Raw genomic sequence first — 144,179 nt, 5'->3', positions numbered from 1 at the left:
AGAGAGTACAAAAAAGTTTTTTGGTAAGTTTTAAAACAAAATATTTTGTAGAAAAAAAAATGGTGCAACTTTTAATGTCGACATTATAACCCCCCAATATAACGCTTATTTTTCGAGATACTGACCATGGGTGGTGTATGGCTAATTTTGGTCTTAGATTATGTTTTTGACCGTGATGAAAACGAAAATGAAATTTATTTTAAATCTTAGGTGGGGTAATATTGTCAAAATTGCAATTGTAATCTAAAAATAAAAAAATCACTTTTTTTGCGTTTAGCTCGCTACAACTCTGGTCCGTTTTAATATTTTTTTCTAAAGGTTGTACACTATATATCGCTTACTTTTCTGAAGACAATGGTTTCTGCTTTGAGCTTTTAGTCTTATTCTAGTAAAAGTTATAAATCTTTTAAAGTACAAGGTGCAGATTCGTGAATTGCAAAGTTTAATCGTAAAATTTGACTGACACAATTTCAAATATAGATTTTAAATCAAATTCAAAAATAAAACATGAGTACAAAGAAGTTTTCTGGAAAGTTTTGGATTAAAATGTTTTATAGAAAAAAAAATGGTGCAACGTTTAACATCTACGTTATAAATCCCCAAAATAACGTCAATTTTTCGAGATACTGATCATTGGTGGTGAATGGCTAATTTTGGTCTTACTTTATGCTTTTGATGGTGCTGAAAACGAAAATCAAGTTTATTTTGAATTTTAGGTGGCAGAAAATTGTCAAAATCGCAATTTTGCCCTAAAAATAAAAAAGTAAACCACGTTTTTCTTAAAATTAAAAGTTGCACCATATTTTTTCTATAACACATCTAGACCTAAAACTCCCCATAAAACTTCTTTGAACTCTATGGTTTAACATAAACGTAATCAAATAGATAAATTTTAAATTTTGTCACTTAATTTTTGCGATTTAACTCTGCAAATCACGAATCTGCACCTTTTATTTTTAAAAATTCATCACTTTTATAAAGAAAATATTGAAAGGCTACCTACAGTTACTTTCATAGTCTTCACAAAGGTGAGAAATATATTATGGTGTAAAATTTTTAGAAAGAAATATTAAAATTGAACAGAATTGTAGCGAGTTAAACGTAGAAATTTGTGACTTCACTTTTTTTTTTCATTTTTAGGTTAAAATTGCGATTTTGACAATGTTCTCTTACATAACATTCAAAATAAACCTCTTTTTCATTGTCAGCACCATCGAAAACATAAAATAAGACCAAAATTAGACATTCACCTCCACTGGCCAGTATCTCGAAAAATAAGCGTTATTTTGGGGATGTATAACGTCTATATTAAAAGTTGCGCCATTTTTTTTGTATTAAACATTTGTAACTAAAACTTTCCAGGAAACTTCTTTGTACTCTATGTTTTAACATAAATGTGATTAATAAGATAAATTTTAAATTTTGCCTCTTAACTTTTGCGATTAAACTTTGCAATTCACGAATCTGCAACTTGTACTTTAAAAAATTCATAACTTTTACTAGAATAAGACTAAAATCTTAAAGCAGATACCGTTGTCTTCAGAAAAGTGAGCAACATAGTGTACAAACCTTAGACAAAAATATTAAAATCGACCAGAGTTGTAGCGAGTTAAACGCAAAAAAGCGTGATTTCACTTTTTTTTATTTTTATGGTAAAATTGCGATTTTGACAATATCCCCCACATAAAAGTTAAAATAAATTTCATTTTCGTTTTCAGCACCGTCAAAAAGATAATCTAAGACCAAAATTAGCCATTCACCACCCATGGTCAGTATCTCGAAAAATAACGGTTATATTGGGGATTTCTAATGTCGATAATAAAAGTTGCACTATTTTTTTTTCTATAAAACATTTTGATCTAAAATTTTCCAGAAAACTTCTTTGTACTCTCTATTTTAACATAAACGTGATTAAAAGGCTAAATTTTAAATTTCGTCACTCAACTTTTGCGATTAAACTTTACAATGCACAAATCCCCACCTTTTCCTTTGAAAAATTCATAACCTTTATCAAAATAAGAAATAAAGCTTAAAACAGGTACCATTGTCTTCAGAAATGTTAGAGCTATATACTGTAAAAATTTCAGAAAAAAATGTTAAAATGGAACAGAGTTGTCGCGAGGTAAACGCAAAAAACATGATTTTATTTTTATTTATTTTTAGGGTAAATTGCGATTTTGGCAATGTTCCCCCACATGAAATACAAAATAAATCTCATTTTCGCTTTCAGCACCGCCAAAAACATACAGTATGTCTAAAATTGGCCATTCACCTCCCCGTGGTCAGTACCTGGTCATTTTAGGGGTATCTCCCGCTCGCCTATAATAGTTCAAAGACCTGAACTTTACCAAATAGTAATAAAAACATGTTAGGATGTTTCGAAAGAAAAGTACTAAGGTGATTCTATGGAGCATTGAATGACACTATGTAACTTCGAACTTCATAGAATATACCAGAAACTACATAGACAGATATCGGAAAATACAAGCAATATACGATATTGGGCGATATGGGCTGCGGCCCCTCGTTTTAACGAAAGCATGAATGATAAACGTCTGAAAGTATGAATAAGGCGAATGTAGTAACTTTTAGGTGGAGCAAAAGTTATGCTCCTTGCTGAGAGAACTAGAACTAACGGACATCCCTGAGTGGATGTGGGTGTTTTTTTTTGTGACGAAAATTATGAGAGAGCATGCTCGGCCATGATCTAAGCCGTGTCGGAGGAACCCAACATACGGAACAGGAGGATAAGTTTGGTCTCTTTTGTCGGATTTTTCGGCTATGTTTTGAAAATTTTAATATCAGCCTAAAAAAAAGAAAAAAAAAGAGATATCATAAAATGCAAGCCAGCCTAAAAAAATATGAAAAATAGATATCGTAAAATACATCAAGATAGGACGTCTCAGGAAGATAGGGCCTGTAATGTGGATGAATTAAACCGACCCAGCTGGAAAAAGGCTCCTAGATAGACCCATTGGTCAGAGAAGAAAAAGAAGATCCAAAACAATTCCTGAGAAATATGGGAGTACGTGCTTGGTGGAGGAAGGCGATGGATGGGAACGACTAGAGGGGAATTGTTGTGGAGGATAGGTCCCACACAGAGTTGTAAAGCCAGAATTCGTGTGTGTATATGTGTGAGTGTACCATGTTCAATCAACAAATCTACAGTTTATTACATACTTAATTTCAGCCCATATTACATAGTTAATTTTTCCATTATTGATATGAAGAAGCTGGCCACCAATAGAAGCGATTGGAAAAAATGGATAAAAGGCGGAACCCGACATCCGACGCCCTGAAGGGCACTATGGATTATGAGAAAGAAGAAGAAGAAGAATTTCAGCCCCTCCCTTACCTTCTGTTGATACTCTGGGTATGTATAAAATGAAAATTGAAACTTAACAGTGATCCAATCTAGGCAATGAAAACAAGAGAGAAGACTGAAAGGACTACGGGTCTGAACATTAAGTGAAAAGTTGCGAAAGGCGTGTATATGTATCTGGTGGTTTAAGCAAGAAGGATGTGATTCGAAACACCTCTGGTTGAGATATAAAGACATACAGAGTTACGTAGCTATTGGGATCCGATTAAAATTGTTGATTTTGTTTTGCATCGGATGGGAAAAGTCACAGAAGTCGTCAGAATAGTTAAATATCGAAAACTTGAATATTTTGACCATGTTATGCGACACCCAGAGAGATATAATATACCTACTCCATTTAATAATACAAGGCAGGGTAGACGGAAGAAGCGGGCTAGGTCGACGAAGAACGTCATGGCTTAAAAACCTGAGAGAATGGTTAACAGATCCTCTGCATCCCTTTTCCAAGCTGCTGTCAACAAAATTACTATAGCCAATTTAATAGCCAACGTTCGATATCGAGCACAGTATATGAAGAAGATACTTCCCTACCAAAGGTCACTGTGGGCCTTATTGTCGTTTTATTATATCCTTAGTTTTATTTTTCTCGATACATATTTGTATTTCATCAGTGTTCCTAGGCTTCTCATCTTTTTTTTTATGAATTTTTAGGTGGAGGAAAGTTATCCTCCTTGTTGAGAGACCTTGCTGAAAAGTTGCGAAAAGCGTGTAACTATATGTAATGCTTTAAGCAAGAAAGATGTGACTTCGAAACACCTCTGGTTGAGTTATAAAGACATAAAGAGTTAAGTAGGTACCTATGGAATCCGATTAAAATTTTTGATTATTTTCTGCAATAACTCTTAATAAAAGATAAAAGTAGGAAGAGAAGATAGCATTTCATCTTAATTAACCATTGTACTGAATATGTTTCTCTTCATCCAGAATGATTAAATACACAAGGACGTCAATTGATATATATTGTCGCCAAATGGACTGCATTTATTGTATTTTTTACTTAATAGTAACGTATAAAAATAAAAATCAATAAACGACTCTGCTTTTATTATTCTATTGAGGTTATTACATATTTATATATAACGAATCTAACGCAAATATTGTCCTATTTATTAATTATTTCAATTAAGATGGAATCACAGCCGAGGTACTTTGATATCGCTATGATATAGATTAAATTAGATCATCATCATCAATATAGAGTCGTTTCACTTTTTAGATGACTTCCAATTGAATTATGGTGACAAAAAACTTGGTGACAAAGTACATAGTTTAGCTAATTTATAGTAGATGGAAAGAATACTTTCGCTAATAGTACAAAAATCTTAACGATTACGATAATATAATATATAACGACTTTAAATCAGGCCAACGATAAAGTGTGGAAGTATCCGAAAAAGATATTAATATACTACCCCCTCTTATGGACCAAGAGCTAGCAACGTCGGAAAAAAAGTATTTTAAGACAACTGATTCTTTAATATATTATTCCCTATGCTTCCTCGAACACCGTACCGGCCATCTGGCTACTGATACAGGTTGCATTACTGCGCAGCACACTTGTACAGGTAAATATACCGAATTTAAAATTTAAGACGAAAAATTTTTTTGTAGTTACTTTTTAAACATTATTAGAAATATGAACTATAATTGCCAGACATTTCTGTGGGTTAGAAAGTAATGACAAAAAAATGTTTCGTCCTAAAATAATTAATTAATTAATTAATTAAATTCAATATACAGGGTGATTGATGAGTGTGATGAAGCTCAGTAGATCCGCTATATAAATAGATAGCAATAAAAGTTAATAACAAAAATTGTAGCCAACTTTCAACTTTACATTACGAAATTAGTTAGAATGTTACAGGGTGTTCGATAACATAGTGGCAGACCAAACTTATGTTTTTTTTAAATGGAACACCCTATATTTTATTTTATATTAAAAATTCTCTTAACTTCCATATCACAAAAATATAAAGGTTTGTCATGTTATATAGGGCTTTTACAAAGTTATAACCAATTTTTTATGAAAATCGTAACAAGTTCAGCTCCCTGTATAAATAAAAATAAGCAAAACAGCAATGGTTTATTGGTGCTATATTTTTTTGTTGATTGTGAAATTTTTTAAGAATTGTTGATATTTCTAATTTTCCTTATATCAAATACAGGGTGAGTCAAAAGGCAAGTACGTTCTTTTCTCAGAAATTTTAAATGGAACACCCTGTATTTTATATCACCGTAGAAAAGTATTATTACTGTACTTTAATTTTTGTATAATATTCCCTATGCCTAAATTTGTTAGTTTTCGAGATATTTTCATTTTTCAGAGCAAGTTATTAATTAAGGTGTTCTATTGAAAATTACTGAGGAAATAATGTAATTGCGTTTTGACTCATCCTGTATTCGATATAAAGAAAATTAGCAATATCAACCATTTTTATAATTTTTGACAATCAACAAAAAATATGGTACCAATAAACCATTGCTGTTGTGCTTATTTTTATTTATACAGGGAGCTGAACTTATTACAGTTTTCGTAGAACATTGTATAACTTTGTAAATACCCTGTATAACATAACAAACCTTTATATTTTTGTGATGGGGAAGTTAAGAACATTTCGAATATAAAATAAAATATGAGGTGTTCAATTAAAAAAACAAAAGTTTGGTCTGCCACTATGTTATCGAACACCCTGTAACACTATAACTAATCTTGTAATGTGAAGCTCAAAGTTAGCTACAATTTTTGTTATTAACATTTATTGCTATTTATTACGATAGCGGATCAACTAAGCTTTATCACACTAATCAATCACCCTGATTTTGTATTTGTCTGCACAGGTGTGCTGCGCAGTAATGAACGCAACCTGTATCAGCAGCGAGATGGCCGGTACGGTGTTCGAGGAAGCATAGGGAACAATATATGAAAGAAACAGCTGTCTTAAAATACTTTCTCGAAAACGTTGCTAGCTCTTAGACCATTACGAAATAAAAGACAGGCAAATACATTTACGGTTTTAGAAAAGGAAGATCCATGATAGATGCCATCCATCCGCTAAAACAAGTGATAGAGAAAACATACGAGTAACACATATACTTTCGAGTATCACATATTACGACGGAGAAATACATATACTTTCCTAGACTTCAAACAGACGTTGGACAAAGTAAACAGAAGAAAAATGATCCAAGAATTTTCACTGCGATCTTTTCAGATCTATTGTGCTCCTCTCCTCTAACAATAGTTTACATATTCTCCATCCTGATTCTATTAAAAGGTCTAATAACTTCGAGACTGAATCTTCCATGTAGCTCTTTGGCAGTGGCTTTTCTTCACCTAATGCTAAGAGCCTCACATTTGTCTGGCTATCACACTAACATAAAATATGCTCTGCTGTTTCTTGTTACAAGTGACAGCATTGCCTAGTCACTGCCTAGAACTTTAACTGACTAGTCAGCAGTTCCGGATTAACCATTAGGCAAAGTAGGCAGTTGCCTAGGGGCCTCGGCCCCTAAGAGGGCCTCGCAGGGCTCAAAACGAAAAAATAATAAATATAATTAAATAAAAACTATCTTCTTCTTCTTCAAGTGCCATCTCCGCGACGGAGGTCGGTAATCATCATAGCTATTTGGACTTTGGAGACTGCTGCTCTGAAAAAATCATTTGATGTACATCCATACCACTCTCTCCAGGTTGGGCAGCCACGATATTCTGCGTCTCCCTATGCTTCTTTTTCCTCGAATCTTTCCCTGCATAATGAGTTAGAGCAAGTTGTATCTCTCTCCACGTGTAATATGTCCGAGAAATTCCAAATAAAAACTATAAATGATATTGTGTTGAAAAATTCAAATATCGCGCAATACCATAAAAGTGATGGTGGACGTATAAAACTACATTAGGTACAATGCATACTTTGTAAATCGCTAATTTTAAATAGCTAATGAATGACCTTTGGTAGAAGGAATAGTACTACAGATGGAAATAAGAAAAAAAGATTCGAGAGTGGAGCAGAAAAACACAAGAAAAGGCAGAGAAAAACGAAAAGATCCTTAAGCAAGTTCTAAAACAGAAGCAAAACTTATTTAAACTCAGTTTTACAGGGAAATCCATAGCTAGTGAAGCTGCAACCAATGAAAGTGTATGTGATGAAATATAAATAACTGAGTGAAATATAGCTTCCGTAACTGAAGAAGATGAAAAAACATGTAACGACAGTTCAATTCCAGTTCAAGAAGTTAAAGAACCAGAAACCGAAACTGAGTTAGAAATTGAAGTGGGTCCTAATTCGGAAAATGACATAGGATTACGGAACACAATAACTGAAGAAGTAAGGAAATTTTGGATTGGAAAAGGTCTTAAGAATGTAAAAACCTTGATGGAAGTGTTTCAGCATCAAAAAGAAATTTTGAAGGCATTACAAGCTTTTTACACAATCTCAAAACTTCATTTCTATGATGCTAATTCGTCATTTTTCGATTTTTTTCAGTTTTAAATTGTTTATAACTCGGAAACGATTAACTTTAGAGGAAAATTATAAAAAACCTTTTTTGTTCACAATGATCCAAGGAACCTAAAATAATCTCTACCCGGGCCGGAAAAATTGATTTTTATAAATTGTTTAAATTTTTTAAATAAATGTAGCAATAACTCCGAAAAGATTTCCATAAAAACGGAAAATTTGACAACAATGTAATTACCACTGTAATATCGGCGGTATTAAAAGACCTTCACCCACCAAAATCCATAAAAATCGTTCTAGCGGTTTCCGAGAATTACCGTATTGCCAGACTTTTTCGCAACCCTTTATGGAGCGACGATATTACAAGCAAAACTAAACACCAAACACCAAATTTTTAAGAAAATAATGGAAAGCTGCTCACTGTAAGGCTCAGAGACATGGGTGACAAATATAATAATGGAAATAGAATAAATTCAATAGAATTGATGTTTTGGAGAAGTAGCTGCAGATTAACACCAATGGACAAAGTGAAAAATGAACGCTTTAGGGAACTAATGGATGCGAAGGAAACACTAAATGACGAAATAAAAAAAAAAAACAAAAATTACTCTGGTATGAACACATGCGAAGAATGGTCGAGACCAGAATATCGCTGAAAACTTGGAAATGGATACCAAATACATAGAAGGAGGAAGTGGAAGAGAGTATGTCCTAAATTACTGTGGAACGGACAGATAAAAACATCAATGGCAAATGAGATCTCACTGAAGATATGGTTGTGGTAAACGGCAAACAGAATATGCTTTGTAAAGCCATGGAGTATAAAAGTATAAAAAATACCTATAGCCCAGTAAATGAACGGGAAATTCGGCGATACCGTATAATTTTCAGGGGCAACTCCGAATTGCATGAAAATTTGGATTTAGGTTCTACTTACCCTCCACTTCAAAGTTGAAATTGTGCCGTTAGTTGCTTTTACTTGGGGGGTAACAGTCACCCCTTCTCAGTGGTGAAAAAACGTACGTCCAAGATAAGACCGGAAATGGATAAATTGACTAATTTTAAGCAACTTTTGTTCTATAGAGTTTTTTACGTAAGTCAATACTTTTTGAGTTATTTGCCATTGAAAATGTTGATTTTTCGACAAAAAACTACGTTTTCAGACGGTTTTTCGCAAATAACTCAAAAAGTAAATATTCTATCGAAAAAAATATCCTTGTCAAAAGTGTAGCTTATAAAAAACCCAAAAAATGGTGTATCAGTAAAGTATATCAATCAAATAAAAACAAAGTTGTAGCTCATGAAAAATACGTTCTTATTCGTCTAATTCCAAATCGAATATTTCAAGGTGCAATCACCGAAACATTAAGCACTTTTCGGGAAAAACCCATTTAAACTTTTTTAAAGTGTTTATAAAAAGCTTTGTTTTAATTATTAACAAAACTTTTAGCATTAAAAATAAGCGAATTACGCTCAAAATAAAGTTGGCCCTCTTTTATTTTGTAAAAAATCATGAAAATCTCGCCGTGTTTAGCTCCCCAAATGAAATTAATCGCTACCGCTTTACAAACAATTTACTTACCTATCTATTTTTTATATGATCTGTCATTCTCACCGGTTTAAAGTGTTTATTTTTGAAAGGGTTATAATTGAGAAACTTGAATGGGTCACTAATCACGAGTGTATGCAAATTTTGAACAACCATATCTTAACCAATTTTTGTCTTACGCAGAAACAAAATGAAACTAGCATATTTATAATAGCAAAACCTACATCTTTTCAAGATTTTTCTAATCACTAATACTTTTTAAGTTATTTTGAAAACATGAAATTTTTCAGAAATTTTTAGAAATTTTTTTGCTATAAAACCAAATGTTTTCAAAAATAAGCACTTCAAACCAATCAAATTTACAGATCATATAAACAATACACATACTGTTAAAATAGATGGTAAAGCCAAACGATTAATTTCATTTAGGGTGCTAAATAGAGAGAGGTTTTCACGATTTTTTTAACAAAAAAAGGGGCCAACTTTTTTTCAGTGTACCTCGTTTATTTTTGATGCTATAAACTTTTGTAAAAAACAAATAAAAAGCTTTTTTTTTTGGATACTTTAAAAATGTTAATAAGGTTTTCCCGAAAAATGCTTCTTTCCTCGGTGATTTCGCGTTGAATTATTCGATTTGGAATTAGACGAATAAGAACGTATTTTTCATGAGCTACAACTTTGCTTCTACTCAATCTATAGACTTTACTGGTACACCATTTTTTTCGTTTTTTTATAGGCTACACTTTTGCTAAAAATATTTTTTTCGATAAAATATTTACTTTTTGAGTTATTTGGGAAAAACCGTCTGAAGACGTAGTATTTTTTGTCGAAAAATCAACATTTTAAATCGCGAATAACTCGAAAAGTGCTGTCTTACGTAAAAAACTTTATAGAACAAAAGGTGCTTAAAATAAGTCAATTTATCCATTTCCGGCCTTATTTTAAACACACGTTTCTCACCCCCCGAGAAGGGGTAAATGTCACCCCCCTAGTAAAAGCAACCAACGGCACAAATTCAACTTTGAAGTGGAGGGTAAGTAGAACCTAAATCCAAATTTTCATGCAATTCGGAGTTGCCCCTGGAAATTACACTCAAAAACGGTCATTTATTGGGCTACTATACGCCAGTCAATGGGAGCAAGAATAGGATATTACCTCCGAATTCTATCCTACTGCATGGATTTTAATGAAATTTTGGGCCTAGCCTCTACTTATCTCCTCTAATTCAAAGTCTACCCTATGTCGATGTGTGCTTTTATGTTGGGGGTGGTTCCCACCACTTCTTAGGGGTGGAAAATGTTGTGGTTAAAATAACCACTGAATTCGCTAGAAAACCTAATTCTAAGCAAAAACTGTTCTATAATTTTTTTTTTAAAACTCAATATTTTTGAGTTATTCGTGGTTGAAAATTGGCCATTTTCATTGAAACTTAACACCTTTTCAACGGTTTTTTGCAAATACCTTAAAAACTATGCATCTAACTAAAAAATTATATTCAACATTTTTGTAAGTTATAAAAAACAAAGAGACACTTGCCTCCATAACTCTTCTAGTTATAATACAAAAAGAGATATGGTAGAGATATGCTATTCTCAAATTGGTGTATTCAACTTAAAATAACAGAGAAACGGTCGATTTTAGGTGTATAATGCTACCAATACCTTTTGTAGTGCTTGAAAAGACCTTTAAAATGAGCTATTATATTAAAGGTCCATTACATTAAAACTAAGCGAGATATGCTGCAAACAAAATTGATAACTAATATGTTTTAAGAAAAAATGAGAAGTAAACTTGACCCCCATCCACCAAAATGTAAATGCATCGTTTTCCTTCTACAATACCTTTTACTATAGTATTATTTCTATGTTCAGAATGTTGGACGGGTTTAAAATGAATGGTTTTTGAAAAAAAAGATCAAATTATAGAGAGCATTTTTAAATGTTCTTAAAAATCTTCCTTTTTCTCCATGTAACTTGAAAATGATAAGAGATACAGTAATGAAAAATAAAAAGGAAATTTTTATCTGAAAAAACCCTACATATTTGTGCGGTATTTTTTTTTCGTATCTCTTATCATTTTCGAGTTACATGGAGAAAAAAGAAGGTTTTTAAGAAAATTTACAAATGCGCTCTATAATTTGATCTTATTCTTTTCAAAAACTATTCATTTTAAACCAGTCCAACTTTTTGAACATATAAAGAACACTATAATAAAAAGTATTGTAGAAGGAAAACGATGTATTTAAATTCTGATGGATGAGGGGTTAAATATACTTCTCATTTCTTTTTAAAATACATTATTAATCAACTTTTTTGCAGAATATCTCGCTTAGTTTGAATGTAATCGACATTTAGTGTTGCTCATTTTAAAGGTCTTTTCAAGCACTATAAAAGTTGTAAGTATCATTATACACCTAAAATCGACCGTTTTTCTGTTATTTTAAGTTGAATACACCGATTTGAGCATGCAGCAAAAAAATAAACTCTTCTTACCTACCACATCCCTCTTTCTGTTTAAACTAGAAGATTTATAAATGAACGAGTCCCTTTGTTTTTTTATAACCTACAGAAATATTTTTTATAGTTTTTTGTTAGATGCATAGTTTTTAAGTTATTCACAAATATCCGTCCGAAAAGGTGTCATTTTTCAATGAAAATGACCAATTTTCGACCACGAATAACTCAAAAAGTATTGAGTTTTCAAAAAATAATTATAGAACAGTTTTTGCTTAAAATTAGGTTCTCGAGCCTCTTCTCTGGCTATTTTAACCAAAACATTTTTCACTCCCAAGAAGGGGTGGGAACCACCCCCCAAGATAAAAGCGCACATCGGCATAGACTTTGTAGACTTTGTTTCATGAGCTATTCCCTACTTACTGTGAAAATATCAAGTAAATCGATGTAGTAGGATGGAATTCGGAGCTAAATACCTTCATTGACTGCCCGTGTAGGAAGCAAAGGTTGAACCTTGCAAAATGGACACAAGTCCGGTTTTATTTTTTTTCTGGTATATCAAGGGGTGCTTATTATAAGACTAACTTTTTCTGAAAAAATTTCGCCCCGGAACCTCCCTTTTCACCCCTTTAAAGGGGGTAATTTGTGGTTTTTGCGGAACGTAGCCCTTCCTGTAACTTTTACAAAAAATTTCTTTTATAGAAATATGAAGAGGACTATATTTTCTACGATTTATTTCCGACACCATCTCTCTATCATCCACCGTTTAGCGGGGGTGGCGCCCTAAAGTTGACAAGTTTTTAAAAAAGATGTTTTAAAAAAAATATGTTTTTCCCTAACTGTAACGGAAATTAAGAAGAAATCCTGCGGCAATTATTCACAAATAATTAACTGATTTTTTGGTATAGGTTTCACTTAAGGGTAATTGCCCTTTTTTTAATTACAGGGTGTTACATTTTAAAAAACCTCTTTTTATACCATCTGAACCGTTTATGCTAGAGTAAAAAGACTTTTAGCGATTACCCATGTACTGGTGCTATTTACAAATTTGTATAATGCACCCCCATTTTTCCCCGGAACCACCCCAAAAAAGAAGAATTAATAAATAAATTGATTTTCTTGGAATCCTTCACACACAATGCCCTTTATTAATATGCTTCATATATCATTTTGTGCACGTTATTATTACCCATGCATGGACACCAAAAGCAATTTCCTAGTGCAACCTTTGTAGCAAAAAAAAAAATGGGGGGTTAAAAATTTTTTTTTGTTTTTTGCTTTTTGATCCATATGGGCATATGCTTCATCAATAGTGCTTTTCAAAAATATATATGGTTATTGCAACATCTCTGCGAAAACCACCCCTATCCTTGAAAATATACTGCAGAAACTACCCCTATCCCTTGGCGAGCATGTTTTTACGATTTTCTCATTACCTATGTATTCTTTTTAAGCAAAACTTATACAAGGTTAAAGACCACTATTTACTCTAAAAATTATGTCCTATTCATTTTTTTTGTATAAGCAACCGTTATGGCACAGTGGCGCCGTAAACCTCATATATGCTTTGACGGGCTCCAGTTTTTGTTTTTTTTTCGTCATCTGTTCGTTTTATTGATAAAGTGCTTATGCAAAATAAAACAACACACTGTAACCTACAAATTATGACTTATGCACATTTTACATTCTTTGCTCCCCAAAGCCACAGTGGTGGCCCAAAATAAATTTTTGCATATTTTCGCCACCTACATGCATTTTATTGCATTAATGCTACCTTAACAGCACAATATTTACCCTTAGGTGGTCGCTACGCAGTGGCGGATCCAGGGAGGGGTGATGGTGGTGATCACCTCCCCCCCCCCTTTCAAACCAAGTGATATTATATTCAAAGATTATAAAAATATTCATTTATTTTTATAGAGATTTAACCAATTGGCACTCCCCTCTTAACGATTCTGGATCCGCCACTGTCGCTAAAGCATAAAAAGTCATTCTTATAAAAATAATATTAATATAATATAAGTATTTCTATAAAAATAAATGAATATTTTTATAATCTTCAAATATAATATCACTTGGTTTGAGAGGGGTGGGGGTGATCGCCCCCATCACCCCTCCCTGGATCCGCCACTGCTTAGCGACCACTTAGGGGTGAATATTGTGCTATTAAGTTAGCATTAACGCAATAAAATGTGTGTAGGTGGCAAAATATGAAAAAATTTATTTTGGGCAACCACTGTAGCTTTGGGGAGCAAAGAATGTAAAATGTGCATAGGTCATGATTTGTAGGTTACACTGTGTTGTTTTATTTTACATAAGTACTTTATCAATAAAACAAACAGATGACGAAAAAATAAACAAAAACTGGAGCCCGTTAAAGCATATATGAGGTTTACGGCGCCACTGTGCCGTAACGGTTGCTTAAACGAAAAAAATGAATAGGACCTAATTTTTAGAGTAAATAGTGGTCTTTAACCTTGTGTAAGTTTTGTTTAAAAAAAATGAATAGGTAATGAGAAAATCGTAAAAACATGCTGGATAAGGTATAGGGGTAGTTTCTGCAGTATATTTTCAAGGATAGGGGTGGTTTGCGCAGGGATGTTGCAATAACCATATATATTTTTGAAAAGCACTATTGATGAAGCATATGCCCATATGGATCAAAAAGCAAAAAACAAAAAAAAAATTTCAACCCCCCCATTTTATTTATTGTTTTTGGCTACAGGGGTTGTACTAGGAAATCGCTTTTAGTGTCCATGCATGGGTAATAATAACTTGCACAAAATGATATATGAAGCATATTAATGAAGGACATTGTGTGTGAAGGATTCCAAGAAAATCACTTTATTTATTAATTCTTCTTTTTTTTTGGGTGGTTCCGGGGAAAAAATGGGGGTGCATTATACAAATTTGTAAATAACACCAGTACATGGGTAATCGCTGAAAGTCTTTTTACTCTAGCATAAACGGTACAGATGGTATAAAAAGGGGTTTTTTTAAAATGTAACACCCTGTACTTAAAAAAAGGGCAATTACCCTAAAGTGAAACCTATACCAAAAAATCAATCATCTATTTGTGAATAATTTCCGCAGTATTTCTTTTTAATTTCCGTTACAGTTAGGGAAAAATATATTTTTTTTAAAAACATATTTTTTAAAAACTTGTCAATTTTGGGGCGCCACCCTTGCTAAACGGTGAATGATAGAGAGATGCTGTCGGAAATAAATCGTAGAAAATATAGTCCTCTTCATATTTCTATAAAAGAAATTTTTTGTAAAAGGTACAGGAAGGGCTACGTTCTGCAAAAACCATAAATTACCCCCTTTAAAGGGGTGAAAAGGGGGGTTCCGGGGCGAAATTTTTTCAGAAAAAGTTAGTCTTATAATAAGCACCCCTTGATATGCCAGAAAAAAAATAAAACCGGACTTGTGTCCATTTTGCAAGGTTCAACCTCTGTTTCCTACACTATACTAGTAAGTACCTAAATTCTGTATAAAACTATGACAAGAAGGTATCGATGTTTATGATTTTTTTTGCTTTGATCAGTCGGGTATATACCCGACTGATTATTGTTGCAAATCTTGTTGCAAATATTACAACATAGTGGAGTCACTGAAGGTGGATATGAGCTATTACCTCCGATTTCGTTGAACCTCCATCGATTTGCATGAAAATTGGCGAATGGTTAGAGGATATCTCAAGGAACAAAGGTGACATGGTGCCAATTTGCGCTTTTACCCTGGGGGTGGATGCCACCCCTTCTCGGGGGTGAAAATTATTTTATTAAAAATAACCCCATAATTCGATAGAGGGACTAACTCTAAGCAAAATTTGTTATATAAAGTTATTGAAATTAATCATAACTTTTTGAGTTATTAAAGATTAGAGATTTTAATTTTTCCTGAGAAAAATGCACGTTTTTAACCGATTTTTTATAAATAATTCAAAACCTGTAAGTTTTTACAAAAAAGTTATTATTACCAAAATTGAAGATAATAAAAAACGAAATCAATTTCTTACTATAAAAACCGTTTAGTGTTAACTAAAAGTGAGTTATAGGTAATTGAATGTACATTTCTTTCGGTGACTACCCAAATCTAAGTATTAAAGCTTAAATAACGTGAAAATTATGCATTTTATAACACAAACTTATTAAACATTTGTCAAAGGATTTAAAAATATCTATCAGATGAGCCCACGAACAAGTTGATAGCATTAAAATTTATGCCCCAAAAATTTTTCAAAATTTATCTTTTAAAAATTTTTCCAAAAAATGTTATTGTTTTTTTTAATAACTCCGTTAATTTTGAGACATAAGATTCACCTAAAAACCATTTGAAAGCTGAAACTAAGGGCTTTTAAACCACGTTAAATTTAATTTTCTAAACCCCTTACTTTTTTAAAAATAAAAGGTTAAATTGCCCGGTTACATGGTTCTCGCAGGCAAAATTTAAGCTTAAAACGTTTCTATCTCGGTTATTTTGTACCCTACAGAAATAGTAAGACAGATAAAATATTTGGTACAGAAAAAACTAAAATTTAATTATTTATCGTTTTTTTCGTATATTGAGTATTTTTGGAGTTATTATTAAATGAAAATGAAAATTACGATAATCTGAAAAATTCTGATTTTTTTAAATTACATCTTTTTTTTCAAAAATATGCATTCTAAACCGGTCAAAATTGTCAAAATCCTTACTTATGCTATTATAAAGAAAGTCTTGTAAGGATTTCTATAAATTTTAATTTTTGTGGAAATGACGATGTTTTATTTTTAACTTTTTCCAAAAAAAAAAATCCAAAGGGTTCTCTTATTTTCATCATAACTTGCTTAATATTGATGCTATTAACATCTTATGGAGCTCATTTGATAGGTATTCCAAAGTACTTTGACAAGTGTTTAGTAGGAATAGTTTATAAAATGCATCGTTTTCCCGTTATTTAAGGTTGAATACTTAGATTTGCGTACTCGTCGAAAAAAATATACCTTCAATTGCCCATAACTTACTTTGAATTAACATTAGTGTACTTCTTTAAATGAGAAGTGTATTCAACTTTTTATTATCTTTAATTTTGGTGATAATATCTTTTTTGTAAAAGCTTATAGTTTTTGAGTTACACGTGAAAAACAGCTTTAAAACATTTACGAAAAAATAAAATCTTTGATCTTTAATAACTCAAAAAGTATTGATTTATATTAATAACTTTATATAACAAATTTTACCTAGAATTTGCCCCTTTATCGATTTATGGTATTATTTTTAATGAAATAATTTTCACCCACGAGAAGGAGTGGCATCCACCCCCAGGGTAAAAGCGCAAGTTGGCATCATGTCACCTTTGTTCCTTGAGGTATCCTCTAACTACTCACCAATTTTCACAAAATTCGATAAAGGTTCAACGAAATCGAAGGTGAATACCTTCATTGACTCCACTAACAAGACAGTTGCAATATTTGTCATAAAAACTGTGCCAATTTGTCATGCATTCCCAACTCGAGTATAGATATCTATTTTTGACCGCAAACTTATTATCTAGATATGATCTGCATCTTTTATTGTATTTAACGATTTCTGCATTGTTAACATGTTCGGTAATGTGCGAAATTGTTCTAATTAAGGTCAGGTTTTAAACACAACATTATTGTGATTTATGTGTTGTTCCAGAAATATGTTCTGTAGCTATTTTTAACCGATAATGTGATTATTTGATGTTATAAGATCTACAAATAAGGATTTATTTTTGTATCCGTGAGTCAATGAAATATGAAATAAATTATTCATCAGGGACATAGAAATGAATACAACAAAATTTCAAGTCGGGTTTAATCCGGAAATAGTCAGTCGATAAGTATATAGTGAGCACGTAAAGGTTGGAATAAATTCATTTTCTCGAGAATGGACGATTTTGGAAAAAAATCCCAAAACAGGTCAATTTTTAATTTAAATTAAGACTTATTGGCATATATATCATACTAGTGACGTCAACCATCTGGGCGTGATGACGTCATCGATGATTTTTTTTAAATTAAAATAGGGGTCGTGTGATAGCTCATATGAAAGGTAATTCAATTCTCTATCCAGTAATATGAACATTTACATAATTATTTATACAGGGTGCCCAAAAAAAATTTTTTGGATTAAATTTATTGACAAAAAGAAGAATGTGTGTAATTTATTTAATTCAAAATACATTTTACTGCTATCAGAAAACAGGAAAAAAATGTTTATTTGGCAAATAAATATTATTTTTTGCTTAAATTCAATATTAAAGCCGCCACCCACCAGCCTCGTGACAGTTTGAACATTTAATTTAAGCGAAAAGCAATGATTATTTTTCAAATAAACATTTTTTCAGTTTTCTGAGAGCAGTAAAATGTATTTTGAATTAAATAAATTACATACATTCTTCTTTTCATGTCAATTAATTTAATCAAAAAAATTTTTTTTGGACACCCTGTATAAATAATTATGTTAATGTTTATATTAGATGAATATAAACTTGATTGAATGAATAGAGAATTGAATTGCTTTTCAAATAAGCTATCACACGACCCCTATTGTCATTTAAAAAAATCATCGATGACGTCATTACGCCCAGATGGGTGACGTCACTAGTATGATATATATGCCAAAAAGTCCTAATTTAAAAATAAAAATTGACCCGTTTTGGGATTTTTTTCCAAAACCATCCATTCTCGAGGAAATGAATTTATTCCAACCTTTACGTGCTCACTGTATAAAAAGTTAAATATACAATTTTTTATTTATATACAAGAACTTATTTTGGAATTTAGACACAATTATATACAAAAAAAATGTTTTTAATAATATTATACATTAAATAAAATTGTATAAACGATTATAAAAAAAGTATTAATTTAAATCTAATATATAGACAACCAATCTAACTTGATTTTACACTTATGATAATAATAATAATTGTGATTTCAATCACTAAAATTTTGCTGTTATGTTCTCCGTTTCTCCGCTCGTTTTTATACCGGAAAAGCGATAGATAGAAGCATTTCTGCATTTCCACTGGATAAATAGAGTGAAATAGACCAAGAGCTTACAGCTAGATCTTAGACCTAATGGACGTAATACAGAATAATCCGTGGAAACAGACAGCGGTTCGGATGGTATACCAATGTATTTTATTAAAAACTGTTTATTCACTCTTGCAAAACCTATTCAGTTATTATTCAATATGACATTAACTTCTTCTACATTTCCTGATTTTTGAAAAGTGAGTTTTTTAAAGCCCATTTTTAAATCTGGTAAAAATAATAATGTTGAAAATTACAGGGCGGTTTGTTCGCAGTCTGAAATACCGAAGTTGCTTGATTTTTTTGCTAACCAGATGTTAATCTACGACTGTAAAAATTTAATTGTCGGTCAACAACATGGTTTCTGCCAGAAAAAAAATCTACTTGTACAAATCTCATTTTGTATTCATACTTCATTGTTGATTCTTTGGAATCGGGTAACCAAGTTGACTCCATATATGCTGATTTTGCCAAAGAATTTGACAGGGTGAATCATGAAATATTAATTGCTAAACTTCGTGGATATGGAATTGGAGATGATTTATTGGGTTGGATCAGGAGTTATTTAACAGATCGTTCACAAATAGTGAAATATGGTGATTTTGTTTCTGAAGCCATTAGTGTTACCTCGGGTGTTCCTCAAGGTTCTCACTTAGGCCCACTTCTATTTAATCTTTTTGTGGATGATATATCATCAGTAATTAATAATAGTGAATTTCTGCTGTTTGCTGATGACATAAATATCTTTAAAGCAATTAAAAATACCTCTGATATGGATGCTCTCCAGTCTGACTTAAATAATTTATCTCGTTGGTGTGACATCAATGCCTTGTATTTAAATCTTAAAAAGTGCTACAAAATTACGTTTTCTAGAAATACTAAACATCAGTTTGATAGAACATACATACTTAAGGGCGTATCAGTTACGGAAGTTAATCAAATTAGAGACCTCGGAATTACATTTGATCAGACACTAATGTTTGATAGGCATATTAATGATATTACGTCGCGGGCTTACAGGATGCTCGGCTTTGTTCAGAGGAACTCCCAGGAATTTTCAGTACCTATTTACTTTCAAAATTTTGTATTGTTCTCTAGTTCGGTCCATTTTGGAATATTGTAATATTATTTGGTATCCTTATTATAATACGTATGTACATTGATCAGTTAGAACGAGTTCAGAATAAATTCCTAAGAATTTGTAGGTACTATAAAATGGGTTTCAATAGAACTAACTGTGATTATAACTATATTCTTTGTCAACTTAATATGAAAACTTTGGAAAATAGAGAATCTGCGTGTGAATTGCGTTTTTTTGCATAAAATTCTTAATGGTTTTGTTGATTGTCCGTAACAGCTAGAATTAATTATTTTTAATGTAAATTCTAGAAGAACACGTTCTTCTGACCTATTTAGACTAAAGTTTCATCACACTAATTATGGTAAAAATGAGACAATCACAAGGATGCTGAAAACTGCCAATCATTTGCAAGATAGTGTTGAATTTTTTAATCCATCTGTGTCCGCATTCAATAATTCTTTGAAGAAATTGAGACAATAATGTTATTAATACCTACTTTTAAAATATGTAATATATGACTACAGTTTATATGTTAATTATAAGTATATATTGTAATTTTTTGTAAGGAAAAAGGGTTCGTCCCGTTAAATAAATAAATAAAATAAATAAATAAAAAAAGTATTAATTTAAATCTAATATATAGACAACCAATCTAACTTGATTTTACACTTGTGATAATAATATTAATTGTGATTTCAATCACTAAAATTTTGCTGTTATGTTCTCCGCTTCTCCGCTCGTTTTTATACCGGAAAAGCGATAGGTAGAAGCATTTCTGCATTTCCACTGGATAAGCAGAGTAAAATAGACCAAGAGCTTACAGCTAGATCTTAGACCTAATGGACGTTCGAAGACAGTACAAATCCAGAATCATGAAAAACAGAATATAATATGCCTGATAAAGACAAGGATAAGTAAGTAAGTAAGCAGTGCAGATCACAAAAATGAAAACTCTCCACCTCTAATGCTATCATCCGTAAAAATACAAACGGTAGGTAAAGATTGCAGTGAATACAGAACAATATCATTAATAACTCACATTCTCAAATTATTTTTTGAAAATAATACATGGTCGTATAAATAAAAAACTGGAAGAAGGAATATATTATAGTCAGTTTGGGTTCAGAAACGGATTAGGAATCAAAGATGCGTTATTTGCTTTTAATGTGTTAGCTCAAAGATGCATGGATATGAATGTGGATGTACATGTTTCTTACGTTGATTTTGAGAAAGCATTTGACAAAATGAAACATGAAAAATTTGTCCAAATTTTAAAGATAAATTTGCCAAGGATATTTGCCAATGGACAGGAATCCACAGCTATGAAATGGTTCGCAATGCTGCTAAAAACAATAATTTAATCCTGACTATCTAACATCTCACCAGACGATAGACAATACGGTAGACGCCTACGCAGAAATGCACGCTACCTTAAGAAGAAGAAAATAATAAATAAAGGTACGATTTAGGCCTATAGGTACAGTGGAATAAGGGTTAATTAAAAAGTTGGAAAGCATTTAGGTATAAATATGTACTTACTGCAGTAAAGCATAAATATGACTAAATTAATAAAGTTGTGTATTTTGAAAATCACAGAGCCTATGTATCTTGAAGGAGAGTTTATCTTAGATACGGATGCAAGTAATGTGGAAATTGGAGGAGTGCTATTTCAGATTCAAGGAGGACAGGAACGAGTCCTTGGATATTTTAATAAAGTGCTTTCAAAACCTGAGCGAAATTATTGCGTCACGAGAACAGAAGTTCTGGCAGTAGTGAAATAACTAGAACAATTATTATATCAATATCTTTATCGAAGGAAGTTTCTAACCTGAACCGACCATGCCGCCCTTAAGTGGTTAATGTAGTTTATGAATCCAGAGGGTCAAATAGCCAGATAGATTGAACAACTCCAAGAATACGATTTCAGGATTGAGCAGGTTCGTGTGGCCGGAGTTAGCCACAGGAACACTGATTATCTTTCTAGAAGGCCGTGACCAGCAGAGTGTTCCCACTGAAACAGTGAAACAACATATAATCAAAAGAAGCAGCGGTGCTAAGAGCAACGGTGGTCAATGACGAGTGGACACCTACTAAGATCAAGAAAGAACGAGAAAAAGATCCAGTTTTACAGAAAATTCGAAAATGCAAAGAAGAAAATCGTCGACCATCTTGGCAAGATATATATCAAGCCTATGCTCAGTAGTTAAGACGTATTGGGTCCAGTGGGACTTCTTTATCATGGAAGATAGCTTGGCTATTGCTTAAACGAGTACTGGAAAATGATGATGGTTCAGCAAAGAAACACAGTTGGTGATTCCAAAGTACAAAATAGCCGAAGTACTTCGTCAATTATACGACAGTCCATCAGGAGGACATTTTGGTGTAAAGAAAACCCTTCAGAAAATTGGGGAACGATTTTATTGGATGAGTAGTCACACGATGTAAAGGACTGATGTAAGAAATGTACTGTGCAATGTCTGTGCTACGAGTAACGGACCTTACCGGAAAAGAATTGCTCCTATGAGACAGTACAACGTTGGAAGTCCGTTTGAAAGAATAGCTTTTGATATAGCCGGGCCATTTCCAGAAAGTGAAAGTGGATGCAAGTACCTGTTAGTTAACAAAGAATAAATAAAGATACAATTTAGGAATATAGGAATATAGGAATGAGGAATCATTCAAATTTAGAAACGTATTTAGCTATAAATATGTACTTACTGCAGTAAAGCACAAATATGACTAAATTAATAAATGTTATGTATTTTGATTGCCCCTTGTACTGTCCGCCATAATTATTAGATTTACCATATTGCGAAGATGCCGACCCAAAAATCACGGAGCATATGTATCCTCAATTTAAAAATAAGCGGTACTCCAATTCTAATCGCATATTGAATATTTATGGTAAATAGCTCTATTAATTTCTGCATTGGTCACATTTCCAGGACTGAACTCGAAAATTTAACTGCATTCTAAAAAAAATAAAAAAATATGAAAAAAATATTTTTAAGAAACGCTTTTCTTCAGTTACGAGTGACTAAAATTAAACATATTATAAAAAAATTAACTAAAAAGTAAAAAATAAAAAAAAATTGAAAAAATCTAACACATTCGTCAAAGAAAAGCGTGGCGCGTCTTCATCGAATAAACGGTTTTCGCACCACGCTTTTCTTTAACGAATGTGTTAGATTTTCATTTTTTTAAATTTTTTGCTTTATAGTTGATTTTGTTATAATATGTTTAATTTTAGTCACTCGTAACTAAAGAAAAGCGTTTCTTAAAAATATTTTTTTCATATTTTTTTATTTTTTACTTTTTAGTCTTACACTTTTCAAACATTAAAATATATCGTCATGTTTATTAAAATATGTATAAAACATATAATGTGCAAACATGAAAAGTAGTCGGAATCGGCAAAAAATTTGAAACTTTATTGTTTATTTATGAGGCCTAACGTAAACAATTAACGTAAAAAAGTGAAATTATGTATAGTTCATATAATTAGCTACAATCTGTAAAAGTTTCAAGTTTCTTCATTGTAAAAACAAGAGAATTTAAGCATTTTCCGTTAAAATCGTTTTTTATTTAAACAATTAATAAACAAAAATTTTTTTAAAGATAAAAAAGGGGTTCAAGGCAGGTTTTGTTTATATTCGATTCAGAGTTGGACCACCATCTCCATATAGTAACTATTTCAGCATCCTTATGCATCATCAGTGAAGATTATGCAGTCACAACTCTGAAGGGAATACAAACATTCTGCCTCTTTTAAAGCAAACCATCGCGATGCGATGAACCCGCCTTTTGAGACGCAAAACAGCGACATCTCTCGTATTACGAGGAAAACGAAAAGCCCTAGATACAAAGTTTACTACTTTTTAAACAATTAGAATAATTTGAAATAAAAATATAATAAACAATATTTTAAATCCAAGACTTTTCGTTAATAAACTGCTTTCTGGCTGCATCCCATATCTCCGGATTTTACAATATATAATCACATAGAGACGACGAAATAGGAGAAAGCAAATAGAGGACACTTAGGCCACGCATTTACCTTCTCTTCGTCTAGGAAAAGGACCGAAAGACAGTTTCTAAATACTCACAAATTGAGTAAAAATGAAAAAGATAAAAAAGGGTTCAAGGCAGGTTTTGTTTATATTCGATTCAGAGTTAGACCACCATCTCCATATAGTAACTATTTCAGCATCCTTATGCATCATCTCTATGTGATTATATATTGTAAAATCCGGAGATATGGGATGCAGCCAGAAAGCAGTTTATTAACGAAAAGTCTTGGATTTAAAATATTGTTTATTATATTTTTATTTCAATTATTCTAATTGTTTAAAAAGTAGTAAACTTTGTATCTAGGGCTTTTCGTTTTCCTCGTAATACGAGAGATGTCGCTGTTTTGCGTCTCAAAAGGCGGGTTCATCGCATCGCGATGGTTTGCTTTAAAAGAGGCAGAATGTTTGTATTCCCTTCAGAGTTGTGACTGCATAATCTTCACTGATGATGCATAAGGATGCTGAAATAGTTACTATATGGAGATGGTGGTCCAACTCCATGGGCGCCCATACCCATGGGCAGGGGGGGGCCGTGGCCCCCCCCTAGCTTTTCAGGTGCTGTATACTATATATGGTTATCCAAAGCATAAAAAATATAATGAGCAACATCTTCACGTCTGGCCCCCCCCTGAAAATTTTTATATGGGCGCCCGTGTCCAACTCTGAATCGAATATAAACAAAACCTGCCTTGAACCCTTTTTTATCTTTTTCATTTTTACTCAATTTGTGAGTACAGTCAAACCCGCTTATTGGAATAGCCTTTGTTCCAAGCAAAAGTATTCCTATAACCGGGATATTCTAATAACCGATCATTGGTTGCTACTATAAATATTTCGGGACCTCCAATTTCTATTCCTTTAACCGGGATATTCCTTTAAGAGGTATTCTAATAAGCGGGTTCGACTGTATTTAGAAACTGTCTTTCGGTCCTTTTCCTAGACGAAGAGAAGGTAAATGCGTGGCCTAAGTGTCCTCTATTTGCTTTCTCCTATTTCGTCGTCTCTATGTGATTATATATTGTAAAATCCGGAGATATGGGATGCAGCCAGAAAGCAGTTTATTAACGAAAAGTCTTGGATTTAAAATATTGTTTATTATATTTTTATTTCAATTATTCTAATTGTTTAAAAAGTAGTAAACTTTGTATCTAGGGCTTTTCGTTTTCCTCGTAATACGAGAGATGTCGCTGTTTTGCGTCTCAAAAGGCGGGTTCATCGCATCGCGATGGTTTGCTTTAAAAGAGGCAGAATGTTTGTATTCCCTTCAGAGTTGTGACTGCATAATCTTCACTGATGATGCATAAGGATGCTGAAATAGTTACTATATGGAGATGGTGGTCCAACTCTGAATCGAATATAAACAAAACCTGCCTTGAACCCTTTTTTATCTTTTTCATTTTTACTCAATTTGTGAGTATTTAGAAACTGTCTTTCGGTCCTTTTCCTAGACGAAGAGAAGGTAAATGCGTGGCCTAAGTGTCCTCTATTTGCTTTCTCCTATTTCGTCGTCTCTATGTGATTATATATTGTAAAATCCGGAGATATGGGATGCAGCCAGAAAGCAGTTTATTAACGAAAAGTCTTGGATTTAAAATATTGTTTATTATATTTTTATTTCAATTATTCTAATTGTTTAAAAAGTAGTAAACTTTGTATCTAGGGCTTTTCGTTTTCCTCGTAATAAAAATTTTTTTATTGACTATTCGTGTATTGTTCCCGCGAATGCATATGTCTGCAAATTTTTAGTCATTTGCATTGAAGAAAAGACAGTCAACTACTATGTTAATTTTCTATACAATCTACATTATACTCGGTACATCCATAAAAACTTAATTCCAATACTTTCGAAGTACTAAGATATTTTATTTTTTGCATGAAAACGGCGCGTCACATGAAAAAAAGGGAAGATAGATTTTTTGTCACGAATGCAACGAAGAATTCAAAAATGATTGTTAATTTGAAATATGTCAGTGGCGTACTATCTTTTTTTCTTTAAAAAGTTCAGACCATTACCCGTATGCCCGCCAATGATGAATATAAAATTCTTAATTGTATGTCAAAAAATGCACAATAACTACCTCTTAAAACCTGCCAAATTTTATTAGAATGTTGCTAGTAGTTTCGGCAAAATCGTAAAAAATTTGTATAATTTTGTTTTCTTCAACGCCCTGTATCTTGAAAATGGATGGCATTACAAAAAATTTTTATTAAGCAAACCCCAATTGTTTTTCAGTTTTTTTATCTATCCTAATGACGGTGTTAAACACCATGTATAAAATTGTATCAAAAAGCGAAAAAAAAAACAAAAAAATTTGGTTTTTGTGCTACATTATGCAAAAAATAAACGTTATAATTTTTTTTTTCTACGGCCGTGCTAAAAGAGCCACATTCACGCACGCATTTCGTTTCCGAAAGTTGCACTTTCCCGCACGGCGTGCGTGAAAGTGTAAAATGAAATTTATTTTAAATTTTAGATGGGGGAATATTGTCAAAATCGCAATTTTACCATAAAAATAAAAAAAAAAGTGAAATCACGTTTCTTTGCGTTTAACTCGCTACAACTCTGGTCCATTTTAATATATTTTTCTAAGGTTTGTACACTATAGGTTACTCACTTTTTTGAAGGCAACGGTATCTGTTTTAAGATTTTAGTATTATTCTAGTAAAAGTTATCAATTTTTTAAAGTAGAAGTTGCAGATTCATGAATTGCACAGTTTAATCGCAAAAGTTGAATGGCAAAATTTAAAATGTATCTTCTTAATCACATTTATGTTAAAACATAGAGTACAAAGAAGTTTTCTGGAAAGTTTTAGTTACAAATGTTTAATAGAAAAATAATGGCGCAACTTTTAATATAGACGTTATACATCCCCAAAATAACGCTTATTTTTCGAGATACTGACCATGGGCGGTGAATGGCTAATTTTGGTCTTATTTTATGTTTTCGATGGTGCTGACAATGAAAAAGAGGTTTATTTTGAATTTTATGTCAGGGAACATTGTCAAAATCGCAATTTTAACCTAAAAATGAAAAAAAAAGTGAAGTCACGAATTTTTACGTTTAACTCGCTACAACTCTGTTCCATTTTAATATTTTTTTCTAAAATTTCTATAGCATATATTTCTCACCTTTGTGAAGACTATGAAAGCAACTGCAGTCTTTCAGTCTTTTCTTCATAAAAGTTATGAATTTAAAAAAATCAAAGGTGCAGATTCGTGAATTGCAAAGTTAAATCGCAAAAATTAAGTGACAAAATTTAAAATTTATTTACATATTTGATTACGTTTATCTTAAACCATACAGTTGAAAGAAGTTTTATGGAGAGTTTTAGGTCTAGATGTGTCATAGAAAAATATGGTTCAACTTTTAATTTTAAGAAAAACGTGGTTTAATTTTTTTTTTATTTTTAGGGCAAAATTGCGATTTTGACAATGTTCTCCCACCTAAAATTCCAAATAAACTTGATTTTCGTTTTCAGCACCATCAAAAATATAAAGTAAGACCAAAATTAGCCATTCACCACCAATGATCAGTATCTCGAAAAATTGACGTTATTTTGGGGATTTATAACGTAGATGTTAAAAGTTGCAGCATTTGTTTTCTATAAAACATTTTGATCCAAAACTTTCCAGAAAACTTCTTCGTACTAATGTTTTATTTTTGAATATAATTTAAAACTATATTTCAAATTTTGTCAGTCAAGTTTTGCGATTAAACTTTGCAATTCACGAATCTGCACCTTGTACTTTAAAAGATTTATAACTTTTACTAGAATAAGACTAAAAGCTTAAAGCAGAAACCATTGTCTTCAAAAAAGTGAGCGATATATAGTGTATATACTTTGGAAAAAAATATTAAAATGGAACAGAGTTGTAGCGAGCTAAACGCAAAAAACGTGATTTCATTTTTTTTTATTTTTAGGGTACAATTGCAATTTTGACAATATTCTCCCACTTAAAATTTAAAATAAATTTCTTTTTCATTTTCATCATGGTCAATTCACCACCCATGCTCAGTAACTCGAAAAATAAGCGTTATATTGGGGATTTCTAATGTCGAAATTAAAAGTTGCACTATTTTTTTTTTCTATAAAACATTTTGATCTAAAACTTACCAGAAAACTTCTCACACACTCTGTTTTAACATAAACGTGATTAAGAAGCTAAATTTCAAACTTCGTCACACAACTTTTGCGATTAAACTTTGCAATGCACAAATCCGCACCTTTTCCTTTGAAAAATTCATAACTTTTATCAGGATAAGAATAAAAGCTTAAAACAGATACTGTTGTCTTCAGAAGTGTTAGAGCTATATACTGTAAAAATTACAGAAAAAAATATTAAAATAGAACAGAGTTGTACCTAGCGAGATAAACGCAAAAAAACTTGATTTTATTTTTTTTATTTTTGGGGTAAAATTGCAATTTTGACAATGTTCCCCCACATGAAATTCAAAATAAACCTCATTTTCGTTTTCAGCACAATCAAAAACATACAGTATGACTAAAATTGGCCATTCACCTCTCCGTGGTCAGCATCTCGAGAAATAAGCGTTTTTTTGGAGTACTCCGCTCGTCTATAGTATTTCACTCTTTCTAATGATTTGGTTGACGTATTGTTGACCTCTGTAGATTTATGTATTATTATGGTTCCGAGGTAACCTAGTTATAGTGTTTCACTCTTTCTAGGGATTTGGTTGACGTAGAGTTGACCTCTGTAGTCTCTGTATTTACATTACTATTATTATTATTACCTATCCGACTTCATCTGTTACTTACAAATCATAGATTATTTTATACTATTATTTATTTTGCTCAACAGGCCATGTAGGCCCTGGGCGTGAAAAATACAATTACATTTTTTTTCTATACATATCTACAATATACAATATTAATTTGTCTATTTCAAAAAATACATCATATAAATATATACATATATATATATATATATATATATATATATATATATATATATATATATATATATATATATATATCTCATTTTACAATTCATGGCACATTCTTCTGTTACAATTTCTCTTGCGCTCTTCTTACCACTCCTCTCCATTCTCTTCTGTCTAATACCTTGTTTCTCCAGTTATCTATTTTTAATTCTCGTAAATCTGCTTGGACGCTGTCAAACCATCTTTTACGGAGTCTTGCTTTCCTTTTTTTCCCTACTGGTTTCCTGTTCAATATCATCCTGGTCATTCTATGGTTTTCCAATCTTTGCACATGTCCCAGCCATCTTATTCTATGTGCCTTTATTATTGCGGTGATTTTTGGTTCCGTATACAGCTCTTCCAACTCTATATTTGTCCTTCTTCTCCATCCCATTTGTGTATTTATGCCGCCGTAAATTGATCGGAGAATTTTCCTCTCCCATCTTTCTAATCTTTCTTCATCTGCCTTTCTTAAAACCCATAATTCAGCTCCATATACAACCGTAGCTCTAATCACTGTCTTGTAAATTCTTTCTTTTGTTTTTCTTGAAACAAACTTCGACTTCATTAAGGATCTCAGCATTCCGTATTTCTGGTTGCCTTTTGTAATTCTGGATTCTATTTCTTTATCTTCATGTCCATTTTCCTTTACTTTCACACCAAGGTAAGTAAACTCTTCCACTCTGTCAAAACTGTATATGTAATCTTTCCCCCCTTGTATTTTTATAAACTCTTCATTGTCTTGCTGTGTATCACCCATTATCATGTATTTAGTTTTCTTTTCATTTATCTTTAGACCAAACCTATTTGCTTCTTTTTCTATCTTTTTCACAATTCTTTTCAATTCTTTCTTTGATTTTGCTAATATTGTTAGATCATCCGCAAAAGCAGTACATATTTTATACTACTTATTTAAAATATCATCTAAAGATACCTATATCAATTTTCTTGAGTCCATCCCTGCATATATTTGGGACAAATCCATTATTATTACAAAAATAAGTGAGAGTGGGAGCCATCCATACGCATTTTAATTAATTAACACTATATGCGTTAATGTCTTACACTATTCCTTCTCCCTCCAATTATTCCTATTTTAAATAGATAAATAGATCTGCAGAACTGAACAAGTCCACAGTGCAGTCCCTGGCAACGGGGCACACGAATCTAAGGGCTCTAGTGCCCTCCAGTGCTTATAAGATTTGTTTTAGTGTTTCTACAGTGCAATTTGGATTTTTTTCATGTGAGTTTTGATTTTGTGATTTAACGCGTTTAAAAATAGTGATAGCGAGCTGTTCTGTTGATCATTTGGTCCAAAAATGGTTTTACAAAATAAAAAAAACTTTTCCGTCTATTTTTTGTCCCTTTCATTACAGTTCTCCAATATTTTATCTTAACATTTTGTTTCAACCGTCTTCTATTTTTTCTCTCTCAGCGACTCATCCATTGCATCTTTATTATCTTTCTTATTTTTTTTTGTTTTAGTTAAAATATTCAAATCTCTTAATTAACCGTTCTTGAAAATATTGCTCTTTAAAATGAGATTTTTTAAATTAAAAAATATTTATAAACAAAAAAGTGATTGCAAATTAAACCCGAAAGTAAGCATATTTTTTCAATTGTTTTTAATTATTAAGGGGGTAGGCGCAAAATTTCGGCTCAAATACATTTCAAAATGCATTTATTTTTTTTCGAATCCTTAGAAAACTAATAAGTGTTTTTGAAAAATTGAAACGGAGAATGAAAGATTACCTTATTACCGAGGGTAGAAAGTCCCTGAAAACTGTTATAATGTTTATTTTAATAAGATACAGAGGTAAAAAAAGAAAAAAAATATTATGATTTTTAATTTTAAATATATCATTCAAAAAAAAACTGTTTGTTTATTTTAAGGGACTTTCGGCCCTTGGTAATAATATTTCATTCTGGGATTAAATTTTTCAAAAATATTTAAGTACATATTAGTTTTCTCAGGATTCTAAAAAAAATGAATGCATTTAAAAAGCACTGGAACCGAAATTTCGCACTTACGCCCTTAAAAGCATATCGAAAATTTCCATGGCCACCTATTTATTTATAACAATTTTTAAATAAATTCCTTTTTCCCTTCAAAATTATTCTTTCTGATAATTTGGGTTATCCTAAGACGAAATTTATTCTTGTATTTTTTGACTAAAATTCTTTTAATCGATAAATTATAATGTCAATAAGCTATGTTTAAAGTTTAAAAGTTTATCAAAAATTTTCCGTGGCAACCTATTAATTTATAACAATTTATAAACAAATTATAAAAAACTACTTTTTTTCCTTCGAATTTTCTTTTTTTTTGTAAAATCAAAATAAATAACCATTTTCATCTTATTGTAATACGAAGCCAAGGCCGTCTAATATTTCAATTCGTTTAGAGAGCGCAACAAGCACGCTTTTAAAAGCCACGGAGCAAGGAGCAGTGGCGCACCCAGAATTTTCCTTTAGGGGGGGGTTGGCTTGGACACCGAGATTAGTTTGTATTGTTTGTGAAAGAGAAGTAACATTTCCCTACTGTTCTTATATTTTCTTTATATGCCCTGGGAGGGGTTTTAACCCCCAAACCCACCTGGGTACGCCACTGCACGAAGATGTAACCAGAAAATTATACCAATAAAGTTTTTGATTTAATAGATATATGCCAGGAACCGAAGCTTTTCACCTCGCAATTTTTACAGAATGGATCGATTTGCTTGAAAATCTGAAAATAAGTAGTAGATAGTCCAAGGATCAAAATCTATATGATTCCGAAATGTGCTTTTACCATGGGGGTGGTTGTCACCACATCTCGGGGGTGGAAATTTTTTAATATATTTTGACAGCAAAAGTTGCCACCACATCTCGGGGGTGGAAATTTTTTATTATATTTTGACAGCAAAAGTTGATACAAGCATTCATTGTAAGCAAAAAATTTTCTATGCATTTTTTTGATAAAATGAATAGTTTTCGATTTATTCGCTATCGAAAGTGTTAGTTTTGTATAAAAAAAAATCAATGTTTTTCTATATACACATTTACGATTCACTCAATTTTTGCCGTAGAAAAATTTTTTTCAAACCAAGTTCTTGGGAATTAAATAACCTACAATTTTGTATTAAAACATTTTTTCGTATCTCTGATGCTAATCTTTCTATTCAGAAGAAAATGGTATTTTTAATCAAACTACAAAAATTCGTTATTCGCTTTTAACTCCAGTTTTTTAAAACTAATCATTCTAAGGCAGTCAAACTTCTACAATCTGTTAATAATACATAAATAAATAAGAATAAATAAGGCCAATGACTAAAAACAATCCTAACTTACATTATTATGCTTCCAATTGGATTTCTCCTTTTTTCTTTTCAAAAAATTATATTGATTTTTTAACCGTAACTTTTTTATTTTGTACAATAGGAAGTTCGGTAAAAAATTATTTTATAGGTTTTTATAAGATCTATTAGCCTATTAATATTAAATCTTTTTAAAATCCTCAGTCGCAAAAAGAGGTGACTTTGAAAGGGTTGTTAAGGTGGTTTTTGCATGTTATCACAAGTTTTAATTGTCAATAGTTCACTCAATTTTTGCCGTAGAAAAAAATTTTTGCAAACCAGTTTCTTGGGAATTAAATAAATTACAAGTTCATGTTTAAAAATTTTTTCGTATCTCTGATGCTAATCTTGCTATTCTGAAGAAAACGCCATTTTTTTGCAAACAACAAAAATTCGTTATTCGCTTTTAACTCAATTTTTTTTAAACTAATCATTCTAAGCCGGTCAAACTTCTAAAACCTATTAATAATACATAAATAAAAAAGACCAAATAAGGTTAATGACTAATTTTAATTATGGTGATGATTAGGGGGTTGCTTGCGATCACTTTTTCGCTGAAAAAATAGGGACTGATATTCTTTTCATTATAAGTCTTTTAATTTTTGAGCTAGAGTCTTTGTTTTTATTTCTGGAGATCAGGGCCCCCGTAACCGGGCGAGCAACGCGTGCGGCGCACGCAGGCGTAACCCTAAAGGGGCGCCAAACCGAAGGTTTGGTAAATAAGAAATATTTATTTTAAATGAGATAATCATTTTTTATATACAATTTTAATTATTTCATGAACAGCTAGAGAAATCTCAAAAATCAAAAAATATTGTGTTATTACTGAAAAAATAATTATTCTCGTCCTGAAATGTTGAACTTACTCCGTCAAAAATATATTACATTTTGTTGGTCCTTCCTAATTTTTTTCTTTGAAGTAGATTGAATTATGTTTGGCATACCATCCAATCGATATTATGTTGTAAACTAAAGCGACACTCAAAATATTCAAATAAACATCAAATCACACTCCTTGACGAGTATAAACATAAAAGAACAAAACATAAAACGCAACTAAGCAGTTTTACTCCAACAAAAACACAACTTTGTGGATCAAGCAGTTTTACTCGTATAAAGTGAATCTTTTTTTTGAAAAATGGCTTTGGCAGAGCCAATTAGCCAGACTTGTTTGTGATTGATAAAGTGAATCTTTTACTCGAATTTATGATAATTACCCTTAAGTAAACAAATATATACAAATATATAGAAACATAGTTTTTAATGATGAACAACTGTTCATAATAACTTTTCAATATTGTGAAAACTAAACGTACTTTGCTTTTGACCGAAATTCATATTTTTTGACATACCTCGTATAAGATTTATAAAATTTGATATTTGATGGTTGCAATCTGAGTTTTAGACAATGCAGAACTTTTTATGAAGAATAACTTTTTTTCGTAAAATTAATAATAAAACAGTTTTCCATATGGTTCCTAGTTATGTAGACACCTTGAATAGAATTTGTTTGAAAACTTTGAAATGACAAAATATTGTTGTTTATTTACTTCAATGTATATTTTTAATCTAATATGCAGGGTGCTTCATTAATGTTGCAAAAAATTTAAGGGGAAAGGCGCAAAATGTCGCCTGTCAAAATTTTCAATATGTTTTAAATGTATTCATTTTTTTCGAATCCTGAAAACTAATAAGTATATTTAAAAAATTTAAACGCAGAATTCAAGATAACGTTATTGCCGAGGGCCAACAGTCCCTTAACTAAATACAAAGTTTCTTTGGAATTAAATATTTGCAATTATTAAAAATCACACTAAATTTTCTCTTTTATTTTCACCCCTGTAACTTATTAAAATAAACATTATAGAAGTTTTCAAGGACTTTTGGCCTCAGTAATAATGTATGTATAGGTCTGGATCCCGCGTATGAAAAAAAAGTTGATTAATAGCAAGCTGAAAATTTGTTAATAGCTTAAGGGTGTATAGTCGGATAAACTTTGATTTATGGGAACACTGGAACAGGGACAGTTTTAATTGTGGAACAGGTTAAAAATTTGGAACGGTCACACCACGAAAACGGCACATTTATTTTGTCCGACAGAACAGACTTAAACTCTCCGGACAGAGATTAAACTCGCATGCAAAAATGAGACTGCTATTTATCACCTGTCATAATTCCTGTCATTTGACATATTCTACATGTTCCACTCATTAAAACGCCCATTTGGTGATAAATAGCAGTCTGATTTTTGCATGAGAGTTTAATCTCTGTTCGAAGAGTTTGAGTCTGTTCTGTCGGACAAAATACATGTGCCGTTTTCGTGGTCTGACCGTTCCAAATTTTTAACCTGTTCCACAATTAAAACTTCCCCTGTTCCAGTGTTCCCATATATCAAAGTTTGTCCGACTAGACACCCTTAAGCTATTAACAAATTTTCAGCTTGCTATTAATCAACTTTTTTTTCATACGCGGGATCCAGACCTAGTAGTCTTTCATTCTGGGTTTAAATTTTTCAAACATATTTATTAATTTTATAAAGGGTGAGTGGGGAGGAACGCACCAAACTTTAATACTGTATAATATGCGTAAAAATAATCAAAAATAACTCATATGTTGTTATTCGATTTTTATTTGTTTCCGAGATACGGGAAAAATTAATTAAATATTAAAATTTTCTTACAAACTGACGATTTATTTATTGCTCTAAAATCGGTTGAGCTGTACAAATGAAATTTGGCGGGTTTTAAGACATAGTTATTGCGCATGTTTTTGACATACAATTAAGAATTTTATATTCACCATTGGCGAGCGTATGGGTAATAGTCTGAAATTTTTTAAAGATAAAAATGGTACGCCACTGAAATATTTTAAATTTCAAATCTTTCTTGAATTCCTCGTTCAATATGTGACAAAAAATCTATCTTCCCCTTTTTTCATGCGACGCTTCGTTTTCATGCAAAAAATAAAACATCTTAACGCTTACAAAGTTTTCGACGATATGTAGCAGATATTATCTACATGAATGTGTAGAAACTTATTTCGAATACTTTGTAAGCGTTAAGATATTGTATTTTTTGCATGAAAACGAAGCGTCGTATAAACAAACATGAAAATAGATTGTTTGTCAGAAATTGAACAGGGAATTCAAAAATAATTTTTAATTTGAAATATCTCAGTAGCGTACTATTTTTTTGACTGATGCAAAAAATTTTTAGACTATTACCCGTACGCGCACCAATGGTGAATATAAAAGTCTTAATTGTGTGTCAAAACATGTGCACCAACTATGTCTCAAAACCCACCAAATTTCATTTGCACACCTCAACCGGTTTTAGAGCAATAAATAAATCGTCAGTTTGTAAGAAAAATTTTAACACCCCGTATCTCGGAAACAAATGAAAATCGAATAACAACATATTATTGATTATTTTTACGCATATTCTTAAAATTTGGTGCGTTCCTCCCCACTCACACTGTATAGTAGATTTAAAGGGCGCTAAAATATGTCCCGCACGCGGGCATTAATCAGCCTTGCGGGGGCCCTGCTGGAGATATATATTTTTAAGTACTTTAAATTAGTTTAAATAAGTTGTGTTTGAAAAATGCATAGTTTTCCCGTCATTTGACTTTGAAACTACAATATTTAGCATTTGACGAAGAAGAGCCAACATATAATAAACTATAGCTCGATTAGTATTTGTTGGCCATAAAGAAAATAAAAAAAACACAGTTTTGTTTATTTTTTCAAAAGGTACATTTTTGTTAAGTAAAGTTGTTTTGATAAAGCGAAAACTTTTGGAGTTATTGGCAGAAATCTTATTAAAAACACTGATTTTTCGATATAAGACTAACACTTTCGATAGCGAATAAATCGAAAACTATCAATTTTATCAAAAAAATGTATAGAACATTTTTTGCTTAAAATGAACGTTCTTACCAGCTTTTGCGATTAAAATATAATAAAAAATTTCCACCCCGAGATGGGGTGGCAACAACCCCCATGGTAAAAGCGCCTTTTGGCATGATATAGATTTTGATCCTTGGACTATCCCTATCCACTACTTATTCTGAAATTTTCAAGCAAATCGTTTTATTCTGTAAAAATTGCGAGGTTTTGTCCTATTTTAAATTTCATTACTTAGACTAGTATGCGCGCCTACTTGTTCGATTTTAAACGAGAAATGCATTGAAAACATCATTTAAGCACTATGTGTTTATAGCTTTGTTTAACAATAAAAAAATTAATTTTTAGCAGTGAAAATAATCAAAACCGATAGAATTTGACTTGAAGTTTCAAATGCGGTAAGCAGAATTGCTATTTTATTTTTTAATCAAAAGTTATTCGGGTTCAAAAATTGCAGTTTTTACTTACCCAAAAACTCTTAAAACCTTAAAACTCTTACCCAAAAAATTCGTGTTCTACGGCTCAAAATACATATAAAAAACTTGGGTAAGTCCATCTGAATTAAGGAGGCCGTTGTACCCCTCCTGGCGACAGGACTACATGGGATTGCTTGAGCCACCATTGGAATGTCATCGTGCGTTCTAGCGATCGCACGTTCAAATTCTTAGTGTGTGAAAGGAGCGTAACGCTTGCGATCTTTCCAGTCATCTGCTTGTAGATCCCCATCTATCATTGCACCATTTACTTCTTGTCTCTACGATCTTCTTGGCCTTCCCGTTTTCCTGCGGTTAGTGGGGGTCCGCTGTAACATTCTCTTTGGCCATGTTTGATCATTCATATTTTCAACATGGCCATACCATTTCAGCCTTTTGCATTCTATAATTTCCATGATGTCAATGTCTATGCCTATACTTTTATTTTTGATGCGTCTTTTTTATTTATTACCCAAAGCTCTGACCCATATTTTTTTATTTTAATTTAGTTTATATCTAAAATGTATTAATAATTAGAATAAAGTTTCATTTTATTACCTCAACTTTTTTTAATATCTATTAGACCAGGAAGGATATGTTTTTAGGTGGATGTCAGAGGTGGCATTCGGATTTTTGCGGATAAAGTTAGGTGATAACTTCGTTAATAATAATTGACTTATGCTTCTTCTCAAATATGCCCGGAACATTAATAAACAAAATAAAATATTTAAAAATTTCAAAAAATTTCGTTTTTTTCTACTTTCTTTGCTTATAACTTTAAAACGATTCATTTTGGAACAAAATTGTATAGGAATAAAACAAAGATAATTAAATTTTCTATCAGCTATGATTAGTTAAAAATGTCTTAATTTATCACCCTTGCTGCAAAATAGCAATAAATATAAGATAAGGGGGCAAAACAAGCCTGTCCTTATTCAATATTTTTCCATCACTTAGGTTACACTTGGAACCTTCCTAATTCGCTTAGAAAATTTTTGTAATGTGCTAAAACCGTCAACCAAATTTCATTAAAATTGACTTACTAGATTTTGAATAATAACATTGCAATCTAAACTTTTTTTTTAAAAATTAAAATTTTTTAAAATCTTTCACAACAAAAACTAGAACATACAGAGATTTGTCAATTTTTTACATATAAAGAAGCACTCCACCTATCTAATGCACTTTACAGAATTGAAATTGAATTATTTAAGCAGCCTCAGCAATGTTTTAAAGTAATAAACAATTTTTTGGCTTATAAACAAACTAGTGCTGTGGCCAGGAGGGGGTGCAACGGGCTCCTTTATTTAGATGGACTTACCCAAGTTTTTTTATGTATTTTGACCCGTAGAACACTGATTTTTTGGGTAACAGTTGATCCGGATGTCGATAAGATTGTTATAAACAAAGAACTTGAGGAATTACATAACATCGAATCGATTTTTCGCAAAATAAAACATTTTTTTGTATTCCTTTGGTAATTCTAAGCAAAAAATGTTCTTACAAGTTTTTTCGTAGGATGCATAGTTTTCGAGATAAACGCGATGGAACTTTAAAAAAATCGAAAAATTGCAATTTTTGAACGCGAATAACTTTTAATTAAAAAATAAAATAGCAATTCTGCTGACAGCATTTGAAAGTTTAAGTCAAATTATACCGGTTTTAATTATTTGCATTGCTAAAAATTAATTTTTTTATTATTAAACAAAGCTATTTGTTTATAAGCCAAAAAATTGTTTATAATTTTAAAACATTGCTGAGGCCCCTTAAATAATCCGATTTTAATTCTGTAAAGTGAATTAGATATGTAGAGCACCTCTTTATATGTAAAAAAAATTAGCCAACTTCTAAATGGTCTACTTTTTGTTCAGAAAGATTTTAAAAAAATTGAACTTTTTAAAAACATTTAGATTGCAAATTTATTATGCAAAATCTATTAGGTCGATTTTAATGAAATTTGTTAGACCATTTAAGTAAGTTATAAGAATTTTCTAAGCGAATTACTAAGCTTTTAAGTGCCACCAAAGTGGTTAAGAAACATTGAATAACAACAGGCGTATTTTGCCCCCTTATTTTGTATTTGTTGCTATATTGCAGAAAAGGTAATACCTTAAGACATTTTGGACCAGTCGTATATCATACAAAATTCAATTATCTTTATTTTATTTTTGTACGACTTTATTCCAATACTAATCGTTTTAAAGTTATAAGCAAAGAAAGCAGAAAAAAATCGATGTTTTTCGAAATTTTTATATATTTTAATTTTTTTATTAATGTTTCGGGCATATTTGAGAAGGAGCATAAGTCAATTATTATTACTGAAGGTGTCACCTAACTTTATCTGCAAAAATCCGAATGCCACCTCTCACATCCAAAAATAGACGTTTTTTACAGATTAGTCCTCTGGTCTATATATATTTTCAAGTATTTGTTTAAACAAAAAACTGTCCCATCTTGGGTGACTCTCCCCTACCCAAAAACCCCTCTAAATAAATCTTGAGCCTAGGTGCAATGCAGCCTTGGCGAAGTCCTTTGGTCACTTTGGTTACTTTATCTTTATTTGTCACTTTTGTCCAATCTTTATTGAACTCGATATTATATCATCGACGTCGTACAACTCCCTCATAGAACGCTCATAGCATTAATTTAAATCGATGAAATTTTCTTGTCTTCTAACACCTGCCACAGCTCGGCCAATGGGACAATACCATACGCCTTTTGCTTAAATTTTTAAATAAATTCATTTAGAAGCGTTATGTCGTTGAAATAAAAATGTATACCAATGTACAATGTATACAAATGTATTCAGTTGCAACGCGAAGGCAAAACTGTCTTAATTTTCACTTAGAACAGAGAGCGCAAACCAGCACTTTAAATCGACGATTTTCGACTCTATTTGGAGTCATCATCAGAGAGGCGTAGGTTTGCTGCTCTCTGCCTCAAGTGACGAAACCGAGAGCTTATCCCCGCATTGCAACTGACGTTTATGGAGTAGGTGTCTAACGACATCTGGTAACTGAAAGTCAAAGTCTTAAAGTTTTCAACCTAATCGAAATATTAAAAATATTGAAAAATATTAAAATTATTCCTAAAAGATATTTAATTGAAAACTTATTGGACCATTTTCTTGGTAACACCTCCATGGCTTCTAAAAATTGCAAGCCAGATGGATGCTGAAGCGAAGAAGACAAGAGGGAATTCGAAAACTTACAATTCACGACCCTCTGTTCAGATGGAAAACAGCTGTTTACCAGCTGAACAGACGGGGTCGTGAATTGTAAGTTTTTGAATTCCCTCTTGTCTTCTTCGCTTCAGCATCCATCTGGCTTGCAATTTTTAGAAGCCATGGAGGTGTTACCAGGAAAATGGTCAAATAAGTTTTGAATTAAATATCTTTTAGGAATATTTTTAATATTTTTTAATATATTTAATATTTCTATAAGGTTGAAAACTTTAAAACTTTGACTTTATGTCGTTGTTTAGTTTCTTTTATTTTTGTTCAAAATATACTACTATTGGCTATATTACTTCTTGTATATAAATAAAGCATAAAACTCATCAACTTAACTGCTACCCATTACATTACCATTCTTATTAACATGACGAATTGATTGCAATTTAACAGATTGCTTTTATCTTAAATTGGTTTGTTATCACACATTAATAATCAGATTACACAATATATAAATTGATGACCTAGTGTTAATCGTTAGTAGTAAGATGGTTGTGATTTCATCAATGGGCCATTTAAAACGCGGTCATAGTGACCTATATAAATAGCGAATTCATATAAAACAATTAAATCGCGCTTCTATTATTAGCAAACTGTGAAGAATGATTCCATAATAATTAATGAAGAGAAACATTTCAGATAAACAGTCGAAAACAAAGCAATTAAATGTTATATATCGCAAATATCTGGCACACAAAAAATACTACCCATAGAGCTGATGAAATATGGCCCCGAAAAACTATATCAGCTCTTGGCTTACACCTTTAATTTATTCTTCAGAGATGAAGAGCTACCCCCAGAATGGAAAACTGGATATATCACTATATCAGCAATCTATACCACAATAAAGGCGATAAAAAGAATTGTAAGAATTCACTTTTACTTAATTTTTAGAATGTACGGGAAGATAATTAAAAGCCGAAATGAAAATTGTTGGAATACGCTGAAGATCTCTCGTTCTCCAATGGCGCTACAGCCTAAATCGAGCCTTATCCTCCTCCAAATTATGCCTCCAACCTTGCTGGTCATGTCAAAAGATAAATAGATCGATTAGTTAGTATCTTCTCCTTAAGGCGCTATCTCCTTTCGAAGGTTGGCGATCATCATAATTATTTCAACTATGTTCACTGCTGCAGTGTTCACAGGCAGGAGAAGTAAAGGACGTCCAAGGAAACGATGGAATGACAACTTAGGGGCAGAATTAAAGGCACCGTTGAAGAAAAACAGGCAGTACTGCCTATATAAAAGAAGAAGAAGAAGAAGAAGGTATTCTATTTGAAATAAGAAAGTTCATTCGATTTCCAGAATATCAGAAGATCTGACAACAATGTAATTATCACTAGAATATCGGCCGTGTTAGAGAACCCCTACCCACCAAAATTTATAAAAATCGTGCAAGCCGTTTCCGAGATAATTGAGCGTTTCCATACATAAAACTCACTCTGTATAAATAATCATAAACATGTCGATATTCATTTTAGTACCGTTTATTTTGTCGGATACTGTATAAGCAAAAAGTCTATCGCTTGCGTTTACTTATTTATTTAGGTACCTATTTATACTTATACCATTCTTATACTGTCTTCTACACATTTCTACTTATACTTTTATTTTCAGAATGAAGCTCAATCTATATCTTTGGGCTGTACTATTAGCCCTTACTCTTGTAAGTACCAAAATCGAAGCTGGAACAAGAAGAAAACATTCATCTAAATCTAAAACAAAGGCTCAATCCGATGATCCGAATAGCATACAACCAGAAGAGGTTCAAAATCAAGATCCTAGTGAATTTGAAGAGTATGGCAAATTAGATGACTATGAGGATTATTACGATGAAAATGAAACTAGAAGGCGTAAGTATCACAGTTGGTTGGTTTTTTTTTATTTGTATTCATTCATTAAGCATTACAATCCCTAGGGATTATAGCTAATGCCATGGCGTTTAAAATCCTATTCTTGGATGAGGTGGATTACTCCTCTGTCATTTATAGCTCGCTGTGTGTCTTTGCTGTCCTCGAGACTCTTTTCCATTTCTTCCGGTCTTTGCACTGAACTTTCCAGTCTTTCACATTCATTACTCTTATGTCTTTTTCTACATCATCAAGCCATTTTCTTCTGGGTCTTCCTCTACACCCAGTGGCGTAACAAACTCCGTCGGGGCCCCCCTGCAAAATTAAAAAAGGGGCCCCTTTTAAAAATTACCCAATGCGACATGTGTAACAAATACCTATATGTGTTACAGCCCAGTAAACCAACGTAAAATATGGCGATACCGTGTAATTTTCAGTGTCACCACCGAAGTGGTCAACTCAAGACTTTTCGAGTTCTTTATGAGTAAAAATGTTCATTGTTCAACAAAAAAAAAACACGTTTTTAGTCGCAAATAATTCAAAGAGTAAGTATTCGATCGAAAAAAAATATTGTTAGCAAACATGTATCTAGCTTATAAAAAAAGTGAAACAAAAATGAAGTCTATCGACTCAGTAAAAGAAAACTTGTAGCTCATGAAAAGTTTTTCTTATTCGTCAAATTCCAAATCGAATATTTCAACGTAAAATAACCAAAAAATGAAATACTGCTCGGGGAAACTCATTAGAACTTTTTAAAGTGTTTAAAAGAAGCTTTATTTTTTTACAAAAGTTTCTAGCATCAAAACTAAGCCAGTTACGCTCAAAATACAGTTAATCCCATTTTTTGGTAAAAAATTGTGAAAATCTCCCCCTATTTAGCACCCCAAATGAAACTAATCATTATCACCTTACAAATTACCTAATTTTTTTATACGACCTGTAAGTTTCACCGGTTCAAAGTGCTTATTTTTAAAAGGGTTCTAGTTTAAGGGCTTGAACGAGTCACTAATCACGAGTATATGCAAATTTTAAACAGCCATGTCTTAACCAATTTTTGTCTTACAGAAAAGCAAAATAAAGCCAAAATATTTATAAAAGCAAGACCTATCTACATTTCTTTACTCTCTGAGATTTTTTGTATCACTAATATTTTTTAAGTTATTTTGAAAAAAAGGCATTTTTCCAAAATAAAAAACCTTTTAAATTTTTTCAAAAATAAGAACTTCGAACCGGTCAAACTTACAGTCATATAAACAATAAATATTTAAAGTAAATGGTAAAGCGAAAGTTTTAGTTTTTCCCGAAAATTGCTTCATTTTTTGGTTATTTCAGGTTGAAATATTCGATTTGGAATTGGACAAATAGGAATAATTTTTCATGAGCTTCAACTGTGCTTTTATTGTGTCAAGAGACTTCATGAATAAGTACACCATTTTCTGAATGCATTCAGATTCAATTTGCTACAAATATGTTTTCGATATCTAATATTTAATTCGATAAATACTTATTTTTGAGTTATTTGCAAAAAACCCGTCTGAAAACGTTGTTTTTTTTTTAATAAACATTTTCACTCGCAAATGACTTGAAAAGTATTAGCATAGATAAAGAAACTCTATAGAAGAACAAAAGTTGCTTATAATTAGTCAATTTATACATTTCCGAACTTATTTTAAACGTATGTTTTTCACCCCAAAGAACCCCCGAAGTAAAAGCAAAAAACGGCATAAATCCAACTTTGAAGTGGAGTGTAACTAGAACCTAAATCCAAATTGTCAGTAGTAATTGCACAAGAGCTCTGAAATTATTGAATTTTTCCCGAGTGACACTTTGACAGTTTTAATTATAGAAATGTATTTTAAAATTGACAGAAATTATGTCAAAGTGTCACGAGAGCAAAAATTCTATATTAATTTCAGAGGTCGAGTGCAATTTGTTGCGATTATTTCATGAATAAAACTGTTCAAAACCAAAATTTTATTGTAATTTATTTATGTAAGTACCATTAAACACACAGTTTTTATAAATATTTGACGATTGAAAGTCATCACTTTTATAATTTTTAAAACATTAATTGTCATTAATGTCACTGAATGTATTTTTTCGTAGCAACGAAGGGCATCTGACGTAATATACTTAAGGACGGGAGATTATCAAAAATTATCGATTTAATTCAGATTTCTGTAGCTTTCTATTGGTCAGAATCTCCTATGAATGAAATAATCAAGCAAATACGTCCGTCGTGACGCTGATAATCTCACTCCAAAACTGTCATTTACTGAGCTATTGGTGTATACATGCATTGTTTATGACGACTTACATTTTTCATCTTTATTGGTATAGAATAAAATAGAACAAACATTACTAAATGATTACATTAGTATTATTCTATGAGATGAACAACTTTCTTCGTGCACTATCTACTATCAGCGAATATATCTACAATTTTATTAATTCAATACAGCACTGCTTAAAAAACGTATGTATGCAAATAATATAAAAAACACATATTTACATATATTAGACAACAAGATGGGGCCCTTGGCATATTGGGGCTTCATGCTGCGGGGGCCTCTGTTACGCCTCTGGATAATTGTATCGAATTACTAAACGTGGGTAAAGATTAAAGAGAAAATCCATTTCGGCAAATTGCAATTCTCAAATCTTTCAATAGTCACGTACAAAGCATTATAGTTTATTGTCGTTACCGTAAAATTTCGGTAGGCCGGAAGGAATTAAGTTTCTAGATATTATGAGATGATTCACTTGGCAAATACGTCTATTTAGAAATTTACGTTTTTAATTTTAAACACACAACGTAAAATAATATAACAATAACAGATTTTTACATAATATCAGATGACAAGATGGTGCCCCATCCCGCAAGCTTCACGCTGCGGGGGTCTCTGTTATGGCCCAGTCTACACTTGGGCCATAGTGGTGTCCAGTTAGTTATCCTTCTCAACATACCTGATTGTGGGCGTCTCTGTATATGTCCTATCCATTCTAAGCGAAGCGATTTTATGTATCTGACTATATTTTCTCTCTTTAATTCTTCTTCAATTTTGGCATTTGTTTTCATTCGTATTTCTCCCTTTCTTGTTTCATTGTGGCCCAGTATTGTTCTCATTATTTTTCTTTCAAATTTCAGAAGGGTATTTTCCTCTTTCTTGTTAATTGTTGTTGTTTCTATTCTATATGTAACAACAGGTCTTATTAAGGTCTTATATCGGTTCATTTTGGTTCTCTTACTTAGGGGTCTTGCTTCTCAGCAGATTTCTATTCATTCCATAGGTTTTTTGCCTTTCAGAATTCTTTCCTCTGTTCTCTCTTTCCCGGTTTTCCCTATTGTTACTCCTACGCTAAAGGTGGATAAGGTTATTAGATATTTCTGAGTTGTTATGTCGTCCTTCCCTATCGTCATGTATTTTGTTTTGTGCTGGTTTATCTGTAGCTCTATCCTATTCGCTTCCTTATCTAATTTTTCAACTGCTTTTTTAAGTGTCATCTTCGTCTTCGCTATGATGACTAGATCATCTGCATATGCTACTAGTTGAAGTTGATCTGTAATAATGTTTTTGTTTGCAAAGTTTGTCCTCATTATTACTTCCAACATCAGGTTAAATAGTATCGGTGAGATAGAGTCACCTTGTTTCACGCCTTGTTTACATTAATTTCGTTAGAAGTTGTTCCGTTGAAACTGATCTTTGCTGTGGTGTTCTTTAGGCTCACTGTTTATTTGTTTATTTTGTATATGCAAGGCTAAACTAATTCACCAAAAGACATTTTTATTCATTTCAATTGAAATCATTGATTTTATAGACTGTGATGCCATTGTTACTCCGCCATTGCATTCCATTTCTTTATCCTCTTATTCGATTCATCATCATCAATCAGCCGATTTGTTCATTATTGAACATAGGTCTCCTCTATACAGTATCATCATCACGTAGCGCTACAACCCTGGGTGGGTCCTGGCTGACTGTACAACTTTCTTCCAATTTGTTCGGTCTTCCATCAACCTAGGGTCAAATGGAATGTTCATTTTTCGGAGATCTGCTTAGATGTTATCTCTCCATCGCATTCTGGGACGTCCGAGAGGTCTTTTGCCTGTAGGAATCTCCTCCCATACCAGTCTTACAAGTCTCTCGTTATGAAGTCCAGGGCCGCCGCTACCATGTGTGCGAAGTGTGCATTGCACACGGGCGGCCGATTATGGGGGCGGCCAAAAGCAGGCCACTGATGATAATACTTTTTTTAAAACGAAAATAAATTCAAAAAATTAAATAGTAATGATTCAGATATTTCTATAAACTCTAATATTCCAAACAATCTAAACAAAAATGCCAGAAAATGTTTTTTAATATATGAACAGCCCTTTTGCAGCTGTAGTCATAAAGTTGTTCCGGGAATCAGGGGTAAAAGTGGAGCCGGAACGCCGTTCCAGTACTGCTTTTTTGGTTCCTCAAACCCCGTGGAAAACTGACCACTGTTGTACTGACAAGTAATATCACAAAGTCATATCGTTCCGGTACCTACAGCTTAATTTGCGACTACACCCCTGCCGGGAATACTTTTTAATTCAAAGTGGCTGGCGGCTTTCGGACGTTGATATTTTTATCTACGTGGTTCATATGCGATTTTTTCAAATTCTGAACATTTATGATTTATTAAGAGAGTACGATACGACAATAGGATACTTTCCGAGAATTTAGATAATTGCTTGTTAAGTAAGTGGTTGCTCTCATTGAGTAATAAAAAAATATTTTTTATTACTCAATGGTTTAAAAAAATCTTTTTTATTACTCGATGGTTGCTCTGTTATAATATTGTTCCTTTATGCTTATGTATGGTTATAGATGGGTTATAGTTCAGTCTAAGTTGAGAAGTTGATGATTTTAGACACGCTTTTGATAAACAATTTGGTTTGTAATATACATACCTATAGTAGTGTGCCCGTTTCTTTTGCACACTACTATATTTCAAATAGGCCTGGATCCCGCGTACGAAAAAAAGTTGATTAATAGCAAGCTGAAAATTTGCTAATAACTTAACGGTGTCTAGTCGGGCAAACTTTGATGTACGGGAACACTGGAACAGCGGAAGTTTTAATTGTGAAACAGTTTAAAAATTTGGAATGTCAAATTACGAAAACGTCCCATGTATTTTGTCGGACAGAACATCCAATTGATTTGTTACCATTTCATTAAACTCTCATGCAAAAATCAGACTGCTATTACTAGCCAACATGATTCCTGTCATTTGACATGTTCTTCGTGTTCCACTAATTAAAATGCCCAGTTGGTGATAAACATCAGTCTGATTTTTGCATGAGAGTTTAATGAAATGGTAAAAAATCAATTGGAAGTTATATCAGATTGGAATGTTTTCGTAGTCTGACGTTCCAAGCTATTAATCAACTTTTTTTTGGTACCCGGGATCCAGGTCTAAAAGTAAGGTCGAGATCAGAGCAATTATTATTCATATACGCGTTACGGTCTCCTGCACATTTCTTTAAATACTAGTAAAATACCTATGTTGAAACGTCGAAAGTGTTGGAAAGGGGGCGGCAAATATTAAGTTGCACACACACACAGGCGGCCAACACTTTAGCGGCGTCCCTGATGAAGTCTGTGCACGTGGCCTGCTCATCTTAGTCGCTGTGATTTAGTTTCTTTGACAATATCGGTGTCATCGTAGAGTGCTTTTAATTCGAAGTTGGTTCTGATCCTATACTGGTTTGTGTTAATGTCGTGGTGAGGTCCGAAAATTTTTCTAAGTATTTTTCGTTCAAAACGTCTGAGCTTTTCTTCGTTTGATTTGGTCATGGTCCATGTTTTGCAACCATATGTTAGTACAGGTCTGACGATGGATTTATAGATTTTGATCTTGGAATTTCTTGCAAGATTTTTTGATTTTATAAGCTTATCCACTGAGAATAGACAGCGATTTGCTGATTGGATTCTGTCTTTTATTTCTTCAGTAACATCGTTGTCAGCTGTGATTACGGCCCCCAGATACTTAAAACGTTGTACTCTTTCGAAATTATTGAAGGTGTTGACCGTCACATTTTGTCCTATCCTGTCTCAGCCCTACTTCGCTGGTTGCTCCTTCCACCTTGTTGAAAATGGCTTTTGTGGATAGGATGGAGTATCCAACGAGATCAATATCATCTGCGTATGCTAGTAATAACTTGGGACCTTGAACCGATAGCAGTTCTGTTTTTATTTCGTCCGGCCTCATGGCTTTCTCTAATACAAGGTTAAAAAGTAGTGGTGATAACGCATCACCCTGTTTGAGTCCACTGTTGATTTCGAAGCTATCAGAGAGTTTATTATTTACACGTACTTTTGATATTCCACCCTCCATACAGACTTTAGTCATCCGAATGAGTTTCTTTGGTATTGAGAACTCCGCCATGGCATTCCATACTTGGCTTCTTTCTACGCTGTCATATGCCTGTCGAAAGTCTATGAAGAGATTGTGTATGGGTTTGTTATACTCTCATCCCTTTTCTAGAAGCTGTCTCAGCGTGAATAGTTGATCTATTGTGGATCTGTTTGCCCTAAAACCGGCTTGATATTCTCCTAGGACATTTTCAGCATAAGGGGTTAGTCTACTAAGAATGATGTTTGCGAGGATTTTATATGCCGTGTTTAAGAGTGAAATTCTTCTGTAATTTGCGCATTTTGATTTGTTCCCTTTTTTGTGGATGGGCACTATGATGTATTCCTTTCATCTTGCTGGTATCCTTTCTTCTAACCATATCTGTGTTATTAATTGGTGGATTTGGCGATGTAGTTTCTCCACCATATTTCAGAAATTCTGCTGGTATCTCGTCCGTACCCGGCTCTTTGTGATTTTTCAGCTTATTTAAGGCGTTTCGGGTTTCTTCAAGAGAGGGATTTTCGACGGGCATGTCTGCTGTTATATAGATCTCTTCTATACAGTATGGTGCAAATGAAAGGAATAAATTCGTTATTTCGTAAACCGGCGACTTTACGGAAAAATCCCGAAACAGGTCGATTTTTATTTTTAACTTATGATATTTCGGCATATATATCACACGAGTGACGTCAGACGTCATCCATCTGGGCGTGATGACGTAATCAATATTTTTTAAATGAGAGTAGGGGTCGTGTGCTAGCTCATTTGAAAGGTTATTCAATTCTCTAGTCAGTAATATGAACATTAACATCATTATTGATACGGGGTGTCCAAAGACAATTTTTTAAATTAAATTAATTGACAGAAACAGAAGAATGTATGTAATTTTTTTTATTTCAAAATACATTTACCTACTACTGTTAGAAAACAGGAAAAAAATGTTTATTTGAAAAATAAAGATTGCTTTTCGCTTAAATTAAATGTTCAAACCTCCAAAAAGCAGGTGACTAGCGGGAGCTGGATTGAACATTGAATTTAAGCGAAAGTCAATGTTTATTCTTTAAATAAACATTTTTTTTCTGTTTTATGATAAGGGTAAAAAGTATTTTGAATTAAATAAATTACATACATTCTTGTTTTTTTATCAATTATTTTAATTTAAAAAATTGTTTTTAGACACCCTGTATAAATAATTATGTTAGTGTTTACATTACTGAATAGAGAATCGAATAGCCTTTCAAATGAGCTGGCACACGACCCCTATTCTCGTTTAAAAAAATCATCGGTTACGTCATCACGCCCAGATAGATGACGTCACTTGTGTGATATATATGCTAAACTATCAAAATTTAAAAATAAAAATCGACCTGTTTTTCCTTAATATCGCCGGTTTACGAAATATCGAATTTATTCCTTTCATTTGCACCATACTGTATATTTCTACGCCTCATTGAATTGGTCGCAATTCTTCTGAGGTCATTGGTCCATAGTTTTGTGGGTCTTCCTGATTTCGCTTGTCTACACGTGGTCTCCACTCAAGCATTTTGTCCACCTGTTCTTCATTCTTACAACATGCCCAAATCCATGTTTGCCTTGTTATACGTTCTTTAATGTTTTCCACTTCGGTTCGTCTATAAACTTCCCCGTTTCTTGATCTATTTTTCAAGCTTATTCCAAGCATTGATATCTCCGATTTACGTTGTGTCCTCAACTTTAAGGGAGTTAAGGTTTCTGCTCCGTCTATGAGGACTGGTTTAGAACACATTAGAAGAAAGCTTTCGATTTTAAAAGGATTGAGACATTTGTTTTAAAGATGTTTCTCATTTTCCGCATGCAGCTCAAACTAAACTTACTCTTCTGAGTAGCTCATTGCTCATAATATATCTGGTTGTCTCTAATTAATCTTATTTCATGACCCAAATATCTTTTCACAGAATCTCTAAAATTTCTGTAACCTTATACCACACCAGTGAATATATTTTTTGGCTTTATCGTCTGCATCATTAATTTGATATCTAAAATTATTAATATCACATTTTTAGCCGCTGCTGCATCAGTTTCGTATCCCTCTACACCAGCTCCTATCACAACTCCACAACCAGAAAACGAACGTCCTCGCAATCGTCACCCCGAAAGAACAACGGAAATTTTTGTTCAGCCCGAGAATGAACGACCGACGCAAAGACCTACAGGAAGCGTCAATGTTCATGTTATTCCGCCCACAGAGAGAACATACACGTGCACACAAGACAACAGAGAATATCAAGATAAAGAAAAATGGAAAGTAGGAGAATGTACAGAATGTGCATGTGTTAGAGGCAGAACAGAGTGTACCACTGATGAGGCATGTTTGCAAACACTGAACTCTCCTCAATCAGGTAATGCTTTTGATGGAATATTCCATGAATATATTAACAAGACGTTATTTCAGGACCTCAAGGAGAACATGGTGAAACTGGTGAACCCGGAAGGCCAGGAGATCCAGGTATGCCAGGCAATCCAGGTACTCCCGGTATTCCAGGTGCACCCGGACCGCCTGGACCTCTACCAGATTTAAGTGCCTTCTACCAACAATTATCACAATCTCAAGGTGGTGACAAAGGACCTAACTATCCTGAACCGTTTCAATATCTGCAAGCGCAAGTTGGACCTGTCGGATCTAGAGGACCACCAGGTAAAAACACCCATGAAAACTCAAATTGCCTACTAAATTATTTAATATATCTAAAGGTCCACCAGGCCCAGTAGGACCACAAGGTTTCCAAGGTCTTCGGGGAGAAATAGGCGAACCAGGACCAGCCGGACCACCAGGTCCTGCTGGACCCAGAGGACTTACGGGCTCACCCGGCAAAGATGTAAGTACTCGTAAAAATTTTGTTTGTTTTAGATAAGTTAGTTTCGTTTATAGGGAGAACGAGGAGATGATGGTGAAGCTGGAGCAGCGGGAGCAACAGGTCCACCTGGTTCACGAGGTATTCCGGGTATGCCCGGATTGCCCGGGGTAAAAGGGCATAGAGGATTTCCTGGTCTAGACGGTTCTAAAGGTGATCAAGGTTCTACTGGTGAAAAAGGATCACAGGGAGTGTCAGGACCAATGGGACAGACTGGATCTCAAGGACCAGCTGGCCCAAGAGGAGAAAGAGGACGCGAAGGTCCTCCGGGCCCTCCTGGAATAAGAGGGATTGATGGAATTGCTGGACCACCGGGAATGCCAGTAAGTACATTTGTGTATCAAGTAATTATAAAACATCTCAGTATTTCCTAGTAGATGTAGATTATTTAAATACGAATAATAATTACAATAATTTTTAAAAAATAATAACTTTAAAATATGAAATACGTTAGTTACATATTTCTTTTTTAGGGTTCTATTGGTAAACCTGGAGCACCAGGATTTCCAGGAAATCCAGGTGCAAAAGGAGATCAAGGAGCATCAGGTCCAAAAGGTAGTCAAGGATACCAAGGAAGTAGAGGTAAAATTTTGTTATTAAAAAATTTTCTATTTATATTCTATTACCATTATTAATCATACATAAAACCTTTATAAAACATTAAATTTTTAGGCGAATCAGGAAGACCGGGTTCACCGGGAGAATCTGGTCCTCCCGGTCCCGCTGGAAAAGATGGATTACATGGAGAAAAAGGTAACACAGGAGCTCCAGGTATAGTAGGACCACCTGGATTTCCCGGAGCCAGAGGACCTCCAGGACTAGCAGGAAGTTCTGGTCAACCAGGAGCTAAAGGGGCTGATGTAATAAAACTTATTTTTTCGTGATTAATTTATTCTAAAATGTTAAATTTATAGGGTTTGCCCGGGGAAAGAGGATATAGAGGAGAACCCGGTATAAAAGGGGAAATAGGTTCTGCAGGACCTAGGGGATTACCCGGTGTATCTGGCCCAGAGGGAAAGCGTGGAAAAAGAGGCATGAGAGGATCTCCAGGACCTCAAGGACTTACTGGAGAACGTGGTATTGCTGGAGTAAGAGGTCTTCCCGGCCCTGACGGAGCACCGGGGCCTAAAGGTAATACACCGAAAATTCGCTATTAATTTATTAGTTTTACTAAATTTGTCTGTATAGGTCAAGCTGGTGCAAGGGGTGGAACTGGTCCGGCAGGGCCAAAAGGACCCGAAGGAGAAGCTGGTAGGCAGGGTTCTCCAGGTTTACAAGGAATAAGAGGTGTGCCTGGAAGAACTGGCGCACCTGGAAAACCAGGTCCATCAGGGGAAAGAGGCATACCTGGACAGGATGGAAAGCCAGGAGAAGCTGGGCCTCAAGGAATTCAAGGTCTGCCTGGTCCTTTAGGTATGCCTGGTGAAAGAGGACTGACTGTAAGTTATTAAAACGAAGTGTCATTAACAATCTTATATTGTATTATTTGATTGATAGGGTGAACCAGGAAAGGATGGAGAAGCCGGCCCACTCGGACCAGCAGGTCCCAGAGGTGATGCAGGTAAAGATGGAAATCCAGGGCCACAAGGTCTTCCGGGTCCTCCAGGTGTAGACGGCGAAAGAGGAGCTCCTGGTGTTGATGGAGCAAGAGGTTTTCAAGTACGTATTAATAAATACAATATAGTAAGAATTTAAATTTTGTTTGCGTAACTTGCGTAAAGTACAAGAGTACTTATGTATGTATATATTATGTTTAGGGTCTTCCTGGAGCTGTTGGTAATCCAGGTTCACCCGGTAAGGATGGGGAACAAGGAGTGCAAGGCCCCATTGGTGTTTCCGGACCACAAGGACAAAGAGGGGAACGAGGTTTCCCAGGAGAAAGAGGACTTCCTGGTATATCAGGTCTACCCGGATCTAAGGGTGCTACTGGGGCTCAAGGAGCTGATGGACCACTAGTAAGTTTTTATAAGAATACAACATTCTAAGACGAGATAAATGTACATATTTTGAAGGGCCCAGATGGACCACCTGGACCAAAAGGACACCCTGGTTTACCAGGCGCAATAGGATTACCGGGATTAAGAGGAGCACCGGGTTCACAAGGAGAAAAAGGAGAACATGGATCTGTAGGACCTATTGGGCCTGATGGAGCACCAGGAAGACAAGGTGAACGTGGACCCATGGGTCCACTAGGTCCTCCCGGTTCCCCTGGAGAACCTGCTGCACCAGGTGAACCTGGACCACAAGGAATATCTGGTTAGTAAATACATAAAATACTATAAAAGATAATATGTCTAATAAACATATCAATGATTGAGAAAGAAACTTCATTTTACAAAAACATTTTATTTAATATTCGCTTTTACTCAACAATGGATCTTTTTCATTACTTTATCCACCTTATCAATTTTTAAACGATACCTAATTTGTGTGTTTTCAATTTTATAATATAAAAAAATCCGTTTAGTCTAATTCAGAAATAAGTAGCCCCCAAGCTACTAGATGTACAAGATTTTTATAGATGGTTGATTCTTTTAATACATCCGTGTTAAGATACATACGTTCCGTATTTAATACATCCATTTCAAATTAAATATTATGTATGAAACAGGTGAACCAGGGGCACCCGGGGCATCTGGAGAAAGGGGACCATCAGGACCCCAAGGAGTTCAAGGATTTCCTGGACCACCAGGACTGATAGGATTACCTGGAATTAAAGGAGAACGAGGATTTAACGGCATGAAAGGGGCTCAAGGTAATTCTGGATTACCAGGCAAACCTGGAGAGCCCGGTCCTCAAGGTCCAATTGGATTAACAGGAGCCAAAGGGGCTCGAGGGGAAGCTGGACAAAGAGGAGATGCTGGTATCATGGGAGCTCCTGGTAGACCAGGAGAACAAGGACCAGCAGTAAGTATTGGTGTGAAAATCACATTAGGCTTTTAAATTTTATTTAAATAAAATATACTGCTTATTTATTATTTTTTATACAGGGTGTCCCGGAAAATAGTGCGTTCCTTTAAGGTATGGAGAGAATACACAATTTGGAACAAAAAAGTCCTATACCATTTTTTTCTAAAGTTAGCCGTTTCCAAAAAAAAGTTAACATTGTTTTCCATATACCTGTATTTTAATGTTTGGAAATTTTAATAAACTGGCAACATCGTACGCACTACGGAATAATAACATAATAAGAACTCGTTTGTGATTGTGATTCAACAGTATTTCAAATAATCCAACCTAATAGTAGGTAATACTTATGTATTTACTATTAATTTGTTTACTAAAATTATTTTCTTTTGAAATGTATTGAAATACCTATTGCATAATTTTAAACGAATTACACGTCTTTTAACATAAAAACACATCTTTTAACTGAACTAGTATTATGTATTTAGTAAGGTTTAAATGGGTTGAATGCTGAGTATTGCTGAGGGCTTTAACTGAATTACATAGTTTTAATAGTTTACAGTGGAACGTAAATACACCAGATAATGTCTCAGTAATTTGTTTACTTGTGAACTGAAATAACTAAGTTGTACTTACTTGAAAATAATTATTATACCGAATAGATGTTTCAAGTAACCTTTCACAAACACCATTCATAGGTAATAACATAATAGGTAATACACTCACTATTCGAAAACATTTTCGGCATTGACACTAAACAGGATTCTTTAAAACTATCTGTTTACTATCTATCTTCTATCTCTATTTATTTACATGGGACTGTCTATGCTTAAATTTGCGTACCGCACATAGTTGTCAGATTTAAAATTGCCTACCAAAATACATTTTAATTTTTTGGTCAAACGGTTGCATTTAGAAAAAAATGTTATAAGAGTTTTTTTTTTCTACATGGTGCCTTCTACCTATACCTTTAAGGAACGCACTATTTTCCGGGACACCCTGTATTAATGATTTGTATTAATATTTAGGGACTTCCTGGAAACGCTGGACCATCAGGACCTCAAGGAATACCTGGTATAAAAGGAGCAACTGGTGATATTGGACGCTCTGGTTTACCTGGTCCGCAAGGTCTGCCAGGTGCTCAAGGACCAGAAGGAGGAAGAGGTGAAAGGGGAAATGAAGGAGCTCCAGGACCTGTTGGACCGATTGGTCCACAAGGACCATCTGGAGAAAGAGGTATTCCCGGTTTCCCTGGGCCACCAGGACCCATAGGAAGCCAAGGAACTAGAGGATCACCAGGAGAGGTAGGACCTGCAGGAAAACCAGGAAATGAGGGTCCACCTGGCCCACAGGGTATGCCCGGACCTCTTGGACCACCAGGATCAAGTGGAGATCAAGGACCAGAAGGACCCTCCGGTAAACCAGGTTTACCAGGAATATCAGGAAGGCCAGGTGATAAAGGGCCTCAGGGATTACCTGGCCCACCAGGCAACGTAGGAACTCCAGGATTACCAGTAAGTAATTGAAAGGGAAAGCTATAATCTCAATGTAAGTTAATAAACAATATTTTAGGGTCCTCAAGGTCCTGCAGGACAAGCAGGTTTAGCAGGTGAAAGGGGACCCCGAGGTGAACAGGGACCAGCTGGACAAGATGGTGCTCCAGGAGAAAGAGGAAAACAGGGCGCACCTGGTCAACAAGGATCAAAAGGTGATCGCGGAGAAATGGGTTTAATAGGCCCCAAAGGTCATGCTGGCCTAATGGGTCTGCAAGGATTACCTGGAGCACAAGTAATACGCGTGGAGAGTTTAGGTGACGCAATTATTTATTTGAAATATTTTTAGGGTGCACCCGGTGAACGAGGACTTCCCGGAGAAAGGGGTCTACCAGGTAAGGATGGAGAGAGTGGATCTAGAGGTCCACCAGGCAGGGAAGGTAGTTCTGGACCACAAGGTCCAATGGGTTCCCCAGGTTCAAGAGGTGAAAGTGGAAAGGATGGAAGACCTGGACCCCCTGGAGCACCAGGTAAGAAAGAAGAAAATTAGTTTAAACAAACATTATAAATCCTAATTCTTTACTTCAGGACCCGCTGGACCCCCAGGTCCTCCAGGCGAAGGAATGGGTTACGACGCTGCAAGCTTAGCTGCTTTGTTGGCTCAAGGTCAAAATAACCAAAAAGGACCTGATTCGATGAATGATCAACCTCCTAGAATATTTGGCAAAGAGCTGACTGCAGAAGAAACTCGCGAACTCATCGACAAAGCTTACGAACAACTTAAATCGTCTTTTGAAAAATTAAGAAAGCCCAATGGACAGAAAAACTCACCAGGAAAAACCTGTCGAGATATCAAAGCTGCGTATCCAGACTCTCAAAATGGTATGCTAATTCAATAAATTTAAGTAATTAAGTAGGATTAAGCATATTACTTTGATTTTTTTTATGGATCCGACTATTTTAATAATCGAACGTCCTTTTTTATTTTAGGACAATACTGGGTTGATCCCAATGAAGGGGACATAAAAGATTCTATTCTAGTATACTGTAACATGGAACAAAGGGCAACCTGTATACTGCCTTCTCCAGTTAGAACACCAGAAGTAAACTATAAGGGCAGAGAACCAGAAATTTGGCTTGGAGATGTAAATCACGGAATGAAGGTATATTTTATTATTCCATTTTCCCATAATTTTTCAAGTCTTCAAAAACTCTAAAATACATCACGCAGGTCTGTGTACTATTAAGGTACGTACCCATACATGGGTGCTCCGTGCTCGGTGTAACTGCGCAAATGGATACGGCATGCGCTCCCCTACATATAAACCGCAAATCGGTTGAATCGAAGAGGGTGAGCGCCGAGTAGCGAGAACCAACGTATCCACTATGCGGAGCTGCTACACCAAACACGGACCACTCACGTATGGATACGTACCTTTACATTTTCTTCCGCTTTCATATAGAATAGGTAAAATAATTTGTTCATTGATATATGCTTTCCATGACCATCAAAAAAGCCGATTCGAAGCGTGTAATGGCATTCAAAATGTGGGTCTACCGTAGAAAGTTGCGCGTACCTTGGACCGCACATCGCACAAATAATTCAATAGTAGAACTTAACATAAAAACTGGACTTACCACAACTATCAACCAATATATACTGATATATTTTGGACATATAACTAGAAGAAGAAAAGGCATAGAACGAATGATGATAGTTGAAGGAAACCAGAGGAAGATCTTCAGCACCATGGTCGGACCAAATAAAGGATGACTGGTTACCTATTCTCCGAAGCAAAACAGCACGCACAGGAGAGAGATAATTGGAGAGAAATAGTCAAACAAATTACGTGACGCCACTACATCCTTACGAAGGAGAAGAGAAAGAGGAGGAGATATAATTTCCAAATTACCCATTTGCTATCAACAAAAGGAAGAAAACAGATTTAAACTAATATGTATTATTTCATTCTTTCAGATAACCTACAAAGCAGACAGTACTCAAATAGCCTTTTTGCATTTGCTGTCTTCTAAAGCCAGTCAAAACCTCACATACCATTGCAAGAAATCAGCAGCATATTTTGATGCTACCAGACATACTTTCCGACGAGGAATCAAACTGCTCACCTGGAATGATATCGAAGTTACTCCAAAGGGAAAACTAAAGTATGAAGTACTCAGTGACGAATGCAGGGTAAGTTATTATGATTACTATATAAGTATTTTTATTGACAACCAATTCTATTTTCTAATTACTATGGTCATCATTTTTTTCGGCTTTTACGAGAAGGGTAGTCAAAATGTTCGAAACTTGCTTCCGTTTCGTTCTAGAAGGTGAGCAGAACGGTCTTCCACCAAGAATCCGCCTCAATTATGCAGGATTCCTCCAGCGTAGCCACCATGATACTCGAGACCGCACGCAGTGGTTGTTCGAACACCATCGCCGTCAATGCCAGAGACCTACCTGCTAAACCCCCTCAACCATGAATTACCTTTCGGACCGCTCTGATTGGGGCATAATGTCAACAAGGCATTCACTCGATCTCTCGTTTACACACAATTCTCACGCATTCTCTCCCTTTCTCGCTGCGACTGCTTAATCCTTCTCTCCCTCTCTTCCTTCCTGTTCAGTCTCGCCACTTCTCTACCTTATCTTCATGCTTGCTCTTGGGCACCCTGCCTCCCTTCTGCCTATCTTTCTGTTACTTTCTCACCAGCGTTTTCTTCACATATTTCTGAACTGCTCTCCGATGTGACAACCTAAGACTCTCCTAAAACAACAACATAAGCATCTCCTTCATCAGTTCTGTGGCTGATTACACCCTATCCAGAGCTCTCTCTCTCTCTCTCTTTCTCAAGGCTGCTGCTCTCGGCTATCTCATTCCAATAGAGTGTGTGAGACAGTACCTGATATTTCACTGTATAAGCATTTCTTACTTTCTGCATTACCTATGTAAAGGTATATCCTGAAACAACTATTTCCTGTGAGAATCTGCGTCAGGAATTAATCCAAACGCCGATGCCGTCAATCCATCCATCTTCTCAGATTAAGAATCAGCGCCTTCGTCCACTGCGCTACCTTCTTCATCTCGCCTCATTCTTCTTGCCACATCACAATGGACCTCTCCCTTTCTTTTTTTAAACATTCCACAATTTTCATCCCCTATAGATATTCCGAGGCTAACTTCATCAAATAACTCAAATGCCTTGTCTCTTGTAAAGCCTTCATTAGCATGTGTTGAAAGCATTCTTTCTCACCCACTTTTGGTTAACCCTCACCCAACTCGCGCAATTTCCGGAAAACTTTTATCACTGCATCTACCGCGCTTCTGTTCTTTCTGTACTGCCTGGGTGACGGCTCGCCTGACTCTTCAATGACTATGTCAAGCTTGTCGATGCTCTTAGACGCCCTACGTATCGCCAGGTCGATACTTCCCTTCCTTCTTTGAGAATAGCAGGACTTTCGAGACCTTCCAATTTGGCGGAAATCGCAGTGCATTCCCGTGTTCCAAGAACCACGTCGCTTCCAAACTATTGATGCGTTTCACCGCTTCTGATGGTATCCCATCGAATCCCGGAGCATTTCGTGCCCTAAGACGCTCAATGCTTCATTGAGTTCGTCTATGGTAAAAGATAGATCTAATTCAGCTTTGTCGTCCCACTGCACTCCATGCCAGTGGCTGGGTGGGAAGAGCTCTCGTGTAATTTTAAACTTCTTGTCCAGTGGCATCTCATACGAAAGGTACATCTTGAACTATGTACTTAGTTAATTGCGATTCTGTACCCCTGACCCCATACACATCCTCGTTCAACTTGTCACACAGTTCTCTCCAGTGCCTCTTCTTCCCGGCTCGGATCTTTCTATTCAGTTCCTTCTTTCACGAATTGTATACCATATCTAGTCTGCTAGCTTCGATTACTTCACCTCGTCCTCTTGCTTTTGTAGCCAGTCTTCTGACGACAATGCATTTCTCCATCTTATTAGCGATCTCTTAGCATCATTAATAAGACATTTTTCTTTTTTCATCTATTGCGATCTCTTAGCCTAACCAATAAGTCATTTTTCCTCTTTCATCTACACTGTTCATGCAGTTCCTCATAGTTTCTCTTATCATTAATTCGAGTCCCTTTATCGATAGCGGTTATCTTCTTCTTTCTATCATCCATCTAGAGTACTCATCAAACGCTAGACTATCTCTGTTCTATCTCTACCTCTACCTATGCTACCTGTTTGGATCGCTGATGACTCTATGTTGGTAATCCCTATTCCGACCATCGAAAAGTCAATGTAACGGTGTTCTGTAGCTGTATCATCCGGCAGTATGACCCAGTCTCTAATTTTTAGCACTGCATCCTGTGTGGAGCAGGTGACACTGCGCGAATTTCCCCTCAAGAATCATTATTTAAGACAACTAGGTCCAGAGTTCCTATCCATCCCACTAGCATTTGTCCAAAAGCGTTATTTATTGCATGGAGAACCCTAGTCCACCGTTTTGGCATTGAAGTCCCCCAGCATTATATACTTACTCACTTCTCAATAATCTTACCTCATGGCTAATGAAACCTAAGTGTCGTTTTGTACCCAGAGGTGTAGCGTTCTGAATAAGTTACTGATGATGATGAATCTAGTCATCCAAATTCGGTCAATTTTTGGTTTTATTTTTTCATGTTCTTGAAAGTTAAACTATGATTTCTTCTTCTTGGTGTGCCTATTCGTGACGAATGTTAGCGATCATCATGGCAATATTTATCTTATCCACAGCAGCGCGAAAAAGCTGCACAGAAGTTATGTTGAACCAGGTTCTGACTTTCTTTAATCAGGATGTTTTTTTTCTTCCTGAATCTCGCTTTTCCAAATATTTTTCCTTGCAAGATTGCTTGAAGGAGGGTATATCTGGATTAATTTCACATAGTGTGTCTAAGCTTTCTAACTTTCGAGATTTGATGGTGGTCAGTACCTCTCGGTTCTTCTTCATTCTTCTGAGGAGCCGGTCCCGCTCATGGGCGCCCATACCCATGGGCAGGGGAGGGGCATGACCCCCTAGCTTTTCGGGTGCTTTAAACTCTATCTGTATATGGTTATCCAAAGTATACAAAATGTAATGTGCAACATCTTCACGTTTGCCCCCCCCCTAAAAATTTTTATATGGGCGCCCGTGGTCCCGGTCAATACACGGGATTTTAAGTATTCTATGATAGACTACATAAATATAGCTATGAAACCCAAGATCCTTTTTATGTGAGGCTTTGCCAGTTGGTGTTGGTGATGGATTTACATTTTCATTCGTCATATCTTCCTCCATAGTTTTCTATTGATCACGTAGATTTATAATTGTTTTATTTTTTAGTACCGCCGAAACACATGGGAACAATCGGTTATAACATACTCAACTGAAAAGCCTCAAAGACTACCCATCGTCGATATAGCCATTCGTGATGTTGGAGAACAAGACCAATTTTTCTGGGTAGAAATTGGAGAAGTTTGTTTCTCATAAAATTCAACTCAAATTTAGCAAATATAGCAGACTAAGTAGACCAGAAATCAGAATATCAAAAGAAAATCCTTATAATTTTTGTCTATAATTGGGTTTTGTGGATGCTTTTAAGGTATTTTTAATGTAAATTTAGTACAAAATTAAAATAAGTGTTTATTCTGATATCTGTTCTATCATTTTCACTTGCAAAATTGTACTTAATTTTGTAAGTACTTACAACCAAAGGATGTTACTGCCATTTATGTGTTCTAATTATGTAATAATTTTAGTGTCTAAAATAAAATCTTAAGGAATATGTCATATTTTTTATATTACGTTTAGGTGAAAGGTGCTGTAATTGAGACAATGATATACTTAGTATTAAGGGTACATATTAGTTTTGTATAAAATTTAAAATATAATATAAAAATTATGAAAATGTTTTAGTTTTTCTTTTGGTAATTAATCGCCAGAAAATAAGACTGCGGTTTTTTGTAACACTATTCAACACACCATTCATCTTGCCTTATGAGATAAATAATTTTATATAATTCAATTAACATAAGTACAGTCAGATTTTTGCTTGGTGACTTGGATCACACATAGGTCTGGATCCCGCGTATGAAAAAAAAATTGATTACTAGCAAGCTGAAAATTTGTTAATAGCTTAAAGGTGTCTAGTCGGATAAACTTTGATATATGGGAACACTATAACAGGGGCAGTTTTGATTGTGGAACAGGTTAAAAATTTGGAACGGTCAGACCACGAAAACGGCACATTTATTTTGTCCGACACAACAGACTTAAACTCTCCGAACAGAGATTAAACTCTCATGCAATAAAATCAGACTGCTATTTATCACCTGTCATAATTCTTGTCATTTGACATTTTCTACATGTTCCACTCATTAAAACGCCCATTTGGTGATAAATATCAGTCTGATTTTTGCATGAGAGTTTAATCTCTGTTCGGAGAGTTTAAGTCTGTTCTGTCGGACAAACTACATGTGTCGTTTTCGTGGTCTGACCGTTCCAAATTTTTAACCTGTTCCACAATTAAAACTTCCCCTGTTCCAGTGTTCCCATATATCAAAGTTTGTCCGACTAGACACCCTTCAGCTATTAACAAATTTTCAGCTTGCTATTAATTAACTTTTTTTTCATACGCGGGATCCATACCTAACATGGTGCGGTGGAATATTTTAACAATAATTATTAAAATTTCAAAAAATATTTTGAATAATTATTATTAAAATTTTTGGTAGCAAAATGTTCATTCTAAATTTTTGTAATAAAATTGTTAAAAAAAGAATGTGTGTACTTTGTACGCACGTAAGAAGTTATACTTCTATTATATGATTTCTTAAAAATAAATACAGGGTGTTGGTAAATAAGTATGAAAAATTTTAAGGGCTAATTTTAAATTCAAAATTAATGCCGGTTTGCTTCATAAACATATGTCCGCAAATGCTTAGTTTCCGAGATACGGGGTGTTGAAATTTTTATTTCAAACTGCCAGTTTATTTATTGCTCTAAGACTAGTTGAGCTATGAAAATTAAATTTGGTGAGTTTTAGAAGGTAGTTATTATGCATTTTTTGACATACAATTAAGTATTTTGTATTCATCATTGGCGCGCCTACGGGTAATGGTATGAATTTTTTTAAAGAAAAAAATAGTACGCCACTGAGATATTTCGAATTAAAAATTATTTTTAAATTCCACGTCTAATTTATGATTAAAAACCTTTCTTGCCTTTTTTGCATATGGTGCACCGTTTTTATGCAGAAAATTAAAACATCTTGACGCGTATTTTTCATTTTTTGAATACATTATCAAGAAATATCCAATAATAATACTAAACTGGAACAATAACAGAAAATATTACTAATAAGATTTTAACTAGGTGCAGAGCTACAACAAATGTTAAAAAAGACCTCCTTTAGAGGTTACAGAAGAATTTTATATTCATCATTGGCGCGCATACGGGTAATGGTCTGAATATTTTTAAGAAAGAAATAATACGCCACTGATATATGTATGTCAATTTAAAAATCATTTTTGAATTGCTGGTCCAATTTACGACACAAAATCTTTCTTGCCTTTTTTTCATATGCGGCGCCGTTTTTATGTAAAAAAAATAAAACATCTTAACGTTAACAAAGTATTTGAACTAAGTTTCTATGCATATGGAAACTACCTCAAATACTTTGTAAGTGTTAAGATGTTTTATTTTTTTGTATAAAAACGGCGCCTCGTATGAAAAAAAGGTAAGAAAGATTTTTTGTCGTTACTTGAACGAGGAATCCAAAAATGATGTTTAGTTTGACATATCTCAGTGGCGTACTATTTTTTTCTTAAAAAAATTCAGACCATTACCCGTACGCGCGCCAATGATGAATATAAAATTCTTCTGTTAACTGTAAAGGAGATCATTTTAAACATTTTTTGCAGCTTTGCACCTAGTTGAAATCTTATTAGTAATATTTTCTGTTATTATTGTAGTTTAGTATTATTATATTGGATAGTTCTTGATGATGTAATAAGAAATGAAAAATACGCGCCAAGATGTTTTATTTTTCTGCATAGAAACGGTGCATTATATGAAAAAAAGTGAAGAAAAGTTTTTTATGAAAAATTAAACGCGGAATTTAAAAATAATTTTTAATTTGAAATATCCCAGTGGCGTACTATTTTTTTCTTTAAAAATTCAGACTATTACCCGTATGCGATCCAATGATGAATACAAAATTCTTAATTGTATGTCAAAAAATGCACAATAGCTACCTCCTAAAACACACCAAATTTTATTTTCATACCTCAACTGGTTTTAGAGCAATAAATAAATTGGCAGTTTGAAATAAAAAGTTCAACACCCCGTATCTCGCAAACGAAGCATTTGCTGACATATGTTTATAGAGCAAACCAGCATTATTTTTTCATGTAGAATTAGCCCTTAAAATTTTTCATACTTATTTACTAACACCCTGTATATGTACCTACTTTAGTTTGTTTTAATTTTTTTTAAACACCAAACTATTTTTGTGCATACCGCTTTCAAAAAAATAAAAAAAAAGTTAGGATTGCACTGGATTCGAACTCAAGACCTCACGATCTCTGGCCGAATGCTATACCAAATACACTACGAAGACTGCGTCTGTATCGCTTCGGACGTACCTAAAGACAATTCACGGTAACAAACAGACAAGGTGCAGTATAATAAATATACAATAAAATGTTTTAATAATACTCATCTTACTCCTGAGGAAGACAAATCCAAAGACACAAAAATTATAATTAATATATTTACTAAAAACACTAATATATTCTTTTCACACCTTTTCTTGCACTGATATATTTAAAAATAACTAGAAAGATTTAGCAACTAAACGCCATACTGTCTGTGTGCGCATGCGCGCAGTATTATGAAATTTTACTCTCAATCGCGCCTAAAGCAGTATAACTTCAAAAATATATTTTTTTTTAAAAGGACTAAGTTTTCACTCTAATGGCATATAGCATATCCCACCAGAATGAAAACAATGGGAACCTTCTCTGGTTACACCTCCGAGGCTTCTACAATTTGCAAGCCATACGGATGCTGAGACTAAGGAAGATGAGGGAATTCTACAATTTACAATTCACGTCCCATCTGCTCAGCGCGGTAAAGTTCCAACGAGACTGGTTCCCTTCATACTCCACACAGAGTAAATGTAAATAAAAAATGAATAACCATTTTCAATTTCGTTGCAAAACGAAAATACAGCCGAACCATATTCCAGTCCAATCAGAGAGTGCTGCAAGCACCTCTACCGGTTTCGAAACTTATTAGTCTCTCATCAGGAGGCACATATGCTGCTCTCCCTGATCCAACCAAAACAAACACCAGCGTGCAGTCCCGAATTGCAACGAACGAAATGGCATAGATGCCCTAGCGGCAACTGCTAGCAAAAGACTAAGTTTTCACTCTAGTGGCATATAGCATATCCCACCAGAATGAAAACAATGGGAACCTTCTCTGGTTACACCTCCGAGGCTTCTACAATTTGCAAGCCATACGGATGCTGAGACTAAGGAAGATGAGGGAATATGCTATATGCCATTAGAGTGAAAACTTAGTCTTTTGCTAGCAGTTGCCGCTAGGGCATCTATGCCATTTCGTTCGTTGCAATTCGGGACTGCACGCTGGGGTTTGTTTTGGTTGGATCAGGGAGAGCAGCATATGTGCCTCCTGATGAGAGACTAATAAGTTTCGAAACCGGTAGAGGTGCTTGCAGCACTCTCTGATTGGACTGGAATATGGTTCGGCTGTATTTTCGTTTTGCAACGAAATTGAAAATGGTTTTTCATTTTTTTTTTTTATATTTTTTTTAATTCAGTTTTCTTGAGTTTTGTATTTATTTTTCTCATAAACTAATCATTTTAAGCATCATGTGTTATACATTTTTGAAATCAGTACAAAGAGGAGAATGAAGGCGGAATGAGGTGGAAGTAATTTAAAAGCAAATAAGGGATACGAGGGGTGTGAGGATGCCTTTCCCGGAAAGGTAAAATATGGCATAATGCCTCCCCCTTCAAATATTCTTCGATGTGTTTTTGCGCTTTTTCTAAAAGTCAGTGGTTCAAAAATTATTTAAGGTGGATAGTTTTATCTGAAAAGCACAGGTATTTGATGCCTTTCTTACGACACTAACTATACTAAAATCACAATAAAGATGCACTAGAAATATAAACAAACCAAGACGGGTTGAATGTTACAAGGAGTACTCCCAAGCCATGATTTACAATTTATATATACATTGTAAATCAGAAATCATGATTTACAAAGTTTATACATTGTAAATCATGATTTGGGAGTGCTCCTCGTAACATTCAATGTGTCTTGGTTTGTTTGATTTCATAGTGCATCTTTATTGTGATTTTAGTAGAAAGTTTTTTGTCTCTTGCCATTAATTGTATGCTGATATTCCTAAAGGGTGAGTCATGAGGAACTGTACATACTCCTACCTCATATAGAGGCTCCTATGGGGAATAACAAATGACCATTAAAAAGTGTCTGCTCCCATTGTTTAATAATATACAGGGCTAGTTTCACATTTTGACAGAAATTTGTATTCGTCATAATTTTTGAACGGTCAGATCAATGTGTCTCTTATTTTGGTCAATCGTTACACTATTATCAAATAATCAACTGATTTATTCAAACTAGAAAAAAATCAGGTCCGGCTTTAAAAAATTAGGTCGTTTGTGTCTTAAAAAAAATTTCACCCTGTATACGCTTTTTGAAAACTCTAATATGAATTTTACAAATTAGACAAATAGGCAATTAAAATGACTATGAATTAAAAGTTTGGTAAAGTGAACTATAGATTTAAAAAAAATTAACTTTTATTACAAAAATTAATTTTTTTTAAACAAATACATACATATTTAATTTATGTTACCACCCAATCAACTGATTTATTCAAACTAGAAAAAAATCAGGTCCGGCTTTAAAAAATGTTTTCGTTTGCGTCTTAGAAAAAATTTAACCCTGTATACGCTTTTTGAAAACTCTAATATGAATTTTACAAATTAGACAAATAGGCAATTAAAATGTCATATTTATTTTTTCCCCACACGATTACTTAATTTTTTATAAAAAAATCAAATTTGACTATGAATAATTAAAAGTTTGGTAAAGTGAACCATAGATTTAAAAAAAATTAACTTTTATTACAAAAATTAATTTTTTTTGAACAAATATTTAATTTATGTTACCACCCAATCAACTGATTTATTCAAACTAGAAAAAAATCAGGCCCGGATTTAAAGAATTAGTTCGTTTTGGTCTTAGAAAAAATTTCACCCTGTTTACGCTTTTTGAAAACTCTAATATGAATTTTACAAATTCGACAAATAGGCAATTAAAATGGCATATTTATTTTTTTCCTTTATTACTTAATTTTTTATTAAAAAATCAAATTTGTCAAAATCGGAATTTTAACCTAAAAATGAAAAAAAAAAATTAAATCACGGTTTAACTCGCTACAACACTATTCCATTTTAATATTTTTTTTCTGAAATTTTTACAGCACATAGGTATCTCTTACCATTTGAAGACTCTGAAAATTGTTGTAGACTTTCAGTCTTCTTCTCGTAAAAGTTATGAATTTTTAAAAATAAAAGGGGCAGATTCGTGAATTGCAAAGTTAAATCGCAAAAATTAAGTGAAAAAATTGAAAATTTATCTATTTGATCACGTCTATGTTAAACTATAGAGTCCAAAGAAAAGTGTTATGTTTTAGATCTAGACGTGTTATAAAAAAAAGTGGTGAAACTTTTAATTTTAAGAAAAACGTTGCTTATTTTTTTTATTTTTATGGTAAAATTGCGATTTTGACAAATTTGATTTTTTAATATAAAATTAAGTAATCGTGTGGGGAAAAAATAAATATGCCATTGTAATTGCCCATTTGTCTAATTTGTAAAATTCATATTATAGTTTTCAAAAAGCGTATACAGGGTGAATTTTTTTTAAGACCCAAACGAACTAATTTTCTAAAGCCGGACCTGATTTTTTTTTAGTTTGAATAAATTAGTTGATTGGGTGGTAACATAAATTAAATATTTGTTTAAAAAAAAAGAATGTGTGTGTACTTTGTACGCACGTAAGAAGTTATACTTCTATTATATGATTTAAACGAAATTAATATACTTTTTATTTATATTTTATTTAAATATTAAACTAATTTATACTTACTACTTCTCAAACATTTTTATTAAAACAGTGCCAAAAATTAAAATAATAAAAGAATAAAACACACACAAACACATTAAAAATGCCACAAATGATTTCTGAACATTAATTGTCGGAAATTTTTTTAACTAAATACGTATTTTCTGAAAATAAAATTATATAATAAATATACTTACAATCATAAAATGTATAAAAGAAATAAAAAAATAAAAGTTTCTATTGGGATTCGAACCAGCTTATCAGCGCGGTTGGTATTGGGGTTCATTCGCCTTAAACGCTTCGCCACGGAGACAATGTGTCATTATGTGCGAAGATCGACTAACTAAACGGATTAAACTTTTGACATTTTTGAATTAAATCAAATTATTTTGATTTTGAATTGAAATGATTTAGAATTGAAAAAATACAACAAAACATAGAGTAAGAAAACAATATATTAGGTGAATATTGATAGAAATTTTGATGGTAATCAAATTATGTAAATAAAAGTATTACATACTATGTATTTTGGTAGGTTCAAATAGGTAGGTACCTATGATACATTTACAATTATTACGTACCTGTTGCTTTTAAAAACTGTTTTAAAGTCACTACAATTATAAACTTTTTTGTTAATAAAACTAATATATTATACATTTGTTTACCTTCATATTGAACAATTATTTATTATTGACAGATCATTTCAACACCTAATCAGAGCCCGTATAACGACTAATACCATACTGTCGGTGTGCGCATGCGCGCAGATTAATATAAATTCACCCTCAATCTCAATCGCGCCTAAAGAAGTATAACTTCAAAAAATTAATTTTTGTAATAAAAGTAAATTTTTTTAAATCTATGGTTCACTTTACCAAACTTTTAATTCATAGTCAAATTTGATTTTTTTATAAAAAATTAAGTAATCGTGTGGGGAAAAAATAAATATGCCATTTTAATTGCCTATTTGTCTAAGTTGTAAAATTCATATTAGAGTTTTCAAAAAGCGTATACAGGGTGAAATTTTTTCTAAGACCCAAACGAACTAATTTTTTATAGCCGGACCTGACTTTTTTCTATTTTGAATAATTCAGTTGATTAGGTGGTAATAGTGTAACGATTGACCAAAATAATAAACACATCGTTCTGACCGTTCAAAAATTATGACAAATACAAATTTCTGTCAAAATGCGAAACTTGCCCTGTATATTATTAAACAATGGGAGCAGACACTTTTAATGGTCATTTGTTATTCCCCATAGGGGCCTCTATATGAGGTAGGAGTATGTACAGTTCCTCATGACTCACCCTGTATAAGCATTCATTTTCTATTACCCTTTTGACTGAGGTGAGCTGTGAGAATCACGAATCAAAATGATTATTATCTCCTTTTTGTACAGTGGCGTAACCAGGGGAGGGTTAGATAACCCCCCCCCCCCATGTGGATGTACTTTGAGCTCTATACGCTTAACACCATTACTATTCCATACCCCTCAGAGACCATCAAATATGTAGTTGTAATCCCCCCCTTAGGATCATCCTGGTTACACCGTTACACCTGTTTTTGTATGCTTACGCAAGCAATAGTTGAGGGTAATCCAAGGTGTGTAAGTCATATTATTGAAATGATGTAGGTAAGTATTGTTTTATAATCTTGATATACAGTTCTCTTAAAAGGGAAGGTGGTGTAAGTTTTTACCAGGGTGGGGCAAAATCTGATTTTTATTAAAAAAATCAAAAACCATTGATTTTTTTAAAAAAATCACGATTTATTTGATTTTTTTGATTTTTTAAATTTGAATATAAAATTTGAACATTTTGATTCTTTGAAATTATTGTTAATTATTTTAATGTATAAGTCTAAAAATTATAATACAATTTGCGGCTCAAAAACTTGTGACAACGCATTTGTTGCGCTTCTTGCGAGAAAATTCTTGTCGCGATTTGTTTTCCTTCTGTCCTATATACACTCGCTATACAGTGCCGAGTGAGGCGAGGCACGAACACGAACGCGTTTGTTGTGCTTTTTGCAAGAATATTCCTGTCGAGGCTTGTTTTCCTTCTCAACCTATAAATTGACGTTGCCCAACAATTTCAAATTTCACGCATTTCGCTAGTTAGGTTAGTTAAGTGAAGTGAAAACATATAAATAAAAATAAAGTAAAATGAGTGGAAGAAAAGAGGACCCAATAGCAGTTCTATATTAAGACAACAAATCCAAATAAATTGGGGTGTAGGGCTATTTGTAGAAACTGCAGGAAAGATATTCACGGGTTAGTCCAAAGACTTAGCGCTTAGCAGCGCTTTAGTCCTTCCAAGCGATGTGCGATGGAATAGCCTTGGCGACTGCTTAGAGATGTATGTCACTCAGTGGGACATCATATTAAAAATCTGCGAAGAAAATAAAAAGGAGATTGATTCCACTATTTCCCGAAAAGTTTCAAATATTGCGATTAAACATGCAGCGCAAGATTATTTAAACATTTTAAAACCTATATCAGTTGCTCTTGATACTGTGCAGAGGAAAAATGCTACTATCGCAGATGCTGTAGAGCAGTGGAACCATGTACAATATATCTTTGATGAATCTGTGGAATTACCATTACAAAAAACACAACAATTTAATAATCGATATAAGCAAGCACTAACGCCATATCATTTTATAGCGTATATGTTGAATCCACAAAAAACAAAATACCAGTTAACACCAGAAGAAAAGAATATAGCTTTAGAAACAATTAATGAGTTATATGAAAACACTGGACTGTTACCTTTAGTAATAAAGTTAAATGCCCGCAGTGCTCCATTTAAGCAAGTTATGTTTTCGGACGAAGTAATAAAAAATGTAAACGGACTACAATGGTGGCTATCACAAAAAGATGAGCCGGAAATCTTGAAACAGTTGCCAATAATAAAACAGTTCCTGTGTGCAACTGCTTCTTTAGCTTCAGTAGAACGCGTATTTAGCTCTTTTGGTCTTGTACACTCGGATATTAGAAACAGATTAGGCATAGAAAAAGGAGGAAAACTCGTGTTTTTGTTTAAATTGTATAACGAAAATGAATAGACTGAAAATATACAGTAATAAAATTTAGGTGTTATGTTTAGTTTAAGAATTTGGAATTATGTACTTATTTTTTGTTGTTTTTGCTAAAAGCAGATACTTCTTTTGATCTTTGAGAAAACTTTTATATTATGTTGTTATCTGGTTCTGAATAAAAAAGAAAAAAATTGATTTAAATTATGATTTTAATTTTAAAAATCAAGCGATTTAAATCATGATTTTAATCAGCCCAACCCTGGTTTTTACTGTATTACTTTACTGTAAAAATTTACACCAATTTTCCTGATGACAAGAGCTCTGTATCTCAAGATTATAAAGCAAGACGAAGACTTACGTCAGTTCAAAAATATGATTTAACCACTTTGGCTTTAACACCTTCAGTTATCTCATCAGTGACATTAACTTGTTATGATCCAAAGCCTTTTTCAGAACAACTTTTTGTTGATACCTAAGTTTCTGGTGTTCTCTGACTCACAAGCAAGCAATAGTTAGCATGTCACTATAATAATATCTAAGTGTATAACAGCTTAATATTTGGTACATTATGGAAAAAATTTGAAGTTTGGTTAATGTTATTTATTGAATTTAACAAGACAAATCTTAGCAATTATAATTTATTTAGAAACATATACAATACATCTACGAATCACTATTCTTCAGTCATCCTAATACTTTGGAGCTGGACTTTCCATTTTAGAATAATCAACATTGGGTGAATAGAACTGTAAAAATATTTCACATTCAGTATGAATTTAAGGCCACAATAACATTTCATACGCTAGGTTCGGAAGACCACAGCGGCTGGACATCTGAGTAAGCGGTAGCGTTAGGTGGAAGTCAGCCACTGTGTGATTTACTAAGCGTTCCTTATTGCTGTTGGCTACAACCACTAAGCCGCTTTGTGCTTACAGTCAGCCGCTGAGGTCGTCCGAAAGTACCCATAGAGTAGTTACCTTATATTGCTTCTGCCTAAATTCTTCATTAGAAATGTCCCCTGATCTACTCCATTGGACATCGGGATTTCTTAAAGCCAATCTAGTGGTGTAGAAAGCTGCACCAGCACATCCCAAAGCGACACAGAAATATAGAGGAATTAACTGAAACGTAAAATATAATAAATTACAAAGGAAAATATAATGACATAATAGGGCTAATATTAGGTTATATCCGAGTGTGATTTAAATGGGGAAAACTTTATATACAGTTATTAGGAATACTTACAGCTTTATGTTTTGCAAGAGATTTCAATGACATACCCTGCATTTTTGCGGATTTTAATATTTAATATTTTATACGCAAAATATTAAAAACCTTCTAATGACCTCACCTCTAAATAGTCAAATATAGTGCTTTGTTCGTTTCGTAGATTTCGTACTATTTCTCATTATTCAATCAGTGCTGAGTAGTTCTATTAGAAGTGCAATAGTTGGAGATTTAATAAGAGTAAGCGAGACACAATACATAAAACTATACACTTAAATGTCATCTAACTGTCAATAGTGTCAACAAATATTGATTAAAGAAACTAGTGACTAATAGGCCGTCAATACGGTAGTCTGATGTAAAACAATATTAAACTATTATAACAATAAACTCCCAAAATGATTTCTTTTAATACCTAAGATCATAATTTAGAATTTGTTTATAAGGTTTTTTTAGTTTTAATAAATTAACTAAGTTTTAGGCGCAATGGATTAATTGTTTCCTACTATCAGAGGACCAAGGAGGTGTATACACTTCTATTTATTGTTCTATCTCTCTTTACAAGTTTCATTGACTTCAATCACTTTACTCGTGGTCAGCGTGGTCTTCTTTTCTTTCCTGAAGGAATTCTATGTTCTGTTTCTCTTCGCCGAGTTCTCGGTTATAAATAAAAGTAGCTTACTTCTTTGTCGATCTTATGTTCAAGGTAAGTCTAGTTCTTTCTACCGTCGCAGATTCTAATTAATGGAAGAGGAAAGGAATAACTGTAATGATCTGTATTACGCCATATTGGCATTGGCGGAGATAAATGAAACTTGTCAACTCTCTTTGTAAAGTTGTTAAGATTGTAGAAACATATAAATATACTCTAAAATTAAACATCCCTAAGATAAATGAAGTTCTAAAAGTGTAAATTACCAATTGAAATTATTAATATAGGTGTGCTAATGACTGTTGTATATACGTAGAAATGAGCAGCAGTGAAGACAGTGATGCCGGACCAAAACGTAAGAGGAAAGTGCGACAATTGGAAGACAGTCCAAGTGCAAGTACATCCAGCGGTAGTCCAATTTTAGCCAATTCTTCCCATTCCCAGAGAGTCAAGAGGAAGTCCAAAAGATACAGGATAGATTCTAGTGAGGACAGTGATGGCAGTCCCATACTTACTAACTCTAGGAAAAGGATGAGGGTATGCCTACCTTTTAGTTATTAACAATATTATAAATAATATTTTGTAGTTGTATACAATAACTAACAAATTTTCTAAAAAAAGCAGGATCATACTTTTCCCAAATACCTTCAATTATAGAAACACTTAAATTATAGAAACTTATTGTGACATCTAGCTAATGGATCTCATCAATTCACATACATTTGTAGGTAAATTGTAAATTATGTAGTTTTGTTTTTTTTTTATTAAACATTATCAGTTTGTTTAACATTTTTTGTATTATCTAAAAAAATTAAAACTTTAAAAGTTAGTGAAACTATTGTAAATGGTTAAAGGAATTATTTATCTCGCTTATTGTAACCATCCAGCATTAATTTTTTAATCCGTTTATTATCAATATTTTTATATAAAAAACATATTGATGAAACGTATCATTTTGAGAGTTGTGATGGACATTTAGTAAGGAGGTTCCAGCTGAGTGTGTCAAAATTATGATATGACATCTAGACCTTAGGCTGGACTAACATCAGATGTTCAAAGCTAAGTTCATATCTAAAATAATGATCTACTTTGGAGACTTGTGCTTTACAATTTCTGGTTATAAAAATGGCATAGAAAACTGGAAACCAGTGTCATCAGTTAACCCGTTCAGTACCCACAATCACAGTGTGTCGCCACGAGGGATTCAACACGTGTTGGCAGTAGCACTGTGTTACTAAATGGACCATTTTAAGGATGTGGTACCAGCCATGTGGTGTTTGTTCAAGATAGGCATTGGAATGTGTGAATAGCCTCACCTTATGGCCCATATGCACGACAACAATTTAACGTTGCAATATGACTGTGCGGTTTTGGTGTAGATTTATTGAACGTGCGGACAAAATCTACACAGAGAGAGAGAGAGAGACATACTTTATTGATACAATGTACCAAAAGGCCATCGACCGAAGTCTTTCAGCCAATTTACACAATTAATATACATTATTACAATATATGTTTTTTGTTAATATTAATACAATACAATAATTAAAAAAAAAAAAAAAAAATATTTGTATGTGGCGGTAATCACAATATCACTGACAATTAGTTACAATACAGATGATGACTTGAATAAAGTTGTTTATTGTCTTGATGTGTAGCAGATTTCTTCAAAAAGAGTTCTTCCTGGACATCTACGTGCACTGTCCTCTGGTATCTTCACAATGTGGGGCTCAATCAAATTTTTGTTACTGTCATTAATAAAGAGATAATTAAACAGCTTATTGAGTCTCTCATTAATAGGTTCAATTCCAGTTTCCTCGTACAGCATTCTGTTGGATGGATTGTGAAGTGGATTATCAGGATGACGCATTCTAGTAATTTGTCGAAGGCTAGTTGTTTCAGCCACTTTTATATTATTTTTGGCAGGGCCTTTAGAATTATAGAAAATTGCAGAACCATACTCCAGCATGGGCCTGCAAATCATTTTATAAATATTGGCTGCTGTTTCAATCGTAATTCCCTCATTCTTGTATGTTAAACTTCTGAAGTGTTTTGCTCTAGTTATAATTTTCCTTTTTATAACTGCTGTGTGGTGGTTGAACGTCAATTTGTTATCTATTTCTATTCCCAAATACTTAACAGTTTGGGAGGGTTTAATAATATTGTCGCATATGTTTATAGTTGGTGAGTGATCTTGGATTCTATGGTTAAATATTATTAGTTTTGTTTTAGAAGGATTTATTGTTAATCTCCATTTATTCATCCAAGATATTGTGTCATCCACCTGCCTCTGCAATAAGTCCATTGTCTTTGTTAAATTTTTTCCATATGATATCACTGTAGTGTCATCAGCAAATTGTAGCAAATTAGTGTTGGTTAGTCTATTGTCGCATATGTCACTGCAATAGAGATTATACAATAGAGGGGAGAGTGGTGAACCTTGTGGAACTCCTTGTTGCACTGAAAATGAATGGGAATATGTTTCATTGATCTTAACTATACACCTGCGTCTTCTAAGAAATTCGTCAATAATCCATATTAGAGAAGGGGAGCATTTCATTCTGTGAAGTTTATATAACAATCCTCTATGCCAAACGGAGTCAAAAGCCTTCTTGATGTCCAAGAAAACTCCAGCGGCCTTTAGTCCTTGCAATCTTGCTGCCTGTATATTGGATGTTACTATTGAAAGAGGAAGGATTGTAGATGATTTTTCTCTAAATCCAAACTGGTGTGCTGGAATATGTTGGTTTAATTCATTATATAATCTTCCTTGGATAATTCTCTCAAAATTTTTTCCAATTACTGGGAGAAGGGTGATTGGACGGTAATTTTGGGGTAGTTGATGGTTAGTATAAGGTTTAGGGATAACTATTACAATGCCTGTCTTCCACTCATCAGGGAAGAAATGATTCATGATACAATAGTTATATATGCTCATTATCTCCTTATGAATATCTGGATCTAGTTGTCTAAGGATTTTACGATTGATGGAATCTTTGCCTGGAGCTGTATTTTTTCCTTTATATAGAGCCTCGTCGTATTCATCTTCTGTGATGTCCTGAAGAGCATTCAGATTACGACTATCTTCATAAAAACTTCCAAACCAACTATCCACCTCCTCTAAGGTATCTCTATCAAAATTGTCATCCTCATCAAATTTGTAGGTTTCTTCAAAGTATCTAGCAAAAGCACTACATTTTTCTTCATCTGTACTATATGTCTGGCCATCATATATCAGTTCTGAAATCTGTTGTCTAAACGATTTATATTTAGACAGTTTTTTTATTTCATTCCAGTATGTTTTTCCTTTCATGGAGTTTATACTTTTACATGCTAGGATCCATTTATGTTGTTTAAATTGTGATATAAGTTTGTGAATATCTTGGTTTAGTTCATTAAATTGTGATTTTAATGCATGTGTCTCATTTTTTTGGATCTGCCTGAGTAACTGTCTCTTCAATTTAATCAGAGACAAAATGAAGGGTGGAAGATTGTAATTAAAGGGTGATTTCTTCTGTTTGGGCGAATTTTCTATTATTAATTTAGACAACATAGTGTTGAAATTTTTAATGTAATTTGGGCAAATGTCATGCCTTATATTCAAAAATTCTTTCATTCTACTATTTACATTTTGTACATTACATTTTGCTATATTGGGAAGATTAATTTCATTAATGTGGTCAGGATCATGATGTAGATTAAAATCAAATTGCAATGCCAAGTGATCACTTCCCAGATCTGGAGTTACAAGTATATTTGTGATATTATTTATAATATTTTTAGAACAAAATAATATATCTGGAGTTGTGCTTGGGTTACCTGCCATTATAAACGTAGGAGGAGTAGGTATTTGACAAAAATTAGAACTTTGAAGAAAACCTCTGATTTGCTTCATACGTGAGGGGCTTGATTTTGGGTTAAAATCGCCAATTATTATTGAATAATCATAAAGGGATGCCTTAATGAAGATAGTTTCTTCAATTAGTGAGGAATTGTGAATATAGACTACGAAAATATGTAATTTGGAGTCTTTAAAAGGAAATGAGACATGAATGCAGTTATTAAGAGGGTTGTTTATTCGTGGAGGATTTTCTTTCCCCATCTTCCATGTTTTTCTGGATTGTATAAGACTGCCTCCTCTGAAGTTTTGGTTTAATATATTTCCTTTTTGTTGGATTATAGACCAGTCAAAATATGGGTTAATAAAATCTTTATTTTTGCTTTCCACACACATAAAACTATCGATATTGTTAGCTTGTAAATAGTTGTATATTAAATATTTCTTTGGTTGAAAACTATTGATATTTGAATAAAGAAACCTCACCTTATGAGCCATTATCCTGAAATATTGCAAGGCCTTCCTGTGGCATAGTTGGTGAGTCATTGGTTGGTTTTTCCAGATCGAACATGAGTATAAATAGTCGATTTCCGCTAAATACTGGGGTAGTATCAATGTTATATAGATGTACAAATCTCTTTTTTAGCTTAATTATGATTTCTTGACGATCTTTATTTTTAGGATTATTTAGTTTGTTAGTATATGTTTCAATAATATGATCATGATATGTCATTGGTGAATGTATTCTGCTCGTACCAGTAATTTCTGATGGCATTTCGGAGGATTTTTTGTTCATAGACTTAATTCACGCATTAGGAATTCCTTCGATAGGTTTAGTTGGTCTGTTAGGACATTTAGGTGACCATGCTTGGTGGTCTTCGGCGTTGCACGACAAACACTTTTCTGGAAGAGGAGAGGTGCACATTTGTGTTGAATGTTTTCCTTGGCATTTCCTACAGCTTATTGATGTGGTGCAGTTCTCTGTAGTGTGGGTATATAGTAAGCATTTAGAACATGGGATAGGAGAAGGTTCGGGTGGTTGACTGGGATAAACAGGATAGTGGTAGTTCTTAAAGAACACTCCCTCGCTTAATAGTTTTTGAAATGATGAGTAATCTCCCGTAATTATTCTAATCAGAGGTGTCAGTTTTCCGGTTTTTCTTGATGTAATTCTTTTGCAGTATCTGTGTGTTATTCCGATATTGGTAAGGTGGTCTTTTATATGTGTATCCTCAATATCCAATTCTACTGATGATATAACACAGGCGAAAGTTGTGTTTTGTGATTTATGTGGTGTTGATGGATTTTGGTTAGAATTTGTTTCTTTGTATTCTTTGACCACACTTGACTGGACTAATGATTTCAGCTTTGTTTTAATGTGTTTATTATCCTGATTACTTTTTAAAATAAAACCACTTCTAGTTTTTATTATAACATCAGAAGAGTTTGGATCTCCAACACTCCAATAATTAGCCAACTGTAACCTTGATAATTCTTGATGAGTTGTTAAAAAAAAAATTTGTTTATAGTTTTTATTACTGATGGTTTTCATTTGAAGTGAATAGTTTTGTGTGTTGTTGTAAGTTACCTTTTTTTGATGACTTGGAGTGTTGATATCTTTTTGTGAGTTTTGCTGAGTTTGTTGTGTTATGTTTTCAGAAGATTGTGGTCCAATTATTATATCTTGCACTTGCTGTTGAGATAGTTGTGGTTGTGTGATTCTTTTTTTTGCTGGATTATCCAAATGTTTTTTCCTTTTCACTTTTGTCCACTGTCCGGTATCATCCATTTCCATTTCTTCCTCTTCTTCTGTTTCGCTGCTCTCGGAAGCCATGATTCTTAACTATTTTTTGTATAATCAACTAGTTAACAACCTGCTCACTAATTGCTTTGTAATGAATGAACTCGTCTTCAATGTGTGTGTTTACACTATGAAGGTTCCAAGCATACTGATCTACACAGATTTTTGGTTAAAATCAATGTCAGCATCAATTTGTGTCAACACATTCAATAAATCGACACCAAAGAACTGCAGTCACATCTCTACGTTAAATCGTTATTGTGTATACAGGCTATTAAAGTGGTCTATGAGTGTGTCAGTGGTCATCAGCCAGTTATACTGCTTTAAATGTGCATTCTTTAGAAAAATAAGGTTCTTTACTCTCAGGTTTAACCTTTTCAGGGGCGACGCTACCCATAATGTACCACGAAAAAATTCGCTGAAATGGGCAGTGATACATATTTCGTACCTCATTTTCATTGATTTTCTCTAATCCTGCCCACATAAGGTAAAATTTGCTGTAGCATTTCTCCCCCTGAAAGAGTTAAATTACATGTTAGATTGTCTTTTTAGTTATTGATCTAAAGCTTCTGTTATATAGCTTTCATTATAAGGCAGTTGATGGAAAAAGACAGGAGTAAAGAAACAAATGCTCATATGGTATTCATTGATCTTGAAAAAGAATATGATAGAGTTCCTCGAGAGATTCTGTGGTGGGCACTCAATAAGAAAGGAGTTCCTGGTGCATATGTTAAGATTGTGAGGGATATGTATGAGGGAGTAACGACTAGTGTTAGGACAGGTGTGGGAGAGACTGAAATTTCATGTGAAAGTAGGATTGCACCAAGGCTCGGTGTTTAGTCCGTATTTATTCTCATTAGTTTTGGACCAGATAACAGCGAAACTACAGGGTAACATTCCATGGTGCTTAATGTATGCTGATGATGTCGTGTTAGTAGGAAATAGTGAAAGAGACTTAGAACAAAAACTGGAACAGTGGACACAAGCTCTGGAGGAAAAAGGTTTAAAACTTAGTAGGACAAAGACAGAGTATTTGGAATGTTCATTTAAGGATGGAGTTACTACAAATAAAATGGTATCTTTGGATGGTGAACTGATTGTAAAAAGCAATAGTAAGTACCTGGGATCGATATTACAGAGTAATGGAGAAATAGATGGAGATGCATGCAGTAGAATTAGGGCTGGATGGATGAAGTGGAAGGAAGTGAGTGGTGTGTTGTGTGACAGAAAAGTTCCAATGAAGCTGAAAGGAAAATTCTATAAAACAGCCATAAGACCAGCTATGATGTAGGGAACTGAATGTTGGGCAGTGAAAAAGAAAGAGGAACAACAAATGCATGTGGCGGAGATGAGAATGCTTAGATGGATGAGTGGAGTGACAAGAAAGGATAAAATTAAAAATGAGTATATTAGGGGAAGTCTAGGTGTGGCACCAATTGATGCCAAAATGAGAGCATAGGTTGAGATGGTTTGGTCATGTTCAACGTCGAGACTTTAATCATCCAATACGAAGAGTAGCTGAAGTGCAGATTACTGGAAGGAGTAGGAGAGGAAGACCAAAGAAGACGTGTGGGGAGAGGATTAGGCAGGACATGTTGGTAAAGGGGATTAATATTGATATGACCCAAGATAGAATTGTGTGGAGAAATGCAGTTAGGGAAGCCAACCCCTCATAGGGCAAAGAGAATGATGATGATCTAAAGCTTCTGTTAATATATATATCGAGCTTTCCTAGGGTACTTTAAGAATCAGACAACTTTGGCTGGCATTATCACATTATTGATCTGTAAATACATGCTTTTTATACACCTATAACATGGTGTAAAGTGTAAACAAACATCCAATATTGATGCTTCTCTAACAATACCGCCCAAGTTGATATTTGGCGATTTTTAATTTTGAATACTATTGCATACTTGTTGCATGTAAAACTGCATTATACATATCGTCGGCTTACTGCCAAAACCCACTAACTCCATTTTTAAAATTTTGAGAGATCTACTTTTTAAACTTTAATTTGAAATTGAAGATCGACTGAATTTAAAAAAATTATTTAAGAACTGAAAAATATTTTTGTCATATTTTTCAGTTCTTAAATAATTTTTTTAAATTCAGTCGATCTTCAATTTCAAATTAAAGTTTAAAAAGTAGATCTCTCAAAATTTTAAAAATGGAGTTAGTGGGTTTTGGCAGTAAGCCGACGATATACACTTTTCAGTATTCCACCCATAATGTCATCTTATTTTTTGTTAGTCAGAATATGACAATAAAATAAAAACATGAATATTACTGTTGATTATTACTTCTATTTTATGAAAAATCATCTTTAACTAAAACTCTTAAATATAATACAAATTACAAAAAATATAATGCAGTTTTTTCCCTCTCTTGTAAAACTTATCAAAATGACTTGAGCGGTGTTAGATAAGTGAAGATTTTTAAATCGTATTACGATAATAATCTCAACTTAAAAATTTAGAATTATTCACATGTAGTTTATAAACAAAATAAAACTACAACAATTAAAACATAAAACAAAGGTGTAAATGTTTATTTTTGAAATTTTATAGTCAATTATAAAATAGTATTTACAAATTGAAAGTTTTTAATCAAAAGTAATGGATAAACACTTTCATTATTCATGATTAAGTGCTCAGTGATTCATGAATAATAAGTGAACTATAATTATTATAAATATACCTACACCTACACCAAGTTGTAAATGAGTGAAGAAAATGTCTTACATTATTTAATAATGTATCTCTGTTGCAACAGGTAGGTATGTTTTGACAACAGGTATGTAAGAAGTTGCAACAGGTATCTTTTGACAACTGAAGAAATTGTTTTTCTGATACCCTTTAACAAATCATCATCATCTTTGGTTTCTCCAACCTGTTGAGGGTCTTAGCACATGCCAATACATTTCTGTTGCTTCCTGTTCTTCTGCTTGGTTTTCCAGTTTGGTACTCCTAATGTTTAATTTTTGCGCTACTTTCTTTCCTTGGTTCATAAACCTTGCTCAGGGCTCAGGGCAGGAAGGTAGTGATCTGGCTTGTAGGCATTAATGTTTACTGTTACAGATGATGATTAAAGGAGACTGAGAATAGTTATCTACCAGCTGTAATGTCTTATTTGCATTTTTTAAATAAAAGAAGTCTCTTCCCCCTCTCACTTTCAAATTGTGGAAATCTCATGGATTGTCTAGTTGTTGACCCATCTAGAGCCTCAGTTGCTCCATCTAGAGCAGAGGTGGGCAAAAGCCGGCCCGTGGGCCGGATTCGGCCCTTTTGCTTACTTTATGCGGCCCATTGAAAAATCCCGCAAGCAATTTTTTTTAATCTCTTGTGCGACTTTGTTGAAATCTACAGAATTAGTGTGCATAGTGTTCATATAAATAATGAAATATATAAATAATATAGGTATTATAATTTCGAGCAGCCCTAACCATATCCCTACTTTAAAAGAACTTAAAAGAGAAGTAGGAAACTTGGCGAAAAACTTGAATAAACAACAAAATATTTTTACCAAAAAAGTAATATCGGGAAATATACTATAAAAGCAAGTTATGTTATTGCACACAAAATTGCTAAGTTCTATAAACCATTTAATGAAGCAGAATTTGTTAAACAATGCATGGTAGAAGTCTAGATGTTGTCCTGAAAAGAAACATATTTAGAAAATGTAAGCCTTTGGAGAAGAACAATAGTATTTCAGGAAATTTACTTGACCAGCTAAAAACAAAAATTGCTGATTTTACATATTGTTCTCTGGCTTTAGATAAGTCCTGTGATATTGCTGACACAAGTCAATTATTAATATTCGTTCGAGGCATTAACAAGAAATGTGAAATTAGCAAGGAAGTTCTTAGTGTGCATCCTATGAAAGATACAACTTCCAGTGAATACTTCTTTATCGCTGTTGAAGAGTGTTCAGTTAAAGTAAATTTAACTTGGAACAAAATAGTAAGCATTTTACTACGGATGGTTGTCCTAGCTTAACAGGGAAAATACGGGCTTACTAAAAGGAATGAGCGACGAAGTAAAAGAGTTGCAGCCAGAAAAAGATATATTATTTTTACACACCGACAGTTTGTTGAATTTTTGAGAGAAATTGAAAGTGACTTAAGAAATTCCTTATTACACTGTGAGACGTCCTTAGCATCGATAAAGTTTTGAGACAGGTTTCAATATTAATTTGATTGATAAAATAGCCTTCTTGTCAAGAAAAGAAAAACTACATAATTTTCCTGAATTGCAAAATGAGGCATTAAACGATTTCTCATTTTCTGTAGATATCGTAATATATTTGAATGAACTAAATAAACTACAAGGAAAAAACCAGTTCGCTTTTAATATGCACTCAAACGTCAAACCATTTATGACAAAACTCAAATTATTTGCTGAAAATTTTAATAAGAAATTATTAAATCATTTTCCCCTTATTACAAACACGACGAGAATAATTGAAAAATAGATTTTCTTAAATACAGTCCAATAATTAGCTGCACCAACTCATACTTATCATTTCTAAGTATGTGCTCCAAATATGCTGTCTGTCTCCTTTTATGATGGTCAAAAGTTCTCTTCCCATTCTCCTAAAACATCTCAAAATCTACCAGCTTTCTCATTTAGTCAACATTAACAGTGCGAGTTTTGGCACCATAAAAAAGAATAGAGTGGATATAACATTTTACCATTCTGATATCGGATTTGTAGATTGAGTCTTTGGTTATTCAAAAATTTCCTCATATTCAAAAACACTGCTCTTGATTGCTCTATTCATAATCGAATTTATGATTTCGGATTTAGATCTTCCGTAATCAAGACTCTTAAGTATTCAATTTTGTGCACTTGTTCAATATCTCCATTTTTTATCCGGATCTTTGTTATTACTAAATAATATGATTGACCATATTTATTTAAAAATTACGTGACATATTTTTACTGGGCACAAAATGTTCGCATGTACACCCAAGTAAGACAACTATCTATTAACAATCAAATTTCTTTGTCCAAATGCTTTACAATTATACTTATAATATTTTTGCCAAAAACATTTCTTGGGCAGAAAAAAAACTCCACCAAAAACGCGGTACACTGTATAGTTCTCTGGCCCGGAAGACATTTTGAAATTTCATTTTGGCCCGCACTACAAAGTATTTGCCCACCCCTGATCTAGAGCCTCAGTTGCCTTCTTTCATACTTTCTATTTTGTTTATAACTAATTTTCTTTTTTAACTTAATTATTTGTCTTAATGTCTTAACACTAGAAAGTCTGGTTTAGCATACCTACCTTGAAAGCCGGAAGGGATCATTTTGGCCCCACATTCTTTAATCAATTAAAACTCAGTTTAAATAAATTAAATATACTCTAGACGGTAGAATCTGATTTTATTTTTTACTTTCATTGTTTTACACATTCGCTGCCCATCAAAAACATTCGGAACACCATACAATTTGCACTTTTTAATATTTGCCACACGTTGCCTTGTTACAACCGTGGCAATGATTGGAAGTATGATTTCCTTTACAAAATATTGTCAACTGATATTTTTTTCGTTTTTGGATAGTAACAGTGATAGTTGTTGGTAGACCTGGTGTTGCTAGGCGTAGTTCCAGATTTCGGGAGGCAAGATATGGGGCCCATAATTCTTCACACAGCCGAAGAATAAACTTACGAAGACTGAGTCTACTTCCAGTTATTTCTTTATAAATAATCCATGCATTTATTGCTTCCAACACATCGTACATAGACCATTGTCTTGAAGTTACTTTTCTAGTATAAAGACGCGTCATTTGGTCCTCTACACCAACAATGTTCACTTGTGTTCACCAACAATTGTATCTTTATTACGTAGATGATCAGTACCAGTATAAGGGTAGCCAATTACAATAAACATACATAAATATAATTTTACCCATCCGACAGGAATTTGAAAGAAAGGCTCGACGAATTTCCCAGAAAACGATAATAATTTACACAGTCCCAATTTGGCCCTTTTAGACTTCTATGGTAGATTCGTTAGAAAAAACATTTAATAAATTTAGTAAACAATATTTTTTGTGTTAAATAAGGCTTTGTATCAAAATATTAAAAGTCATAAAATATGAAATTAATATTGCCTCAAATAAAAAAACTACAATAACTTTAAATCTCAACAGGAGCCAAATTGGCCCCTCCCACTTTCTAGTGTTAAACCTAGTTATTGATCCACTCATAAGAGGGACAAATTTTCTCCATTGATCTCTTCCTTCATCTGCTCAAGGGTTTCATGGAATGAGTAGCCCACTGAATTCTGAATTTGGTCAGACCTTCTGGATGGTGACTGTTTTCTTGGTCTTCTCCTCGGAACGTTTCCAGAAACAATCAATCTCTCTAAATAATTATCATTACCTGTGTGAACTATGTTACCAAAAAACTGTAGAATTCGCTGTAGACATGTTGGGGACAGTATTTTTTTTTATTATTTATTTGTTTACAGTTTATTATTTAAAGAGTCCAATTTTCTGTCCTGTATAGAAATATTGAGAATACAGGTCATTCAACGATCACATCTTGATTTTTTGAGAGATTCAAAACTTTAGTTAGGTGACTCAACACATTTTTTGCCATACCAATGCATCTCTGAACTTCTGCCACACCGTTACCATGGTTAGTTAATACTAGATCTGAGATAGTTGATTTGATAGTTGATTTTTACAATCTACTCTTTGGTATTCTTGCAAGTTGTTACCAACTGAATAGTGTTGAATCTGTCACCATTATGTTCGTCTTGTCTTTATTAATTTTAAGACCAACTTTAATGCTTTTCAAGTCAACTTTTCTCAGGAGATCTGGCATTTCTTGTTCATTTACTGCTATAAGTGTAGTGTCATCAGCAAATCTTTAAATTGAAGATTTTTCTACCATCTACTGTTACTATGCCTACCCATCCTTCTAAAGCCATCCTCATGACATTATCATTCCTCAACCTCTTGCAACCACTGTACTGATATATCGACGGGTTTTTGACAAAACATCGTAAGCATCAATTTTCCGAAAATGGGATTTCTTAAATGGTTCCTTACGATAGTTTACAGCTATTTAAAAATTATTTTTCTCATAATAACATCCTAAGTGTCTAAAATTTAATTTAATTTTTATCGTAACCACCGCATTTCAAGCTCATTTTGTGCCTTTGGTATCGTAAACGGCAATGTAGTACCGACAGATGATAGTAACCGCCATAAATCTTGTCGGTTTCATTTGCATATATTGCCGCTTACGATAAGATCGAATGACCAAAATGACCGTTAGGATTACTTAGTTTTATCTTAAATGTGTTAGAACTTAGTGCAAATTTTATTTCACTAGAATAATTTAAAACTACAATAGTGGTAGTTTTGATAAATCCTCTTATTCAATAGATGCGGTAAGTTTTTAATACTTGTTTGTATGGTTTATTGTCTTTTAATAGAATTTTAAGTCTAATTTACTAATTTGGTAATGACATAACCTGTTTTTTAGTTGTTCTTGTGCAAATATCATAAATATTATATTTGCAACAAAAATTCGTCGGTATACTACGAAAACCAGGTAAATGTCGAAATACCGAAATCAAGAAAAAACGTTTTTAAAGTTTAGTGCTTTATTTTGAATCGGACCAGTTGTGTTTGATATTCGATATGCTAATAAAAGATGCATATATCAGAAATAATATTCTATCATTAGTTTGAAAAAGTTGAGACCTAGCTGATTAAACCTAAATTTAAGATCCAGGTGGAATCACTTACCTGGTTTTACCTGCAAATCAAAATAAATCACACTGTATTAAAGACACTTATCACCTTTTTACTGAATATGGTAGATATACAGCAGTAAACATATATTGTTGTCCGGCAAATATAAATGTGCGCTTAGTTGGTTTTACATGCAACAGAACTTTGATTTTATGGAAGTAAGTAGCGATATATTGTTTTATTTGAAAATGAAAAGTTGGTTAGGTGTAACTTATTTGTTTATTACACAAATTATCTGCTGAATGCTAAGTCGATCATTTATTGAGTTTTACCTGTAATTTGTCGAGAGCGTAAAAAGCTGAGAATTTTGGTATACTTAACTCAATATTTTAAAATTTGTCATTTATCTGGTTTTCGCAGTATACCGGCGAATATATCAACTTGTAGTAAGTTCACTGAAACCTGCAATATACAACGAATATTGAAACATAGTTTTTAATTCCAAACAACTTTTTTTATTAACAATTTTCGATATTGATAAAGCTACTTTACTCTTGAGCAAGATTCATATTTTTTGACATACCTCATATGAAATTAATAAAATTTAATATCTGATAGTTTTTTTTAAACTGATAATAAAAAGTTATCAATAGGTTCCAAGTTAGGCAGACATACTGTATAAGAGCTCAAAAAAATTACATTTATAATTTTTTAAGCTTGTTATTAAATGTATTTTAGTCAAGTTGTACAGAAAAAGGTTTTGATGACTTTGTACAAACATTTTTTTAACTGATATTTTTGTGTTATTGTATTACATTTTTTTAATCTTTCTTAATTTTCTCAAAAAGAAGTTGTTTATTTCATGTCTAAAGCAAAATAATTAGTGCATTTTAAAGATTACATCTTAAGCTTTAAAAAACACCTATAAAATTGTAATATCTGTTCGAACTTGACTAATACCCTCTTAAAGTGGTAGTAATTCTGTAAAACTACGAAGTTTTCAAAAATTACATTTTTTGGGATGTCGTATCATTTGAATTAAATTTTTGAGATTTTTTTGAATAGAACATAATTTAGTACAGTGTTACAGATTAATATACATATTAAATTTTATTTTTCTTTGTCGATTTTTGTGATTAATTCATTTATAGATTGACAACTTGAAACTATCGTATGTTCATCTTAAGCAAGCTGCAAATAAAATTTACACAGACAAGGTCTAACAAAGTATCGTATGTTACATAATTTAATAAAATAATGTTATATTACAGTTTTTTTTTCTTAAATTTTATGTACTAATTTATCATAGTTTCAAAATTTTAATTATATTCACCAAAAAGTCGGTAGAAGAAAAAGTCGTCTCCTGTAAAATGTGCGTTTTGTCGGTTACAATATTTTGTCAAAAACCCATCGATATGTCTCCTCCATATTCTTCCATTGTTCTCTATCTTGTTCCTTCCGTATCCAATTTCCCACTGTTTTTCTCAAGTCATCCATGATCCATCTCTTTGGTGGTCTACCTCAGTATCTTTTCTAGGTCTCCATTCCATGAGTCTTGGTCAACCTATTATCATTTAAATGTGCTACATGTCCAACCCACTATCCTATTTGGTACCATGTATCTTCTTGTTATTCCCAACATTGCTGTTTCCATTTTTCTTTGGCTTATTCTCAATTTATTTGCATAATGTTTAGTCAAAGTTATGGTTTCAGAACCATATATTATTACAAAAAATACAGGATCCTTTGTAAAAGGTATATTTAAAAGACCCTAATAAGGGTTACATCACAAAACAAAACGTTTTCGGATTAACAAGTAATCCATCTTCAGTGTTAAGCCAATAACATGCATGCGTGAGCCACCAAAAAGTTATGGGTAAAAACCCTTTAAAAGGTATAAGATTTATATTATACTACATATTATGTTTAAAATAGTTGGATGTTGTACAACATAACTTTTTGGTGGCTCACACATGCCTGTTATTGGCTTAACACTGATGATGGATTACTTGTTAATCCGAAAACGTTTTGTTTTGTGATGTAACCCTTATTAGGGTCTTTTAAATATACCGTTTACAAAGGATCCTGTATTTTTTGTGATTTATGGTATACAGTCAGCTACAGGAATTTTATTTTCCTCGTGGATTTTCAAATATTAGGTATTACTGGCAGTATGCATTGGTTGTAAACTTTTTTCTTCAAGCATTTCACCATAAATATTTAATAAATCAGGTGGTAAAACGCTTCCATGTCAAACCCCTCTCTGCTCTGAATTGGCTCGAGAACTTCTGATCTAGTCATACTGTTGCCATAATATTTGACTGGTACAGATTTTTATTAAGTTTCACAAAGTATATCAGTGCACAAATCTCTATTAAAATGAACCAAAAATTTATCAAGCTAATACCTTCTAGTGGCCAACAAAGCATCAAAGTATTTTACCATAGGTATACATACACCTTTACAGCACAGCACGTTATAAAAAACATTAGATATTACCATAGCAATTATTCATTTCAACCTTGTTTTTTTTAATCAATTTGGATAGGTATTTTACTGCAGTAAATCCATCTTTTTGGAAAATCCAGATAGAAAAGGACTATGCTGAAGTTCACATTCAGATGGCAGCGTTACAGAGATACGCCTGTGCTTTCTATATGGCAGAAATAACTACAACGTTGTCAAAGTTTTTTATCGTACAGTATAGGCCGGCTCCTATAAAAGAATTATAATTTGGAAAATATTTATAAATGTAAAATGGAAAAATACTACACTTTTGTGAACTTTTTTTTAGTTTGGCCCTGCTTATTTTAAAAATGTAGCAAAATTTACAATGGCAGTAGAATTGGCAACACTGTTATCCCATATCCGTACACTGCCATTTGAATGTGACTTCCACTATAGTTGTCAAAAGGATATATAACCATATTAGTTAAACTTTACATATTAATCTCTATTTATTAATATGTATTTATTTTTTTACAGAGAGTCAGCAGTGGTAGTGAATCAGACAGTTCTTCTGATGGTTCAGATATAGCACAGACTCGTCATGGAAGGTCCAGGCAATTAATGTCAGATTCGGAAAGTAGTCAGTGGGAAACAGATTTTTCTGACCAAGAAGACAGTAAGGCGCCTAAAAATGATACACAGGCGAAAACTAAACTGGACTCTGACTCAGAGCTTAGCGATGGGCAATCTGAAAAATGTCCTATCTGCCTGGTGTCATTTAAATTACAGGAAATTGGTACTCCTGAATCTTGTGACCACACATTTTGTCTGGAATGTATTCAAGAATGGTCTAAAAATATGAATACTTGTCCTGTTGATAGGCAGGAATATAGGTAAAACATTTTTTAATTCATTTAGAAGTTTCGGAAAATTAAAATGATTGTTATAACTATGCCTTCTGCAACGCTTAAAACCCAAAATCTGACCATAGATTATCAAATTATTTCAGTTTTATATGGAGGTTGTAAAAACAAATTGTTAACACCTTGGCTGCGTTTATAAACTTACGTTGAGTGCGTTATGAGACATATATGTCCTGTAGTGAACCTTTGTTACAGTGCATTATAACAGAGTCGAAGCAGCCAACCGTAAGTGTACTGTGAGATATATTTGTCTCATAACGCAGCCAAGGTGTTAAAAACTGGAAAAGATATTTTCTGCCTTTAAAATGTTTCTTAAGCATTTAGTCATGCATTAGTCTTACTACAATCCAATTAAATTTATCATAATGACCTGTTGACGATTATATACATACTTTTATATTCCAGGTTGATTTTGGTACGAGACCATCTAAATGGCAAAGTTACCAGACAGATCCCAGTAGAGCATACTGTACTTTCAAATGGAATCGAATTAGTAGATGATCTAACTTACTGTGAAATATGCGGTTCTGGAGATAATGAAGACAGAATGCTACTTTGTGATGGATGTGATCTTGGTTTCCATTTGTACTGTTTGACACCTCCTCTCACAGATGTTCCCGCTGGCTACTGGTATTGCAATGGATGCACATACGAAGAAGATTTGTTGGAGCTTTCAGATGAACTTATAGAACTGGAACATCTGGATTTTTTTAGAAGAAGAACAAGAGCTTCATCGGCGCCGAGAACACCTAGGTGATTTAACTTTGACTAAAACTTAAGCTAGCAGGTTATATTTTTTTATTCTATTTGTTTTGTGTGTGAAGAATTTAATAAATTATTCAAATATTTAATATCGAAAGAGTCTATAGAATAGAATGTCTATGAGCATGCAGTTTCAAACATTTTAGTGAATACAGTAAAACCTGCCATATCCGGATCAATGTGGCGACAGACCGATCCGGATATGAAAAAATGCGGATATCAAGACCACTTCTTTTATAGTCTCTGAAACGTTTTTTCTTTCATACATTCCAGTAATCAACGCCATCAATAACTTTCGTCGATAGACACGTTGTATAGACTCTATAATACATTATTTCGCCATCTTTTGGGTCGGGATGAGAGGGTGCGTTGTCCAACAGCAGGACTGCTTTTCTCGGTAGATCCGGACGGCAGAACCGTCCGGATATGGGGAGGTCCGGATATGGCAGGTTGTACTGTAATTTAAAAAACAAACTAAATTAATGAAGATATGCTCTTTAATTGCAATATTTCTACTCATATATTGGTGGTATTTGTCAGTTTGAAAGCTTTTCCTAATGTTAGGTGTAAAAGGTTATTTTGTTCTTTCAGTATTCTCTTCAGGCTCTCCTTTGTGTAGGATCCAGGGCTGTTTCGTTGGGGATCTTAAGTCCACCAAGTTTCAAGGCGTTTGTATTTTGACCCGCTGAATTCGAATTTCAAACTTACTTTTGCGTCAGAAGTGACGGGAATTTATTATAAACAATGTAATTGTTTAAATATTTTAATTCGTAAACTACCGAATATAAATCATTTTTACAAAATGCAATTTTTGTTAGTTTAAAAAATTTGTTAAGGAGAGCTATTTGAAGCTCTTCACATGTTGTTGGAACAGCGTATTTTCGAATTCAATCGAATATTTTCGCATACGAGTTAACTCGAATGAAAAATTTCGTATACGAACGTGAATGTATATTTTTGAACATCCTTCGAAATGTTATAGGTATACGAGAAGAATTTGCACCGGCAACACTGCAAATTCGAATAACATTGAACTTATTTGTCATTTGAAGAATCACAATGTTGCCATACTTTGTTTATCTATTTTGTGTATAATTTCAATCAATGGTATAATCACAGTATTAAAAACAAATGTTATATTTGTTATATATACTGGGGTATAATGTACAAGAATAAGATTGTATAAGAAATAGTTTTTGGGAAAAATTGTTTAGCATTATTTTAAGTTTAATCAAATCTTAAGATTTCATAGGTATATTAGTAATATCGATTTGCAACATTCGCAGAAAGTGTGCTATTTTGTTTAATATTATTTTTGTATCCAGTATTTACACTGATATTTTACTATTTACTTTTACTTTTCAAAACTTTACTTCAAAGCGATTTTTTAAATGCACCTTTATGTAATGTGATAGTATGAAAAAATTGAGGATATGGCGACGGTGTCATATGTCAAGCTTGGAGCTTAGATTCAATGCTAAAATGCGTACATAAAGTTAGGTTAGGTTATATTTTCAAGGCATAATCATACAACATATCCTTTTTTTCTGTTAAAGTATAAAAATATTGTATACAACATCACAATTAACACTATCAGCTAAAACTATCATGACAACTGAAATGACCTTGAAATGACAACAATAATTCGTATACGAGCATCACGATTCGAATGGTTCATACCCATTCAAGTCTTCGTAAACGAAAACATTCATACACGAAGTATTCGAAAATACAAGACACCAGATTTCAAGCGAAATTCTTCTAATTTCGTATGCGAAATATGCTCGAATGAATTCGAAAATAGGACCCCAGGTAAATGACATTTTTCACGCATTTTGAGAAGGCTCCATGTATGCTCAATAGGATTAAGGTCTGGACTTTGAACAGACCTGTCCATTTTTTAAATACTAACATCTTCAGTATACTGTGTTACAATCTCTATCGTCTGTGGTCTCTTGCTGACAGCTTGTGTGATTGCAAACTGTCAAACCCTATTCTGTTAACCTTCATAGAACAGTAAAATGTTGATTGCTGGTCCTCAGGCTTGCTGATTATGGCTTTGTAGTATTCTAGTAGTTTGCGTCCAGTCTCGCCATAGTGAGAATCTTTTCTGACTGTTGTCTTCCTTTTGACTCCCGTATCAGGCCGCTGATGTTGAGATCTGGTCTCAAGAAAAAAAGTTGCATGACTAACATTCAATTGTTTTGGCACATCCCTTTAGCTCCATTTTCGAAAAAATACACTTCACTGTAAGGAGGCCAGTGGACACTAAGATATTTCAGAAACTCTTTAGAACACTGCAATAGTTCATACAGTTCTCAAAACAATCAATGACAAGAATCTTCGTTGGATTATAAATAATGAGTTCTGAGAACTTTATGGTTTTGGTTTTTGCGAATTTGTTTATCTATTTACAGGCTCGTTCTATCTTCTTGGTACACGTGATCTTCTTCTTCTTAGTCGTTAAACTGATGCAGGTATCGTGCTATCATCAAGCTACTAACTGATTTTTCTACCATGTTTCTGCTATTTTAGCACATTTTGACATGTAGATCGTGTGGGAGATCTACCTCACCTTATTTTGCCTTCTACCTTTCTCTGGATGGTAAGTTTTTCAAGACCATTTCTTCGAAGCATGTGTCAAATTTGTTTGATATTTGTGTTCTTAGTCTGGTTCAGTATAGATTCATTTTTAGTTCTTCGGGTCACCTATGGTATTCACAGTATTCGTGTCCAGCAGTACATTTCAAATACATCTATAATCTTTTTATTTTTCTCCATAAGGGTCTAGGATTCCGATGCATAAGTGAAAACTGGAAAACTAGACTTCTTACCAGTCTCATATTTGTATCGATAGATATTTCATGATTTTTCCAAATTTTTCCTAATTTTGCCATAGAGCTTTTTGCAATAGCTGACTGGCGCGTTATTTCTTTAGTACAGCCACCATTGTTAGTTATTAAAGAGTCTACAAATTTATCTACAACAGCGATATTGTTTATCATCGTTAGATGATTTTGATTGCTGTTAGATCTGTCAATTATCTTGATTCCCGTTTTTTCTGTTCTGTTTCCGCTGTTTTTTTTTCTTATTTGGGGAGTCCATTGACCATATGAAACAATAAAACACCTTTGACTGTGTAGTTCCTTTCTAAAGTATATAATTAATAGCCTATTAGTAGACTAAAATATTACAGTTAGCTAGAAATTATTTGATTTTACAGGATAATACTTAATATAACAATATAAAAGACATGCAATCATTCTATAAACTATAGATCTATGAACTATAGAAGGAGACATTTTAGTTGTTTACTTTGATCAAAGAAGATGAGTATAGTGAAAGTTTTATTAGACATTGATACAATACAGTTAATTCATGTTGGAAGATGAAGTCGAAATTTTTTTTAACGTGTTTGAATAAATATCAAATGTTTAGTTGTGATTTTTGGAAGAAATACTGTTTATTAGTGCAATAGTTTAAATACAGCTATTAAGGAATAATTTCTGTAAGTATAAAATCTAAAAATGCCGTTTTTTTTGTCATCGATCGTTTCAAGCAAAAGGGTCTATTTAATTAATTGTCTTTAAACATTCAAATTTATTGCATTTATATTAAAAAAAAGTCTTTGTTCACAAAAACTGATATTGCTAGACATTATTTATGATTTGGAGCTTTGAACAAAGCTCGCGTTGTTGCCAAATGTCAATGTATTTAGGTAAAGAAATTTCTGGTTTTAAAAGACAAAAAGCCATCGTTATTTCTGGATAGCTGTGATTTTGTTTCACCTGAATTGCATAATACCTATCACATACAAGATGGTTCTGGTCTTAAATCGTGTGTGATATAATAAATGCTGGACACTACCCGTTCAAATAGGTATTTAAATTTTTTTCGTAAGTAAAATAATTTTGGGAAGTTCCTAATATATCGTAGTTACAGGTTACTGCAAAGTTTTAATTTTAGTACACATTTAATATTGCATTTTAAATTATATCAATAATTTCATCGTTAATTTTCTTATCATTTCTTCTTCTTCTATTAGTCCTTAGGCCTTTTTGTCAGATCTTCAAGCTGTATTATTGCACTATCCGCTTAGGTGGAACACTGATTTATCTTGTCTTCTCTTCTTCCCCAAGCTAAAGCTAAAATGAGTTACATTCAAAAATTAATACCAGACTCAGCTGGCTTTCAGATTACATCGCGTCGATTTTCACTACAAGGGGTTTTCGACATTCCTCCTGGCGTCTTCTTCAGGGCTTAGTCTTCTGAGCCTCCAGATCTCTTCACTACACTGTTCACAACTGCAGCTGAGAACGGCGGACGGTTCATTTATACTGTCGATTGTGACGGGGTGTACGGACATGGCGTTTGGGTGGGATTGGCGCGAACATTCCTGTCAGCAGGATTTGGATTAGTAGGTGGAACGGATGGTGTTTTCTTTAGGAGAGGTCTTCATAGGGTGCCGTCGTCTCTGTTATTGTGACAGTTCGTCCAGTTTTCAATCTATATGGCATGGCGTTTCGGATAATTCTTAGTTTATAGAGTGGGGGCTACGGTTCTAGAGTTTTCACAATTACTTTTGCAATCTGTATGAAAATGCTGTTGATCTAGAGGTGAAATTGAATGTTAATTGTGAACAGATGTGAAATGTTCAAAGATTCTATTTTGGATTCTACGATTGGTTTGGCCTAACTAAGATCGGGGACAGTCCGCACAAAGAATTTCATAAACTCCGTGTTGGTTCATTTGGCATATTGACTTTGACTGAACGGACAAGAGATGAAAGTTTTTATTGGGGCTAAATATTTTCTTTATTCCTCTTGATTTGAAGAATTTGTTGATTTTTTCAGTGACACCTTTGTTGTCAGAACGAAAAGTTTTCATATTATGTAAATTTTAAAGAGTTAGAGTCTTTGGGTTGATATTGAGTGGGAGATTAATACTTGTGGAAGCTCCTATTGACGTGATTTTCCCAGTTACCATTTTTGATAAGAACTTCTTTTAAAGGCAGCTCAGCATATCTACTTGCATCATTGCAAATGCGTATTGATCTAGAAACAAAGGTAATGATGACTGAATTAATGTGTGCAGGTGGGTCATGAGAGTTGGTATGCAAGTAACTATTGGTATGGGTGGGTTTTCGGTAAGCAGTGATGAAAACCTTGGGATTAGTTTTTCCTTATGATTCTAGAATGCTTAGGGTTTCGCCTGCCTTTAGCAATGTTTGTAAAAAGTAAATCGATGTCTAAACTTACTACATAGAATATCTGAGGGCGAGAGGCTATTATTTAAGAAGTTCGATAAAAAGAAAATAATTTTGACGGTTGAAGCATTTTCGGTTAGCAGTTGTAGATTTTAGGCCAAGTATTTTGTCAATGGTTGTGTAGAGCAGTTATGTATATTAGGTCTGGATCTCGCGTATGAAAAAAAAGTTGATTAATAGCAAGCTGAAAATTTGTTAATAGCTTAAGGGTGTCTAGTCGGACAAACTTTGATATATGAAACACTGGAACAGGGGAAGTATTAATTGTGGAACAGGTTAAAATTTGGAACGGTCAGACCACGAAAACGGTACATGTCTTTTGTCCGACAGAACAGACTTAAACTCTCCGAAAAGAGATTAAACTCTCATGCAAAAATCAGGCTGCTATTTATCACCAAATGGGCGTTTTAATGAGTGGAACATGTAGAATATGTCAAATGACAGGAATTATGACAGGTGATAAATAGCAGTCTGATTTTTTCAGGAGAGTTTAATCTCTGTTCCGAGAATTTAAGTCTATTCTGTCGGACAAATTAAATGTGCCGTTTTCGTGATCTGACCGTTCCAAATTTTTAACCTGTTCCACAATTAAAACTGCCCCTGTTCCAGTGTTCCCATCAAAGTTTATCCGACTAGACACCCTTAAGCTATTTACTAATTTTCAGCTTACTATTAATCAACTTTTTTTTCATACGCGGGATCCAGACCTATATTGACAATGGGAGGTAGAGGAATGTCGGATTTGTGAATTTTAGGTAGACATACAGGGTGATTGATTAGTAGGGTAAATCTCAATAGCTCCGCTATACTAATAGATAGCAATAAAAGTTAATAACAACAATTTTAGCCACCTTTGAGCTTCACATTACAAAATTAGTTAGAATGTTACAGGGTGTTCGATAACACAGTGGCAGACCTAACTTATGTTTTTTTTTAAATGGAACACCCTATATTTTATTTTATATTCGAAATCCTGTTAACTTCTCCATCACAAAAATATAAAGGTTTGTAATGTTATACAGGGAATTTACAAAGTTATAACCAATTTTGTATGAAAATCGTAACAAGTTCAACTCCCTGTATAAATAAAAATAAGCACAACAGCAATGGTTTAATAATGCCATATTTTTCTATTTATTGTCAAAATTTTTAAGAATTATTGATATTGCTAATTTTCTTTAAATCAAATACAGGGTGAGTCAAAACGCAAGTACATTATTTTCTTTGTAATGTTAAATGGAACACCCTGTATTTTATATCATTATTGAAAAGTAACATTAACGTACTTTAATTTTTATATAACACTCCCTATGCCCAAATTTATTAGTTTTCGAGATATTTTCATTTTTCAGAGCAAATTATTTTAGGTGTTTAAATTTATCTAAATTTTAAGTAAGCCATGACTGAATTGACAATTGAAGATTACCGATTATCAATCCGGTAATCAATGTAACACTGTAGCAAATAAAGAAATAAAAATAATTTATTAGTAATACATTTTACAAACAAAAACACAACCACTACATGCAACATTTTTGAAACAATTAAAAACTATCTTTTTATGTAAATGCAACAAATAAACAAAGAAAATTAGTAATAAATTTTACAAAAAAAAACACACAAACACAAAATACAATATTTTGTGAAGACAATATTAAACATATTATATATATATTTGTTGTCTTCGCAAAATTATCTCTGGTGTTATTAACTCCGAAGAATTGATAAGTCTTGTATACTTTAATATACCTGCTAGATTGACACGAAATCCACAAATATTCAGGGAACAACGACATGCTACAAATTATGGTCAATATGCACCAATTAGTAGATTGACCCTGTATGGAAACAAGTTTAGTCATGTAATAGATCTGTTTGGTTCTTCAGTTTCCTCTATTAAACAAGAACTCGGGCGTCTTGAATTTTGAATTTAAAAAATTAAATAGATTTAACTGTTATAGTTAATTCAGTTGTTTTCATCATTTACAAATAATTTATATTCTTTTTTATTTTTTATGTTTGTGTTTTATAGTTGTAGTTTCACATGTATCTAAATTTTATATTTTCATTATTATGACAAAAGCTCTGCTTTATTGTATTTTGTATGTATTGGGTTTATCCCGTTAATAAATAAATAAATAAACTACTTTTGTATGTAAATGTAACAATGTAACAAATAAAGAACGAAACATAATTTATCAGTAATACATTTTGCAAAAAAAACATGTTTGAAAAAATTAGAAGCTACTTTTAATAAAATATTTTTAATATTTAATTACATAAGGTGTTCAAAATTATCTCCTAACACATTTATGTACGCCTAAAAACGATCATTGAATGAGCTACTTACTCTACAGAGCATTTGTAAATTAACACATCGAAATACACTTTGTATTCTATTTTTAATCTCATCCCTTGTTGTTGGAGGTATTTTATAAACTTCATTATTAACGTAACCCCAAAAAATCAGTTCAGTTTATTAAATTCTGGTGATTTGGGTGGCCACGCTACTGGTCCATTGAAAAATGAAAATATCTCGAAAACTAATAAATTTAGACATAGGGAATGTTATCTAAAAATTAAAGTACGGTAATGGTACTTTTCAATAGTGATATAAAATAGTGTTACATTTAAAATTACTGAGAAAATAATGTACTTGCGTTTTGACTCACCCTGTATTTGATATAAAGAAAATTAGCAATATCGACCATTCTTGAAAATTTTGACAATACGTTAAAAAATATAGCATTAATAAACCATTGTTGTTTTGCTTATTTTTATTTATACAGGGAGTTGAACTTGTTACGATTTTCATATAAAATTGGTTATAACTTTGTAAATACCCTGTATAACATAACAAACCTTTATATTTTTGTGATGGAGAAGTTAACAGGATTTCGAATTTAAAATAAAATATAGGGTGTTCCATTTAAAAAAACATAAGTTTGGTCTGCCACTGTGTTATCGAACACCCTGTAACATTCTAACTAATTTTGTAATGTGAAGCTCAAAGGTGGCTAAAATTTTTGTTATTAACTTTTATTGCAATCTATTACTATAGCGGAGCTATTGAGCTTTACCCTACTAATCAATCACCCAGTATATTCGAAATGTTTTAGAAGACTTTCCACAGGAAATAAAGTTTGTTTTAGGTCAAGAGGAAGAGAGGTTTACTTGATGGTGGCTTTTGTTATTTTCTCTAGATATGTTGTTGGATTATTAGGAATTGGTTTAAGTCTTAAGTATTAATGAGATTTGAGAGTTTATTAATGTAAGAAGAAGTATTGAGGATCACAGTGGCGTTTACATAAGAATGTAAACAGTACGGTCCGGCGTCGACTGAGAGTCTACTCAAACCTTTAATGATTCACTAAAAGAAGGAACTAGAAATTAGAGGGAAATTTTTTTATGAAGCGTAGACTGTGAGGCGACGCCGAACAAGTCAAGGGTTAACTGGTTGACGAAGTTGTGAAATAAAAAAGGAAAATCTAAAAGAGCCTACTGTAGCGCGTCATCAATATAACTTCGGGAGATAGTATCATACCATTTTTTGAAAGTTCTGCGAAACTTTGGCAATAGTGGCAATATTTGACATTATCTAAGATCAATATTTTGACAATATACTCTTCTTCTACAGCACTACAGCCCAAATTGAGCCTTGGCCTCCTTTATTTTTTGCCTCCATCCTTGCTTGTCTGTGGCTGCTCTTCTCCATACACGGACTCCTAAAAGGGCTTGTGCGTCGCTGTTTACTGTGTCTTCCTAGCGCTTTCTTGGCTTTCTAACCGGTCTCTTTCTCTGCATTCTAGCATTCAGTGCTCTTTTTGGTAGCCTATCCTCTTCCATTCTTATCACATGTCCGGCCCATTGCAATCTTTGTATTCTAATGAAGGCAATATACTCATAGGCGCGCTAAATGGAAGTAATAGAAAACAATTTTATTATTAGTAAATAAATATTTATAAAAATAAACCAAAATGCGTGAAAATTTCACCTTTTTATTTTTGTCCTCTTTCTCCACACCAATTTCCATATCTTTAAAATTGTCATAACATATATTAATATAATAAAAACTATCGATATTACGAGTGAAAATTAAAAAAAATAGCAAAATTCCAATCAAAAATTAGGTTGAAGAAAATGTAATCTCAAAGTTCAAAATCGGTATACGTTAAAAAAATGCATTTTCTCGGCTTCCTATGGAGCAATTTTCTTCATTCTTTTTTTTGTTCCAAAGTAACTCGAGTAGATCGATCTAACTAACGCATTATTAAATGTCAAAAGTTGCTTTTGTTGCAAATGTCAAAGTTGGTATAAGTCAATGACCACTCTTGCATTGATTTGTTAGGAATATCAAGTGAAAGAATGCTGTTTGGATAATTTTCTACTAATAAAGTCAATATTTTGGTTTGTTATATTTAATATAAAAATTAGTCTTTATTTGGAAGATAAAGATACAAAATAGAACCTATCATACTCGTTATTTAACTAACTTACTTAAGTTCAATGTGTTTATATTACAAACTTAGTTCATATCTGTAAAGGTACATAATATTAGATATGTGTGCAAATATTGATAGATGTAAAAATAACATGGTAATAATATCAGTTATTCCACTGCAAAACGGTTCTTCCTTTGCTAGATATCCTAATCAATTAAATGTTCAAACATTGCTGTTCAAAATAAATTTTATTTAACTATTGTATTATAGTTACTGTAATAAAATATAAGAAATATTACTGAAATATAAGAAATTTAAGATGAGTTGTAAAATAATGTGATTTGATAAAAAATTTCAGAGATTTCTTCTTATTTTTTATGTTTTATTGCAATAAACAGTTTACGAGTCACAAAAGTGTAAACAGCCTACTAAATAAATTTCAAACAATGCATTTTTGTTTATTAATTACTACTTCTATTCATTTTGTATCCATTTAAATTATTTAAAGCATTTTTGGAGTTCGCAAATACAATATAATACAATATTTTGAACATATTATCAACTATCTATGAACGTGTAGATTGTCAATAAAACTTGCCAATTTATCATTTTATGATACACTAAATCTGCTTCTAGTCCAAACCAATGCAGGATTATTTATTTCACAATGTAAGGATTCATGTTTTTAGTTTATCACTCTTGACCTAATGCAGTAACGAAATGTTTACTTAACGTCGACAAGTAATTAAATGCTATTTCGAATTACTTGCAACGACTATTCATAATGCCTTCTACTTTATTCAGTGTCTATTTATCCATTTATGACTATACTACCTCGCTACAATAATGTTACTGGCTTAACAAGCTGGAGGACCCAGGTTCGATTCCCGACACTGACAAAATTTTCAATTTCTAACTTAACACGTTGACGGACAGAACGTCTGTAGACGTCTAATTTCCATTGATGTAATGTGACACAACGTCTATAGACGACATTTTTAAAATAACGAGTTGTGACAAAAAATCGATAGATTTACAGATGCAAATTAAATGTGACACAACGTCCATGGTCGTCGTTTACAAAAAATGTTAAAAAAACTCATTGTTTCCTTATTCCACATTGCAAAATACAGTCACAGTCACAACACTTGCTTATACATTTGACGCACTGTCCGTCAACGTGTTAACTGTGCCGCTACCGTGCTTCGGAGGGCACGTACATCCGTCGGTCCGGACAACGTAAGCGGTAGTTATGTTAGAAGCGTTTGCGTGACCTGAAAACTACACTTCAGCCAGACGGTTACACGAACTTTACTAGCATGAGCTGCAATCTGAGTAAACCTTTCCTGGTTCCAACTATGTTTCTGAAACCAACCTGTGTTTCGCCTAACTGTTCTTCTATGTTATGGTGTAATCTCGAGTGCAGTATTATTAAAAACGTTTTCAATACTTCGCTCATTAGACTAATGGTACTATCAGTCTATGTAATCAGTCTGTTAGTATAATCTCTGTTTCGTATATTTTGTTGAAGAGTTTAGTGAATATTTACCTTTATCGCAATGTGCTGTGTTTCATCTGGACCGGTAGCTTCCTTGTTCTTTGCTAGTTTTACAGATCTTTCCATCTTATATAAGGTTCTAAGAATTATAGATTAATACTGTAGCACACTCCACATTAAATAATTATAATTCATCTACAGATGCTACTGAACCGCTTTTGTTAATAAAAATATTTTTAATAAAATATAATAATAACGGTTGATATGTGGCACAATAATTCTATATAAAATTAATAGTCTTTGTAACTGTAATACTGATATGATAATATCAATGTTTAATGCATTTTCTTTAAATGTTTTGATTGTTTGTATTTAAAGTAGTCCCTTTTGCAGTGGAATGAATTTTAGTGTAATTAAAGGATTATTAAACTAAAACTTAACAAAAACATTATAGCGAAATGAACATTCGGCGCTATGTCCTAATGAAATCTTGAATATTTTCCTCTAATGTTGAGCTAATGCTAAAATTATAGCCAATTGAGCCAATTGCGCTGGTGTAATTTGCGATTATATCAGCAAGTTTAGATTTACGCTCTTTAATTTTTTTAATAAACTCATATAAATTAATTAGAGCTATGAATTTTCTGTTGATAGAAATACGCATTCTACAATTTTTGTAGTAAAAATTTTATCATCAGTAACTATAGTCCTGTCGCCAGGGGGGTACAACGGCCTCCTTAATTCAGATGGACTTACCCAAGTTTTTTTTATGTGTTTTGACCCGTAGAACACGAATTTTGTGGGTAACAGTTGATCCGGATGTCGATAAGATTGTTATAAACAAAGAACTTGAGGAATTACATAACAGCGATTTTTCGCAAAACAAAACATTTTTTTGTATTTTTTGGGTGATTCTCAGTAAAAAATGATCTTACAAGTTTTTTCGTACGACGCATAGTTTTCGAGATAAACGCGGTTGAACTTTCAAAAAATCGAAAAAGTGCAATTTTTGAACCGGAATAACTTTTGATTAAAAAATAAAATAGCAATTCTGCTTACTGCATTTGAAAGTTCAAGTCATATTCTATCGGTTTTGATTAGTTGCATTGCTAAAAATTAAGATTTTATTTGTTAAAAAAAGCTATAAACACATAGTGTTTCCCGGGCCCAATGCATGCGTTTTAATGGACGTAATATACGTAGAAATTCTGTATGCGCGCCTACTCGTTCGATTTCAAATTAGAAATGCATTGAAAATATCATTCAATCACTATGTGTTTATAGCTTTGTTTAACAATAAAAATAATAATTTTTAGCAATGAAAATAATCAAAACCGATAGAATTTTACTTGAACTTTCAAATGCGGTAAGCAGAATTGCTATTTTATTTTTCAATGAAAAGTTACTCGGGTTCAAAAATTGCAATTTTTCGATTTTTTGAAAGTTCAACCGCGTTTATGTCGAAAACTATGCATCCTACGAAAAAACTTGTAAAATAAATGTTTGCTTAGAATGACCCAAAGAATACAAAAACATGTTTTGTTTTGCGAAAAATCGCTGTTATGTGATTCCTCAAGTTCTTTGTTTATAACAATCTTATCGACATCCGGATCGACTGTTACCCAAAAAATTCGTGTTCTACGGGTCAAAATACATACAGAAAACTTGGGTAAGTCCATCTGAATTAAGGAGGCCGTTGTACCCCTACTGGCGACAGGACTACTATTCAAGGACAGGTAATCAAATTTTTCTTTCCTATTCTCTAGATCTTTCTGTTCCTTGTTCTGTTTTTCCAGTCCGGTATGTTCTGAACTAAACTCGGTTCTTTGTATATTTCTATTAATTCGTTTTTCTAATTTCTATTGGAGCCTTAAAGGCTCCAGTAGATCTTGCTATTCTTTTTTTCCACATCTGTATCCTCTGCGTTATCCATGGCCCCTATTTACTCAAAATTACTACCCTTCTTAAATTTATAGTGCTTACAAGTTTTCCTTGTCTATGAAGTTTTTCTTTGTTCCATATTTTTTTATTAGGTTACTGAGGAGGTCATGTAGCAGCTGCCCTTCCTTTTTTTGTTTTAACGTTTCTGCTGAGATGTCATTTTCTGCAGAATATTATTCATTAACTTTTTTAATAATTCTTCTATTTCCCGACTTGATGGTTCTTCAGCAAGTATTTCATCCTTTTCCTGTGAGATTCAGCTTGCACAATATTATTTAACCCTTTTCTATTTTGTTTGTTTTATGATTTATTAGTGACTCTTTCTTACTTCTGAAAAAGAGGTTTTTCTGTCCCTGTGTTTTATTGTTGATATCGTTTTTAACAATATGATTTTCCATCACCTCTAACTTTGTTATCCACCACTTTTGTTTTTTCTCTGTATGCAATTTACTATTTTTAGTGGGAATAAACTCTTTCCCTATCTGGCCCCTATTGATCCGTTGACCTTTATCTAAATAATTTTATTAGCAGTTTCTTTAAAACCTGAAGTCCTTGCTGGCTTGCTTTTATTATTAATTTATTGGAAAAATGTCGTATTTCCATTTTTCTATTCATTTTTCATCCTTTTCACTAATTCTTCCTGTGGTTTAGGATCTTTTCGGTATATGTCTTCTTAATCCACACCCCTTGATCAATCATTTGAAATTTTCTTTGCCTTTCGATATTTATTTTAAAATGCTTCGTCTTCCAATTACATCATAACCAATCACATCATAATTTTTATTTTGTACGAAGTGGATGATATTCAAGACCTCATTTCTTTCTTTAGATATTTTAAAACTGCTTGATTCTTCACTCTGTCAGTCTACGATTTTGGGAACATTCTGCAACAAGACCACATCTCTAAAGCCTCAATTTTTTTACACATTTTTTAATTCAGCTCATCACACTGACTTATTTAATATTCCTGGAGCAAATAAATAAACCAAATATCATTTAAGGTCTAACAATGGAATGTTAAGAAACATTAAATGTTTCTTAGATTATTAGTTTGAATGGCATGCGGAAATTTTTTGCATAAAAATTATGTGCAGCATGATTTGTATGAATGATAAACCTTTATATAATATCCATACATTATACAGGGTGTCCCGAAAAGATTGGTCATAAATTATACCACAGATTCTGGGGTCAAAAATAGGTTGATTGAACCTCACTTACCTATATACAATAGTGCACACAAAGAAAGTTACAACCCTTTAAAGTTACAAAATGAAAATCAATTTTTTTTCGTATATCGAAAACTCATAGAGATTTTTCATTTAAAATGGACATGTGGCATTTTTAAGACAGCAGCATCTTAAATAAAACTTAAAGTACAATTTGTGTACCCCATAAAAATTTTATGGAGGTTTTGTTCCTTTAAACCCCCCCAAACTTCTGTGTACGTTCCAATTTAATTTTTATTGTGGCACCATTAGTTAAACACACTGTTTTTAAAACATTTTTGCCTCTTAAGGCTTTTTCGATAAGCCAGTGTTTATCGAGATATTTTGAATATTTATCGAACCCACCACATATTTGTATATGGTTAAGTACGATTATAGAGACCTGTTAATAATCTGAAAATGTATTTATAATTTACATTTTTAGGTATATTTTGAAAAAGAAGCCACATCTCGATAAAAGGTGACTTATCAAAAAAAGACTAAGAGGCAAAAAAGTTTTAAAAACACTGTGTTTAACTAATGGTACCACAATAATAGTTTAATTGGAACATACACAAACATTTGAGGGGTTTAAATGAACAAAACTCCCATAAAAATTGTATGTAATTATATTAAAAAAGAAGCCGCGTCTCGATAAATATTCGCTTATCGAAAAAATACTAAGAAGCAAAAAAGTTTTAAAAACGTTTTGTTTATCTAATGGTACCACAATAATGAATTAATTGGAACGTACACAAAAGTTTGGGGGAGTTTAAGGGATCAAAACCCCCATCAAATTTTTATGGGGTAGATAAATCTCACTATAATTTTGTTTTAAGATGATCCTGCCATAAGAATGATACATGTCCATTTTAAATAAAAAATCTTCAATAGTTTTCGATATATTGAAAAAAATCAATTTTCATTTTGTAACTTCAAAGGGCTATAACTTTTTTTATGAGCACATTTGTACTAAGGTAAGTTATATTCAATCGAACTATTTTTGACTCCAGAATGTGTGGTATAATTTATGACCAATCTTTTCGGGACACCCTGTATAACGAGTACCTAAATGAATGCAAGTTAAAATAAAAAAACTTTAGTGTTTTTCAAACAAAACTTTATTGCCATGACCAATTAACACTTCATTATTTTTAACTTAGGTGATATTTAAGTCATACTTACGTTAATTTTAGCTTACGCTTTCGTTCCATAGAATACAATGATAAAAACAACAGTGTAATAAACGTATTAATTTTAAGCATTATTAAAAGGTTTTTTTAAAAGAAAAATGGTAAAACAAAGGGGGACTGAAAACAAAATAAATTGAAAGACAGTGGAAATCTTAACGCTGTGTTGGTTAATGCATTTTGCATATTCTTATGATCTTCTGATTTCCTGAGCTAAGTCCAGTTTTTAATTCACCCAATAGCTCAAATATTTATATGATTCTACTTTGTTCACTATATCACCATCTAATCTGATGTCAGTGCGTTTTTCGTTTACGTTTTTTCTCAAATATGTTTGTCATTTCCTTGTTTCCTAGTTGGTTTTTCCTTTTCTGTACTTCTTCTTGATGTGCCCATCAGCCTTCTTCTTTCTTCTTCTTTTGCCCTTTAATTCGTCCAATTCTGAACATAGGCTTCCCCCAGTTTCCTCCATTCGCTTCTGTTTAGTGCTTTCTGTTTCCAGTGCGTTCCTCCTATCTTTTTAATGTCGTCTCCCCATATCATCTTTGGTCGTCCTCTTGCTCTCTTTCCTGTCCATGGTCTCCATTGTTGTATCGTGCTATTCCACCTATTGTCCGTTTGTCTAGCGTTATGACCTGCGAAGCTCCATTTTAGCCTGGTTATATGTTGGCCTGCGTCTTTGACTTTTGTTCTATTTCTGACCCAGTTGTTTTGCTTTTTGTCTGTCAATTTTACTCCTAACATTGCTCTCTCCATGGCTCTTTGTGTCTTTATTATTTTATCCATGTTTGCCTTGGTCAATGTCCATGTTTGGCATGCGTATGTGAGAATTGGGAGTATGCACTGGTCAAACACTCTTGTTTTTAAGTATTGTTGTATTTTTTTATTCTTTAGGACCCATTTTAATTTTCCAAATCCTGCCCAGGCTAATCTGACCCTTCTTTTTACCTCCGCTGTTTGGTTTGCCTATCCGTGACGAATGTTGACGATCATCGTGACAATCTTTATCTAATCTGCAGCAGCACGGAAAAGCTGCACAGATGTTGTATTGAATCAGGTATACTACATTCGCTCTCGCGAGATTTTTTTTGACACTGACGTTAGTAATTTCTTTTTTGAAAAATTCAGTTGTCAGAAGTGACTGGAAATTACTACAAAACCAACGCACCTACTCATATCCAATATTATTAATAGTAAACAGACATAAAAATAACATAAACCTTACGCCAATCAATATTTATTTATTTAAACCATTATAATGTATTGATAGCAAATGAGAAAATTATTTATTGTACAGAATAAAAATATTTTGTAGAAATAAACTTCACAAAATTTTATGAGATTAGTAGACACTCCCACTATTTCTAATAATTCTTCTTTTTTTAATGAAAGATTAAGTTGATTTGAGTTGATTTTAGCAGTTAATAGTGTGAGGTAGGAATTTTTGTGTTGTACGTTTCCTATTCCGAATGTCTCAAAAAAAATCTCGCGAGAGCGAATGTAGTATACCGAGGTACTTCAGCCAGGATGTTCTTCTTCTTCCTGGACCCCGCTTTCCAAATATTTTTCCTTACAGGATGTCTTATAGAAGAGCATGTCTGGATTCATTTCGCATTCCATTCTGAAGTATTGTAACTTTCAAGATTTAATGGTGGTCAGAAGAATGAAAAACCTCTCGGTTCTTCATTCATTAGTCACATGAGGACCTTCTCATGTGACTCAGCCAGTTCAATCAGCCTAAAGGTTGTTCAATTCTCTATTCTGTAATATAAACATCAACATCATTATTTATATAGGGTGGCCAAAAAATATTTATTTTATTTTTTTATTTATTAAGCGCAACAGGCCTTGTAGGCCTAGGGCTAAAATGTTTACATTTCTGATTACATAAATAATAAATAACTTAATATAACTTACATAACTTATAAATTTTATTTAATTACACTTCAGTCTTTTTATACACTCCTTCACCACCTCCCTCCATCTCCTTCTGTCAAATTCTAGTTCTTTCCATCTCTCAATGTTACTTTTCTTCAAGTCTTCGTACACACTGTCCTTCCATCTTTTCCTTGGCCTGCTTTTCCTCCTCTTTTATATTGGTCTTCGTAAGAGTACTATTTTTGGCATTCGTTTACTTCCCATTCTCTCGATGTGCCCCAAATATCGTATTCTCTGTGCTTTGATCGTCGTCGTGATCGTTGGCTCTTGATATAGTTCTTCCAATTCTTTATTGATTCTTCTTCTACACTGACCTTCTATTTTCACACCTCCATATATTGCTCTTTGCATTTTTCTCTGCCATCTTTCTAAAAGGTCTGTTTCTGACTTTTTGAGCACCCATGTTTCGCATGCGTATGTTACTGTAGGTCTGATAAAGTCTTATAAATTCTTATTTTTGTTTTTCTTGATACGTATTTGGATTTCAATAGTGTGCGTAATATTTTTTATTTCCTTTAGCTATTCTTGCCTTTATCTCCCCTTCTTCATGACCATTTTCTTCTATTTTGGCTCCCAAGTAAATAATTTCTTTGGTTCTTTTGAACGAGTATATTTTTTCTCCATCTATTTGTACTATGATGTTATTCTCTTTTTCTTTTTGGATCTCTCCCATTATCATATACTTTGTTTTTTCTTCATTTATTTTAAGTCCGAATTTTTTGGCTTCTGTTATTATGTTTTTCATTAACTTTTGTAGTTCTTTTTTGCTTGTTGCTAATAGTGTCAGATCATCTGCAAATGCTATGCATTGGTGGCCGTTTTTAAATATCGTTTCTTGTATGTTTATTCTGCTTTTCTTGATTATTCCTTCCAATGTTAGATTGAATGCAGTTGTTGATAGTGGGTCTCCTTGTCGTAATCCTTCCTTGGTTTCAAACTTTTTGGATGTATACCCTTTCCAAGCTATTTCGTTTGTTGTGTTTTCCATCGTCATCTTTACCATCCTGACAATTTTACTTGGTATCTCCAATTCTTTCAACAGTCGTAAATCTGCTGTCTGCTTACTGTGTCGTAGGCCTGCTTAAATTCGATGAACAAAGCATAATATAGTACTGTTTTATGTTCGTAACAGGTAGTCTGTATTCCTTTTAAGGCAAATATTTGGTCAGTCGTTGATCTGTTGTTTCTAAAACCTGCCTGGTATTCTCCCAGTACTTTTTCCGAATATTGGCTTCGCCTTTTCCTTATACTTTGTGCCAAGATTTTGTAAACTATTTCTAGTAGTGCAATGCCTCTGTAGTTTTCGCATAGCATTCTATCACCTTTTTTATGTATAGGGCATATCCTTGCTATGGTTCACTCTTCTGGCATTTTTTCTACTTCTCATATTCTTTTTATCAGGTCATATATCTCTTTCTGTAGTCTTTTCCCACCTGATTTTATCATTTCGGCCGATATTTCTGTTATTCCTGGGCATTTGTTATTTTTCAAGCTCTTTATTTCGTTTTCTATTTCTTGTTCTGTGGGTATCTCTATTGCTATCTGATCATGGTCAATTTCATGGTTTGTTTCCTTTTATACTTCGCTCTTTATTGATACAAATAGAAGAATGTATGTAATTTATTTAACTCAAAATACATTTAACTGCTGTCAGAAAATAGAAAAAATGTTTATTCGGCCAATAAACAATTGCTTTTCGCTTAAATTAAATGTTCAAACCATCAAGCGGCAGGTGGGAGGTTGTTGGATATTTATTTAAGTGAAAATCAATGTCTATTTTTGAAACGAACATTTTTTTCTATTTTCTGACAGCAGTAAAATGTATTTTGAGCTAAATAAATCATATGAATTCTTCTTTTTGCTTTAATTAATTTAATCCAAAAAATATTTTTTTGTTAATGTTTATATTACTGGATAGAGAATTGAACAACCTTTCAAATGAGATACCACACGACTCCTACTCCCATTTACAAAAATCATCGATTACGTCATCTGGCTCAGATGGATGATGTTACTAGTATGATATGCCAAAAAATTATAATTTAAAAATAAAAGTCGACCTGTTTCGGGATTTATCTCCAAAATCGCCCAGTCTAGAGAAAATGAATTTATTCCATAATTTTGCCCCTCACTATAGATATGTAATTGACGTCTCTGTTGACATCTCTGAGATAAAACTTATATGGAGAACATTTAGACTTCTGTACTAGGCTTTAGTAAAGGTGGATATAAAAAATCAATAATGATAATCAATCAAACAGATTTTATATTTTATAAGGTACAGTAAGAATCAACATACTAGACACATGGGTATGTACCTAATTGCTATGTTTATGGGCTAATCCGGTCCGTTCTCAGATGTGACTTTCATCCCTGTCATGTTATTGTCAAGAAACTATTCAAAATAATTGTTTTTTGATACAAAAAATACATTAGTTAATAGTATTATTACTCTGTTTTAAAATAATTCTATTCAAACACCAAGAATAGTACAGTACTTTAAAGTTTTTACAACTATAACAAAATGACAACTATAAACGTCAAAATTAGATCAGCTGTATTTAATACAGCTGATCTATGATTTGTCAACTTTCTATGTTACTATTCAGTTTCTATACATTTTCTGACGTTCTAAACGTCACTTGACATAAAAATAAACATTGCAACAAGTGAAGGGTCCAGGACTGTAATAGCTCAATGTTCCTATGTGTCTACTACGGTGGTTCTTACTGTATATTTTAATTTTTATTTATTAATGTATTAGAGACATAAATGACGATTGAGTAACAGGCAACATCGTAGGACCTTTTGAACAGCTTAAAAGCCAACATTTGGGCATATTATTGTGCTTGCATTGTACTAAGGTTAAACTTTCAGAATTTGAGATCTCATTAGGACAATAATAGAAATAAATCAACCCAAAATATAATTTAGGAACGATAATCCTTTAATTACTTTATTATGTTTTATTAGTTTTTTAATTAGAATTATATATTAACCTAGAAAATATTTCTATTGACAGAATAATGCCACGTACCAGACAAACAGAACGAATCAGACGGCGAGTCGAAACCAACCGATATCAGTCGTCAGCAAGTCAACCACTTAGAGAAAATTCCAGCAACAGTAACCAAGTAACAACCAGAGAAAATTCCAACCGCAGCAACAGAGTAACAAGCACTACTACCTCAAGAACCCGCCGAAGAAGACGAAGAAAAGTTAAAGTCAGAACAGTTTATGTAATAGACGAAGTAACTGGTGAAACCGTGGCAGTACAAAAACGTATGAAAAGGAAAAGCAGAAAGAAATCCAGAAAATCCGTACCGAAACCCAAAACAGTTAAGACACGGTTAGCACAGCAGCTTGGCATGTGCGGTCCTAGAAGTGTACCTCAGAATTTACCAGATGTTAAAATTCCAAACAGAGCAAGCACAGCTTCTTCGAATATTAGTGGTATCAGATATAGCGCCGGAATACCGACATTGGATCTATTCGGACATAATGACGATTTAGACTATTTTACTGACGAAGAAAACTACAGCGTAGGTTCGCAGTTTTTAACCCGCAGAGCTCCAACTCGGTCCGACGCGGCTACAATGCGTCGTACGATTAGGCAAAAGAACGTACTAGTACCTGAAGTTGTCAGCAGTACTTCAGACTTGCTAGACAGCATTTTAACATCCCAAGAACAACTCTACGCGAGAAATGCTTCGTATTCTATAGATTCGACAGGAAAGTTCAAGATCGAGGCTAAGTCGAAATCTAACAATTACATTGATGTTACAAAAGAACAAGTTAAAGGAAAAGAAACGCCTTACTATAACCCTAACAGGAATCGTTATAACCAAAATCAGAATTACAGACCTTATAATCGCTACCAACGACCAGGGAACAATTACTACAATAGTAATAATCAAAATAATTATTACAATGCTGAAGCATCTTCATCTATGAATTATTCAAACAATTTTTCGAATGACGGCCAAGACAATGATTTTCCTCAAGACTATTCGAGGAGAACGTTATGTGCTACCTCTGAACCCAACGCGGAAGAAAAAGAAGAAGAACAGGAAGAGTCGAATCAAAACGATGAATCCGAGTTGGATATCTACAGCGACATTGAAACTGTTACTACATCAAAAGCCGAAGACCGTTCTTCATATAGACCACTTTCTCCACCACCTATGCCAAACATTTCTGGGATGATGGAGGATGAAAATAACGATAGTGAAAATGATATGGTCATCGATGATGAAAAATTACAAGAACAAGAAAATCAAAATGAATACGGAAAAGAAGAAACCACTGTAACTTCAACAGTAGGTAGTAATCAGGAGATGGAACCTGAAATGGACACTTTTTCTCCAACGGTTCCAACTGCATCAAATGAAATACAATCAGGTGCTGTACAATCATCATCGTTAGAGAATATAAGTAAGTCTTATCAATATTACAATGATGATGATTCCGATGATGGATGTCCAAATGCAAATATTTATTCTAGAGAATCCACGAAACCTCCACAAGAAGAAGATCCCGACTCTGATGATGGTTGTCCAAACTTTAGTATCTATTCTAAAGAGAGTAAGACAATGGCACTGTATAGTGGAATAACTCTAGGGCCAGAAATATCTACCCCTCTAGATTATCAAGTTGGAGAAATAAGTTCTTCTCCTCAAAAGCAAGAAAGCGAACTAGGGTCAGGAGCAACTAGCGAACCTTTAAATTCAGATCAACTATATGACCCTGAACAAATATTTGACGAACCTGAGGAGAACGGAGACCAGTTGTCTCAGAAAATGGACGAGATGTCAGTACAACAAACTAATGAGAATCCCGAAGAAAGTGACTCACACTTACCTCAAGAACTATCACAAATTTACGACCCTGAAAAAGACACTGCTTCTCCGATTCATGATTCTTCTCAAGCTGGAGATTCTTCAGTTCTAGATCATACTTACGATCCTGAGAACTGCATCCGTTCAGAAGAGACGTTAAATACAGATGCCGAAAAAACGCTTGATCTCGATCAAGGTTATGATCCTGAGAATATTTATGAAGAAAACAGTAATTCCAATGAAAAAGATGTTGATATTGAAAAAGCAATTTATCAGTTTAATTCACAAAATGCTGATACTAGTGGAATTAGTACAGGGGATCGGTACGACCCAGCCCTTCCTTTCGATGATGATGCAGATGCAGATTCAAAGCGAGATAGTGATAATGACACACAAAATGAAGGAAATACAACTGTTATCCCAAATAATGAGATAGTAACAAATCAGCCTCAAAGCGATAAGAAATCTAAAAGTGCTAAGTCCAAAAGGAAAAGCAAGTCAAAAGGTAATACGCTTTATAGTGATTCTGAAGATGACGAAAACATTGTTAAGAAAGGAGCTAACTCGTTTGGCGTGACAGATATAAATGAAATGACTGAAGATATTAGTGAAGAAGAAAGAAGTTACACACCTTGTTTGGATGAAAAATCTCAAAAACAAGGTTTGGAAGGATTAGAGACAGAATTAATTTCAGATGAAGATAGAAATGATTTTGATGAAGCTCAGGAATTAAAAACTGTGTCCGATGGTGATGCTTTGGAAATTAACGCTAAAGAATCGGAGTTGGATTTAGCTCGACCAGAAGATTATGAAGAAGGGGAAATAGTAGATAAAAATAAAGATAAAGATGTTCCCAATGAAGAACCGGAAGTAGAGAGCGAGGCAGAAAAATCCCCGAAAGAAGCTACTCCAGAGTTAAAGACAACTGAAAGAAAAAAGAAAGATGCAAGCAAATCGCCTGCAGTTGACAAGGGGGGAAATAAAGAAAACGAGGAAAGCGGTAAAGATGCGTCATTTAAAAGATTAAGTAAAAGCAGTAAGGGGCGTAATTATAGAGATAAAGAAAAACGGCCTTCTGATTCGAGGAACAGATCGCGAACGCCCGATCGTGAATACAACAAAAAGGAAAAGAGGAGAGAAAAGCGCAAGGAACTTGAAAGATACAATGTTAGAGCTATAATAGCGGATAAACCTCGTCCTTTGATAGCGAAAGATCAATTTGGAAGGGATATTCGAAACACTCCTAGCAGGTCAAGAAGTAGATCCTATACTCCGCCCCCGCGAAGTGCTTCACGACCAGTCAGATCACCTTCAAAGACGATACGCAGATCACCTTCGAGATCACGTCGATCATTATCTAAGCGCAAGTCGCCGTCAAAAGAAAGATCTCGAAAAACAAGAAAAGCCAGAAGTTACAGATCTGGGAGTCGCTCTAGATCTCCAGGTAAAAAAAGGGACGCGCAAAAACCCAAGAAAAGAAAACGTTCAACTAGTAGGTTTAGAAAGAGGAAACCTGATGGTAGGTCCAAAAAGAGAAGGCCTGGAAGTAGAAATAGGCGACGGTCTAGAACTCCTGTAAGGAGAGCTAGGGAGCGTGTAGATTGGACACCCATGTCACAACCACATGCTTCTCCTTCTTGGACACCACCAAGATTGATGGAAAATCCGCAGATACTAAGAAATGATTTAACAGTTACAGTAAACAATGCCGCCAAAAAGAAAAAAGATAAGAGGAAGAAAGATAGGCGTAACAGAGGAGACACTTTAGAAAGCAGACAGAGAAAGAGACGTCACGAAAGAGAACGTACGCCGCCTCCTTCGAAAGAAGTCTTCGCATCAGGTGACAACATTTTAGTCAGCGTGAGTTTTAATAATGAAAATGAAAGAAGGGATGTAACGACAAGAGATAAAAGAAATAATGTTGAAGGAGCCAAGAAACGTAAAAAGAAGAGGACCAGAAAAGATTTGACAGGTGTGAAGCCCATAGCTATTATCGACTTAGCAAAATCGCCGTTTAGGGAATTAACACCTTCTCCAAAACAAGTAATAATTCTCACTGACAGTGATAACGATGAAAACGTAATGATGAGAAACGGTCAAGGTGGTATTTGCGATTCATCGCAACAAGTAGCTAGTCCTGAAAGAGGTATTGGTCCTAAAACACCACCAGAACCGCAGGTTAAATTTTCTCTGGCTGCTAAGCCACCTCAAATACGTGCAATAAACAATCCTCTACATGATCCTGAGGATATAGAAACCAATGTTCAAAAGGAAATGGGCTCCAGAATAAGCCCTGGGGTTCACAAAGGCCCAAATACTCCTCCAGAACCACCAAACTCACCGCCTAGTTCGCCAGATGCTTATGATCCATTCGAACCTACCAAATCGAGATCTCCAACACCTGAACCACAACTACTGGGCATTAAAGATTCCCACGAAAGTATCGATAGCAGAGCAGCTATTGATCTGTTGGAGAAATCTATGAACCCGATGCCAGAGACTATTAAGTCTCTTACTCCGCCTCTGGCAGATATACAACCCGCGGATTCGCAGAGTAGCGTCCAAATAATTACTCCTGATTCTAATCTTGGAAAATCTCCTGAACGACCACAAATCCAAACGGTTCAACAGCCGTCTAAACCCGTTGCCCAAACTATACCATTCTCTTCTGTACCAACTCCAATAATTTTGGCTACTCCTTCTGTTGCTACTATCCCTACTAGAATTAATATTCTTAATACTACAGTCATTTCTCCACCAGTAGCATCACCAATACCTCAACGAATAGTTTTACCCAACATAATTAAGTCAGGCATCGTGAAGATATCTCCCACCAAGCCCACTGTGAAAACAAATCCCATCAAACCGATACAAAAGACGACCAAATCAACTAGGAAGAGAACCACGAATGGCAGCCTCGATGATATAGTATTAGATTTCGATTCGCCGTATTCTCCAGGAAGTAGCGATTATGAGGATCTGTTCGAGCCTCCGAGCGAGATCGTAACTAAGCCAATGATCAAAGGCAAGACAAAGTCACATGCCTCCGCGTTTGACGCGTTGTTCGGTTCGCCTAGTTACAGCAAGAAGAAGAAGTACACCAAGAAAGCTAACCCAAAAACTAAAACTGTTGGAGTCAAATTGGACGAAGATTGTTTGAAGATTCTTGACGACTTACCAAATTCGGCCGTGGAGATGCAAGTTAAGGATAAGGTAAGCCAAATTGATTTCTATTTTACTCTAGAGTAGAGTGATGTTTTTGTAGTTTTTATTATTTATTTGGGAGTTATTATAATGTTGAAACAAGCCGGTATATAGTACGGTGACTTTCACGCCAAGGTGGGAAAAACTGTGTACACGAATCAATACATATTATATTAGAAGTAGGAAATCCACTGAGAGCTGGAGAATTCTTAGAAATCTACATAAAGAGACAGGAAAAGAACTTATAACGGCAATATCACCGAAATATTGGAAGGATTATTTCAGCGACCTACTGACAGAAAAAAGGAAGGAATTCGAAACATCAGAATCGTCCCAGGACACAGTAGGAGTAACAGGATCTTCAATATAGCCCGATCAGGGGGAACGCAAAATTTTACGAAAACCTCCAAAAAAAATAAACGAAGGTCAATACTTTTCGAGTTATTTGCGAGTGAATGTGTTCATTTTTAGCCAAAAAAAAATGTTTTTGGACGGTTTTTCGGAGATAACTCAAAAAGTAAGTATTTTAGCGAAAAAATATCCTTATTAAAAATATAGCTTATAAAAAATTGAAAAAAATGGTGTATGCGTGAGGTCTGCAGACCCAGTAAAAGCAGAGTTGCAGCTAATGAAATGTAGGCTCTTCTTCGTCAAATTCCAAATCGAATATTTCAATGTGAAATAACCAAAAAACGGAGCACTTATCGGGGAAAATTCATTACAACTTTTTTAAAGTGTTTAAAAAAGCCTTGATCCTTTTTTACCTGTTTAAAAAAGGTTTATTTTTGTTTTTAAAAAAAACTTGTAACATTAAAAGTAAGTGAGTTACGCTTAAAATATTGTTGGTCCCTTTTATTTTTTGGTAAAAAAATGGCGACAATCACCCCCTAATTAGCTTCTCACATAAAATTAATCGTTACCGCTTTACAGGTTACTTCACTTCTGTATTGTTTATATTATCTATAAGTTTCATTGGTTCAAAGTGCTCAGTTTTGAAAAAAAAAATAGGATTAAAATAAAACATTTTTTTATTTTGAAAAAAATCTTAGTTGTTTATGGAATTAACTTAAAAACAATTAGGAATACCAAAAATCTTAAAGAGTAAAAATGTACGTTCTGCTTTTCGGAATATTTTTGATTTCTTGTTTTCTTGTTATAGGTCTGGATCCCGCGTATGAAAAAAAAGTTGATTAATAGCAAGCTGAAAATTTGTTAATAGCTTAAGGGTGTCTAGTCGGATAAACTTTGATATATGGGAACACTGGAACAGGGGCAGTTTTAGTTGTGGAACAGGTTAAAAATTTGGAACGGTCAGACCACGAAAACGGCACATTTATTTTGTCCGACAGAACAAACTTAAACTCTCCGAACAGAGATTAAACTGTCATGCAAAAATCAGACTGCTATTTTTTACCAAATGGGCGTTTTAATGAGTGGAACATGTAGAATATGTCAAATGACAGGAATTATGACAGGTGATAAATAGCAGTCTGATTTTTGCATGAGAGTTTAATCTCTGTTCGGAGAGTTTAAGTCTATTCTGTCGGACAAAATAAATGTGCCGTTTTCGTGGTCTGACCGTTCCAAATTTTTAACCTGTTCCACAATTAAAACTGCCCTTGTTCCAGTGTTCCCATATATCAAAGTTTATTGGACTAGACACCCTTAAGCTATTAACAAATTTTCAGCTTGCTATTAATCAACTTTTTTTTCATACGCGGGATCCAGACCTATTAGACAAAAATTGGTTATGTATGGCTGTTCAAAATTTGCCTAAACTCGTGATTAGTTACTCGTCCAAGCCATTTTCAAAACGAAGCACTTTGAACCGATGAAACTTACAGATCATATAAATAATACATAGACAAAGTAACTTGTGAAGTGGCAATGTTAAAATTTATATGTGATGCTAGTTAGGGGGTGATTTTCGCGTTTTTTTACCAAAAAATAAAAGGGACCAACAATATTTTGAGCGTAATTCACTTATTTTTAATATTACAAGTTTTTTTAAAAAACAAAAATAAACCTATTTTTAAACACTTTAAAAAAGTTAAAATGAATTTTCCCCTAAAAGTGCTCCGTTTTTGGGTTATTTCACATTGAAATATTCGAGTTGGAATTTGACGAAGAAGAACCTACTTTTCATTAGCTGCAACTCTGCTTCTACTGGGTCTACAGACCTCATGTATACACCATTTTTTTTTTAATTTTTTATGGGCTATATTTTTGCTAAGAATATTTTTTTCGCTAAAATACTTACTTTTTGAGTTATCTCCGAAAAACCGCCCAAAAACATGTTTTACTTTGTTAAACATGAACATATTCACTCGCAAATAACTCGAAAAGTATTGACTTAGTGAAAAACTCTATAGAAGAAAAGTTGTTTAGAATTAGTCATTTTATCCAATTCCGGTCTTATTTTGAATGTATTTTTTTTTCATCTTCGAGAGGAGGGTATTCCCCTCCATTTTTGTAAAATGGAGGGGATGTAGAATTGTAATTTTTTTCTTATATAATAATAGACAATTTCAACTACCTATTCTCAAATTGTCATCCTTCCTTCATTTTTTTTTGGGTCAGATTGTTCTTTGATCGGGCTAATAAGGCTATTCACCAATGAAATAAAGAAAGTATGTACCGAACTAAAAAGCACCAGGACCTGGGGGGGATTCCAGCCGAGTAAACAAAAAACGGAACTCCAAGACTTTACGAGGACATAAGAAAACTACTACAAAGATGCATTGACAACAAAGAAGTCCCAATAGAATGGAAATTATCGTATATGTCAGCAATATACAAAACAGGAGATCGAAAACAATGTGATAACTACAGGGGTATTTCCGTTACACCAACAATCAGCAAAATATACGGAAGGATCTTATAAAACCGAATAGAAGACGAATACAAGGAAATGGAGGAAGAAGAACAAGCAGGATTTAGAGCCGGAAGATCTACAATTGATCGTCTTTTTGCAATCACACAAGTCATGGAAAAGAAAACAGCGGTTAACCAAGAAATTCATTTCGTATATATTGATCTGAAAAAGGCATACGACTTATCAAGCATCATATACTATATACATACTCTTTGTTTCGCAGACGACCAAATACTAATAGCACAAGACTACGATGATATCTATTACATGACAAGAAAGCTAATAAAGGAATACAGGAAATGGGGACTTGAGATCAACATAGGAAAAACAAAATATATGAATATCGGTGGAACGCAGCAAGACGTGATACTAGAAGGAGGAGAAACAATCAGTAAATTAAAACAATCAATCGGAAAGTCCTTGTAGCTGGCTGTATACCATAATTAAAAATCATACATAACAAGTAAAAACTTCGTTTGTATAATGGTATGAAAAGTTTATTGAAAAACTGTTAAAAAGTCATCCAAAAGTATTCGCAAAACGTTTTCGATCTAGATAGATCATCTTCAGTGCCTAGAACGAAGTAAACTGCTCGTCAAAAGTTAGGGATATAGAAAATTCTGCTGAATTTTTATAGTAGACTTTTTCGTGGTGAACAGATTAACGGATTCCGCTAATTTTTTTTTATTATTTTAGACTTTTCTTTAGTATTTACACAGTTATGCAAAGGTTTACTCAAACTTTTTTTTGTACTTATACCGGGTGGAAGACAAGAAATGTTTTTCTTATGTTAAGTTTGAGTCGCCCTGTAGGGAGGACGAGGTACAAATGAGAGTATATATCGAAATCGTATTGTAGTCTTATGTTTTGTGAACATTTTGTTTTTTGAATGTCCCTGATATCTTTAGAAATAAAAAAAATAGACGATTTTGTAATTTAACATGTGTTTTAACCGAAACAAAAGTTTGAGACGCCATTTAGGGAGAAAAAGTCACAAAGGTGAGTATACCTCGATATTTTGTTGTATTCTCCTTTTCATTCTGCATTCAGTGCGTCACAAATGATAGAAAAAAGGTAAGTCCGTGATAATACACATTTATGACATTTATTCTAACATGACATTTTAGTTAAATCTGACAGTTGTCACATTTTATTTTCAATTTGGAATAAAAACAAATCAATTGTGTCTATTGCATTTATAAAATGGTATTTTCTTTGATTTGTATAGTCTTATAAATTGTACAGATTATATTGATAATATTATTATTTTATTTAATAAATAATTCTTTTTTTATTATGACGCCATCTATCGACAACTAGAATAACTAGAATAAATGTTATTAATGTCTGTAATCAGCGACGTGCGTTAAACCGTCTATTTTTTTGTTTCTAAAGATATCAGGAACATTCAAACAACAGCATGTTCACAAAACATAAGACTACAATATTATTCTGATGTATACTCACATTTGTACCTCGTTCTTCCTACAGGGTATCTCAAACTTAACACAAGAAAAACATATTTTTTTCTTCCATCCGGTATAAGTACAAAAAATTAGTTTGAGTAAACCTTTGCACAACTATGTAAATACTAAAGAAAAGGCTGAAAAAAAAAATAGCGAAATCCGTCTGTTCGCGAGAAAATCAACTATGAAAATCAGCAGAATTTTTTATATCCCTAACTTTTGACGAGCAGTTTATTTCCACGTTAGAATGAATGCAAAATGTTAAAATTATCCACATTTTTTCTTTAACTAGTCATAATTTTAAGCTTTTGCATTCATTCTAACGTGGAAATACTTCGTTCTAGGCACTGAAGATGATTTAAATCGAAAACGTTTTGCGAATCCTTTTGGATGACTTTTTAATAGTTTTTCAATAAACTTTTTATACCATTATACAAACGAAGTTTTTACTTGTTCTGTATGATAATCAGTAAATTGTTTAGGGACTTGTGCAATTTTCACATTATGTTTTGTTGTATACAAGTGGAGTTAGGCAGAGTTAGTTGTTTCTCTCACCTCTCCTGTAAATTCAGGTATTTTGTACTTATGCATTTTTCACATTTGGCCGACGTATTACAGATCTTCCTGGTCCAGTAGTATCTGCAGTTCATATCAAAACGATGAATACAAGAATACAAACAATGAACTCTAAATACAGAAATTCAAGAAAATTCAACAAAAACGAAATTCATCCGCATAGGAGGAGTTAAAAACTATGAACTAGACTTAGAAGATGGAAAGGTAATTTCTTCATGTACCAAAGAGTGAACATGATGGATTTGGGGGCAAAGGTGCAAAGAAATGGACATGCTGAAACAGAAACGAAAACACTCCCAAAATTTTAATAGTGAATGACATTTTAAATTTTACTCCATAAATTATACGAAAATATCGAAAATAAAAACATTTTTATTGAAGTATTTACCAATTCCTCGTTTTTTTTTCAGTTCCTTAAGAAATTGAATCGACAAGAAAGAGTGGTGGATGAAGTTAAACTTGTGTTGAAACCTCACTACAACAAGAAGAGGATAAATAAAGAAGAATACAAGGATATAATGAGAAGAAGTGTACCTAAGGTAATATATTTTTCATATTTAAAAATAATATAGAAATTCTGGTGTTTGATACCCACAAAGTTTTTTCTTTAGTTTTTATAGTTTCCGTAGCTTACGCATATTTTCTGGTGGGGAGTACTTAAATTCTTCTGTCTGTACGGGATATTTGGAGGATTTTGTTCAAGCTGGTATTGATAATAGTAGAGGATCCGATATAAGGTCGATCTGCACCGATCTGTTTAATGGATAAAAATTATTGGATATACACTGCGCGTCATAGAAAACGGGCACCCTAAAGAATGGGTCATTTTTGATGTCGCGTATCTCCTTAACCTGTTGTCCGATTTAAGTGATTTTTTGAATATGTTATAGCCTTATTCTTTGTCAATATCCTTGTAATAATATTTTTGCTAAGCAGGTAAATTTTCATTGTATTCCGGGTGTACGAATCAAACTGTGTTTTTTTTCTAAAAGTTCGCAACACCTTGTGGAATATTCTAGCCTTTATAAAATACTGAAATGAAATCCCGACTATAGCCTCAGGTTTTCTGAACATTCTGTTTTTTGATTCATTCTCTTATGTTGGATAATACAAAAGTTATGTACTTTAACAACTAGTCATGTTCTTCATCAGTATAGGTTGTTTGTAAATAAGTGCGACAAACTTTAAGGGGCAATTCTGCATGAAAAAATAATGACCGTTTGCTTTATAAACTTATGTCCGCAAGTGCTTCGTTTACGAGATACGGGATGTTAAATTTTTTTTTACAAACTGAGGATTTATTTTATTGCCCTAAAACCGGTTGAGATATGCAAATGAAATTTGGTAGGTTTTATAGGTTAACTAGTCATTTTCTTCATCAGTATAGGTTGTTTGTAAATAAGTGCAACAAACTTTAAGGGGCAATTCTGCATGAAAAAATAATGACCGTTTGCTTTATAAACTTATGTCCGCAAATGCTTCGTTTACGAAGATACGGGATGTTAAATTTTTTTTACAAACTGAAGATTTATTTTATTGCCCTAAAACCGGTTGAGATATGCAAATGAAATTTTGTAGGTTTTAAGCGATAGTTATTGCGAATTTTTTGACTTGCAATCAAGAATTTTATATTCACTATTGGCGTGCATGTGGTTAATATGACCGATCATATTACCCGTATGCACTCTCTCTCTTGTCTTTTCCCCATTACTGAAGATCGTGATTTCTTCCAATATTCCTAACAATGTTTCTCCATTGGTCTCTATCTTCAGCTGCTCTAAGAGCTTCGCAGAATGAGTTTCCAGCTGAATTCTTTATTTGGTCGGACCACCTATTTGGTGATCGTCCTCTTGATCTTCTCCCCGGAACGTTTCCAGAAACGATTAATCTCTCCAAACTGTCGTCACCTCTGCGAACCACGTGACCAAAGAATTGCAGAATTCGTTGCAGACATATTGTGGACGGCCTATTTTTAATATTGAGTTGGTTTAGAATGGAAACGTTTGTCCTATGAGCTGTCCATGGTATGCGCAGCATTCTTCTCCAGCACCACATCTCAAAGGCATCAATTTTTTGGCGCTCGCATGCGCAAAGAGTCCAAGTCTCTGCTCCGTATTGAAATATTGAGAATACAAGGGCATTCACTAGTCTCATCTTGATATTTTGAGAGATAGATCTGTCTTTCCAAACTTTAGTTAGGCGACTCATCGCATTTTTTGCCATACCAATACGTCTCCGAACTTCTGCTTCACAGTTGCCATCGTTAGTTATACTAGACCCGAGATAGACAAAGGTGTTTACTATCTGGTATTTCTGTAACATGTTAGTCAGTTGAATAGTGTCGAATCTGTCGACCACCATTATTTTTGTCTTAGCTTTATTGATTTTCAGACCAACTTTATTGCTTTCGTGCTCAACTCTTCGCAGAAGATCAAACATTTCTTGCTCGCCAATGGTGAATATGAAATTCTTAATTGTATGTCAAAAAATGTGCAATAACTACGTCTTAAAACCCACCAAATTTCATTTGCATATCTCAACCGGTTTTAAAGCAATAAATAAATCGTCAGTTTGTAAGAAAAAATTCCACATCCCGTATCTCGCAAACGAAGCATTTGCGGACATACGATTATAAAGCAAACTGTCATTATTTTTTAATGCAGAATTACCCCTTAAAGTTTGTCGCACTTGTTTAGAAACACCCTGTACTGAAAAAGAACATGGCTAATTGTTAAAGTACCTAACTTTTGTATTATCCAACATAAGCGAATTAATCAAAAAACAAAATGTTGAGAAAACCTGAGGCTATAGTTGAGTTTTAATTTCAGTATTTTATAAATGCTAGGATATTCCACAGGGTGTTGCGAACTTTGAGAAAAAAAAAACAGTTTGATTCGTACACCCGGTATACAATGAAAATTTACCTGTTTAGCAAAAATATTATTACAGGGACATTGACAAAGAACAAGGCTATAACATATTCAAAAAGTCACTTAAATCGGACAACAGGTTTAGGAGATACGCAACCTCAAAAATTACCCATTTTCTAGGTGCTCGTTTTCTATGACGCGCAGTTTATTATGTAATTTAGTATATTAACATTAATATAATTATAAAGAACAAGGGATGCCCGATCTAATTTTGTTCTGACTATAATTAATTAATACAGTGGAACCTCGATAACTCGGATTAATCGGGACGGCGGCCGATCCGGGTTATCGAAAATCCGGGTTATCGAAAATCCGGGTTAGCCGGAGAATATGGTAAAAATTAATAAAATACGCAAATACGATATAAGTACTTACAGATAAACTCCGTTAGAATTGAAATAACATGAAATATATATAAATATGCACAGTACCTCTACACTACACATCTAAATTTCTAAAAACACGCAAACATAAACGGAAGCGAACAATACAAGACTGTACTACACACAATACAGTCACCACAATCGGAACGATGTTATGTTATTTAAGAACAGTGAAAACTAAAGACCGTTGTTTAAAAAAGAATTTTTTTAATAGTCTTTTAGTCTTTTTTAAACAATGCTAAGACAGTTTGAAATAAATATGTAAAGGAATACTATAGACAGGTGCCTGTTGTTTCTGCCGGCGTGTGCCATGAGTCATTTTTACTATCCTATAGTTCAAATTACACAAATACACATTATCTCTCAAATATTATATTACATACGTTTTTATTGTTGGAATGTTTATCTGATAATTAACTATTTTGATGGAAAACAAGCCACAATTAAATTGAAAAATAATTTTATTAACGTTTTGACGCCCAAATCGGGTGTCGTTGTCAAAATACAAATGTACTGAAAATCAAAATGTTCATCTGATGAAAATCGGTCCGGGTTAGCCGGACTTCCGGGTTATCGGGGGCCGACTTATCGGGGTTCCACTGTATGTACTAATTCAAAATGTCTTTTATATATTAAAAAAAATTTGACCGGGCAGATATAATTTTAGATTTTTTGAATCATTCTAAACAAAAAAGGTCTTGTAATTTTTCTCTTAATTTGATCGTTTTCTTGTTACAAACAATTTACAACTGAAAAAAGAATGAAAGATGACGGTTTTCAAGGCTCAAAAACACAAAAAATATTATTTTTGTAATCATCAAGTACCTAAATTCAAGTTCAAACCTTCTTCTATCAGGTGTCGATAAGAATTTTTGCCATGTTTTATTCTAAAATATATTTATTTAATTGTTAATGAGGGAGGTTCCTTATGAGAAGACATAAACAACTAAAAAACAATGTTTTAAAATGAAATAAATCAAGAACTGATAGAATAAAATTTGAAATGGAATTTAGGTAGGTACTTTGTAATTTCAAAAATGATATATTTTGCTTATGTTTTTAGCCTTGAATATTTCTTTTTTCAGTTTTAAATTGTATTTAACTAAAAAACTATCAATTTACGGAAAAAATAATTTTTGAAATGTAATTATTACAAGAGACTTTTTTTTGGTATGATCTAAAAAATCTAAAATAATATCTGCCCGGGTCAATTTTTTTTATTTATAAAAAGAGTCATTTTTTAATTATTATTAATTAATAATAGTCAGAACAAAATTAGATAGAGCACCCTTTTTTTTAACATAGTAAATTACGTACCCAATATATTTTATCCATAAACAGATCTGTGCAGATCGACCTTATATCGTATTATTACACATATATACATTTTGACTCTCATTATTAGAACAGATATCGTTTATTTATTGCCACTGAATAGACTTGTTGAATATGAAAAGCAGAAAAATTTATGTACTCTGTAATAAGCTTTTGATTTTGCGATAGATTTAAAATAATGTTCTAAACAACTTTACCGGTAAATAAAAGTGATGTGTTCTTTTTTTCGTGCTGTGAAGTGTGTGAAAATCGGACTACGAAGATGCAATGTCCCGTCAGCAAGTATATAACTAAAAAAAAACTTTTTCTTTGTTTTATTAATTCATTTTCAGCATATAAATAATTTTCAATCAACAAAGCAGCTATATTATGTCTTATTTTCTGACATACTTCCCGTTTGAATCTAAAATACGCTAAAGTAATAAAGTTGTAAGTATTGACATATGTTTAATCAAACATTAAAGTTAAGAATCCAAATGGATTAAAAAATTTCAGAACAAACCTTTTCAATCTTATCAGACCATCTTCAGGAAACTTAAAAGTACTTGCTATATAACTAAGCAGTGGATGTGTTTAGATTACATATTAATTATCACACCTTGATGATTCAGTATTTAGTATAAAAAAAGTACTAAATACTTCGCAGTTTTCTCATAAGTAAGTACTTCCCAGTTTTCTCATATTTTTTAGATGCACCCTATGTTTTATTTTTTTTTAAATATTTCATTTATATTTTATAATCTCTTTTATTTTTATCAGCATTCCCTAGAACTAAACTCATTCTTTTCCGAGATATGTTTCCTTCAAATTTCGGGAATACCTTCAATTTTTGTAAGTAAAAACAAATACTATAGACTGCAATACATACAACTCTTGACATTTCCCATTAATTTTGAGGAAGCAAAAAATAGCGCCATCTAGCGGTACGAGTAGGATAACCAGAGCAATCTAACCTTACATTTATAAAATTGCTTTATTGTTTTTGTATAAGTGTTTGAACTATTTTTATTTTAATTTAATTTAGCAAAATTAGCTCGTTATTCAAAAATGTATAAAATTAAATTTGAATGTTTACGTCAAATTTTACGTTGTCAAAACGTAGTTCAACTCAAGCCGACAGTGGCGCTAGTGGCAACGTGATTCCAGATTTCTGTGGGAGTTGGATGTATTACAGTCAATAGTATTTGGTAGAAATAACTTGATCTTATGTAAATAAAAATATCAAAAGTATTTTTATTCGATAAATAACAAATAACATTACATATACAGGGTGTTTGGTAAAGAATGGGTCATAGTTTAACCTTAGATTCCTGAGCTTAAAATAGGTCGATTTAAGCTAGCTTCCGAAAGTAAGTACGAAAGTTGATAATAACCGAAATACAGGGTGTCAAAGTTAAACTTTTATTTTATTTATTCTTGAATATTTCCTGACAGGCATAGGATAACGACACGAAATTTGGTAAGCGGGGGTTTTTTGGGATGAGAAATCTAAATTCGCCACCAAAAATGATGTATTACCCAGAGGGCGTCACATACGTCTTTCAGCACTTATTTAATACATTCAATTTTTTTTATCCCCCACTCTCATAAATTCATTGTGTACTACATTCATCTCGCCAAACTTAACTGGTTTCGAGATAAACTCATTTTAAATCTGCGATACAACATACTTTTTTGCATAATATCATTGTAGTTAGACCTGAAAAATAAATTTGAAACCATAATAATTGGGCCCGTTCTCATATTTATGTCATTGCATCGCAAATTCCATTTGAAGAAATTTACGATACATTTTTGTAAATTTTTATGATTTTAAGTTATTTTTCGGGTGCTACAATAATATGCAAAAAATTATGTTGCCTCGCAGATTTAAAATGCGTTTATTTCGAAAACGGTTGAGTTTGCGAGATGAATGTAGTAGTCTACCTTTTTTAAGTAAAAATATTAAGAGATTAAAAGTTTTCATTCAAAAAGTATGTAGAGTGGCTAATAAAAGTATGTGGCGCCCTCTGGGTAATCGCCATCATTTTTGGTGGCGAATTTAGATTTCTCGTCCCAAAAAACCCCCACTTACCAAATTTCTTGTTATTATCTGATGCCCGTTAGGAAATATTCAAGAATAAATAAAATAAAAGTTTAACTTTGGCACCCTGTATATTTCAGTTATTATCAACTTTCGTACTAAGGTTAAGCTATGGCCCATTCTTTACCAAACACCGTGTATAAACCAAGCTGTTCTTAGTCTATTTTTCGTATCATCTGACGTTTATGGAGGCATGTGGTACACAAGGTGTCTTTTTATATAGTCACTTTGAAAAAAATCAATTTTTGACAATAATTCCGGTGATTGCGGTGGCCAAACAGTTGGTCCTCATTTGCCTATTCACGTCACAGAAAAGTTGAGGTGAATACAGTTGATACAGTGATGAGTGCACTAAGACCTATCAAAATAACGCAAAAGACGGAAAACATAATACGTTGTGAAATAAAAAGAGATGGGAAAGAAGTCGATTATGAAATTATCTATAGAAACCTATAAATTTGCATTACATTGATAGTTTCCCACCTTTAGATGTATCGTAGTAGTAGTATGTTAATTAAAACTATCATTGTCACAGTTTTAGTTGCCAAACCCCTTCGATACGTATAAAGGTGGGAAACTATGTAATGTAAATTTGTAGATTCCTGTTGATAATTTTACACCTCTAATAGTTTCATCCCTTTTTATTTCGCAACGTATTATGTTATCCATCTTTTACGTTATTTTGACGGTTATTAGCGCACTCATCACTATACAGCACCATTTAGAAGGCTGTCCAAAAAATGTGAGCCAATCAAATAGTCCCCAACAATACCACCCAGACCACCTAGTTTGACTAAGCATGTGCTCACTACGGAGACCAAAGGATGGTATCCTAGCCTAGAGCATAGTATCCTACTCTTCATATTCGTGAATTCTGGCATTCAAAATAATGCATTTATTTTACATAGCGATCGATAATATAGTTTCGATCGCCAGGTAAAATAAATACATTATTGTGATAATTCACGAATATGAAGAGTACGATACCATGCTCTAGGCTAGGATACCATCCTTTGGTCTCCGTAGTGAGCAAACCCTAAGACTTTTAATAAAATATGAAAGTTATGCTGATTCACTGTTCCATTTTTGTGAAATGTAGCCTAATCTCCAAAAAGTACATAATCGAAAAAAATCGGTCACCATGCTGCTGAGACCATTGACAAAAAGCTAATATTATTATGTGATAGTAATCATCAACCGTCAATTCTTGATGTGGCTGTAGGAGGTAGGGATGTATTTTTGCCGCCGATGTTTGACTAATGTCATGTTAACATGAAATTTCACGAGTGCTGATGTGGTGATCCTCAGTAGTAGCTAATAATACATCACATTTCTTTTTTTCACTGATAAGAGTTTTTTCTCATTTTTTTTTCATGCAAATATTGAAATTAAATAGTTATGGTCGTACATTAGGAGTGCTTAGCCTTATCTCCGATCTCTCTCTCTCTCTATCCTCTCTCTCTCTCTCTCTCGCTTGTTCTCTCTCTCTTTCTCTCCCCTCCCTCTCTGTATCCTTAAGCAGATGTATGGTCAACCTTTTATATAAAAAAAAGAGTATAAATATCTCTTACAGGCTTTCACGTTATTAGAAATGAAATTAATTAATGTTGAGATAAGGATAATGAGCTTGCCTTATACTATTATGTTATAGTAGGCTATATATTATAATATTATATTAGATACATGTCAAAAGAAAGCTGTCAATTAGCGAAACAATTTAGGCAACTAGCTCGATCAAAGAACAATGTGACACCAAAAAAAAATAAAGGAAGGATGAAAATTTGGGAATAGTTAGTTGAAATTGCCTATTATTATATAAGAAAAAGTTTACAATTCTACCCCATCCATTTAAAAAAATAAAAGGGACCAACATTATTTTGAGCGTAACTCGCCTACTTTTAATGTTAGAAGTTTTTTCGAAAAACAAAATGAAACCTTTTTTAAACACTTTAAAAAAGTTATAATAAGTTTCCCCTGTTTCGTTTTTTTGGTCATTTCACGTTGAAATATTCGATTTGGAATTTGACGAATAAGAACCTACTTTTCATTAGCTACAACTCTGCTTTTACTGGGTCTACGGACTTATACACCATTTTTTTCGATAAAATACTTACTTTTTGAGTTATTTGTGAAAAACCGTCCAAAAACATGTTTTTTTTTTGTTAAAAATGAACATACTCACTCACAAATAACTCGAAAAGTATTGACTTAGTGAAAAAAGTGTATAGAACAAAAGTTGCTTAGAATAAGTCATTTTATCCAATTCCGGACTTGTTTTGAATGTATATTTTTTTAACCCCGATAAAATATTTTTCACCCCGTATTTCCCAATTTTTGTAAAATGGAGGGGATGCAGAATTGTAAACTTTTTCTTATACAATAATAGACAATTTCAACTACCTATTCCCAAATTTTCATCCTTCCTTTATTTTTTTGGAGGTTTTCGGAAAATTGTGTATTCTTTGATCGGGCTAAACATAATATATATCTTGTGACATTTATGTCATTTATTTTATTTACACATGCAATACAGAGTGAGTTTTATATATTGAACGCCTCAGTTACCTAGGAAATGGTTGGCACGATTTTTATAGGTTATAGGTCGATATTATGGTGGTATTTACATTGTTGTCAGATCTTTCGTTTTTCTGGAAATCTAATGAACTTTATTATTTCAAATGGAACACTCTGTATATTTGTGTTTTTAAGTTCTTATGAAATATTGATTATTTTTCATGTAATGTTTCCTATACCTAAATGCTATAATTTCGGAGTTATTTCTACATTTATTTAAACAATTTTTTTTAAACGAATTATAAAAATCAATTTTTTTGGCCCGGAAAGATAGTGTTAGGTTTTTTGGATGATTCGGAACAAAAAAGGTCTCTTGTTGAACTTGAATTTATGTACATATCGGTAACTTTTCGGTTTTTTTTTTCAGTTTTAAATTGTTTATAACTCGAAAACGATCAACTTTAGCTAAAAATTACAAAAAAAAAACTTTTTTGGTCAGTATGACCCAAAAAAAATCTTAAATAATTTCTCTGTCCTGGCCGAAAATATTGATTTTTATAATTATTGTTTAAAAAAATTGTTTAAATAAATGTAGCAATTACTCCGAAATTATGGCATTTAGGTATAGGGAATATTACATGAAAAATAATCACTATTCCTTAAGGACTTAAAAACGCAAAAAATATACAGGGTGTTCATTACATTTCCAGAAAAACTGAAGATCTGACAATATAAATAACACCATAATATCGGCCGCATCACAGGATTCTTATTCATTAAATCCTATAAAAACCGAGCAAGCCGTTAACGAGATAATTTATACGTTCCATATACAGGGTGTTTCATTAATAATTGTCCATATAGTAACTGGAGAAACCTTAGCACAAAATACGAAGATTTAACCTAAAACACTTAAATAAAATGTGGTTCCTTAGTCCTTACTGAGTTACAGGGTGTTTTATCTAAAAATTTAAAAACTATTTTTGTTCAGTATTTTAAAACTGTTTGACGTATCCTTTTCATACTTGGCAGGAAGTATAGGTACTGTACAAACTATTAAATTATGTTAAACAAACATTTCTGGCTATTGCCAGAGGCGTACGACGGGGCAAAGTGAATGGTTGACCCTTTCCGAATTCTGCTCCACTGGCGGAATTGCTATTTTAGTTCAATTTTTGGATCCTGCAATACTCTCCAGGAAAATAATATACTGTTCATTCGTAACGATAAAGTCATTAGTTTTCGAGATCTTTGAAGTTAAAAATTAAACGACACGGTTATTTTGATTAATGTATTGTATCGCTTCATTTTTAATTTTAAATATCTCGAAAACTAATAATTTTATCGTTACGATGAAGAGTGTATTATTTACATAAAAAGTATTGGAAAATAAAAAAATTACACTAAAATAGCAATTTCGTCAGTGGCGTAGAATTTGGGAAGGGTCAACCAGACACTGTCCCCTGTCGTACGCCTCTGGTAGTAGGTAGAAACGTTTATTTATCTTAATTTAGTAGGGTGTACAGTACTTACACTTTCTGCCAAGTATGATAAGGATACGCCAAATAGTTTTAAAGTACTGGTTACAAATAATTTTTTAATTTTAATCATATGAATCAAAATCATAAATTAATCAAAGTAACTGTGCCTTTTCATATTTAACTTCAAATATCTCGAAAACTAATGACTTTATCATTACCAATGAAGAGTATATTATTTACGTAGAAAGTATTGTAGAATCTAAAAATGGCACTAAAATAGTAATTCCTCCAGTGACGTAGAATTTGAGAAGGGTCAACCATTCACTATCCCCCATCGCACGCCTCTGGCACTAGCTAGAAACGTTTGTTTATCATAATTTAGTAGGGTGTATAATAGTCGCACTTTCTGCCAAGTATGAAAAGGATACGCCGAATAGTTTTAAAATGTTGAGCAAAATAGTTTTTAAATTTTTAGATAAAACACCCTGTACCTCAGTAAGGAACTACATTGTATTTAAGTGTTTTAGGTTAAATCTTCTTATTTTGTGCTCCAAGGTTTCTCCAGTTACTATATGGACAATTATTAATGAAACACCCTGTATAAAACTCATTCCGTATAATAGATTAAATTGGAACAAATGGTCAGTTAGTTCTGTCTTCATCGAATGGAGTCAGAACTTTCTAATTCATAGTACCAACATTTGCTTGCATTTGTTATCTAAATTCTTCTACATGATAAAACTATACCATAAATTTTACAATCCATTTGCATAATGGATACATTGTATTTATTAATATTACCGAATTACAGATATGCCACAATAGGTCCGGAGAAATAAATCCAACAAAAATCAAGAACCTGATAGAAGCTTATGTTAGAAAAGTTAGACATAGTAAGAAGGTCACTTCATCCAGTTCAGTGAACCCTCAGAAGATTTAGCTGCTTCTTTAATTTCCTGTACATATTATTAAATTATGTATTGAAAATTTTTATTTATGTAATTTGTAGAATACTAATTTATATTATTTCACTTTTGTGATTAATTGGACGTTTTACAGTGTTAAGATGTAAGGTTTTTAGTAAATAAATCTAAAATAGCACGATGTTCTATCCATTTTTACATTTAACTCCCAGAAAATTTCGCTAAAAGTTAGCTAAAAAGCGCCAAAAGTGAGTCCAATTGAGTCCAGTCCTGTTGAGTCCAAGTCCAGTTAAATCAAATCAGTCATTAACTTTCACACTGAATGCGTCTTGTGGAATCATAAGTCTAGAGACACATGCAATTAAAAATAGACGTAGTTGTTCAAACAGTAATATTACATCGCCTTCGAACAGGGAGAACGAGAAAACTATTTTGGGTTCATCCCATAAATACACTGGGGTGCAAAATTAACCGGACACCTTAAAAGTGGGTCATTTTTGATGTCTCAAATTTCCTGAACCTGTTGTCCGATTTAAGTGAGTTTTTTAATATATTCTAGCCTTATTCTTTAACAATATCGCTGTTATAGTATAGTTGCTACACAGTTAAATTTTCATTGTATACCGGGTGTACCAATCAAACTGTGTTTTTTTCTCAAAGTTCGCATCACCCTGTGGAATATTCTAGCATTTATAAAATACTGAAATTAAAATCCAACTATAGCCTCATGTTTTCTCAACATTCTGTTTTTTGATTCATTCGCTTATGCTGGACCATAAAAAAGTTAGGTACTTTAACAGCTAGCCATGTTTTTCATCAATATAGGGTGTTTTTAAATAAATATGGCAAACTTTAAGGGGTAATTCTGCATAAAAAAATAATGACAGTTTGCTTTGTAAACGGTATGTCCGCAAATGCTTCGTTTCCGAGATACGGGGTGTTAAAATTTTTCTTACAAACTGACGATTTATTTATTACCTTAAAACCGGTTGAGATTATGCAAATGAAATTTGGTGGGTTTTAAGACGTAGTTATTGCACATTTTTTGACATACAATTAATAATTTAATATTCACCATTGGCGCGCATACGGGTAATACGAGCCGTCATATTACCCGTATGCACGCCAATCATGAATATTAAATTCCTACTTTATTTCAAAAAATGTCAACTAACTACGTCTTAAAACCCACCAAATTTCATTTGCATCTCAACCGGTTTTAAAGAAAAAAATAAATCGTCAGTTTGTAAGAAAAATTTCAACACTCTCTATCTCAGAAACGAAGCATTCACGGACATGTTTACAAAGCCAACTGTCATTATTTTTTCATGTAGAATTACCCCTTGAAGTTTGCCATACTTATTTAAAAACACCCTGTATTGATGAAAAACATGGCTAACTGTTAAAGTACCTAACTTTTTTATGGTCGAATCAAAAAACAGACTGTTGAGAAATCATGAGACTATAGTTTGGTTTTAATTTGAGTATTTTATAAATGCTAGAATATTCCACAGGTTGATGCGAAGTTTGAGAAAAAACACAGTTTCATTGGTACACCCGGTATACAATGAAAATTTAACTACAATTGGATATGGTAATTGAGTCAACTTTCATCATTTGAAAATTTAACTGTTTAGCAACAATATTATTACAGCGATATTGTTAAAGAATAAGGCTATAACATATTAAAATAATCACTTAAATCGGACAACACGCTTAGGAAATTCGAGACATCAAAAATGGCGCATTATTAAGGTGTCCGGTTAATTTTGCTCCCCAGTGTATTAGAAGATCTGTCTTTGGTTCATTCAGTCTTATATTTCCTGATTTACTAGGTGATCCTAAAACGTTTACAACTTTTTTCGAATGAGCATAGATTTATTTTTTCATTTAAGATATTTCAATGTTTTGGGTTTTTGGAATTATAAATTTCATCATTCTCTCGAACTAATAATATCAGTTTTTTCAATATCCACTTTTAAATGTGAACACCAAGCAGTCATTGAACAAGACTCATGTAAAAATTCGACCTGTCGAATCATGAAGAGCCTTGACTCGATTGGATGTGTTTTTGTCAGTGTGAAACCAAACAGACGCATTTGCTTTACTTTCGTATTAAAGCAGTTGGACGAATCTTCTAGCGTCGGACTGGATTTGACTGGACTGGACTCACTTGGTGCGAAATGAGCCTAATATCACTGCATCCTTCGATACAACAGAGTGTTGTAAGAACTCGACAGAATTCAAGAAGGTTCAAGACTCTAGAACTTGAAAATGTTGCACCGAATTCAATAATGTTGTTCTTTGGACCAAAAAGGAACGAGTGTATCAAGTTTCAAGACTCTAGAGCTTTTCCTTCAAGAAAAGTTATCGCACGGAGAGACATCGACAGGAGTAGACACAAAGATTGTGTAGGTTTTCAGCGCCAGTGTTTTGTAATGGAACATTGTTTTTAGTGTTTATTGGTCGTGATTTGGAATTGTTTCCTTTACAACAGCAGAATTTACTTGAGCTTAGTTTGTAAATAAAAACGCTAGAGAGAAATAGTTTCATAGTATGGCCTGGATACTAATGTATCATATTAAAAAGCTCAGATTATGTGATGTGAATTAGCTCGAAGAAATAATTGATCAAATACCAAGCGCAAGGAGAACTTGCATGTGATGAAAGAAGAAGTTGGTAGAGATGTTTTAGAGTTTATGACAAAAAAGATGAAGTCCAATTCGGACATTCGAGAGAAAGATACTGAGAAAGGTATACTCCCGGTGTAAGAGGAAGATGACACATATAAAATTAGGAATAACGACGAAATTAATGAATTAAATGAAGGATACGATATTGTAAGATTTGTGAAAAGTTAAAGACTGTCATAGCCGGAAGAAGATATAAAAACAATAAAGAAAATATTACAATGGAAGACGAAAAAAAGGAAGGCATAGATCGAGATGGTTAGATGATCTGGAAAACGTCCTGAAAACTATGAATGTTGTAAGACAATAGAGGAAAAGGGCACAAGAGAGGTAAGAATAGAAGAACTTAGCCAGACAGGTAAAGACCCATCCAGTGTTATGATACCCAGAAAAGAAGAAGTAGAACCAGAATTAGTTTTGTCTGGAGACAGAACCAAACGAAACATATTCTGCATTATTAAAACTACCACTTACAGAACAATCGCTTATAAAATATGCAAATGCACTATGAAATTCTGCAAACAAGGGATCTAATTTTTATGAAATGATCCCTTGGTTATATAATTTCACATATGGAAGAGTAGCACTCCGCTGAACTGAATATTATAAGAAATTTGCATTGGATGAAGTAGCAAAAGAACACATGATGATGGTGCTATGCTGTCTAATCAGAAGGTGACATATTTAGGTATGTAATAAATGTATGTATGTGCTTTGACATTTTTCTATTTTGCTATGGTAAAGTAAACTCGTATTCTCCACCACTGTAGCATGCCATTTTTGCATAAACTCTTACGGCTTTTTGCTTAAACCCTAAAGTTTGTCAGGATGATTGATATTTATAATTTTCCTGCTCGGTGCCACATTCTCAAACAAAAAGTAGTACTCCCTATTATTATGGGTATGTTCGTAAAGTTCGTTGGTTAGCAATGGTCACTACAGGTTTTGTGTTAATGGCTGAATTACATCTCAGAAATTTGTACAGCATGCATTTACCTTTTGAAAGATTATGTAAGCCTCTTTCTCTAAAATGTTTGTCTATAATATTTTCCTTATCTTTCTTCCGCCTTGTAAGTCTTCAGTGAATGAGTCGTTTTATTATCTTTAAGAACTTTGTAAACTTTTAATGGTGTCTTTGTGAAATTCAGTTATCAAGAAAATCAGATGTTGCGGTACGCCTATTTATTTTATATGCCATAAGGGGCAAACACAAATTGAGGACCAAAATGAAATTTTAAGTAAGGGTTTACTTTTATACCTGAAAAAATCGCACGAATTGAGGACCAAGACTTCTGATAATGCCCAATGCCGTCCAACACTTTTCACCACTTTTTTTTTTCACGATACTTATAATCATCCAACACAAGTAACGAGTTTCCCTTTTCACTTAAGATCATTTTAATTTCACTCATTTTGACTACCTTTCAAGACAGCTCAAAATAAACTAAATCTAAAATAATATTTTATTATTAAATATTTCCTTACTCATTAAAATCTCGTTAAAGAAACCCTAATTACCTACCTTAATCTACCTACCTATCTCTCGTACGGTCCGTAATTCGGTGCACTTATTTTGACTGTTCAGGTAGCGGTCCTCAATTCGAGAACATCGGCCATGTTATCATTTGACTTTGTCGAACGTATTATGATAACTTATAAAGCAGATTTAAAACGGGACATCGAATTTCCTATTTTATAAATTTTATAAAATAGGAAATTTCAAAAGGTGTTCTTGTTTAATTCTCTTTTCCAAATCTGGCCTGCTTTTTTGATTACTTATTTTTGTAGGAAAGTTTTCAGTGTCTTATATATAATTTGTAGTAATTTCTTGCTTGCATGTGAAAAAGGGAAATAATATTGTTCTGGAACAATATGAAAATAACAGCTATGAAAATTAAATATCTTCGAAGGATTACCGGAAAGATCAAAAATGGATATAGAGAAAAATGGTAAAATTAGACAACGGCTAAATCAATAACCTGTACACGAAAAATGTGGGAGGAAACAGTTGGGCTGGTACGGATATCTAATGAGGAAGAAATAAAACAATTTAAGTAAGAAGCAAGAAAACCAAACAAAACAAAAAAGGCATATAAAGAAGAAAATGTATAGACGGCATAAACAAAATTGGACAAAAAAGAGAAAAGATGATGAAACAAATGGATAACAATACTCAATACAACGCCGAAAAGAATAATGATTCACATGAAGAAGAAGAAGAAATTGTACTCACGTATCCGATTCTACGTAGATGTGCATATTTGTTGTGTTGATGTTGAAAAAGCAGTTGACAAAGTAGACATGAAAAATTAATCCAAATTCTAAAGACACAAAACATAAAAAAGATACTAAAGAACTTTTACTGGAATCAAAAAGCACAAATTGTAGATAATAGATAACGAACCCACTTCAGAAATTGAAATTAGGAGAGGAGTTGGGCAGGGATGTCATGTGTCTGCATTACTATTCAGTGTTTATAATGAATCCATTTTTCTGAATCTGGAGGAATAATAATTAACGGAAGAACTATTAACAACATAAGAAATGCATATGGCACCGTGATTATGGCAAACTCTGTTAAAGATCTCTAAGTACTACCTACTAAACAAAACAAACAGTTTCTGTGAAAAATATGGACTAACCATGAATTTTTAAAATTATTAATTAAGTATATGATAATGACAAAGAAAACAAAACATAAATTTGGGAGATACACCGAGAGAAAGTGTTGATAAATACAAATACCCGGTAAGCTAGATTTTATAAAATTTATGATCGAACAGGGTCAGAATAGAAATAGCAAGAAATGCGGTTATAAAATTGAAACAATTTTTTGCAATAAACATCTCGAGAAAAATTATTTACCCAACACTAACAGCAAATGTTGAAAAAAAAATTCTTTTAAATTTGCGGACCTTTGTGTAGTGATACATGTGGTTCTTGTTTTCATTAACGGTAAGTATCTTTTGATTACATAATATATTTTACGTTGATTTATTTGTGTTTAGATGTTTATAGGGGAAAGACGCAAAATGTCACCTGTCAGAATTTTCAATGCGTTTTAAATGTATTCATTTTTTTCGAATCCTGAGAAAACTAATAAGTATTTTTGAAAAATTTAACGCATAATGAAAGAGTGTATTATTACTGAGGGCCGAAAGTCCCTGAAAACTTCTATAATGTTTATTTTAATAAGTTAAAGAGAAAATTTAGTGTGATTTTTAATTGCAAATATTTCATTCAAAAGAAACTTTTCATTTATTCTAAGGGATTTTCGGCCCTCGCTAATAACGTAATCTTTCATTCTGTGTTTAAATTTGTCAAAAATACTTATTATCTCAGGATTCGAAAAAAATGAATACATTTAATTAATACACATTGAAAATTTTGACAGGCGACATTTTGCGCCTTTCCCCTTAATTTCTGTAGTTTATAATACGAGGCTTGTTCAATTGAAACCCATATTGAAACACAAAAAAACTTTGTTGGCAAATATATCTACAAATAACTACCGCTACGATTAAGGCACATATCCCATTGTTTTACCAACCGATGTATATAGTGCGTAAAAAATTGTTGTGGCTGTTGCTTAAAGAATTCTATTACGGCCTTTTGTACTTCTTAGTCCGACTGAAAACAATGTACCTTTTAACAACTTTTTCAGTGGCCCAAAATTGTGAAAATGACAAAGCTATAAATCGGGACTATAAGGTGGATGCACTAAGGGAACATCCATAAACTACGTCGTAAAAATTTTGGAGTTTTTAATACCCTCCCCCCGTTACGTCGTAAAGCGTCGTTTACAGTTAACCCATCCCCTCATACTGACGTCGCAATTGCAACGCATGACCCCCATTTTTAGAGATTTTTTTAAAATTCAATGTTATTTCTGGATTTTTTAAAGTTAGCTCTACAAGTTTATTTACGAATGTATCTAAATCAGTATTACTATGTAGCTCATTAACATCCGCGTACTTTTCTATCTCAATTCACTGTACAACTAATAATTAGCTTTATTGGGACAAAAGAAAACACTTTTATCGGAGTTCCTATGCTTTCTTAACTTCATCATATAAATCTTAATATTTATTTTGTTTTGATTCCAATGCCATTTCTTTTATTAAGTATAAATATATAGTAACTAACTAAATATAATAGAATATTTTATTTCTATTCATTCTTGCAGAATTGTTTCACACAGAGTATTCAGTAAATAAGTGAACAGTTTAATATTAATGCTTCCAGACGTTGTTCTGAAAAGAAGCGTTTGTTTAAAGACATAGAACAATGTTTTATTGTTTGTTAGTCTGTATAAAACTGCTAGCAATATTATTAAGACTGTGAGTGATAAAAACAAAATGAAAAGTATGCGATAAAAATAATATACTATTTTTTTTTAATTCTAAAATAGGATATATTTTTTATATTCCTGAACTTCAAACGACGTCGGATGTGCACTCATGGCCCCCTCGCCCTGTCGTATACCGTCGTAATAAGCAATGTCCCCCCCTCCCCCTTTTCAACGACGTAGTTTATCGATGTTTCCTAATATCCTCCATTTCTTTCGTTATACATTTTTTTTCAATACTTTTAAACTTTCATGCAGGACAATGACACGACCTGGACATTTTCGTCGTGTTGCTTGATGGAGCTTGTACAATGTTTCGGTATACAGGTTTGGGTTGATGTGCTTTAGGTACTGTATAAACAAGGGTCCTTCATGGTCGTAAAAAAAATTTAACAAGAATTGAATGACCGTACGATGATTATATTTGGACGGATTTTTAACAACAAACGCCATTTTAAGCCACAATATTTAAAATCACAGTCAAATACAGATCATAGGAACTGATTAGTGTGACATTTACAAACATAACTAATATTGCAAAAAGTTAGTTATGAACAATAGTTTCCAAGCCTAACCTGACCAAAAATGTGTTTTAATTGAACAACCATATATTATTTTATTTAAATATTAATAGTTTGCTTCGTATAAGTAAACACGGTAAAAATTCGTTACCAACAAATTATTTTTGGGGAAAAATTATTTTATTATTAGTATACCAGAAATTTATCGGATGAAATTTTTGATAAATTTTAGTTGACTTAGTTAGGATAGTCAAAAAGGTATTGTATGCTGAGCAAATGAATATCAAGTTTATTGACGTTTGAATTAAAAAAAAATAGGACCGTCACTGTACTGCGCGGTATAGGTTGCGTAGTTGTGTGGGGTTCAATACTAGGATTATTCTAAAACCGTTAAATTTTAAATAACGTACATATAGCACAGAACAAATAATTGTTTTCTATTAAGTGCCTATAGTCCAGGCGGGATCTGTTGAATTGGACAATTTCCGTAGAAGTCTATTTTTGGCTGGATTCACTTCAGGATGTAGATAGGTACAGCTGCGGCCATTGAATAGTTTACACCTACACCATTACATAAATGTAGCCGATTTTTTGAATGTGAAAAAGTGATGTTACAGTGCGGACCTAGAATAGGTTGATTAAAATTAAAAAATCAAAATAATATCTTTTACAAAATGGAAATTATGGAAAGAAGTTGTTTTTGAGTCAAATAAATTGTTATTAATAACGAAAAGAAGGAATTCTGGGTTAAAAATATCCATTTTATTTTAAATCTAATTTATATTAAATATTGATAAACAATAACGCAATTAAAATTTTATTTTCCAATATTTTATTAAAAACATTTTCACAAGTACTTTGACATTTAAATAATTGATGGATTCGACCGTTACTTGATGGAAGTTCATTTTATCTCACAATAAAACACTGAAAAACGTTTGTTTTCTATACTTCCACAAAATTTATTACAACTATGTTATTACTACAGCTGTTTCGGCAAAGTGCCTTTCTCAAGTGATCACTAACCTAGAATAGGTTGATTAAAATTAAAAAATCAAAATAATATCTTTTACAAAATGGAAATTATAGAAAAAAGTTGTTTTTGAGTCAAATAAATTGTTATTAATAAAGAAAAGAAGGAATTCTGGGTTAAAAATATCCATTTTATTTTAAATCTAATTTATATTAAATATTGATAAACAATAACACAATTAAAATTTTATTTTCCAATATTTTATTAAAAACATTTTCACAAGTACTTTGACATTTAAATAATTGATGGATTCGACCGTTACTTGATGGAAGTTCATTTTATCTCACAATAAAACACTGAAAAACGTTTTGAGAAAGGCACTTTGCCGAAACAGCTGTAGTAATAACATAGTTGTAATAAATTTTGTGGAAGTATAGAAAACAAACGTTTTTCGGTGTTTTATTGTGAGATACTTTGACATTTAGCAAATCGTACGACACTTCGATTTTACAGTAAATATTACAATGTAAAAATTATGGTGTAAACTAGTCAGTGACCACAGCTGTACCTTGTACATATCAATAATTATTGCGATATGCGCCAATCACAAACCTTGTGCTTAATTTTTATTTAATAAAATTGGAAACTCAATGAAAAATTTTTGCGTTTTGCGCTCATATTTTCGCCTATAGATCGAGAAATATTGCTCATAGAAAAAAAATTATACAAAGTCAAAGTTTTGTTTTTCAATTTTACATAATAATAAATACACTATGCATCGAAATTAACGCACCACCTTAAAAATGGGACATTTTTGATGTGTCGAATTTTCTAAACCTGTTATCCGATTTGAGTGATTTTTTTAGTATATTATAGCATTATTCTTCAACAATATCGATGTAATAATATTATTTCTAAAGAGGTAAGTGTCATTGCATACCGGGTGTAACAATGATGGTGTGTTTTTTCCTCAAAGTTTGGAACACCCTGTGGTATATTCTAGCGTATATAAAATATTGAAATTAAAACTCAACTGTAGCCTTAGGCTTTATTAACATTCTGATTTTTAATTCATTCGCTTACGTTGGATAATATCAATATATAATATTATTTTTTGTAAATACTTCTAGCCCACTTAATAAAATATGCCAAATTTACAACGATTTAACAACAACCACTTGTCTGGAATTATTTGGAATAAACTTGCAATTATTTAAACGTCTATTGCATGAATAATATAAAGAGAGGTTTTTGAAGTTATACTTCTTTACCGGCGATAGAGGGTAAATTTTTATATGGGAAAACCTAGCGACCGGGCGCATGCGCATTATAACTTTGTTCTGATTGGATGTTCAAATGACATGTCAAAAATTATTCAATATAGCGGCTGTGGCACAGCTGTAGTTAGATTATTTAAGGTTGTTGCGTTTTAAAATTTGTGTGAAAAGAAACAACAAACAAAAGTTAGTTAATAGTTATACTGCCTTTTTAAATAGTTTTCATATACCTATATTTTTGGACCTTTGGACTATTTTGGACAAGGAAAACTCATTCTAATTTGGTACCTAAGTAATTTTTATTATAATCATATTGTAATTATACATTTGTATTAGGTTGAAATACATACATTTATTTTCTCAAGAATGCGGATTTTAGAGAGAAATCCCAAATTAGGTTCGATTTTTATTTTTAAATTATGATTTTTTGGCGTAGATTTATTTATCTAGTAGGTATGTAATGCTTTGATTTACATACTTAATTTGATTACCAACAAAAGTTCTACCAATCTTCATCTAATATATTGTTTTCTTACTGTTTTGTTATATTTTTATATTTTCTTCCACAAAATTTAACCTACATAATTTAATTTTCAAAACAATTGTCAAACAGTAAAACGTTCAGTTACCGTATTTTTCCACATAATAAATAATGTGGGATTGGACGAGTGAGTATACGCTTCGATTACGAGTCAAAGCGGCACGAAATTCAAGGGTTCAATTCCCGATTCAAGTTTTACTTTTTTATTTTTTTATGCATGTTATGATTGTAAGTATATTTGTTATATAATTTTTTTTTCAGAAAATGCGTATTTAAAATTTTTGCCAACAATTATTATCGTTCAGAAATCATTTTTTCTTTGTGGCATTTTTCAGTGTGTTTGTGTGCGTTTTATTCTTTTATTTTTTTAAATTTTTGGTATTGTTTTAAAAATCACATAATATGTAGTAGAAGTATAACTTCTTACGTGCGTACAAAGTACACACACATTCTTGTTTTTATTATTTTTAACGTTTTTGCTGGTAAAGATCTGTCGTTTTTGTCTCTATTACCTCGAATTATTACATTATGTGCATGTTGTACTAAACTGTTGTCATTGTAGATACGGGTACATGTAAGTAGGAAAACCTGTTTGTATCTGTTATTAATAAATAAATAAATAATAAAAAAGTTAGGTACTTTAACAACTACCCATGTTATTCATCAATACAGAGTGTTTCTAAACAAGTGCGACAAACTTTAAGGGGTAATTCTGCATGAAAAAATAATGGTCGTTTGCTTTATAAACATATGTCCACAAATGCTTTGTTTCCGAGATACGGGATGTTGAATTTTTTCTTACAAACTGACGATTTATTTATTGCTCTAAAACCGGTTTAGATATGCAAATGAAATTTGGTAGGTTTTAAGAGGTAGTTATTGCGCATTTTTTGACATACAATTAAGAATTTTATATCCACCATTGGCATGCATACGGATATAAACATTTTAGATATATCCCATGATATATACCTCTGATATACCCCACTGAATATACCTCTTAAGGAGATTTAGAAGAGGACGCAGCACAGTGGATCAAATATAAAACATATATAAAAAGTTTTTGATCTCTTTTGAAAAGAGTTAAACAAAAAGAAATATACAAGGCACTATGTGAAATTGGAATTAGTGAAAAGTAATAAAAGTGAGACTCGGAGAAACAGATAATAGGGTTAAAATAAATGGAAAAGAAACAAATAAGTTAAAGGTTAGTCAAGAGGTGTGACAAGACCAACTGTCATCATTGTTGTTCAGTATCCTTCTTGAAATTGTCATCAGAGAAGTCGAAATTAACAGGACAGGTCTTAAATATCAACGAAAGCACCAATGCTTGGCATTCGCTGATGACATAGTTCTGATAGCCAGAACTAAAATAAATGTTTTTATAGTCTTTATATATGCTTAAAAAAAATTAAATCACTTGGTTTGAGAGGAGGGGCGATCGCCCCCATCGCCCTCCCCTTGATACGCCACTGAAACGAAAATACATACAAGGACGATACCTGACAATAAGCACAGAAAAAAAAAATATAAATTCGACGAAGTAGAAAGATTCCAATTTAAAGGAGCGATATTCAATAGGAGACCAAATATGAAAGAAGAAATCCAAGCAAGAATTATGGGTGGTAATCGTTGTATCTTTGCTCTAAACAGCTTATTAAGAAGCAGGAACATATCTAAAACGA

General features: G+C 33.1%; 3 protein-coding genes across 5 annotated transcripts; 2 read left to right on the top strand and 1 right to left on the bottom strand.

Annotated features, from left to right (window-relative positions):
* Window positions 1–30,114: 30,114 nt before the first annotated feature.
* LOC114348903 (collagen alpha-1(I) chain-like) lies at window positions 30,115–61,368 on the top strand. 3 transcript variants are annotated; one of them, XM_028299364.2, is made up of 21 exons: window positions 30,115–30,227; window positions 41,546–41,781; window positions 50,205–50,540; window positions 50,594–50,836; window positions 50,893–51,017; window positions 51,071–51,376; window positions 51,527–51,635; window positions 51,726–51,913; window positions 51,968–52,184; window positions 52,242–52,492; window positions 52,551–52,712; window positions 52,811–53,008; window positions 53,066–53,309; window positions 53,665–53,960; window positions 54,989–55,474; window positions 55,533–55,748; window positions 55,803–55,983; window positions 56,042–56,335; window positions 56,444–56,616; window positions 57,432–57,647; window positions 60,802–61,368. In XM_028299364.2, exons 2-21 carry the CDS (start codon window positions 41,547–41,549, stop codon window positions 60,946–60,948), a joined length of 4,623 nt encoding a protein of 1,540 aa, XP_028155165.1. In that variant the 5' UTR covers window positions 30,115–30,227; window position 41,546; the 3' UTR covers window positions 60,949–61,368. The 3 variants fall into 3 exon arrangements, with proteins under 3 accessions (XP_028155165.1, XP_028155170.1, XP_028155174.1); XM_028299369.2 differs by lacking the exon at window positions 30,115–30,227 and adding an exon at window positions 40,428–40,793; XM_028299373.2 differs by lacking the exon at window positions 30,115–30,227 and adding an exon at window positions 41,460–41,476.
* Window positions 61,369–71,269: 9,901 nt separating this feature from the next.
* LOC114348892 (cytochrome c oxidase subunit NDUFA4) lies at window positions 71,270–72,152 on the bottom strand. Its single transcript, XM_028299355.2, has 3 exons — window positions 71,930–72,152; window positions 71,662–71,805; window positions 71,270–71,430 (listed from the first exon to the last, which is right to left on the bottom strand). The coding sequence occupies exons 1-3, from the start codon at window positions 71,969–71,971 to the stop codon at window positions 71,374–71,376; spliced, it is 243 nt and encodes an 80-aa protein (XP_028155156.1). The 5' UTR covers window positions 71,972–72,152; the 3' UTR covers window positions 71,270–71,373.
* Window positions 72,153–72,406: 254 nt separating this feature from the next.
* On the top strand, window positions 72,407–132,322 carry LOC114348880 (PHD and RING finger domain-containing protein 1). The gene is made up of 7 exons (XM_028299347.2): window positions 72,407–72,617; window positions 72,880–73,100; window positions 88,906–89,261; window positions 89,697–90,044; window positions 110,559–115,587; window positions 120,906–121,034; window positions 132,033–132,322. Exons 2-7 carry the CDS (start codon window positions 72,882–72,884, stop codon window positions 132,159–132,161), a joined length of 6,210 nt encoding a protein of 2,069 aa, XP_028155148.2. The 5' UTR covers window positions 72,407–72,617; window positions 72,880–72,881; the 3' UTR covers window positions 132,162–132,322.
* Window positions 132,323–144,179: the final 11,857 nt, after the last annotated feature.

Source organism: Diabrotica virgifera, chromosome 7 (assembly GCF_917563875.1).
Source record: "Diabrotica virgifera virgifera chromosome 7, PGI_DIABVI_V3a".
Lineage (NCBI taxonomy): Eukaryota > Metazoa > Arthropoda > Insecta > Coleoptera > Chrysomelidae > Diabrotica > Diabrotica virgifera.
Note: the sequence above shows the minus strand (reverse complement) of the source record. Positions and strands in the feature narration are given on the sequence as shown.

Coding starts and splice junctions, on each gene's coding strand:
- LOC114348903 (XM_028299364.2), top strand. CDS start 41,547: ATGAAGCTCAATCTATATCTTTGGGCTGTACTATTAGCCCTTACTCTT. Junction 52,185..52,241: donor CGGAGCACCGGGGCCTAAAG/GTAATACACCGA, acceptor TTGTCTGTATAG/GTCAAGCTGGTGCAAGGGGT. Junction 52,493..52,550: donor CTGGTGAAAGAGGACTGACT/GTAAGTTATTAA, acceptor TTTGATTGATAG/GGTGAACCAGGAAAGGATGG.
- LOC114348892 (XM_028299355.2), bottom strand. CDS start 71,971: ATGCAGGGTATGTCATTGAAATCTCTTGCAAAACATAAAGCT. Junction 71,806..71,929: donor CTCTTGCAAAACATAAAGCT/GTAAGTATTCCT, acceptor TTTACGTTTCAG/TTAATTCCTCTATATTTCTG. Junction 71,431..71,661: donor TTAGGCAGAAGCAATATAAG/GTAACTACTCTA, acceptor ATATTTTTACAG/TTCTATTCACCCAATGTTGA.
- LOC114348880 (XM_028299347.2), top strand. CDS start 72,882: ATGAGCAGCAGTGAAGACAGTGATGCCGGACCAAAACGTAAGAGGAAA. Junction 73,101..88,905: donor ACTCTAGGAAAAGGATGAGG/GTATGCCTACCT, acceptor ATTTTTTTACAG/AGAGTCAGCAGTGGTAGTGA. Junction 115,588..120,905: donor AGATGCAAGTTAAGGATAAG/GTAAGCCAAATT, acceptor TTTTTTTTTCAG/TTCCTTAAGAAATTGAATCG.